This window comes from Engystomops pustulosus, chromosome 3 (genome assembly GCF_040894005.1).
Source record: "Engystomops pustulosus chromosome 3, aEngPut4.maternal, whole genome shotgun sequence".
Lineage (NCBI taxonomy): Eukaryota > Metazoa > Chordata > Amphibia > Anura > Leptodactylidae > Engystomops > Engystomops pustulosus.
In genome coordinates, this window is record NC_092413.1 from 184,105,199 (window position 1) to 184,227,094 (window position 121,896).

Here is a 121,896-nt window from a genome sequence, read left to right on the forward strand (position 1 = left end):
GAAGTGGCACATGACATTAAGAGGAGCATCACAGACTGGATAGCAGAATTGGCTGCTAGCTAAAGGGATCCTAACTAAATAGTATATGACCTGTGTAGGGGGCAGCGGAGAGAAGCCAGCAGGAACTTCTGCTGGGTGATAGATCAGGTCAGGGGCTGTCTCCTAAATCATCCAGGCTGCCATTCTGCCGCCTCTGATATCAGCCGCCTGAAACAAGATTTTCATCCTGCCTCATTGCAGATGCGGCCCTGCACACAGGTGCACAGCTTGTTTTAATAATCAAAGAGCTTTGATTACTTTAATGACGATCTGTGTGATGTTGATGCGCTGATTGTGTCGTTATGTTTCACTCTGACATTACCAGTGTGAACAGTGGTTTATGCTTACTGGTTTCCTTGATTGTTTTTTCATGACATCCATCATTCTTCTGCAGATTTGCTCACATCAGTAGTTAACCTGCTTTCACTGACAGGCTCTGCATCCACTCACATCACTACCTTGCTTTTTGTCTTGTCTGGATTTCAGAATTCTGCTTCAATCATTCCCCGGCCAGGACTCTGAAATCACATAAATGGTTCTTTAGTTTTATGTCTGCTATAGACTTAGTTCTAAGTACGATCTTTGTATCCTGTTATTTTTATACTCTGTATTATAATATCTTGACCCATTGCCTGTATTCAGACTATCCTTTTGCTTTGTGATTTTGTAATGGGTTTGTCCTATTGTTTTTGATCATGCTCTGGAGACTATTATTCTGTGTTTGTATCCTCTTGTCTTTGTCTTCGTATTTTGCACTTTGACGCATGAATTGAATTTCGACTAGAAGTCCATTACCTCTCAGGGTAAGTGAGGCAAGTAGGCAGGGACAACTGGGAAAGGTGTTTAGTCTGAGGACCCACTTGGATGTTTATCAGGGCCACTGCGTCAGTGGCGTAGAAGTCCTGAAATAATTGCAAATGCTAGCTTATTGCTAGCACTTGCATTTATTTACCCCTAATCCGCCACCTTCATGCCAGTGGGGCGTGAAAGGGTGGGGGCGCGGACAGCCGGAATTGGGCCAACGCTGGGCTTTACTGTCCCCACACATACACACTCGCTGCAGCCGGCAACTTTTCACATGTGAAAATTTGCCGGCTACCTTTGTTTCTACCCCAGGCAGGGCTGTGAGTGCCGACGTATGATAAATATCCCCCACTGTCTCTGTCTGTCTTACCTGTCCATTCCCAGATCCTGCATTACACTGAGCAGGCTAATAGTTATGTCAAGGACAATGTACAAACCTAAGTGGACTCTGAGTGCTCATTTATAAGTCCTCCTACCAGTGACCGCTTAGTTCATCTCTTCCCGTTCCTCCGGTGGTAGTCTCTCTCCAGGCCTAGTTTTCGACTATCAATAACTCACTTTACCATGCTCTTCTCATCTACTGGAACTGGATACATCAGGAAATGTTCTTTTTATCTGTATGAACAGCTGACATGTCAGCTCTAAGGCCCATTCTAATCCCTGCACAAGGTCTCCTTTAGGTCAAGGTCTCTAAGGGATAGTAAGAATCTATTGTATTTGAATACATTCTGAAATAAGTCTTGGACTATCTCATATTCTAGTCTTGTAAGTCTAGACAACAATTCCTGCTTGTTTTTGGATTCTCACTTGTTGCTATCAGCATAACTGCAAATTTTTCACACTATGGTGTTCTGATCATTATTGTACATCAGCATTTGCATCACAAAATCGGGAGCGGCTCTTTTCTGAGGTCCTGACTTATAGTTTTGGCTTCAAAATACTGATGAAAAATACTAGGCACGATCAAGCTGTGTGAACATGGCCATAGATTACATCTTATCCTAACCAGCTCAAAAATCAAGGCTCAATTTGAGTCAAAGCCAATGGACTATAGTCAGGAGGTGCAGGCACTGAAAGACCGAGGATGCAAGTTGCCTTTGTGCTTACAATGATTTTTGGATCCGAGTTGGTTTCTATGCAGTACTGATGGCTACAAATAGTAGTAGATGAGATGGGCTCCCTCTAGTGTTTTGCTACAACATATTTACTATTATCTTATAGAATTTGGTCTCTTTGCAGGTGATAATCCTCATGGTTGCGATGGCTACGTCCATATACAGATCACTACTGTAATTGTGACCTTGTTATGTTAATACAAGATTGTGTGTATTGATATTACCTAGTAAAAATGTTACTGCAATATTGTATTAATGTATAGTATTTAGTATGAAAAGTATATTTACATTTATATATTTGCATATGAGGCTGGACTTTCCTTTGCCAACTCATCGGCAAGTATTCTATGTTCAATCTTTTTTAAAGGCCATCTACCACCAGGACGAAAAACTGTATGCAAATGAGCCTGAGGGGCTCCAGGCTCCATTAACACCTACGGAGCCTGGAGCCCCTCAGGTTCATTTGCATACAGTCCTTAATCCTGGTGGTAGATGTCCTTTAAATAATTTTACAGCAGAAAGCAGGGAAAATAGGAGGGTTTCTACAAAGAAGGAATTTGAAGGGGTGTATTATGACAGATGGGTGAATAAAATAGGGTATTATTAGTTGATGGGACACATTAAAGGGAATTATATATGTGGGGTGCATTGTGCAATGTGGGTTCCATTACACCAATGGTTGCATTAAAATATGTGTGGGCCACCAAGGGGGGTTATTATATTGTGTGTGGGGGGCAGCAAGGGGGGCATTATACTGTGTGGGGCATTATGGGGGGTATTCTAGCATGTAGACACTCTAGGAGGTGAGGGGTGAAGTAAAGAGTGTGGCATAGGGCAGGACTCCACAACTTCTGTCCCTCTTTTGGAAGTTTGGAAGGTATGAGAACGGTAGGTCACCGAAACCTGCTGTTGCATGGAAATTCAATGTTGTTAAGGCACATCTAATTTAGGAGTAGTTGGGTTTGTCGTTAGAGAATTAGCAGGAAAGCACTGACAGCAAAAATGGTGTGTAACATTATTACATAACAAGTAATGTGACAAATGGAAATGGTCTACAATGGGAACAAATGCTAATGGTAAGGTGTTACTTAAGGGCCTATAGCAGTGGTGGCGAACCTATGGCACTGGTGCCAGAGGTGGCACTCGGTGCCATTTCAGTGGGCACTTAGACCATCACCCCAGGACAGAGTTCACCAAATAGGACCAAAACCCAACTTAAGAGATGCTGCTCTCAGCGCCATTTTAAAGCAACACTTCATTGGCTGTTAGGAACTGCGGGAAAAGTGAGAAGGTGTTGACAGAACTGCATTGTCTTTGGAGGTCCCCCTGCTGGACCAACCATTCTCCCTCTACAGAGAGACCCTGGAGGGAAGCTACAACGAGAGTCTGAATTTGCCTTCCTTCTTTCAATCGTATTTGTTGCCTCAGGGGGCGATACAACTGAAAGATGTGGAAGAACAGGTGTCAAAAAGTTACTGTTTAAAATGCCATGTTGGCACTTCACGGGAAAATAAGTGGATTTTGGTTGTAGTTTGGGCACTCTGTCTCCAAAAGGTTCGCCATCACTGGCCTATAGGCTCTAGCTGCCCGTAAGGTGTCATACTAACTGTCCAGTATTATAAGTTATACATTTTAGTTGGGATTGTCTGGGACAGAATTTGAATTGGAGCCCATCAGAATAAATTTACAACTCTGTGTATAGTATCAGGCAGATTAAACTCGAACATGACTGATCCTTGTTTCCATTCTTGATCGTCATATTGCCCACACACTCAATAGATTGATGGGGTTCACAACAATGCTATCTTTGTGGGGGTTTTATGGGATAGGATGTTCATGATGTTGAACATGTACATAACTTTTTTTGTATATTTGACGAAATTTTTTAAAGAAATTAACTTTAATAAAAATAGAAGAAATGGTAAAATAAAGGAAAGGGAAAGGTATAGGAAATAAATGTTACTTTGTCCATTAGGTCACTGCAGATCACATGCCGCATACAAGTGGCCCTGTTTTGATACAGTGTAACATACAGACACATGAGATCCTGGAAATTATCTGTAATTAAAATCCAAATATTATTCATAATTGACCTTTACCAAGCTGAAAAGTTGACAGTAAAAAGTGGAAATTCGGGGCAGCACTATAGATATTTGCACTGTATAAAGCATGTGCTCTGCATACACTTGTAAAACACTTTACAATCTCTTCTGCCAACCAAGCTCAGCTTTGATCACACAGGATATTTCCTGATGCTGGTATATAGAGTATATACAGAGTGAGCTGACCATTAGAATCCTCCACCCAATTCCACACATTCACTAATAGTCTTCATTTTTTTAACATAGGGTAGAACATTGCGCTGGTTTTCAAAGCTTCACAGAAAAGAGCTCAGCATTAGGAGAAATAGAGATGTTTCTAATATACAGGCAGTCCCCGGGTTACATACAAGATAGGGTCCATAGGTTTGTTCTTAAATTGAATTCTTAGTTCTAGACAAATTTCTTTTTTTGCCCCAGTGACAATTGGAGTTTCCAATTTTTTTCTGTAATGGGACCAAGAATTATCAATAAAACTTCAGTACTGTCACATTATAGATGACAGTATAGATAGTAAAGCATCCAGAGACTTCACCAGAGGTCACAGTGGTCAGAGGGGTCTGTCTTTAACTAGGGGCCGTCTGTAAGTCGGATGTCCTTAAGTAAGGGACCGCCTGTATTCCAATAAAGAAAATTAATTTGAAAGAAACTTACCGTAAATGTGTATTTTGACTTGTTGCCCCTTGTATTGGAATCTGTTCCAGTTGGAGCTAGTGGGTATATATATACCTGTAACTGTTACACTATGACACAGACTTAATGCACTGGTATATAGAGAGGGATGGGGCTACACATATACTGGGCGGAGGCTACATTGTGCTGGGGCTACACAAATACCGGGGGGAGGCTGCAGTGTGCTGGGGCTACACATATACTGGGCGGAGGCTACATTGTGCTGGGGCTACACATATACCGGGGGGAGGCTGCAGTGTGCTGGGGCTACACATATACTGGGGGAGGCTGCAGTGTGCAGGGGTTACTTATATACTGGGGGGAGGCTGCAGTGTGCTGGGGCTACATATATACTGGGAGGCGGCTGCCGTGTGCTGGGGCTTCATATATACTGGAAGGCGACTGCATTGTGCTGGGGCTACATATATACTGGGGCAGGCTGCAGTGTGCTGTGACTACCTGTGCACCGGTGTGGAGCCTAAAGTGTGCTGGGGCCCCCTTTTATCTTGGGGGAGGGGCTGTAGTGTGCTGGGCTACATATATACTGGGAATGCAGTGTGCTTAATATCTTTATACTTGTGGGGAGCTGTTTATGGTAAAAACCGCAGTGCATTGTATATATTTTAACGGGGGGAGGAAGGGGGTGAAGATTTGCCCTGTACAGTAAATTACCTAGAAACTGCCCTGCACACGTGTATGGTTACACAGATCCCCAGGGCTGCTTACAATCTGTGCATGCAACTTGGCTTAATCACAGGAGGGAATTAGACATGTTTGCAAGTGTTTTTCAGGCACTTTCCTAATTTTTGAATGTTTTAATGGTTTATCTGATACAGATACCTTTAGGGAAATGCTACATATGGATTAATAAGCGATCCCAATGAATTTAATACGTGCTTAATACATTTCTATGTAGCATGTTCTCCGTTAAAAAATAAAGACACCCCTTGAAGCACTGATAAATCTCCCCCTATGAGAGGTGCAGGCTACCTTTACATAGTAATTGTTATTCTGAATGCAAAATTAACAAGAATATTACATAAATTTAAGCTGCTGTGATACCACATTGGTGCATAAAGGTTAAAAATATTTTTCTAGATTCAGTATAAAACCCAATGCTGGAATGTGAGATGTACTTTGCTGTGAACTTTGGATGAATAGAATAGAGTAGTGTGTTTTTTTGGAAGGTGAGTAGAGTAACTTATTCAACGTGTCTCTGACAGCTCTCATCATGTTTGTAGTGTTGTGTATGTGTGAACTGTGTCAAGCAGCGCGGTCATTGTTTACTCAGCGCGCTCTGCCTTAAATCATCTTCACATGCCACAGCCATTCACTGCAGCCAGAGGGACATCTGACTATTTAACTACGGATTTTGGTATTTGTTGCATGTAATTTGGCGTTAGAAAACATGTCAAACATCTTTACAGGCCTGAGATTCCTGTACTTACTGGTAGCCTGGAGGAAAGGGACCGATCACAAGCTGTGAGAGGATTTCCTGCCGATTCCCTGCCAGTACATTGAAATTCCATGTTCACTATGGTTAGTATTCTAAAAGTGGAATACCCCTTTTAGTAAAGAGATTGGGGTATTTGTAACGCAAGTTCTGTTTTCTCGTGCCCGACTGGGTAAAAGGGGCGAAATTATTCAGCAAAGGATCAGAGGAAGCTTCAATAAAATTGTAAGAAATAAAAGTCATCCATTACATGAGATGATTATGAAACACAAGAGTGTATTTAGTAAGGTTTATACAGTACAAGGGTGTAACTACAGGGGTAGCAGCTATTGCAGCCACTATGGGGCCGCAGTGTCAGGGGGCCCCGTCATCCTGACACAGTAAAGAGTGTAAAGATGTGCACCATTATACATATAATGCTGTACAATGTGATTTATATATGATGTATATATGTATCTGTATATGCTGTGTATGTGTATATGGTGTCTGTATATACTGTATGTGTGTATAGCCAGCTGTGGGGCCCAGCCTCTTCTAGTTACTGTAACAATATAAAACAGACTTAGGAATTAGGTATATTAAGGAGCATACGTCGGAGCAGTATATTTTTTAGTATTTTTTTTATTATGTTAGGTGAGTGAGGGAAGTAATTTTTTAGTACCGTATATACTCGAGTATAAGCTGACCCGAGTATAAGCCGAAACCCCTAATTTTACCCACCAAAACTGGGAAAACCTATTGACTCGAGTATAAGCCAAGGGTGTAGTATACAGCCAGCCAGCCCCCATGTAGTATAAAGCCAGCCGGCCCCATGTAGTATACAGCCTGCCTCACGTAGTATACAGCCTGCCCCCTTGCAGTATATAGCCTGCCCCCTTGCAGCATACAGCCTGCCCCCGTGTAGCATACAGCCTGCCCCGTGTAGCATACAGCCTGCCCCGTGTAGAATACAGCCTGCCCCGTGTAGAATACAGCCTGCCCCCGTGTAGCATACAGCCTGCCCCATGTAATATACAGCCTGCCCCCGTGTAGTATACAGCCTGCCCCGTGTAGAATACAGCCTGCCCCCGTGTAGAATACAGCCTGCCCCCGTGTAGAATACAGCCTGCCCCCGTGTAGCATACACCCTGCCGCCTTTTAGAATACAGCCTGCCCCCGTGTAGCATACAGCCTGCCCCGTGTAGAATACAGCCTGCCGCCGTTTAGAATACAGCCTGCCCCCGTGTAGCATACAGCCTGCCCCCGTGTAGAATACAGCCTGCTGCCGTTTAGAATACAGCCTGCCCCCTTGTAGCATACAGCCTGCCCCCGTTTAGAATACAGCCTGCCCCCGTGTAGCATACAGCCTGCCCCCGTTTAGAATACAGCCTGCCCCCTTGCAGCATACAGCCTGCCCCCGTGTAGCATACAGCCTGCCCCCGTGTAGAATACAGCCTGCTGCCGTTTAGAATACAGCCTGCCCCCTTGTAGCATACAGCCTGCCCCCGTGTAGAATACAGCCTGCCCCCGTGTAGAATACAGCCTGCCCCCATCAGTATACAGCCTGCCCCCGTGTAGCATACAGATTAAAAAAAATAAACTTAATACTCACCCTCCAGTGTCCTCGATGTTCGTTGCGGCTCCCGATCCCCATGCGGCTCCCGGCAGCTTCTTCACTCTTCTATCTTCTCTAGCCGGCAGAGTCGCGTCCATGCGATCTGCTGGCCGTCGCACACTGTGATGACGTCATCAGCGGTGACAGCGCTGCATCACAGTGTGCGACGGCCAGCAGAGTCGCGTCCATTGAGAAGATAGAAGACAGAAGAGGAGACACGGGGAGCCGCGAGAGATCGGGAGCCGCGAGGAACATCGGGGACACCGGAGGGTGAGTATTAATTTTTTTTTTAATCATTGACTCGTGTATAAGCTGGGGTGAGGTTTTTCAGCACATTTTTTGTGCTGAAAAACTCGGCTTATACACGAGTATATACGGTATTATACAGACGGTCTCCTACTTAAGGACACCCGGTTTACAGACGACCCATAGCTAAAGACCAACCCCTCTGCCCACTGTGACCTCTGGTGAAGCTCTCTGGACGTTACTATAGTCTCAGGCTGCAATAATCAGCTGTAAAGTGTCTATAATGAAGCTTTATTCATAATCCTTGGTCCCATTACAGCAACAAATTTTGAAACTCCAATTGTCACTGGGGAAAAATAAAATTTTGACTGGAGCTACAATTATAAAATATACAGTTTCGACTTACATACAAATTCAACTTAAGAACAAACCTATGGAACCTATCTTGTACGTAACCCGGGGACTGCCTGTATTACTATGACATATAAGAAATGACACGTCATTGTTTTATAAGAGAAACTGTCCTTTATTCTTATAAAAGGCTTACAAAAAGATATATGAAAATGTAAATAATTGACTCTGAAAAAATATTTATATATATTTCAGTTCCATTCATAGGTTCCTGTAATAACATAAGTTTACACTGAAAAAATAACATAACAGAAAAGACTTATTCAATGGGTGACAGGTAGTGTTGTGCACCTCAGGTAGTGTTTTGCATAGTTATTGTAGCTGATTGGTTGTTATTGGAAGTTTTCTTTTTGTACTAGTGTTTTTTGTTTAAAACTTTTTTTCTAAATTCAATTAGGCAATGAGTTTCCTATGAAGGATGTTGGTGCTGATTGTCTGAGCATGGAAAACACTACAGCGCTACAAATATTTCTGTCGTAAAAGATAGTGACAAGTTAATGTTCATACATCTCTTGTTCTGCAGGTAAGTACGTTGCATAGGTTTTTTACCACTGATATTCCATGACAAGGCTCGTGGAGTACAGTAATAGTGTGGGCTGCCAGATCCAGAGCCGCAAATGTAGTCCCTCTTAAGGCTAAGCCTTAAATGAAATCCATCATGATAAACCAGGGACACTACTCATAGATCCAGGAACCGTGGCTGTGGTAATCTTCTTATATTTGATTACAATGACCTCCTTCCTTCTAAACTTTTAAAATTATGCTAATGTGAGATAAGGGCTACGGGGGGGGGGGGGGGGGGGGATTGGCATTACCAGAGACCCTCTGTGCTAAAGCTTTATAGGGTGTTACTCTATGCAGAAGCTCTTCCCTCCTGACACTGTATGAGATTACAGGAGGCAGAGAGAGGGGGGAGTGCATGGGGATGGTCAGACAGTGTAACAAGATGTGATGCTACAGCCTGGAGGGGCTTTAAAAACGCCCCAAGAGCCCTTCTGAGTCATTAGCATAATTTTAATAGTTGATTTTAGGAGGAAGGAGGCCATGGAAAACAAATTTAAGAAGATTACCACAGTCACAGTGCCTGGATCTATGAGTAAATATCCCTGGTTTATCAAGATTTACTTTGACAGTAGATTAAGCAAATTCAGTCCCACAAACCTGCTTCATGCGCTTGCAGGATTTCCTGGACCAAACCCAGAATCATTGAACTAAACTCAATATGCCCATTCAGTTCAGTAATTCAAGGTTTGGTACGGGAAATCCTGCAAACACAAAGAGCAAGATCCCAAACTTGCTAATGAGCCTGACATACTGGTGTGTGCTCCATCTGACATGATCCGCTCTTCTCTTAGCTTACTATGCCCTTGTTTTAAAATTATGCAAATTAGCCTGAGGGGCTCAGGGCTCCATAGCTGATAATTGAGCCTGGAGCCCCAGAGGCTCATTTGCATAGTTTTTTAAACCTTTTTTTCATAAAAACAAGGGCATAAGATTCTAAAAGAAGAACAGATCCTGCCAGAGGTGGCACACACCAAAATGTACAGGTGTTTGCTTTACAGTCCTTCATCCTGGTTGTAGATTTCTTTTAGGTAAAATCAATATAACATTTATCACCCAGAGGAAAGGTTATAAGTTCTTTTCGATGGAATACCCCTTTAAGGCTCTTTCGCTGTGACGTAGTACTGCTGGCTGTGAGTAGGTGGCTTTTGCTTATCATCAAAGTGTAGCTTGTAATAAAAATGTTATCAGCAGTAATATATTATGGCCCACTACTGAAAGAGAAATTCAGCTGAATCAAAGGAGGAGCACATCAATCACTGCAGATTGCATTCTTATTCCTGGTGATAAATCCCTTTCATGTGATGATAAATCTGTCCCATAAGAGAATATCCCCTATAATAAATGGATGACTGTAATGCACATAAATATGTTTTATGACAACAGATCAAAAACCAAGTGAGTGTTTATCTCTCTATGACTGACAGCGCTTTGTAGTGGCCTCAGCAAACCAATTAATTATGTGTATGGTACAGATGAGATGCGGTGACTCTCCATAGAGAAGCTCCAGGTACATTCAGATGACTCTTCTTTATGTGTCTCAGTGTTACAGAGGTCAGTGAGCCGAGCGCAGGGTCTGCTGTCTACGTTTCCCCTCCAGGTCCAGCTGCTCTTGTAGTGTGGTGACCTGTCAGAGAAAATATACGCATATCTATTTGCTGAATAGGGAATTAAAGGGTTAATGTAGTTACATAACCTAATAAGGGACTTCATCTACCCTCAGCTAGTCAGAGATGCCCCCAGTGATGCTGACAGTCTGTGGGGGCTTAATAACAGGTCCATCGTGCAAACAGAAATACCCTCAACCCTGTTCCCTATTTCCAAACAGTGGAGAATGTCTGAAGGAAGGATTATTATATATTGATTGAAGACAACAGGACATTTTGCTGCTGCTTTAGCTCTCACACTGCTGTGCTCTTGGCTCTCTGCAGGCGTTTGGATAAATGCCATCGGTCAGTCAGAGTTGCAAGGAGAGGCCGTGGGGATGTGTCCCTTCTGCCTGTTTTCAATCTGCGGTTTCAGGACCTTTGGAGATCCTTCAAAGGTCCTGAATTGACACACATGTGTGTTGAGAGAAGGAAGAGATATAAGAGGATGTCATGGGTGAAGATCCTTCTCAGTATAAAATTTGGTGGGTGGTTTGGGTGACCATAGGCTCCCTAGAAGGCTCGGGCTCCGGGCTACCATCCAAATTGCCAATATTATAGTCCATTACTGCTAAGTGCACTTGGAACCACATTCTTAAAATAAAAATCCCTTTTGCTGCTACCAACTACACACAGAGATGTTATTAAACTACTCTTCAGGGCTGCTACTACCCCTGAGTGCATGCTTGAAATCGGCCTTTTTGATGCAGTTTTCTAAGCTTACACTAGAGGTGGATCCTTCCTTTATAATTCATGTTTCTTTAGGAGTCCAATCATGATGCACAGAATGCGTCAGCGAAAATAGGATGATTGTGGTTTCGACCTATTATACCAGATATACATTGAATCAGCAGTCAGAATTTAATTAATATCTTCTTTATTGGCCAAAATACTGTAAATGATGCTAATGAGCAAAGCTGTTTGTCCAGAAACTGGAAGAAGGAAACTTGATTTTCTTTACTGTGCCCATATCTCCACATCCCCATCAATAGAGTGGATAGGCCACACTACCCAAAGGCGTATTATGCTTATTGTAGTAATGTAGTTTATTAGTGGTAAGTACTTACCTGCTCCTCCAGCCCTCTGACCCTCTGTCTATGAGCTCTTTCTCTAGACTCCAGTGTAGTCTCTGCCTGCTGCTGAGCAATGCGCAGCCTCTCACTCTCTGCATCCAGCTCCTGCCGATGTCTCATACTCAGTTCCATAAGCCGCTGCGAATGAGCTCGTTCCATCTCCGTCATCTGCGTCTATTTAAATATGACATATACATTTCATTTAGTATGGACATAATGAGGGGCATTTATTCATTTGGGTGCAGGGTGGCGCTGGAAGCGTGCTATATTTTTCAGTGGGATGTAAGTTTGTGATTAATGAATTTTAAGGTTTAGAACTCCCTAGACTCCCTGGACCCTGATGCTTCATAAATTAGGCTGCAAAAGGTGCAGAAAGGAAAAAAACACAGCCAGTTTTCCCTTTGAAAGGCCATAATAAATATAGAGATAGACATAAAGAGTACATCTATCTCAAACGTTTCAGATAAAAGATAAGTACAGGCAGTCCCCTACTTAAGAACACCCGACTTACAGACGACCCCTAGTTACAAACGGACCTCTGGATGTTGGTAATTTACTGTACTTTAGCCCTAAATTACAATAAACAGCTATAACAGTTATCACAGATGTCTGCAATGAAGCTTTATTGTTAATCTTGGTTCTTATGACAATCCAATCCATTTTTAACCCCTTAAGGACGCAGGGTTTTTCCGGTCATTTCTTGCTCTCCAACTTCAAAAATCCATAACTTTTTCATTTTTACGTGTACAGAGCTGTGTGAGGGCTTATTTTGTGCGTAACAAATTTTACTTTCCCGAAATGTTATTTATTTTAACATGCCGTGTACTGCGAAGCTGAAAAAAAATTCCAAATGTGGAAAAATTGAAAAAAAAACTGCACGTGCGTCACGTTCTTGTGGGCTCAGTTTTTTCGACTTTGACTGTGCACTCAAAATAACACCTCAGCTTTATTCTTTGGTTCGGTGCGATCGCGGTGATACCAAATTTATATAGGTTTTATAGCGCCATCTTCTGACGCTAATAACTTTTTCATACTTTGGTGCACGGAGATGTGTGAGGTGTCATTTTTTGCGAGATGATGCGACATTTGCATTGCTACCATTTTGAGGTCTGTGCGACATTTTGATCATTTTTTATGTGATGTAAAAAGGTGTAAAAGCCGCATTTATGACATTTGGGCGCCATTTCCCGCCTCGGAGGTCACCGCCGGCCGTAACCGTTTTTATATTTTGATAGATCGGGCATTTTGGGACGCGACGATACCTAATATGTTTGTGATTTTTACTGTTTATTATGTTTTATATCAGTTCTAGGGAAAGGGGGGTGATTTGAATTTTTCATATTTTATAAATTTTTTTAAATTTTTTTAAAACCCCCACCACTAATAACCGCGTGTCAAAAGCCTCGTGTCAAAAGAAGACCCGAGGCTACCATGGCAACCAATCGCTGCCCCCCGATGACGTTCGGGGGTGCGGCGATTGTAAAAAAGATGGCGGCGCCTGCGCGTCGCCGTCTTTTAAACGCCGCCGGCGACTTTGCCGGCGGCAATGACAGGGTTAATAGCCGCGATCGGTGCAAGCACCGACCGCGGTTATTAGTGGTGGGGGTTTTCTGCAAAATGCAAAAACCCCCACCTTTGTATGAAGAGGACTCAGCCCGTGAGCCCTCTTCATACACTCCTTATACCTCTGCGCCTCTTCAACATAAGGAGAAACCTACAGAACCTATTTTGTATGTAACTTGGGGACTGTCTGTACTGGGATATTTAATGAATTCCAAATTTCTTTTTCATGCCCTACACCAAATTTAGTGTTTGAGATACTATCCAAAATGGGTTTGACAAGGGTGTGGAGTTTAAGATATAAAAATTGAGCTCCATAAAAATCAAATTAGCTATGGAAATATAGGACTCATACTGCACAAGTCATGGGTACAATTCAGATTTAAGGAATCAGTGTACGTCTTTATAACCTTTGTGCATGGATAACTTTGTTCTTTACAGCACTCAGTCATTCTAAACAGGAGATTTCAATACTGGTAAATCCAAAGTATGTTGTAGAAGTAATGCCCCCCCCCCCATCCAGCCGGATTTAATATTGTCAGTGCATATACCTCCAGGTACTGATTCTGTCTCTGTGACTCTGACACTTCTTTTTTCATGGAGTTCACCATTTGGCTTAGTTGCTCCTTCTCTATGTTGAGCCGTTGTGTTTCTCCTTCTAAGCGTAGCTGCTCTTGCTTCACCTGCGTTTGACAGAGCAATGTGAATAACCTCATACTTCTCCACGTTAGATGTCCAGAACAGGTCAACCTTTTGTTCCAAGAAACCTGCTCTGGAATGAACCTAGAACTGCTGAACTGACAAGTCCAGTAAATGTGACATGCGCATGGAGCGAGTTTCTCGGAACATATTCTCTCATTGGCAAACGGCCCAACTTTTATACTACATCCAAACAATAGCCCCTGTTACCTTCTCCAGAGCCGCTCTCAATGTGTTGTTCCCTTTCTCTAGTATAGTGGCCGAGTGCTGAATTTCTTGTTTATCAATCTCGACCTGGGTCTTGTCTCCTTGCAGCACCTTCACTCTTTCTTGCAGGTCAGCAAATGCCGCACTCTGCTCCTTCTCTCTCTGCTGGTGTTTGAGAAGAGCCTGAAATGGGAACAAGGAAATTCAACCAAAATATTTTCCATTTAAAATACAATTGAAAGGGTTGTAGCATCTTAGGTTGTTATCCCCTATCCAGAGGCAGCAACTACTGGGAAATCCACCGATCATGAGAATTTTAACCCCCAGCAATCAGGAGAAAGGCAGGTCCCGTTCTCACTGATGTGTGAACCATGGCTGTGCCCTACTGCTCTGTTCAATAATGTGGGAGTGTATGAAATTGTACAGCACTACACGCGGCTATTTTCAACACCCCCATAGACAATGATTGTGAGTGCCAGTCTACAACCACTTCCGTAGAATTGGATGGAGCAGTAGTATGCATGCTAGTCCTTTCACTCCACTGTTGCTGGGAGTCCTATTCTCATGATGCAGTCGGACCCTCATCGAACTTAAACGCCTTTAAAGCAAATTTGCTTACAATGTGCAATAAATCTAGCAAACTATTTAGTCTAAGTTTTATTCAACAGGTAGGTCATTTTTTGTTTTACCAGGGAAACTTGTACTGTAGGTGTCTTATAGCTGGAAGTGCTCTCATATAGTTTGAGGGGTGTAGCTGTCCTGTGCGTACTGTGGATGTGGAGCACTTCAGGAGACTTGCGTGCCCCCATTCAGTGGATAGAGAGTAAGTGTCTTTAATGCTGAAGCAAATTCTGTGTATTCTTTTATAGGTGTTTATAGGCTTAACTGGATAAGATAGTTTCATATCTTAGGCCCAGTTCACACCTGCATCAGGGGATTTCGCCTACTTAGAAGAATGTAATGGAAATGAAATACGGAAAGTAAGTAAGTAAGGTCTTCTATTCACCTTCTGTTTCCTTAGACATCAATGTAAGAAAGGTTACCTTCCATAGCGTTTCCATTATATATAGCTAAAAAATGTATGTGGTCTGCTGCGCTATTTCCCCCACATCCCTAAAAATAACGGACGTTCATACTGCAACGCAGGTTTTAGTGGACTTGCTCTTTTCCATTTTTGGGGAATTGCCACTTAAGTATTCACCCTTCCAGGATGACTTCTCACCTGCTGCAGCTCCTCTGATCTGGCCTGATACTCCCTGCAGGTCAGCTGCAGCTCTCCCAGCTGCTGTTGGTGCTCCTGCACCGTCTGTGAGAGACGCAGGTTCTGTCTTTTGCTGTCACTCAGTGCCTGCCGTACTGAATCCAGCCGCTCCTGAAGAAACGATAAATAACACATTGTGAACAAATGAAAAGAAAACCATTAGGATACTTGCCAACATTCCACATTAAGAAAATGACTGCACACCCAAACCTGTTCTATAATAACTGGGACCAGGTCCAGGTGTGCGGTATCTGTACTACTGCTTCCTCAGTGTGTCTGTTACCTGTAGCACTCGTCTGTCTTGCTCAGCCGCCGTCAATGCTCCCTGTAGTCTGGTCACATCATCTTGCAGGTTCCCTCTACCAACAGCCGCTTCTCCAAGCGCCTGGGACAGTCCCTGTGACTTCTCCTGTAGATGCCGCTCTCCATCCTGTGCCCTGGACAATGCGAGGCTTAACCTCTGTACCTCCCTCTGCAGAGCTGCCTCCCTATCCTCACTCTCTTTCAGGAGCTCCTGCAAAGAATGGGCTCTGTCCTGCAGTGACTGCACTTCTGCTTCCCTCTCTGCAAGACACAGACGTGTCCTCTCCAGTTCACCCTCCAGAGAGCGGCGTCTTAGTTCCAGGTCCGTTCCACGGTTCTCTGAGGCTTCAAGTACTTCTCTTAGGCTTTTACATTCAAGCCCGTGCCTACCTTCATCACTACGAGCCCGGGAGAGACGTTCCTAAAGGAATCAGTAAGACGTCACCCACAAGTACAAATGTAACACGGATAAATTTACAGAATTCTGAAAGTGGTAACAGAAAATCTTGACTTGGATGCAATATAACTTCACCTAATTTATAAGAGATGACCTTATTTTACACAATATAGAGTAATAATAGGCGTCCTCTGACCATACAACGCTGCAAAATGTCCTGGATTGCAGGACTTGCAATCATATTCCAGAATTATAACATTTTCTGGAAGGACTGCTTATTATTTAACATCTTTCCAGGCCTGCTACCTCCCTACTACTGTCTTTCCTACGGTCATAGCTTTAAAGGGGATGTCTTCCAGGAAAAAAAGCATCACTGAAAGGAAGCAGCCATGTATTTTCCATCAGATACAACCCCTGGATGTTTTGTCATTAGATTTGTAGCATCCCCATGCAATGGACCACTATCTGCTCGCTACAATGGAGCTACTGTAGGGAGCAGTAAAAGAAGAGGTCAGAATGGGTCCCTGCAGGGAGAGGGCAAATTCTGTAATGTTTTACAATAAAAGAGAATGCATCCAATAAAAATGGGTGAAGAGGATTCGTTCCTAAGCAGACACTCCTGTGTACTGCCATCCAAGGACAGGTAACACAGACTGTAGGTGTTAGCGGACAATGGGGGGGTTTAACAATGTGTCTCAGGTTCCACCAGTTTCTAGCTGGAAAACACTAGTCTTTCCCTGCGCCAGATTTATCAATGTGAATACTGGTGCAGGATAAGACTGTCGGTTCCCACTTTAGACCTACTTTTAGTTGGTCTAAACTGTGCGCCAGAATTTTGGGTGCACGGACGATTTCCCATAAGCCAAACCCCTTTCTCGCGAGACACAACCATTTTTCCCAAAGGCCACGCCCCTTATTCGGACAAGTCGGAAAGCTGCAAAAAATGGTCTAAAAGCCTTGATAACTGTGGTACAAGGCATCCCCCCCCAATGTGTCTTATATTATAGGAATGATAACTGGAGTCAGTACAAAAATCCAGGACTTATAAAATGTAGTCCAGTAGCCTTCACAGTCTTACCTGCAGGTCTCTCTTCTCATCTTCGCTGACACGTAAACTATGCTCCAGCTTCAGTGCCCGCTCTCCTGCAGCTTGACGCTCTATCTCCACCTGGCGCATGTTGTCCTGCAGCAGACGCATTTCGGTGTGAGCGGCTCCCAGACGCTCCTCTGTTTTTTGTTGCCCTTTTATAACGCAAATAAGGATCAGGTTCAGAACTAAAGCAATGGCTTACTTATAGATCCAGGCACCGTGACTGTGGTAATCTTCTTATTTATGTTATCCATTTCCTCCTTCTTTCTAAAAATAAACTTTATTTATTTGTTTATGCTAATGAGCAAGGACTCCTGGGGCTCTGTATTCACAGGGTGTTACACTGTGCACTACCAGGTTTACCCCCTCCCCCCCCCCCCCCGCTCTCTTTGCACTTTCCCACTTTCTCTGCCTTCTGGAAGTACTTATGCACAGTGTAACAGCCTGGGGCACTAATAACACCCCCAGGAGCCCTTCAGGCTCATTAGGATATATTAAATAGTTGATTTTAGAAGGAAGGAGGCCATGGATAACAAATATAAGAAGATTACCACAGTCACAGTGCCTGGATATATGAGTAAGTGTCCCTGGTTTATCATGCTAGATTGTGATGGTAGATTTCCTAAGAAGGGAACCTGTGACACGATTTTAGGGTATGAAATGTCCTTTCTAGAACTCCCTCTTTTATGAACTCTCTCACCTGTTTAGGTTTAGATTTGGATTTTTATCTGCATGTACTTTCCTGTATCAATGGTTTTATACATCACATAAACAGAAGCCTGAAGTGATCTAAAAGATTCATATCATTCCTATCTCTAATATGACACCAAAAACATGTTTCTAGGTACTATGGAATCGACAATAGGGCCATCTGAAGTGACACTGGCCCTGCATATCATCTCAGACAAAATTTGCTCATTTTTACATAACTTTTAAAGGAAACCTACCACTTAGAATGGTCGTGTAAGCAGTAAATACAGAGCACCAGCTCAGGGTGAGCTGGTGCCGGTACTTACTTTCGTTAGTGTCATAAACCGCGGTATCGCGGTTTTAACACTTTTTAAACTCTAGAGCAGAAGAGGCTCCGTCATTTCCTATGGAGGCACGCAGCACCGAAGCCTGTTCTGCTCTAGAGTTTAAAAAGTGTTAAAACCGCGATACCGCGGTTTATGACACTAACGAAAGTAAGTACCGGCACCAGCTCACCCTGAGCTGGTGCTCAGTACTTACAGCTTACCCCTACCATTCTAGGTGGTAGGTTTCCTTTAAGGTGATTGTTTTATAGGTAAATGGGTGAGATTTCAAATAAAAGAAGGAGATGTAGAAAGGAAATTTCATACCCCACCTGAGGGGGCTGCTAGTTAAAAGGGGTAAAATTTGGTGACAGGTTCCCATTAAAGGGTTATAGGTATTATAGATCAGAAGCCAAGGCACTTAGACATTTCCAGACGCACATATAGATATATTAAATTGGACACAAATCTACATGTATATATCAGTGTTAAACCAGCAGTACCAAGGATTCCCCCAGAAACTAATAACCTTGTGTGACACGGCATGAGTCTTCCAGGGGCGTTGTGGGGTGTTGCATGCAGAGCTAAATGAGATGTCATCCTTGTGTGAGCATGAAATGTAAAAAGCTGTCATCATGTCTTTTATTCCACACAGTTCATTACTGGGGATGGATTTTAAAGAACAAAAAGTGATGTTCCCCATTTATGTGATAATCCCTGCCATTATGTTACAGCTTGTGAAGCTTCTCGTATAGAAAATAGGATAATGTTCCCTCCCTTGCCAGCTCCTTGTTATGGCTGTGGGGTCACACCCTTTTGTCTGTGACATTTAGTGTTGAGAACTCTTCACAAACATAACTGAGAGCGCAGAAAAGGCGACATGAAATAATTTCTAAAGCTAGAAGACACGGTGGCCCACATTTCTCAAAACTAGTGCAGTCTGTACCTGTGAAGTGTGCAGGGTGCACCGGATTAATCAAAACGGGCTTTATGTTATTACAGCATTATATTGGGGTTATAGGGCTTCCCTTTGTATATGTACGGCACAAATATAAACATCAACAAATTCACAGAGCCTGGACTTGACAATAGAAGAAAAGTGAGTAAAACAATAGGCTTGGAGTAGGGAGCTACCTTCCTGCAGCTCGCTCAGCTGTCTCTGCAGTTTCTGGAGCTGGCTCTGCAGTCTCTCACAATGGTTGGTGCCGTCATCTAGCTGCCTGCGTAGAGACACAATCTGGATGCCAGCCTCATCCTGGTAATGGCATAACATAATATGGTTGTTAGCGATTGTTAACAGTCATAATAAAAAGCTGCAAAGTTTATATTTAGAGGCATAGAAGGCTTACAGAACAAGGGGACTTGTGTCTTCAAAGGTCACTAAACATTTGGTGCTATTTAGCCATTATATGATATTATCTATATTAAACTTGTTTTCATTCTTACTAACTGGAACAGGGTTTATTAAAGGGGAAATCTGTCAGCAACTGTGACCATACAAAGCTGTAGACAGTGCTGGGCACAGGCCTCGCAGATCTGCATGGCTATACTTTGTGTGTGTGGTTAGTAGCAGCAGGAATGAAACTGCTGTTGTGTGTAGGTGCAGGAGAAACCCACTGAGTGCCCTATTACGGTACATAGCCTGCAAATGCTTCCGTGTACAGCCTGTAAGTTTGTACCCATAACACTGCAGGTTGTATGAAGCTATTTTTTTTAGTTTAGATATAGAAGACAAACTTCTTTAAATGTAACAACTTCATACTTATAGGGATTAGATATTTGACTATTAAATGTGAATATTTTGGAAAGGATATCTCACACTTTAGAGTTTATTGAGTTTCTCACAGTGTATATACTAAATTATATTATTATTCCATTTAAGGGGTTGTCCGAGAGTTTCAAGTGGCTGGCCACGCCCACTCGTCACTATTCCTAGCCCTGTATCAGGCACTGGATATGGTGATGGGTGTGCGTGGCGGGTCACCTTGGCCAGTTGGAAGCTCCCTCAGCACATCACCTGTGCCCCTGTAAACAAACAGGGGTGCGAATCAGAGGGCCCGACCTGCGGGAAATCAGGAGCGGCTGAGGAGGCAAGTACATGTTTATTTTTTTAAAGACCCGCCACACCCCAACTCTTGGACAACCCCTTTACGTTTCACAGGAACAGAAAATTAAAAAAGAAATAAGTGCAAGATCTTTCATATGACGGACCTCTATTTACATATAATCCATTCTTTCGGATTCCACTATTCTTGAACAGAAGTATTAATAGAATTTTCTGACAGTTGTCCCGTAAAGGAAATCTGTCAGATGTTTTGACCATAAAAAGCTTCAGACAGCGTTAGGAAAGCTCTGGAAAATTGTGTAATGTAGTAGTAGCAGGGTTGTGAAAAGTGACATTATAATCGAGCTCTGCGGCTCTTGTAAGGGCTCTGGGCGGGTCTTTCATCCTGAAGAGCTTTCTGTTTTCTACACTGTGATGCTCCACAGCTGCTCCCCCCACTACCAGTATTAGCTGGTAAGGATTTTGGTTGGATACTTACAGCAGTCACTCAGCAAAGGTAAGGGGCTATGAAACAGTTCAAAGCTCCATCAGGAGCTGCAAACATGGATTAAAGGCTCACTTTTTACATTACTTGTGCTACTTACTACACACAGAGGAATGATTCCACTTATCTCCTGGGGCCTAGCTCTGTCTGCAGTTTATTATGACACAATTATGAGAAATTAAAATAGTATTTAGCAGAAGTTACAATGCTCTTAGACACTCACCCTCTCCCTTTGAGTCTCCCTTAGTTCCGCTAGAAGATCCTTAAGAGCTGCAATTACTCCCTCAGGTTCTATCTCTGGATATGGGGATCTACTACGATCTGGAGATGCTCCTCGTGAACATGGAGTCCTTCGTCCTTCCAACAGAGTGCTGATAGAGCCATCAAGACCTGTATAAATTATATGTTGCATTAAAGGAAAACTACCATACAAATCAAGCATGATAAATCCAGGACACTTACTCATAGATCCAGGCACTGTGACTGTGGTAATCTTGTTATCTGTGGCCTCCTTCCTTGTATAATCAACTTTTAAATTATGCTAATGAGCCCAAGGTGCTACCCCATCCCCTCTGTGATCTAGCTTTACAGGCTGTTACACTTTGTCACATTTCTCCTGCTCCCTTAGCACATGTGCAATGATCACTTCCTGCTGTATACCCAGTGATAAGGGAGCAGGGGGGAGGTTGAGACCGTGTAACAGTCAGTAAAGCCAAGTCACAGAGGGACAAGGGTAGCCCCTCAGACTAGCATAATCTTAAAAGTTGATTTTAGAAGGAAGGATGCCATGGATAACAAATACAAGAAGATTACCACAGTCACTGTGCCTGGATATATGAGTAAGTGTCCCTGGTTTACTATGATGGATTTTGATTTGGTAGATTTCCTTTAACATGATAAATTATTTTAAAGCGATGGATACCATAATATTTTTTCCTACCGAATGAGAATTATTTCCTGATTCAGCATTCACATTTTCCAGACATTTACCAAGCTGGAGGCTTATGACAAGCTACTCTCCAATGCTACCCAAGAGCGGCAGAAGCCCAAGCCCAATAAATACAGGAATAAAATGACTAGCACATTATCATATTTGTCGATGTTTAGGAATGAATCACCCAGAAGTGCTGTCACCTGGTGAAGATTTCTCACCTTTACTGGGAGACAAGCCTCTACGAGGTGAGGGGCTGCGGCCTCTTATGCCCAATGTACGTCTTATAGCTGAGTGCAGGCTATTGAGCTGTGTCTCCGTCTCCCTGCGTGCAGTCTGGATCCGACTCAGTTCAGTTTCCAGAGCTCGCACCCGAGTCTCACAAGCTCCAAGTTTAAGCTTCATATCAGCCGCCTCTGTGGTTCCCCTCTGTAATTGTTCCTGAAGGGTCTTGCATCCATCCTGTAGACGCTGCTCTCCTGCCCGGCTCTCGCTGAGCCTCTGCTCAAGATCGATCTCCCGCTGATGCGATGACAACTCTAAAGCTGAAAGACGCTGCTGCAGAGACATAATCTAAGGAAGGTAGAGGCGCATTAGCTGTGATCCTTCCATTTATAGAAATCTATCATTGGTACTGGTTGATATTTGAGGTGGACCTCTGAAAAACCTTTACCTTGTGAATTCAGTTCAATATGGAAAGTTTTATGTAAGATTGATTATAATCTATTAATCTAAAATACAACTTGTTCTCGTAAGTGCACCCATAGACTGAAGGATCAGGAGTTACCACTATATATCAATCTTCTCTTCTGCTCCTGTGGACTCCAGACAGGACACTAAGTACAATCTGCTCAGCTCCTCCTGCTCTATAACACGCTGCCCGCAGATAAAAAATGATGTACAATCTGCTCAGCTCTTCCTGCTCTATAACATGCTACCTGCAGATAGGACTCTATGTACAATCTTCTCAGCTCCTTCTGCTCTATAACATGCTACCTGCAAATAGGACAATATGGACAATATATATCTGCTCAGCTCCTCCTGCTCTATAAAATGTTGCCTACATACAGGACAATAGGCACAATTTGCTCAGCTTCTCTCGCTTTATAACATACTGCATGCATGTTATATTTGGAATATAATGAAGTACCAAAAATGGATGATTGTCAGAATTTTGTTAATCACCAGTTACCGCAGAGTAGTCCAACAAACACAGAGCTGTCTATGACAAGCAACTACATTCCAGATCTCATTTTTTAGAGGTTCTTTCCAAAATTATAGACATCTTGACCTGTTGCTATAGTTTCCACTTTTCTTTTCTATTTGGTTAGTCTTGATAAATCGCAGCCCTGGGTCTCATGGTGATACACACCTCTCTGCGAGCCGCCTCTCTCTCGGCCTCGCTCTCTGTGATACGTTGTCTCAGTTCTAGTGACTCCCTGCGGCTCTGCTGCTCTCTCTGCTCCTCCTGTTGTATCCGGGCCTGAAGTTCGGCCACTTCTTGCTCCTTTAGACTGCTCTCCCCTCCAAGTGTTTTTACCTGTACACATACAATAGGTAAATTTTTTTTAACTTGTGCAATGCAATTTCTGCTGTGTTTTAATCATCTCAAAATTTTGTTAAAATGAAGAAAGTGCATCACTGACCTGTCTGCGTAGCTCTTGAAGTTGTCTGCGGGCCTCAATGTGTGATCGCTCAACCTCCCGCAAACTCGTCCTCAGTTGTGCTGCTTCCCGCTCACCGCATGATTTGGCCTCTTGTAGTACTGCTAAGCGCTGTTGTTTCTCCTCTACTGCCACCTGCAGACTGGAGGAATAAAGTGTATGGAATTATTTTATCACTTTATTTTTTTATCATAAAAGATACCCACATTCAATGCTAACACCTTATATCTAGTAATGCCTGCAAGACCCCTTCCATCCACCATAAGCGATTCAACACAGGGTGTCACAGAAAGTCCCAAATTCTGATGCCAGGGGGGTCACGTGACCTACGGTTCCCAAAGGCAACAGACAAACTTTATCAGGGTAAGTACAATGTGCGAGACCCTATAAGGGTCTAGTACAGGGGTAGGGAACCTATGGCTCGGGAGCCAGATATGGCTCTTTTGTTGGCTGCATCTGGCTCTTAGACAGCTGTGGCTACATATCTACTTGGGGGCATGTGCTGTGGCTACCTATCTGGTAGCCGCCGGTCTTTATTGGAACCCGGGAAGTGAGCAACGCCAATCAGCAGGGCACTGGCCCTTTAAATCTGTGAGTGTCCGCGCGCTGGCCACCCAGGACGGGAGCCGGAAAGTGGTGGGTTGAGTGAGCTCTGAAAGGGGCGCTGCCACGTAGAGGGGCACTGGTGTGCCTGCGATTCGAGACCTAGATCGCAGGGGCAACGGTGACATTAAGACTACCTATCTATTGGGGGGGGCATGTGCATAAGGTACGGCTCTTACGGAATAACATTTTAAAATATGTGGCGTTCATGGCTCTCTCGACCAAAAAGGTTCCTGACCCCTGGTCTAGTACTTACTATGGTAATGTTGTTATTAGTGACCAATCCCTTTAAAGATAATGGCCCAGATTTATCAAAATCACCCTGTGTAGTGTGCAGGGTGCAGCAGATTGCTCAGACGGAGTGCACCAGCTTTTTTCGGTGAACCTTTAACATACGGTGTGCACGCTAATTCTGTTGGACACTACATGGTAAATGTGGCGCATGGTCCGACTGTGCACCGGAACGCCCCTTTATGTGCAGAATTTTGTGTTACGTCAGATATATTGCAGCCGAGACACAAACAATCAATTTTTATGAAAAAAAATCCATATGTAATAAGCTCCTCCTAGTGGTGGCTAATGGTAGCCAAAACTTTAGCAATTATATCTACTTGCATGCAAGAGATTCAGAGCTCTGACATATTCTGGTTTTATTTAAAGATTAAGAAACAAAATTGTGTCTAATTGTGAAGTAACTGATGTCTAATGGATGTCTCAGTTTCTACTGCTGTAGACCTACCTGCTTCTCTCTGTCTCGGTTTTCTTAATGAAAGCTCTTAGTTCAGTGTTGGATTTCTGCAAAGTTTCTCTTTCACGTGTCATGTCACCAAGATCTCGGCGCAGCTCTAGAGCTTCCTTCCTTTGCAATTCACAGGTCTCTTCGGTCTCCCGCAGCAGGCGCTGTACTTCAATGAGGTCCCTACGCAGTCCATCTCTTGCATCTTCTGCTAAACGAAGTTGAGTCCTCAGCTCTTCCACCTGCATGGAAGAAGTGGTGGTTTTCTATCATTAAATAGTGAATAATTACTTGGCTAGTTGTCTGCTAAGTTATAGTCTAGATATCATAAAAATGGCAGCTACTGCTTACTGTAAAAATAAAAAAAACACACCCTCATATTGAATGTAAGGGATCCAGCACTGTCTATAGCAGTGATGGCTAACCTATGACACTGGTGCCAGAGGTGGCACTCAGAGCCCTTTCTGTGGGCACTCAGGCCATCACCAGAGATGACTCCAGGTATCTTCCTGCAGTCCCAGACAGCCCAGGACTTGCTGTGCACAGAGCTATTTTAAAGTGACAGCACTACCTGGGACTATTTTCTGCTATATTGGTGCCTCAGGGTGCTGCTATCAATGAAAACTGTGACAGAGAAGGGAGTATAAATCACAAATTAAATTTCTGTGTTGGCACTTTGCGATAAATAAGTGGGTCTTTGTTGTAATTTGGGCACTCGGTCTCTAAAAGGTTTGCCATCACTGGTCTATAGTATGTAAGTTCCCAGATAACATAATCAAATTCTTGCTCCACAGATAAATTCACACTTTTAACCAAATAGTTTAGGATATGTCAAACCAATATTTTCCAAGATCTCAAAAAGTTTCAGATATGTTAAATGACATTGAAGCTCTATGTAGTGTTTAGGAAGAGTAGTGAGTCACAGCAGCTAGGTCTCCACTTGCCAACATGAGAGGATAATCACCAGAAACACAATACAAAGTTTGATGAAAGGTTAGGTTTTCTTTAAGGCCAAGGCTCCAGGTTTGACACGTAAGTTGCTGTAGATCAGTAATGTTGCCAGGTCTATGCTGTAACGCTTTATAAATAAACATTGTCTAGGCATGAATTATGTAGTCTTGGAATTTTACAAGTTCCAATATGATCCCAAAGGATTTTCTATCTCTGGTGCTACAGAAAAAGGAGTAAGAAAAAGTCCAAAATGTGTCTCCATCCCTCATAAACATAATGAATGAGGTGAGAATGATTACATCCGATGACTCCAGTAGATATCATTGTGTATAGCGGTAATGGAAATGAATATCTGATTCATTAGCTGTGAAGTTTACCTCTTTGGTCAGGTTTTCCCTTTCTTGACTCAATTGTTTGACACGTTCGCACAGACTCTTGTTCTCCCTGGAGTGCGCTGACACAGCATCTTCAAACTCAGACTGCAAAGTCTTCAGCTCTGAGGAGATCCCGTCCAGCATTGCCTGCTCGATTTACAAAGAGATATATCCAATTCTTAAGCCTTATCTTATTATTCACACTGTATTATAAAATGCCCACTAACAAATGTCAAGACAGATACTCCCTGGCGCAATGTATTTCATGTGTAATCATATATACACCATATACATTAGATGAGAGCTCATAATCTCTTTGGAACGTATTGTGTAATTGTGTATTGTGTGCATCGCATGAACGGACCTTGTCCTGGTCTTGTCTAATCTGAGCTTCCCGTCTAAATCTCTCAGCCTCCAGTTTGGTGTCAGAAAGCTCCCTCTGGGTCTGCATCAGCCTCTCACTCAAAGTATTCTTCTCAGTTTCCTTTTGGAGCAAAGCCTGAACAAAAACAAAAAAAAGAGTTCAGTGCTCAAAAGTACAGAACACAAAAATGACACATATAAACATACATACGCTCCACATATCCTCATCCAGTATGAAGGGCTATGTGTACACTTTTGTAACCATGGGGTGAGACAAGAGGCAAACATACTGGGGCACATTTACTGAGAATGGTGCAGTTTGCCTGTGCAGTGTGCAGTGGGCGCCGGATTCAGGATTTCTGGCGCGCCTGTTCTTCATGGATCTGGCACCCTCTGCACTGCTCTGACAAAGTGCACCACTTTTTTTAGTGCAACTTTAACGTGGGGCATGCAACACAATTGTGTCTGTCTTTGCACGCCCCCTTCAGTGCAGAAATTTGTGTCGCATGAAGAATAGTGCAATTGCAACACAAAAGGGTCGCATGCGGCACCCTTCTTAAATACCTATGCAAGCGGTTTAAACTACAAAGAACGTGCAAAATTCATAAAAAAGTTGTTCCCAATATATTGTTATTTAGAGCAGAAAAGAACTGCAAAAATGGACATAAAGTCAGGTACCATTGACCATGAAAGCGTTAAATATCATAGCGCAACATAAATCCAGATTTATCAAGGAGATAACATATGAACATGTGCATGGATTTTCTTGCCTTCTGTTTCTCGTTTTCCACCTGCAGTAAACTTTCTTCTCTCTCTTCTTGCAGGCGAAGGATGTCTGTGCTCAGCTTCTGCCGGATGTTCTCACTCTCAGATAAAAGCTCCTCTTTCTCTTTTTCCATACGTTGGATCGCCTCCTGTTTCTCCTCCATCACAGCCAACAGCATTGACTCCTACAAGTCAGTGGTAGCAGGTGAAGTTATCAGACACAGGGTATAGGTTTTGTACAAAGAAACATTGTAGTGGCTGGGGACTAGTGGGACTTGTGTAGGTATCTGCACCAACTTCATCAATGGGATCTACCACTTAGTGATGTACAAACCTTCTCCCTCTTGAGGCGATCTACATTTTCTTGGTGTTGCTGGCTCTGATTATGGAGAGACATCTGTGCCGCTTGCTCGGTTTGGGCTAGCTGCAGCTCCACCTTCACCTTCTGCTGCCGCAGCTCAGCCAGGGCTTCTTCAGCCTCCAGAGCCTGGTGTTGAGCCTCCACTATCGTGAAAGAACTATTAGTGTATATTATACATTGAATAAAAATGTAATTAATTAAGCACATGGGGTCTGTAGTTTAATGGGGTCTGCTTTGCTTAATCCTGGTAAGTAATACAGGGATATGGTAGGAGGGAACATATTATTTTTTGTCTATTCAGATTTCTTTTTAGGAGTTTGGAAAAAACTGCGGGATCATCGTTTTGAGAGCTTCATGAATATCAGATAGATTTGGGTTTGAAGCTGGGAACCCCCAGCAAAAAGATTCTTGGAGGCCTCAGTAGGCAAAAGCAACACAGCAAGCAGAGTCCCAGCCCTTGGAACAAACGTAGAACACGCCAATTTTACTCTTAAACTTTAAGATTAGAAGCAGAAGAACATGATTCAGGGACCATGCATTGGCAAGATTTCATGGACTTACCACAGTGCAGAGGATGGGATTCCCAACATCATAGTGATAGATAATAGGAGTCCCTGCATCCCCTCTCTTATCATAATTACAATCTAGGGCTACTGTTTTGCAGGGAAATATGGACTCCTTGCATTATATATCACAATAATGCTGGGAGCCCTGCCCTCCATGCCCAACCATGGCCGTGTGCTTCTAACTTAAAGATCTCTTTTTATTGGGTCAGAATAACCCTTAATTTGCCGGGACTGTCCTGGCAAATTCAAGACATATGATAGGTATGGTGACTGCAGCTTATTGCCTACTAAGTGTGAGCTGAGTAGTAGAAATAGACAACATAGGTGTGATTCCACTTCTGTTCTCTGTTTTGCTCCTGGTGCAATTAGACTATATTAGGCTGCATTCACACTATTGTTAGGAGCCATCATTGACTGTTCCATTACAATCTATGGGAAGAATAGGTCAATGGGGTCCACTGAGTGTAGTTGGTAGCCATAGTGTGACATAGTGTGACCTGAATCCTCGTTGGACAACGCACCGTGGGATCGCAACAGGACCGGGTAAGTAAATCTGCCCAAATGGATCCATTAAGATCATGTTTTTAGAACCTGATATGAACTTAGGGCTTCTAGTAGGTGACCACTTAATAACGGATGTGAATTCATTTCTGTATAAGAGGAAACACTACTACTGCTTTACTAGAGCCTTGCACATATCTTTGTTAGGTCTTATCACACACTTCTATTCAGCTCATAAATGAAGCATTAAAATAACAGCCCAGAACCACATCAGCAGCTGCTGAGCCCATGTCAGATCATCCAGCAAGATACGCTGGATCACATTTGTACTATTTCGGACTCTACTTATCAGCATCATGTCATCGTGTTACACTGAGTACTGGGCGGATTATCTGTGTTTAACATAATTCACATTAATGTTGTGTCTAAAATATATTTTAAAAAAACTTTCATTTTGCGTGCGGTAATCTTCAGCTGGCTCTTTTTCAGAGACTCTATTAAGCCATTGTATAATTTACTACCTCATATGCTTCATTTTAAATGGACCCTGAAGAATATTTTGTAAAAATTGTGCCAGGCAGTCATCCCGGCATGACCCTTTCTGGCCACCTTTCCTGAACTCTGCATACAGAAAGTCGTGTGAGTATCACTGGGATTCAGCCAGACAATAGGTGCACGTGGCTTGTTAAAAGCCTTTTATCTTGATGAATGTACATGGAAGATTATCTGCTGACGAACTACGGCTCCTACAAGTCTCTATTATGGGAGAGATCCTTGGTGATTTTATGATCCAGATGTACATTAACTTAAACGATTTGGAAATAAGTATACAGACACAAGGATATAAGATTCATTACATGGACCAGGACCGGCTGGGGGTTTATACCTTGAAGGTTTTGTTTAGCAAGAATTAAGGAGTGTATCTCCCCTTCTAACTGTTCTCTGCGATCTTCCAGCTGTCCCGCCCGCCGCTGTGCATCATATAAGGTGCTCTCTAGAGATTCCTTCTGTGCTCTACGAGATCAGGACAGAAAAACTTAAGTCACAGAGCAAAGGGTTAAAAATGCCTTCCGATTTAAAGGGGTTTTTCCACTTTCAGCAAGTAATTGATATTGTTTGTAATAATAATGTAATAATAAAATGTTACACAAACTTCCAACATGCTTTTTGTATCAATTCCTCATGGTTTTCTATAGCTCTGCTTGCTGTCAGCTTCATTATTTACTTCCTGTGGATATAAAGTAGTAAAGTAAAAAAAGTTTAAAAATCTCCACTGGCAACAGTAAAAAAGCTAGAACTTTATTAGATCCATATTAAAAAAAAAAGTGACATCACTAGAAAAATGAATAGTAACGCGTTTTGAACAAGAGAAAATGACTGTTTAATTATACCTGGTAATGCGAGCATCGCAAGCACTTTCATATATGGAGGAACGCCAGCAGAAACACAAACGGGAGGAGCGTGTGGATCCAGAGCATTACAGAAACAATGACGGGAGGAGCATATGGATCCGAAGGATCGTGAAAGACAATCACATGACATGTAGGTAAAACACAGGATTGAGCGTATGACAAATAAAAAGGAAAAACAAATCAAGATACAAACATAAGATCACTTATGTAATTAGCTCCCCAAAGGGCATGAATTACAGGGGTGATCTTATGTTTGTATATTGATTTGTTCTTCCTTTTTATTTGTCATACGCTCAATCCTGTTTTTTACCTACATGTCATGTGATTGTCTGTTACGATCCTTTGGATCCATATGCTCCTCCCGTTCTTAATGTCATGTTTCTGTAATGCTCTGGATCCACACGCTCCTCCCGTTTACAGTCGTGTTTCCGGTGGCGTTCCTCCTTATATAAAAGTGCTTATGATGCTCGCATTACCAGGTATGATTAAGGACTGTCATTTTCTCTTGTTCGAAACGCGTTACCATTAATTTTTCTAGTGATGTCACTTATGGATCTAATAAAGTTCTAGCTTTTTTACTGTTGCCAGTGCTGATTTTTAAACTTTTTTCCTGTGCTTATATTCTTACCTTGGATCCAGACCAAACGTTTATCACATCCGGCAGGCCATTATCTGGGACGTAGGGGGGAGCACCTGCATTTTTTCTTTTTCCTCTTTTTTTTGGATATAAAGTGGTCCCAGGTCATGTGATATCACACAGGTCCACGGTTCGCTATATCCCCGGTCATGTGATATCACACAGGTCCACGGTTCGTTATATCCCCTGTCATGTGACGTCACACAGGTGCACAGCTCATTATAACACACAGCTCTGATTGCACTGTGATACCAACGAGCCCTGCACCTGTGTGACGTCACATGATAAAGAACCGTTTTTTATTCACAGGAAGTAAATGAAAGTTTCTAAAGAATGACAGCAAGCAGAGATCTAGAAAACTGAGGAATGGATATTGGAAAATTATATAACTTTTCATTGCACAAATGATATCAACAATTTGCTTAAAGTGGACAACCCCTTTAACTTAGTGTCAGTAAAAGAAGCCTTACTGTAGTTGAGCAAGTTCATCTTCTTGTTCCTGCCGTTCCGCTTCCAGGGCTGCTACCTGCACTCCAAGCTCTGCATTCTGATTGGTCAGCTCTTCAATTCGCTGTCCTGCGCGTTGCAAGGCTGATGCTTGTACGTCCAAATCCCTGCGGTTTTCTTGCAACTGATCTTGAAGGGTTTGTACTACTGTGTTGGCCTGACCGGTGGCAGATAAAGAGATAAAATTAACTGGATGAACATTAATAAATAGCATGAGGCTATATGTATATCTAGTACTGTGTATCACATGACCTTCATCATTAGTACTGGAAGTGTTGCAAAATATGTAACTATTTCACCAGTCACCAATGTCAATCAACCAGCAGTCTTATAATTGTGCAGACGCCTAGGTCAGTCTTCATTTTAGGATGTTGTCAGATAACAACTAATTTATATGCTTGCAACATTTTTGTACTTCAAAAACTTACAGAAATCAATAGTACAAGAGAACACAAGATATTTTGGAATATATCTTATCAGATTAATGTGCTTCTTTCTACACCTTTATTTCTCCCTTCTTTCTTCCTAATTTAAACTTTACTCTGAAATCTCAGTTGAATTCCATCTTCCTAGTAAGAGAGACAGAAGCTCACTGAGGTGCCAGATTACATAGAAGCTCTATGGAGAAGGGAGGGGGAGTCACAGAAGCCATGTATCCAATCACTGGCATTGAGAAAGGACTGCAAACTGTAGCTACAGACATCCAAGGTGAGTAGAAAATTAAAGGGGTTGTCCACTCTGAGCAAATAATTGATATTGTTTGAGTAGGGAAAAGTTATACAATTTACCAATATACTTTCTGTATCAATTCCTAGTGGTTTTCTAGACCTCTGCTTGCTGTGCTGCTATAGAAAGCTTCTATGTTTACTTGCAGTGGACAGAAATCTGTCCATGGTCTTGCGAGGGACACACAGGTGCATGAGCTGTTATTATAACAGAGAGTAATAGGAGCTATGCGATACTAACAGCTTGTGCACGTGCATGTCCATCACAAGACCATGGATAGATTGATATCCAGTGGAAGTAAACATTGAAGATTCTATAGCAGAACAGCAAGAAGAGATCTAGAAACTGTGATGAATTGATACAGAAAATATATTGGAAAACTGGATAACTTTTCCTTACACAAACCATTTCAATTATTTGCTGATATTGGACAACCCCTTTAGGATTACAAATCACATAATGACTAGAAAAGGTGTTATTCCTCATGTACTTGCTTCTAAATCCTGGAATGTTGGTAGATAAATGGGGACCATTTAAACACCATGTCCGTTTGTAAAAGCTTATTATATTTATTCTATAAAAATATTATTTTGTAAATATAGAAAAAGTAATGGTTCAGGCTACTTACCTGAGCAAGCTGCTCCTTTAGCTTAGCCCTCTCTCTGCGCACACCATGCAGCTGCTCCTCAATCCTCTGTTGCTTTTCTTCCATCTCTCGGCATCTCCGTTCCATTCCGGCTCTTTCTGTCTGGAGTTGAGAAACCTCAAGGTCCAGTGCTTCCCTCTGCTCCCGCAGTGCAGCGCAGCTAGCCTCACTAACACGCCTGTCCTCCTGCAGCGAACTGCGCTCGGCCTCCAGCTGTATGAGAAGGTGTGAAAATCGGAACAAAGTGATTCCTGCTAGTTACACAAGTTGAAAATGCATAAGTTTGTGTATGTTTACAATGTGTTTGCCTGCTTTTAATCCATTTCACAGCTGCTTACACTAGAAATGAAGATAAACAGATGCAAAGCAGCCAAATGCATGCGTTCAGTCCGTTTAAAAACAGTCCAACAGGTTATTGGCACAAGATCTTTTGGTTGGCCATACTATCAGACGGCCTACAATATAGGAAAGTTTACTATTATAGTACTTGGTAGGGAACAAGTATGATTTCATAAATAGCTCAGATTTAGGGTAGTTTCACATTGGCGTTGGTGCTGTGGGTGGGGCTGAGGTTGTATTTACATGTGGCGTTTACATTGTTTTTACAAAACGCAAATGTTAACAGCAATGTAATTAGGTAAATCTCCTCTCTTCAGCTGTTGTATGGTGTTTCAAAACGGAATGAGAACCCCAAGTATGAGTTTTCCTAAGTCAATGCCTGTGTATCAGCTCCAGCTGCTGCTGTTCTAACCTCGTTTTGTACCTGGATAAGGAGATGCTATGAAGGGGGTTGTCTGAAGGCTGAAAAACTTGGCTTCTTTCTTCAAAAATTAGTGCCATACCTGACCACCCATTGTGTTTAGTATTGCAACTTATCTCCAGTTATTTCTATATATGTGAACGGCAATACCGGCACTGGCTATGGTCCGGTGTAGTGATAGAGAACACATGTAAATAAAGAATTGAATTGATAGTTGATGTACGTTTAATGTAAACAAGTTAAGAGCGAGGTATACCTGTAATATCAGACGATTCAGGGCCACTTTATCTTGTGCTAAGCCTTCGTTTAGTGCACCCATTTTGGCCAACGAGTCGTTCAGTGCTGCCCGTTCACTGCGCATCTGGTTGAGTGCCAGCTCCAGTTCTGCTCTGCTAGACTCGGCCTGACATGGAAATACGTTTTATAAACACACAATCAGCTGTGTACTGTACTTAGATCAATATTTTGCATCTCATGCAGAGTTCTTGGCCCCAGAAGGAAAGCCTATTTTGTATGACCCGGTGATCAGCACATTTTGGATTAGCACTTAGCGACTGATTCTTTAGCATCAACACTATTGTTTTGTTGGTATGTTATCTCACTAGAAAACGAGCATGGTTACTTGTCATAATTGTACAATTGGGGAAATATGGCAGACATATCATACTTTATAAGTGGGACAGGCCTGACATGCATTTTTTTTTAGCCAAATACTCACCTTGCTAAGTGCGCTGGATACAGCATCTTTCTCTCCATGCAGGACATCTCTCTCCAGAACCGTCTGACTAAGGGTCTCTCTGACAGTAACCAGGTCTTTCTTCAGCACTGAAACTTTTTCTTCCAACTTCTCTTGGGTCCTTTGCCTACATCAGTACAGAAGGAGATAGCCATCACTAAGAGAATAATCACATGTATCTTCAGATCTGGGGCAAAACACATTTTCCCCACATTTTGGTAATGAGCTTGTTCCTTATTTCTAATAAATGTAAAATCCTAGTGGTTAAAAGGATGAGGCCTTCTTCCGGGATAAGGACATTAGCATAAAATCAAAGAATCTCACAGGCCCACTTTCTCCACTAAATATGTATTTCAACAAATCCCTTATTATCGGCTTAGCGATTGAAGATAATAACGAGGGTCCGAACACAGGTGTGAACTGGGTTAATTCTTGTCTAGATTAATTTTCCCTGTATTCATTACCCATTCACCTTTGACTAATACAGTCGTGTGTGTGTGTATGTGAGAGCAGAAAGAGTTAACTGTCAGCCCTTAATATCACAGAGGTGTTTCCATCTCAGGTATTTAGGACATACAGATGTGTCATAAATATCAGATACATGATGGGTTAATAACAATAATAATTCCCTTATTTATATAGCGCACAAAGATTACACAGCGCTGCACAGAGCTTCCTAATCAGTCCCTGTCCCTAATGGGGCTCACTATCTAATCAACCTACCAGTACGTTTTGGAGTGTGGGAGGAAACCGGAGGACCCAGAGGAAACCCATGCAAACACGGAGAGAACATACAAACTCTTTGCAGATGTTGACCCAGGTCCCCAGCGCTGCAAGGCTGTAATGCTAACCATTGCACCTATCTTACAAAAAAGCCAAGGGGTGTAGCACAGCCAGATGCGTGCGAGCCAAATGCACATAGATCAACTTCAACAAAGCCACAAGAAAAAGAATGCATTCAAGGGTGGCTCAAAGGGTAATGCAAACAAAATCAAATTTTATTAGTACAGAAACAAATAATCCACGACATGTTAAAAACATTTAAAATACAAAGAACCAAAAACAATGTCCAGTGACCTGGTATCGGTTCACCGTGACTGCCTACTGTCAATCACTCAATAGTGATCTTGTTCCTCCCCAAGGAACAACCCTCAGCCTGTTCATTGCACACAAAATGTGTATAAAGTGCTAAAAGTGCTAAGTACAACCATGAAAATATAGAAATTGTATGCTAGTGCCTAATACAAAGGTAAGCGCGACAATGATCAAGGGGGAGAAGTTCAGAAGATGAGAGGTTACCACATGAAGATCTGCACGTTGTAAGGGGAGGCGAGAAGAGACAGAGGCACTGGGCTCCCACCTATCTTGGGAACAATGTTCCTCTGACCCCCTTCTGGTGGCAGAGCAGCACATGCCAAAACAGACAGACTACATTATATTATGTCAATACAATACAATTTTTTTCCTTTTGACCATAAAAATAATTAATAATTATAAATAATTATGTGCATATTAAGATCAAGCATTTGTAAAGTTACTTTTTATAGCAAATTATCGTTGGTGTCGTGCTATGAATCAATCTTATAACTATGTGAGAAGAAGTTGCTGCTTCCTTTACCCTCTCTCCAGCTCCTTCTGGTTCCGTTCTCGCTCCCTGTTCAGTTCCTCCTTCTGTTCTTCCAGAACCTCCCTCTGCCGCAGTAATTCCGTGTTCACGGCCTTCAGTCTTTCTATCTCTGTTAGTGAGGCCTCTGCCCTCTGTTTTGCTGTCTCTAAAGACTCTTCTATTGATTCCTTCTCTCTGAAAGATCAGAAACACATATAATCCATCTTCCTTATATTTGACCATTCTAAACTACAGGAGCTAAAATTAACAAAAAATTAAAAACCCAAAACATTGATATTTATAATGTTTACAGGGTCGTGGTCAGCAGAGTACAGGTCACTTGTTATCTTAACTCTAAGCCATCACTGAACTGTGAGGATGGACCAATATAGTCAATAGTCAGCTCCTTGTTACATAGATTTAGGGAACAAAATGTTTTGTGTCATTGATAAGAAAACAGAAGCCTGAGTCAGCAAAATGTCATCCCCTTCCAAAGAATATAAGGTACATAACTAATTTATTGAATATAGGAAAATACTAAATAAAATTAATCAAAAAAGTCTCCAAAGTGGAATTGCCACTGTCTGAGTATCAGCGAGAAAAGTGATCAATGAATTAATAATCTCCATGCAATAATAATAATAATCTCAAGCATATCCCATAACACTATACTGTATATTTCAATGGACTCTGACATAAGGAACATAGAAAATTAGTAATAATATAAATCATTCAAAAGATAGGAGTGTGGATTCTGCTCCCAAGAGCTTACAATCCACAAGGAAATTATTATAGGTCTATAAGAGGTCCAGTAAAAGTGTTTGTTCTATACAATGTGACAACCAGCTTTAACAGACTGTAAGCTCTTATTGTACCTTATGACTGTTTGTACTCTGTAATGTAATATTATATTTGTATATGACCCCCTAAGATTTGTAAAGCGCTACGGAATATGATGGCGCTATATTAATAAAGATTATTATTATTTATGCTAACCTGGGGCTCCATGAACCTTGGTATAATGAAGGGCATAGGTTGGGTTGGTACAAAGCCAATAATATGATTTATGTCATTCAGTTTTTTGGGGACATTTCCCCTTTATAGCAGGGAGTTTCGCATTTCATATACTGACACTACAATTGAAGACTTACCTCTACCATAGGACCCAACCTCCAATGTGTGTTAATGCAGAGGAAGTAAAAATAAGAGTACTTGGTTAAAATACTCATATTTCTGTAACGCTCATAAAAACATGGTGCAAAGAGAAGACAACAAGTTTTCCAAGGTGAACATCAGACAAAAACTAAACCCAGATGAATGTACCTGTTTAGTGACTCCAGGCTGGACTGACACCTCTGAGACTCCTGTCTCACGTTCTCCAGGAGGTGACTGATCTCATCCTTCTCCCTCTTTATCTCCAGCCCTCTTCTCTCTGAGTCTTCTAGACTGTCCAACAGCTGCCTCTTGGTGTCCTCCACAGACTGTAGTGCACTCGCCAATTCAGTGAGCAGCTCCTGCACAAGAACAAGCACGATAAAGGGCAAGTATAGATAGATGATATCAGACCACTATGTCTGATATAGATCAATAGGCCAGACAACATCTCTTCTGCTCCACAATATTAATGAATGGATTGAGTTGCTATCACCTTTCAGTAAGCTTGCCGTTAGCCTGACTCACTAAACTTAAAGGGGTTGGCCACTTTTAGAAATTGATATTGGTTGTGTAATGAACACTCATACAATTTTCCAATATACTTTGTGTAAGAATTCCTAATTGTTTTCTAGATCTCTGCTTGATGTCATTCTACAGGAAGCTTCATTGTTTACTTCCTGTGGATATAAACCTTGTCTCTGGTCATTGTGACGTTACACAGGTGCACGGCTCATTATATCCTTGGTCATGTGATGTCACACAAGAACACGGCTCATTATATCACTGGTCATGTGACGTCACACAGGTACTTGGCACGTTATATCCCTGGTCCTGTGATGTCACACAGGTGCACAGCTCGTTATATCCCTGGCCATATGATGTCACACAGGTGAATGGCTCATTATATCCCTGGTCATGTGATGTCACACAGGTACACGGCACGTTATATCCCTGGTCATGTGATGTCACACAGGTACACGGATCATTATATCACTGGTCATGTGATGTCACACAGGTACACGGCACGTTATATCCCTGGTCATGTGATGTCACACAGGTACATGGATCATTATATCACTGGTCATGTGATGTCACACAGGTACACGCTTCATTATAACACACAGCTTTGACTACTCTCTGTGATATAACGAGCCGTGCACCTGTATGACATCCCATGAACAGGGGACAGTTTATATTCACTGGAAGTAAACAATGAAACTTGCTATAGAATGACAGCAAGCAGAGATCTAGGAAACCGTGAGGAATTGATACACAAAATATATTCAAAAATGTATTATATTTTATTATGTAGTTGCATTAATTTGCTAAAAGCGGACAACCCCTTCAAGATCTATCAGTCTTATAATGTTGTTTATCAAATATCAGTGATACAAAGGAAGATTCTTTCATGGCCACCATCATCCACATGTATGTCCTTCACCATTCTGGTATTTGGTCTAAACAAACAAAGACCTCCTTTTCCATGCCTCATGCATTTTTTTTCTGCTAGTGATTGACCATCTAGACTTCAATAGAAAATGGAGTAGATTGACCTTACACTTGGAGTTTCTACATTGGTTTCATAATGAATATGTATATGACCCCCCCCCCCCTTACTTTCTCTCTCTGCTGGCGTCTCTGCAGAGCATTTTGCACTGCCCTAATGGCCGAGTCTTGTCGGTGAGGTGAACGGCCACGAGTAGGAGACCTTCTGCTGGATGGAGATACAGAACGTTGCATGTCCTCAGTAGCATTTCTGTCCTCCTCTGCATCTCCAGTGTCAGGTCTTGTATCTGCCTCACACACCTGAAAATAGAGGAACCCGTAAATACAATGGGAAAGGTGCCTAAACATGTAGTATCTAGGTTTTATGGTGTATTTGGTGGTTTTGATATCTAGTTTTGGATGCGAGTAGAAACTGTATGGAATAATAATTCTAGAATGATTTTCAGGCACTAATTTGAGGAATGGTGTAGTGTCAGATTCTAAGAAATAGGCTACATTCACACTGCCATATGGGGGATGTATATACGGCCAATGTACGTCCCCCATAGACGGCAATGGGCGCCCGGGGCCCAACTGGAGCGGTACGGTGACGCACACGTGCATCACCGTACCGCTCTGTAGTCCGGGAAAAGATAGGACATGACCTATCTTTCTCCGTAGCGCGGCGCCATGTTATATTTTCCTACGGTACAGCGGGCAGTGTGAATGTAGCCATAGTGTTCCAGTACTGCTTCATGAGACATAGCAGTATGTGCCGGCCATATCAGCAATGGTGACAGGTCCTCTTTAAGTCATATTTGCTAAAATCTGAAATCTCTGTGGTATTTGAATGGCAGGAATTAGGCAGCAGCTTTGTGTATAAAGCTTCTCTTATGTTACGCAGTATAATACCTGAGTACATACCTGAGCGATGGTATTCAAGATCTGCTGCAGCGACTCACATTCCTCTCTGACACCTTCCAGCTCTTGCCAAGTATTACAGCCAGTGCTTTCCTGTAACCACATAGGACATAGGTGACTTGTTAATATACTTTAAGTACATAGCAATAATATGGCTCTATTCTGTATGAAGCCACTGAAGGATTGCAGTAAAAGTTCATAGTGGGAATTCACACCTGCGTTTGACAGGTTCAGTCCCCCCTTCTGTTATTTAACAGCGGGAATAATAGCACAACAGCGCACATTTTTTTTCTGATTTTTTTATAGCAGAATTGTAACGGAAGGCAACTTTCCTTAAAGGGAACCTGTCAGCAGAAATTGACCTTATAAGCCACTACCAGTATGTTGCCAAGCAGCTGAACACCTTCCAGATCTTGTTTCTTTCATGACCCAGTGTGGTGGCATCATCCAGAAAATCTACTTTGAAGTTAGATGTAAACTGGTTGGAGGTAGAGACTGAAGTCAAGCTCTCTCTTCCTCAGAAAGCCCCCTTCACAGTAATTGATGGTCCTTCATCCAGAGACATCACCAACCAGATCTCCTGATGTCCGATGCATAGTGTCAATCACAGAGAAGGAGGCGTTCAGAGCCCCTCACCTTGACTTCAGTGATAAATTCTCCTCCTCCCTGACTTTATACAACCAACTTTTCACTTCAAAGTTGATTTTCTGGAGGATGCCAACACACTGGGCCATGAAAGAAACAGAAACTAGAAGGCATTAGGCTGTAGTGGTTTATAAGGCCAATTACTGATGACAGGATCCCTTTAAGTTGAATTCTATGGGGAACAGAACGTGAGTGGAGACTGTCAAGGAGCTTTGAAGACTCAGTAAAAAGTTCCTCTTGCTAGTAGGACAATATTTTGTAGAAATTTCACTCCACTGAGGTTATTAGTAACTCACCAGTAACCTCACAGGACCACAAGTATAAATAATGGCAAAAATATCAGGTAATGATTGCTTTCTCTCCCATCTAACAAAACTACCACCAAGTGGTGGAGATGAGTATGTGCAATGCTTTACATCTACTGCTATACCCCTGAAGGATGATTTTATGTTTTTTATACCAAATGTATCGCTCCTCAGGGAACGCAGGCTGTCATTTGTTGGTACCTAAGATCAAGGTATTATAAAGACCTGGTCTGCAGCTCTGAGTTAATTCAGTCTAGTTCTAGTCTCCATGTGGACACATCTCTACAGCACAAATATTTTGGACACAATGGCACTGCGTGCAATTGTATCAGAAATACATATACATCAATAAAGATCTCACTAAGATCTTCAGATATTTATTGATTTATACACATCTCCTACAGCACACAGATTGCCGAGCTACTGAGCCAAACTGGGGTATTCCCACTAAGACACGATTCTCAAATTCAATGTTATAAACAAAAATACTGCATTTCACAGATATAATTCCAACCTGTCTCTATCAGTCCTGGTGTACACAATTTTGGTTACCCCTGTACCCGACCCTGGATCTTCTGACTTTAGGGTCGGCAGACTAAATGTTCTCATGTCTGATGCTGCACTTAGCTGCTCTCTGCCTCCAGCCCCCACCCTGCCATTCCAGGACTAGCTCACACATACACCCACTCTGACTTCCTGCCAGCGTGAGGAGAATGAAGCTACAAGATGCAGGCAGATAAGATCTTTATCCATCGGAGGGGGAGGCATATAGTACAGCCGACTGTATGGCTGTGATAGCAGAGAGGAGAATGTGTTATATGCATCTAATCCATCTCATCATCTCTCATCTCTGATCTGTCTCATGTCTATTTCTATGTGTTAGATAATAGTAAATGTTCAGAAGCTAAATAAAAGTGTATATAAACTCTGTACCCTGATAATCTAAGCACATTGTCAACACACAGCATCTCATAGCACTAGAGGGTTCATAATGGGGCAGATTTACTTACCCAGTTCATTTGCGATCCAGCGGCGCCTTCTTTGCGGTGGATTCGGGTCCGGCCAGGATTCACTAAGGCAGTTCCTCCGACATCCACCAGGTGTCGCTGCTGCGCTGAAGACCATCGGAATGCACTGAAGTTCACCGTCCTATCTTGGGTGAAGGTAAGCGCGTGGCGACACTTTTTAAAAAAAAATACTTCGGTTTCTCTAAATCCCCCGATTTCCGTCGAGTGCACGCTGGCGCCGACGCGCCACAATCCAATCGCGTGCGCCAAACACCCGGGGCAATTCAGGGAAAATCGGAGCAAATCGGAAATATTCGGGTAACACGTCGGGAAAATGTGAATCGGGCCCTTAGTAAATGACCCCCAATGTGTCTGCTTAGAGAGTCTCTGCCCACACCCTGGGATTTTACACTGACCATCACTAAGTGATACGGCAAACAGCAAAACTGAGTAAAATTGTAAAATAAAGGGTTAAAAACTATCTTTATTGTGCAAACATCACTAGGGGATTACAATGTCACTTTACTATTGATTTATGTAAAATTTGTTGAAAAGTTTTTTTATAACTTTTACTACTGATGCTAGATGATAAATGAGCAGCATCTCTATATGCGTTACATAAATGATAGGTACGCTTTCATTTTCCAACATACATTACAATGTAATTCTTATCTCCAACATTAGGATACCTTTACTATATATTTAAAAAATTTGTATATATTTTGCAAACCCCTTTAATTCTGCTGTGAGAGTGACCTTGTCCTTTCCCTAGGATTATATTCTAATAAGTCACCATGTACAACTTCACCTGGTAAGAAAAATGTCAGCTCTGAGTGACTTAATGCTACACAGAAAGCCTCGTTTCAGTCATTGCCTCAGATTTACGACTGTTTTATTAAGTGTCTGCAAGTGACAGTGTTAACAGAAAATCCCTGGAGAGTCATGTTGGAAAGTGTCAGTCAAAAAAATAAGTAATGGCTCAGTGAAAACTGCGGCTCTCCCAGGACCGCTCCCAGGACTTCACAGTGAATACATCTTCATTAGCCGAGTGTGAAGCTCCATATTATGGATAAGCTGATCCCTCCACCAGGGTCTACGAAACACCTGCAAGCAGCGGACGGGGTGAAAGTAAATGGTGTGATACATGGTAAAAAGCTCTGGACGGTAAATACTTTCTGATTAACTCCCTGACTGCCTTGGAGGTAGGCAAAATATTGTGCTGTTCTTCAAATATTGATATAAATGGTCAGTAAATATTGGTGCTTAGTATTCTAGTATTTTAAGCTGAAAAAATGAAAATACTGATATTTTCAAAACACAACTACTATTTTTTTGTCTTTCGCAAAATGAATAATAGTGAAAGACAAGAAAGGTGATAATAGTAAACTTTGTAATAAACTTAATTAAAGGAAATATACTATCAGAATTAAGTATGATCAACCAGGGACACTTACTAAATTAGACACAGTGGGGCACATTTACCTGTTGCGATCCCCGATCCTGACTGTCTGACGAAGATGAGGTCCGGCGCGATTCACCAACATCGTGCGCCTGAGTACCTGCATGTGTCGCTTCACCGCTGAGGTCCGCTGGAGTTCACCTTCTTCTTCCCGATGTACGTGAGTGCATGGCTTGCGACACAATTTGTGATGTTAAATCCTGTGCATTGTCCGAATCCGTTGGATCGTCCGAAGGCCACTGCGCCAAAATGTGATCACGTGCACCAAAAACACCTTCTAAATGGGGCGCAACACAGAAATCGTCGGGAAACCCAACGAAAACGCGGTCCGTGGACCCTTAGTAAATGAGCCCCATTGTGACTGTGGTAATCTTATATTAGTTATCCATGGCCTCCTACCTTCTAAAATCAACTTTTACGATTATGCTAATGAGTCAAAAGGGCTCTGACCCACCGTGTTCTGGTTTCACAGGCTGTTACACTAAGCAGAGCAGTTACCTCCCCCACTGTGTGCTCAAACATTCTTTGCCGAGGTTACAAAAGGAAAAGGGAGGGGGAAGTGCTTCATGCACAGTGCAACACCATGTGAAGCCGCAGCACCAGGAGGCTGGGGTAACCACTCTCTCCCATAGGACACTTTGGGATCATTGGCATAATTTTAAAAGTTGATTTTTGAAGGAATAAGGTCATGGATAAAAATATTAGAATATTACCACAGTCACAGTGCCAGGATCTATGAGTAATGGTCCCTGGTTTATCAGTCTTGACTTAGATGGTAGATTTGAAGTAAAGCAGCTTCCTTGTGCCTTTTTTCTACTTCGTTGTCCTGTAGTGAGCAGTATATCTGAAAGCCTTCAGAGCTCCATCCACCTCAGGCTAATGATTAACTCTTTCCATACATTGAGAATATTACCCTTGATGATTCAGCTCTCTGAGGAGATCAGCCTATCCAGGGAGTGAAATCATTAAATACAAGGCAGAAAGCTGATTTACCCAAACTGCTTGAATAAGGAAGAAGGGCGGAGGAAAAAAAAGAACACAGGGACATGTTTCTCTGATAAAGTATATAACAAATTATACTATTATCATCTGCACTTGTCCTTTATGCATCTAATGCATTTTATTTAATGCATCTGCATTTTAGTTACGTTTTATGAAGATAACACCTGTTTACAATCTTTACTGGGTTATATGTAGGTGGACAACTTGTTTGATTCACCATTATGAATAAGAAAAGAGAACTATTCTGTAAAGCTGATAGATAGAATTGGTAGACCTGTCTATGGACTGCCGGGATGATCTTCTCATGTTTGTGTCCAGATGAGACTTACCTCAATGTTTAGATGAGATAGAAAGTAGTAGTATAGGCCAGCTTCACACGACATCACACTGCACTGCATGCAATGCTTTTTAATGGATCAATGCCCATGGTCGATAATGTAACTGACCCTGTGACCGATCCATTGAAGAGTAGAGCATGTCCTAGTCAGAACCTCTTTTAATGGACCACTCATATTCTATAGTTTATAAGGATGTGTGAAAATCTGATGCTAGACTGAAGCAAATTGGTCATTTTTCTTGACTGAGATTTGGCACATTCGTCTGCAGAAAATCTTAAAGTTTTCAGGTTTTTTATCTTATTAGACAAACTCAGTTTATATATATTATAAACTCGGGGTTTGCAAGGCAGCTGTCCATAACCTGCTGGGTACTCAAAAGAACAAGCGCATTAACTGGCGTCCAGTTATTCATATGGATAGGATTCATAGATGTCTATTGCATGTTAAGGGGTGATGCACAACACCAGATTCATTGTTAAGGGGTACAATTAACTTACTAGTCTTTGCTTTTCCTTCTCCATCCTACTGTTTTCTTCTTTCAACTTGTCAACCTTCATAGACAGCTCCTTAATTCTGTCATAACAAAGTGTAAAACAATAGTTTAACATTTATATTTTGTGTTTGTTTTTGTATCTTGGACTGAAAGAAAGACCTAAAAACATAAAAAAAACCTAAAGGTTATTTTGGACAATGAATCATGAACTGTGCAGTAGCTGGATTTCACATACTGACCACAGTGTCGGGGTTGGGTATGTGAGTATTATACTGATGTATGATACAAAGAGTCCCTGCTTTCCTGTGGAACAATCATGATTACAGTTTGGGACTGCTGTTCTGCAGGTAAGCAGGGACTCCGTGTATCAGATATCCCACCCACCCTTGGGAAATCGCACCGTCAAGTGTCTATTTCAAATTAAAAATACGTCCATATCTGTTCTATTTGAAATAGACGCATGACTGAGGCATCTCCCGAGAGTGTGGGGGGGGGGGGGGGGAGAACTTCTCACTTGTCACTCCCATGGGACATAGGACACTGATCCGCAGAGAGAAAGGTAAACTTTCATCTAACTTTTCTTTTTATTATAAAAACACATAGGCTAGGCAATGTGCACACTATTATCTAAGGCAGTGATGGCCAACCTATGACACGCGTGTCAGCACTGACACACGTAGCCATTTTCAGTGACACACGGCTGCTGGAGAAAAATTGCTGTAGTGCAGTTTCCTGGGGCCGGTCAGGCCGTCGGTCGGTGATGTGGTCTGCAGCGAGCGGCTGCATCTCAGTCAGAGAGATCGCAGCTGCTGCTCCTGTCCTCCAGTCTTGCTCTGCGGAGGCCGCGCAATGACTCCAGAGTGGAGCAGTCCCAGCTTGCAAAGACGAAACCTATGCTGTGCCTCCGCGGGAACATCTACACAGGAGCTGAAGCGGGCTGAAGAGGAGTAACGGAGGCTCGTGGTGTCGTTGGAGCCTGTGCCAGTTAGGTAAGTTAATTTATTGAGTTGAGCTCTGCTGGGCTGGGCTGTGATGTACACTCTTTGGGGGGCACTTCTCAGGACACAAATGTCCTTAAAACTAGCTGTTGCTGGACTGCCACAGGTTCGCCATCACTGGAATAATTCCCCCTCCCCCTCACTTATCTTAGTTCATGGCACCCCACACAAGTTAAATAACAGCAAGACCAACAAAAGAAACCAACTGACCAATTAACACAGAAGTCACTAAGCAGGTAAGTTAAAGAACTATACGTATTTGTTATTTAAACTCTAAATATCACAAAATAAGGTTTTTTTTCTAAAGGTGACACACCACCCGAGTTATGGATGGTTTTTTGGCGAATTTTGACACACCAAGTTCAAAAGGTTGCTCATCACTGATCTAAGGGGACATTGGGGCTTCTGATGACAGGTTCCCTTTAACATCAGATTTCTTATTTTTGGAGCTTATCTGTACACTGTAAAAGTTGCACTGGTTGTACCAATGTACGTGATCACCTCAATGTATCCCAAGTAATACATAGCCTACATTCATGCATAACTTTCATAACTTTAAGTTTCCACAGCTTGCGGGGACAGGGATCGGTGGCAGGTGTCTGAGGCTATGGAAATTAGGTTCATAACACACAACTATTTATGGAATGCGAGACGCCAACACATTGTCTACATTTTTCTGTTGGTCTTAAGCATCCGGTGAAATAAAACGCCTAAGACGGCATTAACCTTCTTTGATTAAGATGCTTGATCTTCTTGCTAAACAAATGATGGTGACGTGTAAAGTAATGAATCACCAGCCCATAATACCATCTCCTGGATTCCGAGTCTATGATTAGGACACAAAGAAATCTATGTATTCACAAGCCTTCTGCAGGCGTCCTCATCCGTCAGTAGGGTTCAAGAGGTTGGTATCAATGCTGCTACTTATACTGGCTAATGCCCTGGCTGCTAACTAAGGATTACAGCTTACCATGTCACACACAATAGAGCAAATGTACTCAAGTAGGTAACATAATGAATACAAATAAAGAGATATAGAAGCTTTTATTCTTGGATGTCATACACAGGTTAAAGGGGTTGTACCAACTTATGCACAGGATAGGGGAAATAAGCAGATTGGTGAGGGTCTGGCTGCTAGGATCCCCACTGATCACGAGGATGGGATCCCCAATAATATGGAGACTGAGGGTCCTGTTGTCACTGTTGTCCTGTTGGTGGAGCTGCAAGTGGAGCATGAAAAGCACAGCATTCAGCTACCATATCCCCTGCACTCACGTAGACATTGTGGTGCTACTCACATGGGCCAGTTGGGCACATTAAGTAAGAATTCTGGCACATGTAGCTTAGTAAATTTGCACCACTTTGTGTTATCGCATACCCACCACAAGGCCATAAGCAATTCAGTGTCTGGAGAACCGATGTCCACAATGAAGAGAAATTATAAGTCACTCATTCACCAGCAACAAAAAAATTGTCTGCAATATCTACATCGAATCCTGGATCAAGCTGAGATGCTGCAAATTCACAGTTATAGGGGTTGGTTGCTTATGGTAAACTTTAACAGGGTAAAACCATCGTAGAGTCACTCATATTATATTTAGGCCAGTTGCACTAAATGTCCAATGAAACGCTTTTGGTTAGTGAATATAGTAAAAGTTTGTTCAGAGTTTAGTCCTTGTGTTACCCAACAGTCCAGTTTTTGTTGACAAAAAACAAACCTATATGTATGCATCCTGGTGCTTTTGTTCACGCAACCATTGACTACAGTGGATGTTTTTCTTGCAGGATGAGGGACCCAAGTAGGCTCTTAGACTTATTGAAAACTTTAACAGGTTCTGTGGCCAACCCCTTTACCTGTTACCTCTCCAGATATGTCACTTTTATTTGAAAAAAAAAATGCATTCCCCACAAAATAATATTTCCACACAATTTATGAATAAATGTTAGGATTTACTCACATACTATCACACTATACAGTCTGTGCACTCTGACAAGGAGAACGTTTGTCGGAATGTACATTTCTATGAGGAATTATAGGATAGAGGAAATGTGCCATGCAGAATTCAAAGGCAACATCCCATGGAATTTTGGGTAACACAGCGATGTACCAAAATAGACATCTCAAGGCTCATAGTTTCTCTTTGCATTCTGTGAGTAAAGTGATTTCCTAACTAAAATGTAAAGGCTTTCACTGCAGCATTTTGTCACACTAAATAAATTTTAAAAAACCGACCCCTCTGTTCCAGCGTCACCTACAGCCCCCCTTTGCCTGTTGTTGTATTGAAAGGCACTGCATTACTTCTTCACTGCTGAGGCCAGTGAATGACTGCATGTGTGAACTTCCCTATAGCAACATTTCACAGGACAAAAGTAGAATTTTGACTGCTTTAATACTTATTAAATGAGAATATTTGCACATCATAACAGAATTTAATAAGTAAATAAAAGCAAATAATTTATACCAACCCCTAATAATATAATGTGATAACATGATGGAGTAGTAGAAGTTGTTTTAGTCATTGCTATTACCTGGCGTTCAGTTCCACTTTCTCAGCGTCCCATTGGCTCTGCAGCTGAATCATTTGTCGCACTTTGTCTCGCAGCTGCTGTTCCAGCCGGGCTGTATGAAGAGACGACCCAGCAGCATTTTGGGAAAGGCGCAGGTTAGAGTCCAAATTCAGACAGGCAGTGTGCATGCGCCTTGCACTACGGGAAATGTCTGCCTTCATCTCAGCAAGACCCCTGAAATTCAGCAGCAAACAATTGATGTAATAAAAGAAAAGGTGTAGACCCCTTTGTGTTATGATGTAACTATTTTGTTATAATCTGCTATACTATCTGTGTATACATGTAATCCTCAATCACAGCCCTGCATATTACCTCTCAGCCATAGACCGCAAGTCCCGAAACTGATTGTGTAGTGTGGCCGTCTCCTGCCATAAAGTCTGCACACTGTTCTGCTCACTGCCCAGGTATGAAGAATATTTCTACAAACATCAAAGAAGGAAAAGGTAATACTGTACGAAATAACAATAAAATATGGTCACTTTTCAAACCCCCTTAGAGGGCGCATTCACACGTGGCGTTTAAAACATGCAATTCAAAATGCAATGCAACAGAAGAAGAGAGATATGCCTAATTAAATCGATGTTAACATTTGTGTTTACAAAACACATGTTAATGCATATGTTAACACATGTGTTATTAAGTTAACGAATGCATGTGTTAGTGCATGTGTTAACATCACGTTTGTAAATTCAAAATTAACATCAATTTAATTAGGCAAATCTCTCTTAAGCTGTTGTAATGCGTTTGTGAAACACATGCATTATAAGCCACGTGTGAATGCACCATGAGTGTGATGCAAACAAACCGTAATAATAATTATATGTTTATAAACCAAAATAATAATAAACATTTTTTATTTATATAGCGCACACAGATTATGCAGCGCTACACAGAGTTTGCATGGGATCTATGGGATTCACAATCTAATCAACCTACCAGTATGTTTTGGAGTGTGGGAGGAAACCGGAGGACCCGGAGGAAACCCACATAAACATGGAGAGAATGTACAAACTCTTTGCAGATGCTGACCCTAGGACATGAACCCAGGACCCGAGCGCTGCAAGGCTGTAATGCTAACCACTAACCCACTGTACTGCCCCAAAATAACAAATCATTTGAAGAAATTGCTAATAGTTTCAATTAAATAGAAAACAACAATCACCTCTCTCTCTTTCCTCCAGTCGGACTCTCTCTGCTCCAGCTGATCCTGTGCTCTGTGCAGGTCAGCGCTAAGTTTCCTCATCTCTTCGGTTAATTTGTCATTTGACGACTTTAACTGGTCCATTTGTTCCCGCAGGGTCATGTTGACCTGTGCTAGGCTGCTGCTCCTGCAGAAATGGTATGGTATGAAGGTTAGGGTCTATGTAATATGTATATAAAATGATTATGTATGACTCTCTTAGTATAATGTGCAAAGGAAGGGAATTTCCATCTTGTAATTGATGATGAAGGGGCAGCAGCTCTCCGTGCATAGGCAGTCGGGTGCTTTATGTTTTTGCCCATCCATTACTGTGAGGCTACTGGATGTGATATGTATATAAAGCAGTGCATATGGCATTACCTCTGCTGCTCCTCCTCCAGTCTTGTCAGGGCATTCTTAACCTCTGTGCTGTGATCATGATCCTTCCTGAGGAGAGTAGATTCTGCTGAATCCAGTTTTACCTGTAACTAATAAAAATACAACATGATGATGATGAATTAAATCATGATTACAGTCTGGGACTCCTGGAAGTGACTCCAGCAGGCCCTATATTGCTCAGAGACCACTCCTCGGCACTGTGGTCTGTCCCTGAAATCCTGCCGGCGCACTGTCCGTTTTTCACTGACCGCTGCCGAACTTAGTTTGGAAAATGCCTTGTTGTTTTGTTGTGCTAAGCAGCACATATGGCTATAGCTTAACCCCTTAATGACCGCCCTATCGGGATTCTACGTCGGTCATTAAGTGTACTTCTTCTGATGCGACGCCTTTCTACGGCGGCGCATCAGAAGAAGATTTCGGGACATCGGGTTATTATAGTGCCGGTGTCGGGCTGTGATATTACAGCCCAGACCCGGCACTAACACCCGGGATCGGAAAAACTCCGATCCCGGGTGTTTAACCCCTTGCACGCCGCGGTCAAGCATGACCGCGGCGTGCAAGTGTGTCCCCCGTGGATCGGACCCCCCCGGTGTGCTTACCGGGGGATCCGATACCTCCTGCCGCTGCCCCGGGTTCCGACGAGTGACCCGGGGCTGTCGGCTCCTCTTCTCACCGGGTCCTGCCTTCCTGGCAGGACCCGGCTGTAAGTAACTGAGCATGCGCGGCATGCTCAGTTACTTACACTATACACTGCAATACAAGTGTATTGCAGTATAAAGGCTTGAATAAGCGATCGGATGATCGCTTATTCAAGCCAAGAAGTAGAAAATGTAAAAAAGTAAAAAAAAAAAAATTAAATCTTTTTATAATATAATTAAATAAATAAATAAAATAAAAGTCCCATAATCTCCCCAGTAACACATAAAATGCAAATAAAGTATATAAAACACAAAACACGTACATATTTGGTATCACCGCGTCCGTATTAATCTGTACAATAAATCTAAATCAATATTGAACCCGCTCGGTGAACTACGTAAAAAAAAAACTCGAAAAACTTCCCATAATATACAATTTTTCATCAAACACCATCACAAAAAATGTTCTAAAAAGTGATCAAAAAAGTTACGGTACCTAATATGATACGACTGAAAAGAACAACTGTTTTCGCAAAAAATAAGCCCTCAACCAGATCTGACAACAGAAAAATACAGAAGTTATGGCCCTGAAAAGTTGTCAATAGTAAAAACAATGCGATTTTCTCCAATATTGGTTTTGCTCAGGAAAATTGAGCAAAATAAGAAAAACTATATAAATGAGGTATCACCGCATCCGTATTAATCTGTACAATATATCTAAATCAATATTGAACCCGCTCGGTGAACTACGTAAAAAAAAAACTCGAAAAACTTCCCATAATATACAATTTTTCATCAAACACCATCACAAAAAAAGTTCTAAAAAGTGATCAAAAAAAGTTACGGTACCTAATATGATACGACTGAAAAGAACAACTGTTTTCGCAAAAAATAAGCCCTCAACCAGATCTGACAACAGAAAAATACAGAAGTTATGGCCCTGAAAAGTTGTCAATAGTAAAAACAATGCGATTTTCTCCAATATTGGTTTTGCTCAGGAAAATTGAGCAAAATAAGAAAAACTATATAAATGAGGTATCACCGCATCCGTATTAATTTGTACAATATATCTAAATCAATATTGAACCCGCTCGGTGAACTACGTAAAAAAAAAACTCGAAAAACTTCCCATAATATACAATTTTTCATCAAACACCATCACAAAAAAAGTTCTAAAAAGTGATCAAAAAAAGTTACGGTACCTAATATGATACGACTGAAAAGAACAACTGTTTTCGCAAAAAATAAGCCCTCAACCAGATCTGACAACAGAAAAATACAGAAGTTATGGCCCTGAAAAGTTGTCAATAGTAAAAACAATGCGATTTTCTCCAATATTGGTTTTGCTCAGGAAAATTGAGCAAAATAAGAAAAACTATATAAATGAGGTATCACCGCAATCGTAGTGAACCAGAGAATAAAGATAAAATATTATTTTTACGTTACGGTGAGCGGGGGGGGGGGGGGGAATGCTCACAATCCAAAATAAAAATTGATGATTTTGTTTGTGTCCCCCTTGAAATAGTTAATAAAATCTCATGAATAAGCTTTAGACTCCCAAAATAAATTTATACATTGTATCTCATCCCATAAAAAATAAGCCCTCATATGATCGCATTACCAAAAAAAATAAAAATTTATAGGTCGTACAATGTGACAATACAAATCTGCTGTGGACGGCGCCTCCATTCATTCCATGCTCGGCCGTGCGCCCGTACAGCAGTTTACCACCACATATGGGGTATCAGTAAACTCGGGAGGAATTGGGCATCAAGCGTTGCAGTGCGTTTCATCATTTAATTTATTCTGAAAATGTCAGTTTTGGCCTAAATGAATGTATTTCCAAAAAAATTCCATAGTTTCTAAATCGCAGGTCCATATTTTTTAACCCATGTGAAACACTTAAAGGGTTAATGAACTTAATAGAAGTTGTTTTACATATGTTGAGGGGTGAAGTTTCTATAGTGGGGTAATTTATGAGGTTTTACTATTATTTAGGCCTCTCAAAGTCACTTGGAAGCCGAGTTGTCCCTCAAAATGTGAGTTATGGCAATTTTCATGAAAATAAGAAAAATCGCACCTAAAGTTCTGCGCCTCATAACATACTAGAAAAGTGAGAGGATGCATAAAATATCATCCCAACATAAAGCAGATATTCTGTAAATGTTAATTATCAAACTTTTTGGGTAGTTTTACTTCCTGTCTGGAAACCAGAACATTTCAAACTTGGAAAATGAAGAATTTTTACAAACTTTTGCCAAATTTTCACTTTTTTTCAGAACGAAACGCAAAACTTATCACTTAAATTTTATAACTAACATGAAGTACAATGTGTCACGAGAAAACATTCTCAAAATCACCAGGATATGTTAAAGCGTTCCGAAGTTATAACCAATTATCGTGAGACATGTCAGATTTGAAAAATCGAGTCTGGTCATTGAGCTGAAAACTAGTGTCGGTGATAAGGGGTTAAGCAGCACATATGGCTATATCTTCTGAACCGGCGCAGCATAAAACACATTTCTGGTGTACTTTTAAAGAGAAGATACTCCCCTTTCAAGTCACACAAGGGTTGTGTTTGTACATGCCACTGTTAAATTTACAAATGGGAGCATAAATTTCATATACAGCTCCCACTCCTGACTGTAGGTTTAGCTGTGGAACCTAGACACACAATACTTGTGTGATACTAAAGGGGGATTCTCCTCTTTAAAACGAAACCAGAAATGGTGCCATGGTTCATAAGATATCACTGTTTAAAGTCTGCCCTCCTACAGTCTGTCAGCTGAAGGCATCATAGAGAAAAAGGCATGTTCCACATGCAGATACACAAACAACAGGGGCTAATTTAAAGAGAACATGTCATGGTGATTTGAGGCACTAAACCACCCATCTAGGTAAGTATAAATGTTTTTTTTTTTTTTACTTGGGGCCCACTTAGAGACCTGATTAAGGCCGATTTAAGACCCTAAACCACGCGTTTATATGGACCTATAGTTGGTTTAGGGTCCAAAATCGGTGTGACAGGTTCTCTTTAAAGAGTCATATGAAATTCACAATGGAGTTCAGGTTTTGCAGAGTTATGATGAAGTTCCAAAAGATGAAGATATGATTATATTTGAATAAATGGCAATTTTTGGGGAGGGAATTAAGAAAAAATTTGTATTTTTTTGTTCATATAAAAAATAATGCATTCCCTTTAGATTAACTTTATATGTAAATGACTAAAGTCAAAAGGTTGAAAACACATGTAAGGAGGGTTGACGTAGGTTCTGTTTTGATAGAGATAATAATTGAGTGATTATTTAGGATCGGTTTGTGCAATATTGCTAGACAGTATTCAGTGTGACAATTATGCTATGATGGGGGACATCTGGAAGGGGACAAATACCCCACAACACTAAAACATATTGAGGATCTGGTGACAGATCCTATGTAAACTGTAAATTAGCTGTGTCTGACGGTGGAGTGGAAATCCCTTTAAATACATGTTTTGTGCTAATGTATTCTTCATGCTACACTCCGAAAAATTCTTTACTGTAAAATACATTGGAGGTTTTTTTTTCTGCCAAAAAACAAAGTTGTGCACACCTGTATCCTAGTGGTGGGAGTGGGGCATGTCACCTGAATATACAATACACGAGAAGACAAAGGATGTAACACACTAGCACGTTCTCGTGCGCCTTCAGTCAGCACAGGTGCTCCCAGGAGAAGACATTGATGTTTCTGCAGCTGGCGGAGCGCGATCCTGGTGCCAGAGACGTTTAAGTGGAATCGTAAACAGAGTTTTTAACCTGGTAATTGACAGACTGAAAAACCAATTCAGACTTGCTTAGCACAATATTGCTAAATATTTTTCACATTCCTAGCATTTTGGAAACATAAGCTCAACAATCTCCGTGTAACAGGCTCATCATACAATATTTCCTTGCTTAAGCCTACAGCTGACTTGCAGGAATTAGTTCACCGCTATCAAGGACAGGAGGCAGCCATGTTTACCATTGAAGGACTGTTACTAGTTGTGTACAAGGCCATACAATAGCTTTGTGCCACAGATGTAGATTTAGCGCCAAGGACTGGATCAGATCTTGTCCAAGGAGATCTGGAGGATGTTTACCGGAGGAAATCTTTCTTGACGCACAGGATCCTCTCTAGTATATTGGATTTAGTTTGTATATAGAGCCAAAGGATGAGCCATAGATGAGTTCCTCCCTTTTTTAATGTATTCAATTTTTTTTAAAAGGAGTTGTACCAGCTTCATCCTCTGGATAGGGCAGTGATGGGCAACCTTTTGAGCTTGGTGTGTCAAAATTCGCCAAAAAACCGAGCATAACTCGGGTGATGTGTCACCTTGACCAAAAAACATAATTTTGTGATATTTATAGTTTAAATAACAAATATGTATACTATTTAACTTCTAGGGTACTTTAACCGTAGGTTGTCTGATTGATCCTACCATGTACTGCCATACTACAGTATGGCAGTATATGGGGATTTTCCCAATCATCTATTACTATGTGCAAATCGCACATTGTAATAGATCGGTTACAATCAGACAGGTGTGGAAATGCTTAGTAGCCTGTGAACTTTCTGTCATGAAAGTTCACAGGTTAAGTGAGGGTGCCGGTGCTGCTGTCTGCATCTCCCTCATGCCCTCTTGGCATGGAGAAGGTGTGAGGAGCAAAATAATCGCAATGTCTGTCGATTTGCAAGGCTTTGCGATTATTTCAGGGCTTGTACATCACAAAACTGACACACAAGCCTTGATGACTGTCTTCTATCATACAGTGCACTGACCTTATTTACTATATGATGAGAGTGGTTGTCCTCCCTTGCCCCTGCTGTGGAGATGGTCAGTGTAGAGGTGGCAGAGGTACAGTGACCTTCCTCACTGTATGATGGGAGTGGTTGTCCTCCCTGGTCCCTGCTCTGGAGCTGGTCAGTGTAGCGGTGGCAGCTGCTGGGACATCACACAAGGCAGCAGCGATGTGACCTCTGACTGTGCTGCCATCCTCCCCCCACCACAACTATCAGGAGCTGCAGAGGAGCCTCCTGGGTGTATGGCCGGGTCACCTCTCCTGCTGTGCCCCATGCTGATACCTGTGCTGACTGGAGACACTAGGCACAGCTCACACATGGGGAGGGGCCGGCTCGGGGGAGCAGGAGGAGGGGGGAGTGCTGGAAGCTCAGTGCAATCTCTCAGCCTCCCGGCTACTGCACCTGATCATGTAGGATGAAACTTAACTCTCAGGCAGCCATGTGTCAGTGAAAATGCCTACGCGTGTCAGCACTGACACGCGTGTCATAGGTTAGCCATCACTGGGATAGGGGATGTCATACTGATTGGTGAGGCAGTACGTCCAGAAATCTGGAGAAAGGGGGTCCCCCTTTTCACTAATGGGTGTAGTGGCAGGTTCAGCATGTTTCCTGCGGCTCCTTCAGAATACATCGCTACATCAATTAGAGAGAACAGAACTTCCATTCTTCAGTTTGCTGGAGATCCATTCTCACGGGCAGTGGGGGTCTCAGCAGTCAGACCTTTACCAATCAGCTACCATGTTTCTCCAAAAATAAGACAGGGTCTTATATTATTTATTCCTATAGGTTAGGGCCTATATTCAGGGGATGTCTTATTTTGTCCATTAACAAAAACATTTATTTTGGAATAGAGATGAGTGAACTTGAAGTTTCTGTTAAGGTTTTGGGTACAGGGGACCGGACGTGCACCTGGCCAATAACAGCAATGGTGAGTAACTAGGGGTGTTAATTTTCCGGACTGGCTGTTCGGCTGCTAAACCAGCAATATGTCCAGGTCAATCAGGATGCAACCGAACCCCAAACCCGAACAGAAACTTTTAGTCTGCTCATCTGTCATCTGGAATAATTTTTTAAAAATCAACATTTATTTAAATCTGATCATATCTTCATCTTTTGGAACATTACTTATAACTCTGCAAAACTATTGGCCCCAATTTATTATGTCACGACTCCTGTCCATATAGATGCTTGTTGCTATTACATAATGCTCTTCCCTACAGCAACCTTCAGCTGACAGACAGGAGGGGGGCACACTTCAAACAGGGATATCTTCTTAAACATGACACATCGAGGAAAATTTCGGATGTCGTTTTAAATAACCACTGTTAATATTTGGGTGCCAAAGCCACAAAGACATCCAAACGTAGTTACAGTCGTGAGTAGGAGCTGTATATGAAAATGACACTCCCACTGTAAATGTATCAGTATCTCTCTCCGATTCTGTAGTACTTAGTAACACAAACCTATGTAAAAATAATGGGTAGAATGTCTTCTTTAAAATTAAACCAGAAATGTGTTTGTAGGTATCACAGTTCAGAAGATACAGTCCTTTGTAAACAAGACTTATTTTCAGAAAAACAAGGTGGTTATCCCCTATCCTGGGTAAAATTATGGGTTTCAGTGCCAAAAACATTTGATAAGTGTGCCTTTTTGATGCCATCGAAATAAAATATTTTTTTTGTGGAAATAAAATTGAATCCACAAATTTTTTCAGAGCAGGAATTTCGCTTACCGATAATTTTTGCTGCTCACATTCTGAAGTTTTTTCCAGGAGTAGTTGCTCCAGTTCCCCACATCTACTCTTATACTGTAAGACCTGAAAAACAAGCACATGCATCAGACATTAAAGGGATTGAATATTTCAGTTGGGAAAATTCACATTTTTTGCTGATTTGCATCATTGTAGTGTTATTAATGGTTTCTTGCTAGCTGATTACAGGGACTTTTCTGAATATTTATGTAATTTCATCTTATGAACGCCTTATACTAGTTAGGCTACCACCATTCAATAGTCACTTAACGTGTCAACAAATTAGTATAGGAAGTGTGCTATAATTTTCAGTGTGATGTAAGTTTGTGGCGCAAGGGATTAATGATTTGGAGCAGGAATCAATAGATTAAGAACTATGTCCACATTAGTGAAATAGAACTCCCTAGACTTGCTTTTAGCTGCTCTATTTTTGTCCCACAAAACTAGTGAGAAAAATAGAAGAGCCAGAAAAGTGAGTTTCGGAAAACCACCAAAATTGTGTTGCTGACTCTTAAAGAGGATCTATCACCTGTAAAAACTGCACTAAGAGCTGCTTACTAAAGTAAGCAGCTCGATGCAGCAGTGTTACCCTGCTAGCGTTATCAGAAACCTCCGATAACACTAACAAACACTGCCGCTGTACAATAGAAGACGCCAGACTGCACTGTAAGCACCCAGGCGTATTCATGAGGGGGTGGGATTAGGGGCGGGGCATGATACATGGCAGTCACCGCTGGCCTATGGCCCTAATACCACCCCCTCATGAAAAGCCCGACAGCTAAAAGCGCGGTCTGCTATTTTCTATTTTTCAGTGTGGCAGTGTTTGTTAGAGTTATCGGAGGTAAGCGTTAACGGTAGCAGGGTAACACTGCTGCGTCTGTTGTAGCACAAGGAGCTGCTTAAGGGGCACAAAAGGAGAAAAAAAAAATTACTGCCAAATTTTCTGTTCTAAAGTCGATGATAAATGCCCCCCCAATGTCATCGAGGTGTCAGATCACACAGAATCACTATGCAGAAAGTAGAGCAGTGAGTCACAGCAGCTAGGTCTGCATCCACCACTACAGAGAGGAAAATACAAAACTGACTGCAAAGATTAATCATTCTAGAATATGAAGATTACTAATCACACTGTAACTAGAAACATGGTTACTCCTCATATACACTCAATGGACTACAGATTGCTGCAAGCTGCATTGTAGGAGAGGTAATCTTTGAGAAGCTGATGGAAATGGCTGCACGCATGGCCACCTCTTTGTGCATTCCTGTTACACCTCATGTGCACCACCATATTTGCTGGCTGTGAATTAGCTGCACAAACTGCGGCTAGCTTACAGCCCCATAGGGGTCCATTCTGCACAGTCAGTGGTGAGGCACGGTGCATCCTATGCCTGCCTGTATTTTGGCGTGGCCTGTTTGGGACCTGTATTGCACACATGGCCGTGAAGGATGTGCTGCCTGCCTCTACGGGTGGAAACATGGGTAAAAGGAGTCCTGTCCACAGAACAAGTGGTCAGTAATTTATGGCATCCAGTTTTGATCTCAGTGTAAATCAGTGATTGCAATGAAGAAAACTCACCGTCAGGAGTAGGCAGCAGCCTACTCCCCTATCCAAACTGACATGCACACCTGGTTGTACAGAGTGTGTATGTGTATATGGGAGTAACATATTGCCACACAGCTAACAGTTATTAAAGGTGTACAGACAGCTATACTCACCTTATTCTGCAATCTCTGAACAAGCTGGGCCTGTCGCTGCTGCCCCTCTTGGTAAGCAGATAACTTGCGTTTATAAGCCATTTCCTCCTCCTGGAAGTGATGTTTTAACTCTAGCATGGCCTCACTTTCACCTGATCTTTGCGTCTGGCGCTGTTCCAGCTATAAGGTATGACAAAGGGTGGTGAATGATACAAAAACATAAAAATCAACTAAAAATCTTCAACACTTTCTTCTATTTTCTATCCCGGGGTGTAACTAGGAGAGGCAGGGCCCCATTGAAGACTTTTGAATGGGGCTCTTCTTCCCCCTTAAAAAATATATATATTTGTATACTCTCACATGTGAGTTACAATCACACACATTTATACACTCATATATACACACACATTAATATACTTATACACATACACAAACACCATATACACACTGCAAACCATACATAAATTATATACACACCACTTATACATACACCATATACGTATTACATACACACATATAGACCATATACACATTATATACACATACAGCAAATACATACATACATACATACAATACCATATATAGACATACAGCATATACACACCCAATACCCCAAATCCTGGACTCCCTGAAACTGTAGGCCTCGTAACAGCTGCTAAGGCTGCTACCCTTTTAGTTATGCCCCTGTTTCTATCTTTAACTTTTATCTCTAATTTTTGTTACTTCTCATAGCTACAACTTATGAAGACACTTTTTCACATTGTTGAAAAATATTAGATAAACTATTATTCTTACTGCTACATACTTTATATTCAAGGAATTAAACAGGTTGAAATAAGATTTTAAGGATTTAGAAGACTGAGATGTGGAAACGATGTTAAAGAATATCTACCATTTGCTTTTATGCATTATAAACCAAACATACCTTGAGAATGCTGTAGCTACACTGATGCAGAAACATATCTTGATTAATCTCTAAACTGAGTGGTTTTGCTGAAAAAACAATTATAAAATTATGATAATGAGGCTCTGTCGCTCCTGTGGCTGCCCCGGTGCTCTACTTTTACTCACTGCACTGCTTCAGAGAATGATGTAATCACTGTGTTGTCCCTGAAAGGCAGAAGTAATTAATAGCTGCACCATCCCCCAGCTGCTGTGTATGAGTGGTCCAGCTCAGGTTGATTAGTCCTGTCTGGACAGTTCAGGAAGCTCCGTGTAATGAGCTTTTATAAGGCAGGCAGTCTTCACCCAGCTTTCCCAAGGTCCTGAATGTTATAATTGTTTTTTTGAGCAAACCACTCGGATCTGGGATTAAACAAGATATGTTTCAGCATCAGTGTAGCCACAGCATTCTCAAGGTATGTCTGGTCCACAATGTATAAAACAAATGGTTTTCATTGACATTTTTAACTTTTGCAAAGAATAGTCAGAATGCACAACTTACATAGTGCATACCAAGCATTTCTAACAATACGGATATGTATTAATTAAAGGATATGAGTAAACTTGGGTGATGGATATGAGAAGTAAGGATAAAATCACTTGGTCTCTTTAATATTTGTCATTGTAATATGGTGGAAAAGAAAAATAAGCTAGAATCTCAGACCTAAATTCCAAGGTTAAGCTGAAGTGAGAGTGATTGGAAAGAAAGGGGAAAACAAGTCTAATTCAAGGAGGGAATAGAATGACATTATATTCACTTTGTAACCAAATATCCCAATTCCTATTGGATAATCTTAGTGGCGCAGGAGAAAATAAATGTGAACCAATAGTTTTAATTTACACCCCTAATAGTTTCCCATTAGAAGACAATCCAGCATTCTGAATAGTCTTTTAGATTTTGTAGGAGATGGCATGAGGAGACCACCCAGCAAGCAGAGATGGGAGCTCTGTCCCCTGCCTTAGCAAAATCACAGCTAAAATATAGAAGAAACCAGGCTTGTCTCCCCCTTCCCTCTGCTCCCTCAGCACTACCCCTTCCCTCTGCTTGATGTAATCTTACAGCATCAAAAGACGTTTCATCACACAATGGTAGGGGGTGTTTTCTTAGGCACAGTGTAACAGCCTGTGAAGCCAGAGTGCGTGTAAATTGTACATGTATAAGGGAGACCAGGAGAGATGGCTGAGCCAACCTATAAATATATAACTAGCCTACGGGCTCACGAACATGGCTATATTAAGAGTCGTAAGAAGCGTTTGATCGCCATCTTTACACTTTTTTGTGTCCTTATGTTCCTTCATTTGTTTAGTATGAAAAATGTTGGCGTTTGAATTGGAATTGGTAAAAAATATGGGAGACAAATAAATCATGTAGCATGGAGGACACTTTAGTTCTGAGCTAATGACATACACATTTTGGATCAACATTGAGTACTATAGCAGCTGATGGATAGTCTTCTACTCTGCATCAGATCTGAGGCCTGGGACTAAGAATGGCTAATTTACGTCTTTTTCTACAATGTGTAAAAAAACAGCACCAATGGTCCTCAAAATGTGACAAAAATTACCTCAGATTTCTAATGAATCAGTCATCAATCTTTTCATGTTACCTCAGAAGTACGGACGTATGACATGAATCATCTATCTTTCTCCGAAATCTTTGCCTAAAATCTCTCTCACCTCACTAAACCCCACCAGAAGATCCGTCTTGGTAGGTTTCCGATGTCTAAATTTAGAGCCATTAGGCCCCATTTGATGTCTCCTCAGTTACTCGCTGGCGCCATCAGCGTGAAGTTGTACTGTTTTTTAATGCTCACATAAAGACAGACTGATCTTAATAGTTACTTTTATATTTAGTGAATCATACCTTAAACCCCTCCGCCTTTAGGCAATTTACAGCTAAAAATTCCACTTTAAGAGAAATGCCCGCTAAAAGAGCCGTATACAGCCACCTTTTTGTGCGAGGGGGGATACAAAAACATTGCCGCGGGGGTCAATTAGTGGCTAAATGGCACTAAAACTGTTTGGAAATAATTATTAGCTTGACAGCTTTCAATCTGATATAAAACATTCGCGTCGAACCAAATCCGTAGAGAAATATTTATGTTGTCCAATAAAATGTGTCACTATATAAGTATTTCTGCTTGAAAGTGTGAAGCCTTGACGTCTCCTGTGTTGCTTGAGGGGAGCCATGGGGGGAAGGGATGGGAGTCGGAGATCACACGTCCCTGGGAAAGTGTTTGCGGGGAGGGCAGCGCTCCCACTGGGTTGTTAACAGCCAGACAGTTTATTTAGTGCTGTTATGAGAGAGCGTTAATTCTGCTCGGGAAGGTGGGAATCTGGCCCCATGGGGGGAGCGGAGAGGTGCAGCTGCGAGATCTGGGGTGAGGGACAAGGTCACAAAGCAGTCAAGGGCCTTGTCGTCAGTGCGGTGCTAGGCTTATGGTAGACTGCCAAAGACTGACACAGCACACGAGCAGAGTCCCAGCTGAAGACAAGAAGTGTATGACAAGCAGATGGCATTGTGGGAGAAGTTTTTGGAACTTACAAAGAATAGTGCCAGCCTCGTTAAAAAAAACAAAAAACTTGTTATTGGACTAATGTTTAATCCACAGAACCGTGACTCAAATGCTCCCCCTTTACTCGGAGAGGCGCAGATTTTCTCCAGCTTTTGCCTTAGAAATTCTATGCAATGGATCGTCAGAATAACATAATGATCTATTCTGACCTGGAGTTTTCCAAAATAGAGTGTAACATAAAGTAATATTCTATATTTACACATGGAAACCTGTAACAACATATACATTATGCAAGTGACTGCATCCGATCCGATGGAAAGACTTACCAGAACCCCTCAGACGTATTTACATAATTTTAAAAGTTTATTTTAGAAGGAATGAGGCCATGGATAACAAATTTTTTAAAAATTGCCACTGTCACGGTGCCTGGATCTATGACTATGTGTCCCCGGTTTATCATGATGGATTTTGATGGTACTTTGTTTTAAGTTCATTGATCAGGAAAGATATTTATACTCTATACACTAGATAAAGCATAAATGTCTGTTTTCTGGGGGTCTGACCTCTGAGACCCCTGGCAATTGGTAAAATAAGAAACTGCAAGCTCCCTTCAACTTGCCTCACACAAGCTGGGACTTCCAGTATGTTTATAGACGTGTGTCTTTTCTCCTTACCTTCTCACTCAAGGCTTGGTTCTTGATGGTAAGGTCATCGCGTTCACCACGTGTAATTGCCAGTAAGTCTTTCATACGAAATAATTCATCTTGGAGAGATCTGTTCTCTTCTGTCAAATTGACATTTGGATGTGTGTTTGTGTATTCTGGGAAAACATTTAGGAGATTTATAACATAATATTACAAGGATAAAGCACTATAGGAGACCACTGGCTCTTGTCTCACTCCCTTAATCCTCATAGACCCTTTTCCCAAGGGTAAATGTTAGGTGGACCCCAGAATAATTTTTTTTTTTGGTGGGCCAAGGGAAACCCAGGTCGTTACTGATGTCACATTGTGTATAATTTCCAATGTTAGCTTTGCACAAGTAGAAGCTCCTGACATCTATGCAGGGAAAGGTACATACATCCAACGCATTTCATGGGAAAATGTGTCATGAATATAACCCATATAGGTTTCTACAATTCTACAATGTTATTGCCTCGTTGTCAGAAGATGCCAGAGAATTGCTATACATGTATTTACTAAAAGTGTGGTGTGGTGGACAAGATGACACTTACTTTGGCTGGAGTCTTCACTCAGATGCTGGGTAATAATTTCTCGTATACGGGCAGGTACAGGAGTCAGCGTTTCCCTCTCGTCCTCCACACTGCGAATGCTCAATACTTTGTCCTCATCTGCATTTCCTGGTTTCAGGACTGTATGTTCCAGGCGCTGAAATAAACATACAGAAAGCGTTGGGTAGAAGGTAACTGAAGCCAACTACATAGTAGGAGCCGGTAGGGCTACATCAAAGTTGCTGGAGGCCCCTGAGCTCAGTATCAGTATAATGGATGGATATCTTACACACTCTACCCATTAATTTGGTTATCCAGATCTGCCAAGAATGCTTGTGTCTATCAATACAGGAGATAAAGGAAACCCACCAGTGATGAATCTTATGTATATGGCCAGATCAGCACATCCTGCTGAAATAAACATGATCTGAAGGAAACATAATGTATACGATGGCGACCCTATGTCTGCAAAAACACTCTGCTTGTCATCAATTTTTGCTGATCCAAAAAAAAAACTGGGAAATATGCAAATATGTTTTCAAGGATGGCATAAGGAACATTGCTTCTTTTGTCTCTACCTTGTAAGACAGCCCACTTAACATCAAGCATGACTTTCAAGAAGCCTAATAACATGACGTGGGAATAAAGCCAAACCAAGATATTTATTCCAAAAGGAACAGATTCCCAACTCTAGACAGCGCTGTTTCAAAGTCTTGATATCTCGTCAGTAGAGTGTAGGGAACTGGTGTGAAAGCTGAGTGAGAGGCTTTTAACTAGGGTCGGGAAGTAAATTATCCTCAGGGAGACTTGCCAATTATGCAAGAGGTGTTGAGACTTACTTCCTGACCCTAGTCAAAAGCCTCTCACTCAGCTAAACCATTTCCCTACACTGTGCTGATAAGATGCAACCACATCAAAACAGCGCTGTCTACAGTTGGGAATCTGTTCCTTCTGGAATAGATATACTGCTTTGGCTTTAATCCCACACCATGTCAGTAGGCTTCTTGAAGTCATGCTTGATGATAAGGGAGCTGCCTTTCAAGGCAGCCAAAAGATGTAATGTTTTCCTTAAATCCCCCAGTGGAGCATCAACGGCTGTAAGTCTCCACATACCTGCAAGACAAACGTATCTGGCAAAATCTCTGTAAGGAGAGCTCTTACTTCCCGACATAAAACCCAGAATGCTGGAAAATGATGTCACTAGCTTGTCTCAACCACTTGAAGGGTCACATGATTGTGTTGGGATCCGCAAATATGGACTGCACACTAAGGACTCCCGTGTGGCATCTATATTTTTTCACATTCCCATAGACTTTGTTGAAAAAGTCAGAGATGCGCCAACACGGCCAGGAATAGGATGTGAGTTTTTTACATCCTCCATGGTTATGCACATGGGTCCATCGAAATAAAAGTGTCAGTATGCTATCCAAAAAAAACAAAAATGGATAACACACAAGGAAAACAACATGTGGGTGCATGTAGCCTTAACCACCAGCTTTCTTCTAGTATACCGTGCGGAGATGCAGCTCCAACCTGCAGTCATAATTGTTAACATCTGTGCAGGTTTGGGTTTCCATACTGTGGTTTGGGGGTGATTACCGCAAAATCAATTTGCAATAATTGTGGCATAAACCATAGCAGGGAAACCCAGTCTGAATAATTGTATCCTTTATATAATTGCAAATTACCCTGTCTTGTTAATAGGTGTATTTGGGAAGGGCTACCCCTAGGTGTTTTGGACTGACCCTTTTGCCCTCCTAATAATACAGCTGTGGGTCCTGTGATGCTTATTTTGCCTTTGGCACTGACATACAATATTTTCTTGTACCAATATGAAACATGTTAATTTAAAAGGTGACTATTTCATACCGACTCAAAAATATTTTACAGAATCATTCTTTGCCATGGTTTGCAGTGTTACATGTCCCTGTACATGCCATTAAAATCATTGGGTCCACGTAATGTATGGATGATTGAGGTTCTTGAGCACGTTATTTGCCTGAATAATGGACCCCTGTATAGTTTTTTTTCAGCCCCTTTGACTACTGACTGCTCAGCTTTTCTGGTTACATCAATATTCCAATCCCCACGACACATCTCTTGTAAGTCATCCATATAATTCTGCATATATACACATGAATTACATGTACGCAGCAACATGTGCAGGTCATTTTGTGCTACACCCATTTACCATCTGTAATCCATATGTTCCTAAATTTCAGAGGTCTGTTCACTGCACATTGTAGGCTGAAATCAGTGGAAGAAGTGGATCAGTTTACAGTTTAGATCTTTCCAATATTAACCAATTCCAGAGAAACATATTATGCAGAATGATGAAAGATAATATCTGTGATCTGAAATATCCTGGGAACCAATTTGTCTTTCAGTAACTCTGTACTGTGTCAATAAATCAGGCTGAATCATGGATTACTAGAATGGCTTAGCGCAGCTACTGGCATCACAGTAGGTCCTGTCCATGGTGCCCACGTAGGAAGCATTTAATGGAGTCTTATCATAGTCTTTTCATCAGTCTCCTGAGGGAAGCTGGGGGATTAGACCATCATGAGCAGACCAGATCCAGTGACAGATTATGTATCACTGCACAATATGTCACCTTCTGTTGTCTGTGCAATGGGTTCACGAGTATAACATTTGCTAAAAAGATTGGTTTTTTTTTAATTGGTATTATGATTCCTCCTTTATATAGTGGCAGTATTACTAAATAATCACAGAATAAAAAAAGCGCAAATAAAAAATAAATGTATATGTAAATTTAAGCCAAATTTCTGAGTGTAGAATAAAGAACCCTCACCGGTTTATCACCTGGACCTGTGCAGTGCTGCAGTTTTCTCCTATTTTTTGGATTAGTTTGGATCCCTAGCCATCGTCGACAAATTGCAGGCACCTTCTCAGCATGAAGTCTATTGGAGTCCTGTTGTGTTCTCAGGAGAGTCGGTCCCGCTTGTTAAAGTTTACAACCTAAGGCTCCGTTCACATCTGCATCTGAGATGCTGTTAGGAGCCTTCATCAAAGATTACATTGGCCCACAGTTATTAAAGCGCTTGCGCCAGTTTTCTGTCTGACTTTGCACTAGAAAGAACGTGCAAACTGCTTGTGCATGTATTTATAAAGTGTCCGCTACACATTTGTGTCACAGCTGCACTGTGCCTGATGCTACAGAAATTTCTTCATTTAGTCTGCATGCAACATTTAGTACCGCGACAAATAGAAATAGAGATGCACACCCTATGTTAAAGGTGCACCAAAAATAGTTGCCCCACAATTCCTGAATCTGGTGCAGTATACACAGGCACATAGTGCAGTCTGCACTGTTTTTGATAAATGTGGGCCAATGGGTTGGATGGGAAAGACACTGGGGCACATTTACTTACCCCCAAAAGTGCATTGTCCATTCGGAATGCACTGTGCCGCGATTCACTGAGTGTGTGCCCCATATCCTCATCTGTCTCTTCCCCGCACAGGTCCACCGGAGTTCACCTTCTTCTTCCAGGTGTATGTAAGTGCATTGTCTTGCGACACAATTTTAAATTTAAATCCCGTGTTCAGTCCGAATCAGTCGGATCCTCTCACAGCGCGCCCCCTCCCTGATTTCTGTCGCATAAAAGCCAGCACTGCTGTGCCAAAATATGATTGCGCACGGCAAAATCCCTGGTTAAATACCTGTCCCAGAGCCGCAATCCCTGAAAACGTCGGAATATCCAACGAAAGTGCGGCCACAGACCCTTAGTAAATAAGCCCCAATGCATTGATCTTTTTCTCACCTATATAACACATAAAGATGTTCTATTATCGTTATTGTCTTTTGAGGTACAAATCCAACACTGCATTGTGGTTGCTGTGTATGAAAAAAGTGCAAGGTACATCCAGCAACACTATTATCGAGGACAAAACGTGGGATAAGTCTCAGCAATGCTAGTAATTTATTTAAACATCGGACTCTTTTTTGGGGCTAGGAGAACAGTGGTCAGCGACTGACCGTCCACCTAATCGCAGAAAGAGCAGAGATTTAAAGAAGAGCTGTCACCAGAATTTTACCCCTCACAACGGTAGTACCTGCTGATAAAAGGTTAAAAGTCCTCCCCATATCACCTAAAATTATCTGCCACTGAGGCACTCTAGCTTAATTACAGCAGTCTTTCTGATATGCAAATGAGCCGTCAATGGGGGGCATGTATCATAGTATTTTCTTTCTGTGGTGAATTTTTGAGACATTTGGTGGGTCTTTTTTGTGCCCTATGTATGGCCATGTCTTTTTACTTGTGATACACGTTCAGTTTTTCCTGTCCTGGCAGGGGCACAATTTTGCTTTTTTTTGAGACTTTTTGTTGCAAATGTCTCAAGTTCACATGGACACAAGCCACGTTATATACAGGAGAGGACACTACTGTAAATTTTGGATTTGAGGCCTGCATTTATAAGCCCTCTAGTCACACCCCTGGGAGATGACAACAAATGGTAGTGCGGTCACACATTGGGGCAGATTTACTTACCCGGTCCGTTCGCGATCCAGCGGCGCGTTCTCTGAACAGGATTCGGGCCCGGACGGGATTTATGAAGGTAGTTCCTCCGCCGTCCACCAGGTGGCGCTGCTGCGCTGAAAATCATCTGAACGCGCCGGAATACACAGAGCTGGACCAGGTGAGGGTAAGCGCTTCCCAAGCGACACATTTTCGGTTTTTAAATGCGGCGGTTTTTCCGAATACGTTGGGTTTTCGCTTGGCCACACCCCCCCGATTTCCGTCGTGTGCATGCCAGCGCCGATGCGACACAATCCGATCGCGTGCGCCAAAATCCCGGGGCAATTCAGGGGAAATCGGCGCAAATCGGAAATATTCAGATAACACGTTGGGAAAACGCGAATCGGACCTTAGTAAATGACCCCCATGGTGTTAAGGGTGCAGTCACACCCTTTTGATTGCGTTTTGAAACATATTTGCCTAATTACATTACTGTTAACATTTGCGTTTACAATACGCATAGTAAACGCAATGTTAAAGTATTTGTTAATGTCACGTTTACATTGCATTTGTAAAAGCAAATGTTAACAGTAATGTAATTAGGCAAATCACCTCTCCTCGGCTGTTGTAATGCGTTTCAAAATGCAATCAAAACGCAACAAAAGCGCAACGTGTGGACGCACACTTAGAAGTAACCAATAAGTACATAAAAAATGTAAATGCAAAAATGTATGAATTTTCAAAAAACAGGTTATTATGCAAAATGTTAAACATTGAAAGCATGTGAAATAATTCCAATTTACATGTTAAAATAGGGTCCATGAAAAAAATCCTTCCTTTGCACCAGGTGCAGATTTGCACCTAAAAAGTTGCAAAAATATGCAAAAAAAGTGATACATAAGTGAAAAGATGCACGGAACATCGGGAAACTAAAGATACATAAGGCACTGCACAAAGTGCAGACCTAGGGGTACTTGAAAAACAAAAGCAAAATTTGCAGTGAAAAGTCACAAAAACGACAAAAACTTGACAAAAAACGACAAAAGCTTGACAAATTGATACAAAAAGTATATATCGAAAAATTGTGTGAATTTGAATTATACCAAAAAAAATATTTACCACCTGAAATTAAACAACTCATGTAAAAAAAAATAAATAAACATTTGCAGCATTTTGATTTCAGGAATGAATAGAGCAGATGATACCAGTAAAGTATGTATTGTACTTAATTAAAACAGCTTCTCTGTGCCTTTTTCTGTTCTTTCTCCTGTAGTGAGCAGTGTATCTGAAAGAATTCTAAAGTCCACCTACTTCAGACAGATAAGGAGGCCAATGATTAACTCTTTCCATACCAAGAGAATATTTCCCTTTATGATTCAGCTGTCTGAGGAGATTAGACTATCCAATGTCTGTCTGTCATTAGACAATTATCAGGTTTCTTTTTGTCTCAGGAGTCAGTGGATATAGGACTGAAAGATGATTTACACAAACTGCTTAAATAAGGAAGAAAGGCAGAGGAAAAAGAAAGACAGATTCCTATACAAAGTTAATTTTTATTATCTGCACTATTCTTTTATGCAATTTTTTAAATTTTTTTTCATTTCTTGTTTTCCTCGACACCAGGTAACCTTTGTATAGTGCCACATCTTTATCTGAACACCAAATACAAACCTAAAATAGTTTCCATCACGTGATGATATAAAAGTAAGTACTAAAGAGTAACAATAATAAGAACATAGTTTAATGGGCATTTAATATGTTCGACAGTGAAGCTGTAGTATAATTTATACATGTTATTTAACGGAGGAATGGCTGAGCTATGAGTCAACCCAGTGTATTAAGTACATATTTATCACTAAAGGAGCCTCAGCATAATTTATTCTCCACCATAGACCATACCAGTTCCCCGATGAAAGCAGCAGAACACTAAACTATAACTCAAAAGTAAAAAATCATTCCTGCCCCTCATGTGATGCTGATAATTCATCCTGAGGTGTTTCTCATTTCACACAATTCCATCCATTCACCCAGCAGAGAACTTTACCCAACATGACCCTGATGTGTGCTGATTTGGCTCCTTAAATTAATAACGCCTTAGTAAAGGAGGCCGCGGAACTGCAGAAGAAGCCTAGAAAAGCGGGGCCTAATGGTAAAACCTATATATAACTTTCTAGTGTACCCAATATATAAATACATTCCTGGACTGCTGATCTCCCCATCTTATTCATGTCAATAGGGGCTTATTTATCAGGGCTTCTACACCACAACACTGGCATAGACGTCCTGAAATAAACGCAAATGCTAGAGTACAGCTAGAGTACTCTCCTTTTCACGCTGGGAAGGAGGCCGCAGCCAGAGGGGGAGCAGTCCGGCGCAGGGTATACCTGTCCCCGAGCCGATGCACACATGAAAAGACGCTTGATACTGGCCTAGGACCCGCTGGATAATGATAGGCCTGCAAGGCTATCATATACAAGGGCTGGTATTGATGAATAAATCCCAAAGTTTTTGACTCTTAATCCACAAAAAAACATGGAACTTACTTAACTTAGCAAAAGATCAATGAAAATGTACAGCCACGGACGTTGTTATTGTGCATTTTGTTTACGCACCCACAGGGCCACGTTTATCAGGACTTGTATACACTGGCATACAAGCCCTGAAATAGGCACAATTTCTGGCACACGGCCAAGAATTGTGCCCATTTCCCCCTTATGCCACCTCCATGGCAGGAGGCCGTCATGAAGGTGGGCCAGGGTGAACATCATACAGTGGTGCATTTAGCGTGTGATATATGTCCCCCATAGACTTTAAGGGGTTGGCCTTGTATACTAGTTTTATGCATACAAGCCCTCATGTATTTTTGTAATGTGTGTGTGTGTGTGTGTGTGTGGGGGGGGGGGTCAGGATAGGTCATTTACCAATATACATATATTAAAAGTTCTGCTCCGCTTTCTTGCTTAAAGTTGGCTGCAGATGGAGGGTGATGTGATCTCTATCTGTCCATGAACAATCGCCCTTATGATAGTTTTCATGAACATAAGATTAAGGTCCTGGCAGGGCGATTGCTCATGGACAGATAGAGATCACATGACCCTCCATCTGCGGCCATTTTATGGACAGGAATGTCTGGCTGATGAGGTAAAAGACAGAAGGCTCCACTTTTCATATCAAGAAAGCGGAGCAGAACTATTAATAGATGTATATTGGTAAATTAACTAATATCCCGCCCCCCACACTTACACACACATTATAAAAAAACATCAGGTAAAGTGGCCAACCCCTTTAACTGAGTGCATGAACTGCAGTGTCACATTACATAGTTCTATGGGGAGGGGAGGGGGAATACAGCAGATAGGTCTTCTCCAGTAACTCTTCAATCACTGTAACCTAACCCTTTCCATCCCAGAGATACCAAATTCTTAAAGGTTTTACTATCTCTTAGGCTGGATTCACACGACCGGTGCCCGCCGTACCGTAGCACGGCGGGCACACGGCAGCGCGTGGGGAGAGGAGGAGGGGGAGAGCGCTGCTCACCCCCGCCCCTCTCCATAGGGATACATGGCGCACGGCGCCGTATGCCCTGAAAAAATAGGACATGTCCTATTTTTTCACGGGGTATGGAGCGGTACGGTGTCGCACGTGTGAGGCACCGTACCGCTCCCGTAGGGCGCCGCGCCCACATTGCCGTTTATGGGGGACGTATATTGGCCGTATATACGTTGGCCATATATACGTCCCCCTTGCGGTCGTGTGAATGCAGCCTTAGTCCATTTAAAAATATATTTTTTACCGTTCCGTCTTATTCTGTTGGCCATAACTTTTTCACACTTTTAAGTGTACAGAGCTGTGTACGGTATAATGTCTTTGTGGGACCAGCTGACATATTCTTTGACCTATTGTTTCATTTTAAAAAATGTTGATGTGTAGTGATTCAGACATCTGGATCTTTTCTTCCGTTATGGCGTTCACCAACTGGGATACTCACACTTATAATTGTGCAGATTGGGCAATTTAGGACGCATTAGGTTATGTTTATTAATATTCACCTTTTAAGTATTTTGTCAGAAATATTCTGTTGTGATATATTGATGACATGCTGCATCGCTCTTAGGCCTTTCTGTAGGCTTGTGCACTAGTGTGACAGGCAGACATGATGACAGGCAAAACTATGCCACGTCTTAACTGGCCTAGTTTTGCGTAAAAACGCCACATGGCTGCAGAATTAATTGCAATTTCATTGTGATTATAAATTCAGTGATTTAATGCCAGAAACTAGCATGGAAACACTGATAAATGCCCCCCCCCCCCCCCCCCGCTGTTTCTATGACAGCCATGGGAGCCTTTGATGGGGAGGGGAGATCTCTGCCAATATGGGGGAGTGCAGTTGTTAGTGAAGTGTGTCTTCTATGTAAAACAACAGCCACCAGCTCCATCAGCTATGGCCACTGTGATTATTATGGGATTATTTGCAGTATAAAGAAAATTAGTACTGTGCAGTTCTTCTTCAATAACAATGTCATTTCCCTATCCATGATAATGGGGCACATTTACTTACAGTGCCGCTGGAGTTCACCGAAAGGGCATTATCTGACGATAATGCACTGTGCCGCGATTACCTAAGATTGTGCGCCCGATATCCTGCATGTGTCGCTTCCCCGCTCAGGTCGGACAGAGTTCGCCATCGTTTTAGTGGTGTATGTAAGTGCATTGGATTGTGAAACAATTTGAAAGTTAAATCCTGCGCTCAGTTGGAATCAATTGGACAGTCCGACGGCACGTCCCTCAATTTGTGTCACATGGAAGCAGCGCAGCTGTGCCACAAAAGGATTGCGTGTGCCAAAATCCCAGTGCAGACACTTCTTAAATAACTGTGCAAGCCGTGTAATCCCCGAAAAGGTGCACAGTCCAACAAAAGTGAAAAGTGTGACCCTTAGTAAATGAGCCCCATCATGTTGCGGCGAATACTGATTTCAGGATCGCTCTTCAGTATTTAGGCAGCACTATTGGGTCTACACCAAAATCTTCTGACTTGTAGTTTTGGTCTAAAATGGTGAAACAATAGTTGCAGATCACACACTGATACATTTACATGCTGGAGGGCCAGTGCATTGTACCATTAGCTGTAATGCGGATACTATAGAGTAGAGAGATGTACAGTGTAGTAAGATGAGGGATGATGCTGCGGTACATTCTTACATGACCTTGTGGGCAGGTGTTACAGTGTATTTATCCTGTGATGTGTGCATCCGCTGTGTATAAATTACACCGACTTCCTCTATCCCTAGGGAGCAGGAGGGAGCCCAGTACTGGCGTTTGGAGTCCAGTCTCGGGGTTCTGCCTCCCCCACCCTAGCCGGAATTGCTTCCGCACCTGTCGGTGGCTGTTGTTGACTCAGGAGGCCACCCCACCCCTTCCAGGCAAGCTCTGGAGCCTAGCTCAAAGATTTGGCAGGTTCCTGAGCTGTTTTCTTTCCCTTAACAGTCTGGGCAGGTGCCAGGCCAGGAACAAGAGAGGCAGTATACGAAGAAAAGAGTGAGAAAGAGCCGGGAGGAGGGAGAGGAAGGAGACGAGGAGTGGGAGAGAGCATATTCTACTAGAGGAAACGCTCAAAGGGAACAGAGCAAACAAGTACAGGAGAGGGCTCCGGACTATTACAGGCCTGTCCATGACCCAAAGCATCACATGCGTTCAATAACAATTATCAGGAAATTTCCAGGTATCAATTAATCCGGTGGTGAATAACAGAAACATATGTGCATGTGTAGCACGACTTCCACAAATGTTACCGCACCTCGCTGGACCATGAAGTGACTCAGAGGAGAAGTAGGCAGCACATCACCACTCCAGCTGTCGTGGAAAAGTGACAGCCAAAAGGAGGACGATAATATTTCTGGGGATCTTATTAATCTGTTTTCCACAAAAGATGCAGGAGTTGGGGGGGAGGGGAGGGGGAGGTAAGATTTACTTATAAATCAATGGTAGAAGCAGTTTGACATTGACTGTAAAACAAGACAGTAGAAAATAGATGATGCAATGTCAGGCTTATAGCACAGGTTAAAAATTGGATTTTGGCTGCACACTTTAATCAATATTTAGTGCAGGTGCTCCGGAGAGGGTCCCAATCCCATATAGTGTAGGAAAATCTTGGACTCCAGTCACACTGTATAGATTGCAAAGAATTTTTAGGCTTATAGACTTATAGCACAAACTGCTTACTGGATAGGGTGTGCAGGTCACTGGTGGTACTGCAGGTCACTGGTGGTACTTGTGTAGCTTATGTCAGTGTCTCACACATGTGTATAGCAGAACATGTCAGGCACTTGTGTAGCTGATGTCTGTGTCTCACACATGTGTATAGCAGAACATGTTAGGTACTTGTGTAGCTGAAGTCTGTGTCTCACACTTGTGTATAGGAGAGCAGAGCATGTCAGGCACTTGTGTAGCTGATGTCTGTGTGTCTCCCATGTCTATAGGAGAGCAGAACATGTCAGGTACTTGTGTAGTTGATGTCGGTGTCTCTCACATGTGTATAGGAGAGCAGAGCATGTCAGGTACTTGTGTAGTTGATGTCGGTGCCTCTCACATGTGTATAGGAGAACAGAGCATGTCAGGCACTTGTGTAGCTGATGTCTGTGTATCTCACACTTGTGTATAGCAGAACATGTCAGGCACTTGTGTAGCTAATGTCTGTGTCTCACACATGTGTATAGGAGGACATGTCAGGTACTTGTGTAGCTGATGTCTGTGTCTCACACATGTGTACAGCATAACATGTCAAGTACTTGTGTAGTTGATGTCTGTGTCTCTCACATGTGTATAGGAGAGCAGAGCATGTCAGGCACTTGTGTAGCTGATGTATGTGTGTCTCACATGTGTATAGCAGAACATGTCAGGCACTTGTGTAGCTGATGTCTGTGTCTCACACATGTGTATGGCAGAACATGTTAGGTACTTGTGTAGCTGATGTGTGTGTCTCACACATGTGTATAGCAGAACATGTCAGGCACCTGTGTAGCTGATGTCTGTGTCTCACACATGTGTATAGGAGGACATGTCAGGTACTTGTGTAGCTGATGTCTGTGTCTCACACATGTGTATAGCAGAACATGTCAGGTACTTGTGTAGCTGATGTCTGTGTCTCACACATGTGTATAGGAGAACACGTCAAGTACATGTGTATCTGATGTCTGGGTCTCTGACATGTGTAAGGCAGAACATGTCAGGCACTTGTGTAGCTGATGTCAGTGTCTCACATATGTGTATAGCAGAACATGTCAGGTACCTGTGTAGCTTATGTCAGTGTCTCCCACATGTGTATAGGAGAGCATGTCAGGTACTTGTGTAGCTGATGTCTGTGTCTCTCACATGTGTATAGTAAAACATGTCAGGTACTTGTGTAGCTGATGTCAGGGTCTCATACATGTGTATAGCAGAACATGTCAGGTACTTGTGTAGTTGATGTCAGTGTATCACACATGTGTATAGCAGAACACGTCAGGCACTTGTGTAGCTGATGTCTGTGTCTCACACATGTCAGGCACTTGTGCAGCTGATGCCTGTGTCTCACACATGTGTATAGCAGAGCATGTCAGGTACTTGTGTAGCTGATGTCTGTGTCTCACACATGTGTATAGGAGGAGAGAGCATGTCAGGTACTTGTGTAGCTGATGTTTGTGTCTCACACGTGTGTAGCAGAACATGTCAGGCACTTGTGTAGCTGATGTCTGTGTCTTACACATGTCTATAGCAGAACATATCGAGCACTTGTGTAGCTCATGTCTGTGTCTCACAAATGTGTACAGCAGAACATGTCAGGCACTTGTGTAGCTGATGTCAGTCTCTCACACATGTGTATAGCAGAACATCTCAGGCGCTTGTGTATGTGATGCCTGTGTCTCACACATGTGTGTAGCTGAACATGTCAGCAGATACAGCACAGACACTAGCAATGCTTTACTATACATTACACACAGACATGAGGAGGGGAGGAGAGGGGAGGGGGAACAGCAGTGACATCACTTTCTCTCTCCATGTGACCAGCCTCATTTACATAATAAAGAAAATGATTTTAGAATGATTAATGTAAGAATTGACCAGATAAAGGTTGGGATGGATCCTTGTGAGCTGCGCCATCAAGTAGTGGTAACAGAATTAGTTACAGAGACCTGATGACAGGTGTCCTTTAAAGATCCTGAACTTCACCAATACTTATTAAATCTTGCACTGATGCTTATGTGGTCCCGATTTTCTTTTATTTTCCTCGGTAGCTCCAGGCACTGTGAGGAAGCAAATCACTAGCCTCAATGGCTGCAAGTACGAGCATCACTGAGGCCAGTGACAGGCAACAATAAAAAAACCCATGTATGGTATTCACACTCTGCAGTTGAGATTATGGGAACAGCTAAAATACAACACATTGTACACTAAGAGATCGCTGCTTATTTGGAGGAGACGGAAAAGTTTATGGAGTTATCTAAAGTCATTACAAATCCCTCATCCAGGATAAGAAGACGCTGCCCTCTGCTGGTACATGTTGGGCCTGTCACAGGAAAGTACTTCAGCCAACAGAATAATAGTTGAAACTGAGGTTACAAAAATACATACATAACAAATATATCATAAGAAATTACATTAATAGGGTTTACTGGAAATTCAAGCTTCATACAGAACTTGTAGGCGCTGAATTAATAAGTAATATAGGTTCTGACCTCTTAGTGAGTTTGGCAAAGAAATCAAGTACTAAAAATGAACTTTTGAAATAATCTGAAACAGAGCAGCAAACACCCATTGGTGTTAACCCTTTAAATGCCAAATGTCCAAATCGGCTCTTTTATGCCATTTAGTCTCCATAATGGTAACAAGGAAATCTTCAGCTTGTCCCACAAAAATGACAAGTTATACAGGTCTTCATACACCAAAGTATGAAGACATTGGGGCTCATTTACTAAGGGTTGCGCGCTGCACTTTAGTCGGACTTTGCACCTTCTTAGGGGAATAGACGGCTTGGACAGGTATTTTACAGGTGTCTGCACTGGGATTGGGTTGCACGCAATTGGGTTGTGGCGCAGCTGCGCTGGCTTCCATGCGACACAAATTGGGGGAAAAACAATTCTAACATTCAGGACCTTGGGAAAGCTGGATTGGGAAGTGTAACACTGCTGCGTCTGTTGTTGCACAGGAAGCTGCTTACTTTAGTAAGCAGCTCCTAGTGCCTTTTTTATGAGTGACAGGTCATCTTTAAGGAGGGTCCAAAGGCTGAGACCCCTGTAAGTCCCTTGTCCCACTGTCAGAACAATACACTGCTTAGCAATTTCTGCCAGGGTAATAGAATTCAATGGCGCTGCATTACGACTGCACGACTATCCCTCTATTCATCCAGGAGGAATATTTCCAAAAAATAATCCTGAGGAACTAATTCAGTAATGCAGCTATTATTTTAAAAGATAAGCCCCTAGTATATGTTATGCACAGTTATCTAAATGCCGGCTAGAAGTTACTGGGGCACATTTACTTAACTGTCCAACGGAGTTCACCGAAAGTGCACTGTCCGACAATAATACACTGTGCCGCGATTCACTACGATCGTGTGTTCGATATCCTGCATGTGTCGCTTCCCCGCTCAGGTCTGATGGAGTTTATCTTCTTCTTCCTGGTGCATGTAAAGTGCATTAGATTGCGACACAATTTGAAAGATAAATCCCGCGCTCAGTCCGAATCAGTCGGATCGTCTGTTCCCGAATTGTATTGCATGGAAGCCACCGCAGCTGCGCCAAAAAACGATCGCGTGCAACTCAATCCCAGTGCAGACACCTGTTAAATACCTGTCCGAGCCATGCAATCCCTGAAAAAAGTACAAAGTCTGACGAAAGTTCAGCGCGCGACCCTTAGTAAATGAGCCCCACTGTGTAGACAAAATTAGTGTCAATGCAAAATTGGTAGTGATTTGCTGATGCTGATGTTCTGGGAGTTTCCACAGTGACACAAATGTCCTTATTTGGGAACCATGTGAACAACCACAATATACACTCAGCAGATGCCAGGGATGGGGGCAATACAGTTGCATCTAATGGCCTCCGCTGAGCATATACTGCTTTCTCCAGCAGGAAGCAAGATGCTATAGTGCAGACTGCTGTACTTCTTCATCCAGTGTTTCCTTCTGAATGCGACATAAACTGTAGAACAAAGGATTCTTATATGCTGAACATGGGCTTAAAGCATAGCTAAACTTTCGACAACATTCCATAAATTAATAAGGCAGGTGATAATAATAAACTTTGCATTAAACTTTACTAAAGAAATCTGTTTCTGTTTCCTTCTTTTTTCTCTACCTGTCTTCCTTATTCAAGCAGTTTGTGTAAATCAGCTTTCTGTTCTGTATCCACTGACAGCTGAAAGATAAAGGAACCCAATAAAGTGTGTAATGACTTAATTCTTTACAGACAGTCCCTGGATAGTCTAAGCTGCTCACAGAGCTAAATCATCAAGGGAAATATTCCCTAGGTAAGGAAAGAGTTCATCTTTAGCCTCCTTATCTGTCTGAAGCTAAGCAAAGACGGTGTTCAGACACACTGCTCACTGCAAGAGAAAGCAGCAGATAAGCTTCTTTACTTAATGAAGTATATTACAAAGTTTATTGTTATCACCTGCTCTATTCATTTCTGTAATAAAAAAACAGGTTTAGGTTTAGTAACTCTGATGTAAAACTATTTTTTGGGGAACTACAAATAACCATAGATTGTGGTTTCTGAATGCAGAGCTTGAAGCTACAAATAGTGACTTCTTTGTGTAGGACATATTCACAGAGGAAGAACAAGTATGTCAATGTTAATCCATACTGCTAGGTTAATACATCATGCAGGCAAATACAGGCACGGCAGGTGCCCACTAAACACAACAGTACATAGAGTTGGGGGTCCTGGTGCAGATTCTGTGTGAGGGATATGATGTTCTGTCTATGTATCTGACCACATGTCAAGCTTGAGTAAAGATGATCAAGTTTGGGTCCTGGGTTAAAGTGTCCCTGGCAAACCACAGCCATGGCTAGTAGCTGGGGTGGTGGTATCAATTAGCCGGATTGGCAGCACGGCAATATGTCTGGGTCGCATGGAACGCATCTGAACCTCAGACCCAAACTTAAAGTTTCTGTTCGCTCATCTCTAGACTTGAGGTCTGTAATACTTGTTTTAAGCCTCACAGTAATGAAAACAATTTATAACTACACTCACCCCTAAAAATGCATCACAATAACTAATTAGTAATCAATAGACAGGACATTTAATGGGGATATGTCATCAGTCGTCAGTGGGGTCTGAAACTTAGAAATCCCATTGTTCAGCTGATAAGAGCTGTCTACAATGCTGACAAGAACACTGAAAATGGAGTAAGAAAAACAGATCTCTTGTTTATGTAGTGGCCAAACAGTGTCACTGCAATTAACCCCTTATCACCGACGCTTGTTTTTAGCGTCTGCTAGAATCTGCCCTGTGTCACAATAATGTTATAACTTCGGAACACTTTAACATATCCGGGTGATTTTGAGAATGTTTTCTCGTGACACATTGTACTTCATGTTAGTTGTAAAATTTAACTGATAAGTTTCTCGTTTCATTCTGAAAAAAATTAAAATTTGTCAAAATGTCAGAAAAATTCTTCATTTTCAAAGTTTGAAATGTTCTGCTTTCCAGGCAGATGCTTAACCCCTTCACGCTCCATGGCGGATATATCCGCCACAGAGCTGTGAAGGGTGTATGAAGAGGGCTCACGGGCCGGCGGCACCTAAAATGGATCGATCGGACCATCTAGGGTTAATGTACACTAGATGGTCTAAGAAATTGTGAAAAAAGAAATCACCCCCCTTTCCCTAGAACTGATATAAAATATAATAAATAGTAAAAATCACAAACACATTAGGTATTGTCACGTCCCCAAATGCCCAATCTACCAAAATATAAAAACGGTTATAACCGGTGGTGACCTCCGAGATGGGAAATGGCGCCCAAATGTCTGGAACGCGACTTTACATGACATAAAAAATGTAATAAAAAATTATCAAAATGTTGCACAGACCTCAAAATGGTTGCAATGAAAATGTCGGCTCATTTCGCAAAAAATTACACCTCACACAGATCCGTACAGCGAAGTATGAAAAAGTTATTAGCGTCAGAAGATGGCAAAAATGTTTTTTTTCTTTTTTTGTACACATTCGTTTAATTTTTGAAAATGTATTAAAGGAAACCTACCACCACAAATCTACCTATAAAGGTAGATTGGGTGGTAGGTGGATCAATGGGACGTGAGGATAGCCCTTTTAAGTTTTGATAACTTTTATTACATATATATTCAAATTTACTTATGCGGCTACTGGGACGTGGAGTAGCCGCATCTGAGGTTACACGAGGCGGCTACTCCACGCCCCGGTAGCCACTTTTCCCCTCCTACTCACCCATCTTCGGCGCGCAGCTCCGCGTAGCTGCGCGCCCTCGTCCGGCGATCCTGCCGTCTGCGCAGAAAAGCAGGCCCGCGCCTGCGCGGTCACTGCTCCGCATAAGTAAATTTTAATATATATGTAATAAAAGTTATCAAAAAAGTGTGGGGACGTGAGGATTAGCCCTTAAAAGGGCTATCCTCACGTCCCATTGATCCACCTACCACCCAATCTACCTTTATAGGTAGATTTGTGGTGGTAGGTGCCCTTTAAAACGCAATAAAACCTGTATAAATTTGTTATCACCGCGTTCGTACTGAACCAAAGAATAAAGTAGAGGTGATATTTGGAGCGAAGAGTCAAAGTCATAAAAACTGAGCACAAACGAACGTGACGCAAATGCGTTTTTTTTTTATTTTTCCACATTTGGAATTTTTTTAGGCTTCCCACTACATGCAGGGAAAAATAAATAAAATTTGCTCTGTACATGGAAAAATGAAAAAGTTAGGGATTTTTGAAGATGGAGAGTGAGAAATGAGGAAAAATACCCTGCGTCCTTAAGGGGTTAAACTACCCAAAAAGCTTGATAAGTAACATTTCCGGAATGTGTTGGGATGATATTTTACGCGTCCTCTCCTTTTTCTAGGATGTTATGAGGCGCAGAACTTTATGAGCGATTTTTCATGAAATTCGCAAAAACTCACATTTTGAGGGAAAACTCATCTTTCAAGTGACTTTGAAAGGCCTAAATTATAGTAACCCCCATAAATTATCCCACTATAGAAACTACACCCCTCAATGTATGTAAAACAACTAATATAAAGCCTATTAACCCTTTAAGTGTTTCACATGGGTTAAAACCATATGGAAGTGTGCTTTAGAAACTTTTGAATTTTTTGGAAAAAAAATGGCCAAAAATAACACTTTCATAATGAATTAAAGGAAACCTACCACTTGTAGTGGCAGGTTTCCGATGGCAATACCGGGCACCAGCTCAGGGTGAGCTGGTGCCGGAGCTTATTTTAGTTAGTGTTTTAAACCGCGGTATTGCGGTTTAAAACACTTTTTAAACGCTATAGCCGGCGCTCGGCGCTTACCATGCGCGCGGCTCTCATTCACTTCCTATGTAGCCGCGTGCACGGTAAGCGCCGAGCGCGTACCTGCCTGCGCCGGCTATAGCGTTTAAAAAGTGTTTTAAACCGCGATACCGCGGTTTAAAACACTAACTAAAATAAGCTCCGGCACCAGCTCACCCTGAGCTGGTGCCCGGTATTTCCATCGGAAACCTGCCACTACAAGTGGTAGGTTTCCTTTAAATGATGAAATGCTCTGCAAAGTTTGATGACCAATTTCTCCCGAGTGTATCAACACCCCATATGTGGTGGTAACCTGCTGTATAGGCGCACGGCCGGGCATAGGATCAAAGCAGCGCCATTTACAGCAGATTTGTACTGTCACGATGTACAGGCTATACATTTTTTATTTTTTTGGTAATGCGAACATATGAGGGTTTATTATTTGTGAGGTGAGATACAATGTATAGATAATTCATTTTGGGCGTCTATAGCTTATTCATGAGATTTTAATAACCGTTTCAAGGGGACACAAACAAAATTATTTATTTTTATTTTGTATTTTTATCACTTTTTTTCCCATGCTCGCCATAACAAAAAATAATATTATATCTTTATTCTCTGGGTCACAACAATTACGGTGATAATCATTAATTTAGTTTTTCTTATCTTTATTCAATTTTACTGAGCAAAACCAATAGTATTGGAGAAAATCCCATTTTTTTTTACTTTCGACAACTTTTCAGGGCCATAACTTCTGTATTTTTCTGTTGACAAGTCTGGCTGAGGGCTTATTTTTTGCGAAAAGAGTCGTTCTTTTCAGTTGTATCATCTTATGGCATGTAACTTTTTTTGATCACTTTTTAGAACATTTTTTTGTGAGGGTATTTGATTAAATATGTTACTTATAATGATTAAGTATATTGCGGGAAGTATTTTGTGTTTTTTTACGTCCTCCACCGGCCAAGTTCAGATTTATTGTACAGATTGATACAGATACGGTGATACCAAATATGTATTTTTTTGTTTTTTATATACTTTATTTGGATTTTATATGTAATTGGGCTGATTAGGGGATTTTTTAAATTTTCCAGACTTGGGCTTGATCGCTTGTTCAAGCCCTTACACTGCAATACCCTTGAGGCGGAACCTGGCGTGAAGAGGAGTCGGCAACCTCGGGGCACACGCCAGACCCCGGGGCTGCCGCAGGATGGATCGGGTCCCCCGGTAAGTTTTTCCAATCCTGGGTGTTAGTGCCGGGTCTGGGCTGTGATGTCACAGCCCGACATCGCCACTTATGGGACCCGATGTACCACAATCTTCTTACCCTTAATGACTGCTGTAGAAAGCCGATAGGGCGGTCACTCAGGGGTTAAAGAGAACCTGTCACCTGGTTGTAACGCATTAAATATGTCCTTTCCTGAATTCTCTCTTTTATGTGAAATATCATTTCATTTTATTGTTCACCTATTAAAAAGTATCTACCAAAGTCAGGCAAATATGACTCTTCTCACCTCATTTTTATAGGAGATAAGTCAAATTTAGTGGTTGCATGAGTAGTGTCACTTCAGTTCTTTAGCACCTATAAAAATGTTTTTTGTGTCATTTTAAAGATTCTGTTAAATCGGCACTATGATGTTGTTTTCTAAACTGGCCACTCCATTGAAATGGAGAATTTTTTCTAGGAGTTATTTTACACTGGACTACAATAAAGGAGCCTTTTTCATATAAACATTTATCACCTATCAATAGGATAAGTGATTATCATTAAAAATCTGACAGCTGGGACCCCCATTGATCATGAGAATGGTGGCTCCCCAAAACCCCCAGTGTGACTGGAGTTATAGTACACATACATGATTTGCATATACATTTCCTCTATAGGAATTATGGAATGCAACCCTATTCATTGTATCTGTTACAGTATAACTGATCATAAGGATAATCCGTGTGTCTATAGTTACCAACTGGATATTTACAACTGACAACTGGGAAATAAATGAGAACCAATACAGAGGTGAGATGTAAGTTGATGAGGACAAAAATAAGATCTGGAATCTGCCTGGTTGCTTAGGACAACTACTAGCAGTTTCTGCGAGAACTACCTCATTTAAGGGGTTTTCCCCCAAAACAAGTTAGTTGCTAATCAGTGGGGGTCTCAGTGATAGGACCCGCACAGATCACTAGGACCTGATGTACCCCAGTACCCAGATCGCCCAGAAATCTGTGTCAGCTGACTGCTCCGCTCATCTTGAGGACTGACAAGAGGTCCGACTGGGTCCTAACTTGTTTTGTGGAAAAACCCCTTTAAGGGGGAACCTGTTTAGATGATTTGAGAAACGGAATTAACTAAAAGGCCTGTGATTTAGTGTCCCAAATCGCCCTGCATTGTATTGTTCTGTGTCCACTATAAAAAGCCAAATGTTTGTATTTACCTAGAGATGTGCTCCTTTGCCTGCGCAATTCTTCAGTGAAGCCGGAGTAGTCCACCCCTTCTTCATTGTGCATGCAATGTACAAGCACAGTGAGGCCGAGGTGAACTACGGTGGATTCATTGAATGACCAGGTAGCTGCCGTTATCTCCGGACTGAGGTAAGTATAAACATAAATGATATAGTTTACAGGAACCTAAACAACCCCACTAAACAACCAGCCCCTCAGTTAAGAGTATGAAATATCCATTCGAGAATTTCCTCTTTTATGTGAAATCTTCCGAGTTTACCTATAAAACTTCTCACCTCTTTTTCACACAATGGGGGTCATTTACTAAGGGCCCGATTCGCGTTTTCCCGACGTGTTACCCGAATATTTCCGATTTGCGCCGCTTGTACATGAATTGCCCCGGGTTTTTGGCGCACGCGATCGGATTGTGTCGCATCGGGGCCGGCATGCGCGCGACAGAAATCGGGGGGGCGTGGCCGAACGAAAACCCGACGTATTCGGAAAAACCGCCGCATTTAAAAACCGAAAATGTGTCGCTTGGGGAGCGCTCACCTTCACCTTCTATGGGATGGTGCATTCCGGGGCGTTAAGATTATTTTCGGCGCTGCAGCGCCACCTGGTGGACGGCGGAGGAACTACCATCTTAAATCCCAGCCGGACCCGAATCCTGTGCAGAGAACGCGCCGCTGGATCGCGAATGGGCCGGGTAAGTAAATGTGCCCCAATATGCGTGAATTTTAGTGATTGCAGAGGAAGTGTCACTGCAGAAGACCGGATTTTCGGTTATAAAGGAACCTTGAAGCATGCTGCTGGTGTTATCATAAATAGAGGCATCTCATCTTTCAAATTACATCTAACTTAGGGTTCTATGAGCTACAGAACTGCATATACAGGCAGTTAAATGAGGCGGGAACTGGATCTTTATCTGCAACTCACAAAAGCCACATGCCTGATGTGATCTGAAAGATCCAGATCTTTAATATGACTTTAAAAGCATGACTCATCTCATGTAAAACATAAGAGACGAGTCAGATTTGTCTGACTTAGTGAGAGATAGTTTTTATAGGTAAAGGGGCGAGATTTCATATAAAAGAGGGAATTCTAAAAAGGACATTTCATACCTTACCTGAGGGGACTAGGAGTTTAATGGGGTAAAATCTGCTGACAGGTTCCCTTTAAGGGACATTTCCGTGGAATTCTATGGATAACAATGATCCTTGTACAATATACTTGGATTCTCCAGGTTTTGGTGCCTACAATGCAGGTGGACAGGTCCAACCTGCTAACACAAAACTCTCAGTATGGGACAGCCTGTGCATGCTGGGAGTAGTAGTAGTTTTATAAAACCTGGAGGAAATCCATTTGTTATTTTTAAATAAAGTTGGTTGATATTCCTCCGTTTTGACTGTAAGGATGATGTGATGAGTTACCTGTATGACGTCCTCCAGCCTGTGTCCCGCCATGCTGCAATCCCCTGTGCTCCGCTCCGCGCTCCTGCACCGTGTGAGCCGCCGCTTCGGGCCCGGGAGCCTGGTCTTACTGTTACCATGGCAATAGCGGACGCCGAGGCCCCTGCCGTTGCCCTAGAAACGGAAAGCGGCGGCACTGGATGAAAGGTGGGCTAGCGGAGCCGAGCGATGATTGGCAGTTACGTAACCATGGCGATGGCGGCGGTGGGCGGGACAGTGGAGTTTGACTGGCGAGGTGGGCTGGGCTTAACGAGCGAGTGCGGGAAAGAGCCCGGATAAGGAGGGAGAGGGATGACACAGTGTGCAGGTAGTATTCACAGTGTTATCCTTCCCGGGGGAACACATACTGTCCTATCTATACTGTGCAGCGCCTATAGTGCTCAGTTTTTTATGTGCACAGTGACGTCACAATACTGGAATAAAGCACATATTGAAACCAAATACAGGCGATCCCCTACTTAAGGACACCCAACATACGCCTGACCACTAGTTACAGACTGACCTCCCTGTACACTGTGACCTCTGGTGAAGCTCTCTGGATGTTACTATAGTCCCAGGCTGCAATGATCAGCTGTAAGGCGTCTGTAATGAAGATTTATTGATAGTCCTTTGTCCCATTACCGGAAAAAATTTTGGAACTCCAAATGTCACTGGGACAAAAAAAAAATTGCCTCGAACTACAATTATAAAATATACAGTTTCGACTTACATACAAATTCAACTTGTAGCCTATCTTGTCTGCCTGTAAAAGGGTAATGCACACAGTAGTAGCATAGGTAGCATAGTGTACATAATGTGTAGTGTGAAGAATTATCAAGAGATCCCTGGCTATCTAAGATGATGTATTGTTTTTGTGATCAAAACCTCAGTATTGCACCTGCTGCGGGTGTAATTCTGGAGAGGGTTCTATGTTGATATTTGATGGGTTTGCCCCCCTTTCTCTCTCATTGGCCCCTTTTGTAGGCTTTAAAATTTTATTCGTTATTGGGGCCATGTGATGGCATTTTTTTGCGGGATGAGATGCTTTTTCCAGTGTTACCATTTTGGGGTTGGTATCCCCGATTGTTGAAAATTTAGGAATATGTTTGTGTTATGTTATCTTTATTCTATGGGTTAGTATGATTATGGGGATACCAGACATGAATATTTTTTCTTACATTTTACTACATTTGCCAAATAAAACCCTAATGTGTGAAAAATTTATAATTTTTTTTTTTTTTTTCCAAGTGACATAACATTGTTACTTTTTCGGCTATGGAGCTGGTTTATGGCTTGTTTCTTGCGGGACAAAACCAATGAATATGAAACCAATGACCCCACTGCGCTCCCTGAATAAATGTTTGCCTCAAACTGTGCACTAAATAAAAGAAGTCTTTAAAAAGTGCTATTGAGACATATCTCAAGGATCAACAATTTATATTTCACAAAAATTGTGCTAAAACTTAAAACACTTTTATGGACCTCACATATATTACAGAAACTGCTGTTATAAAACATAATTTTTATTAAAAATGTTTAAAGGAAACCTATGAGCGCATTTTTCACAAATACAGCTAGTGGTAGGTTCCTATAGAGCCCTAGTAACTAACTAACACCATTCAGTTAGCGTAGCCTTCTCAGGTTGTATCCAGCAGCTCTTCCCTATGCAGCAGTAATGTCATATGACCAGAGTGACATAATCACAGGTCCCTTAGCCTTTTAGCAAACTGTACACCAAGCATATATCTCATGAAATTAAAGCATATCATATCACATGAAATCACAGCATCCTGCATGGAGAGGAGTAGAATTCCATGCAGGCTGCTGTAATTTTTTTTATGTGGTCAGATATGTGCATGGGGTACATTTTGCTAAGGTTAAGAGGCATAAGAAACTGTATTGATGTCACCCTGGTCACATGACATTAGGCCACGCCCCACAGCTGGCTCTATATATCCCTAGATACAGGCAAGTTTATAACTCTGATTTTGTGGGGTTCTGAGGGAAACAATTTTTAGGGAAAGAAGGGTGTGAGATAGTTGCTATGGCTCTGTAGGAACCTGTCCCTAGCTGTATTTGTAAAAAATGTGGTAACAGGTTCCCTTTAAAATGCACTCATAGTGACGTTCCTGGTGACTTGTTTGGCACAATTTTTGTGAAATACAAATAAAGAAGTCCCCACCAACCCATATTATATTTAACGAAACTAAGGCTCCCGCCAACAATGTTGACTTACATTACAGTCCTGTTATGCATCTTCAGAGGCATCTAAGAGTCCAAAAGGGCGGAGGGATCAGACTCTAAGAATGAAGGCACAGGGTATATGTCTTTATTGAAGTCCTTTAATAGTAATTGTCATAAATCATCCCAATACAAAACATTTGCCTTGTAACAAGAGATGAAGAAGGTGAACAATCATGACGCTTCATTGATGCAGTGAATTTCATTGTCAGCTGTACATTACTGAGCTCTTACATCTTGTTCTTGGGACAGTGCTGCAGAGCATCGCGCAGAGCATTCAAAACACGATCTACATTTGTCTTGGTTGAGTTGTAGCCCATAAGACCGATCCGAAGAACCTACAATATGGAAGCAGATGGGGGTTATCAACTTTGCATTAAAGATGTTTATCCTATATCCACTATATAGGGATTAGTTGTCCGATTGCTAGGAATGTCCGAGGGTAAATGTCCCTATACTGAACAGGACTTTCAGTTTTGGCCATCCTGTAATCCGTGCCAGAGGTGCCATAAAAAACCATAAACGTTTATGGGACTGCATATCACTTACAGGACGAAACAGACATACTGGGGCTCATTTACTAAGGGTCCGCGGAAAGCATTTTCGCCGGGTTTCCCAACGATTTCCGTGTTGCGCCGCATTTAACAGGGGTTTTTGCAGATGCGATCCGATTTTGCGGCAATATCTCCGACTTTCATGCGATGCAAATCAGGGGGCGTGGCCGTCGGACAACCCGATGGATTCGGACTACGCGCGGGATTTAACTTTCAAATTGTGTCGCAAGACACGCACTTACAAGCATCAGGAAGAAGAAGGTGAACTCCGGCGCACCTCAGCGTGGAAGCGACACATGCAGGAAATCGGGCGCATAAGCTACGTGAATCGTGTCGGACTTCATCTTCGTCACACCATTCCGGATCGGGGATCGCGACAGGACCGGGTAAGTAAATGTGCCCCACTGTTCACTATAAGGAAGATCTGGGGGACATGCATGACCCCATGTTGCCCATTTCAAGTGTTCACACCTCAATAATTAGACATTCACCTCCTATACCGAGGGTGGGTTATAAATATCTTTAAAATTTAAACCCCTTGTTGTAGAGTGACCAACAGAGTATTTGAATGGTGACTGAGCCAAATTGCAGATGCTTTAATATGCACTTAGCTGTGAAAAATCAGGTGTTTATTACTAATTTCTCTTGTATATATGTAACTTTACACTTTTTTCCATCACTTGCTGTCCCCAGAAGTTCAAGAAGGGGGTGGATTAAACAAGATATGTTTCTGCATCAGTGTAGCTACAGCATTCTCAAGGCATGTTTCGTTCACAATGCATAAAAGCAAATGGTAGATTTCTTTTAAATATCCCTCCTGAAATAGGACGTCACATACTGTAGAGGATGGTCACTATATAATGTATTACAATACCTTCCCAGAAGAGGGCCCAAGGCCTCCAGATATTTCAATGCTGTAATTTTTCATGATATGCGTAGTGATGTCTTTCCAGTCATATCCCTCGGGCACGCTGACTGTTGTCACAGTAGGGAGTCGCAGCGCCTGGAATGAATATACTATGACTATAGACAAGACATAGTGCTTAATGGAGCAACAAATAATATTTCTTACATGGACTGGTTTCTTAACTGGTCAGTGTGAGGCATGTTCAAACCTGGTACGTGATGTCAACTCAATGAAAAATCACTTAGCAAACAAAGGGTACGCTAAACTGTAAAGTAATACTACACCAATTTCCTTCTACTCTCATAAGACATCATGGAGCTGTAGAAGAGTTATTACTCCCGGCATGCAACGAAGATCACTAGTTAGGTCTTTCACAATCAGAAATAGTAGTCCCTAGTGACACATATATGGTATTAAACTTCTCAGGATAGGCCTTGGCCAACATCCAGGCCGTGCACTGTACAGCTTTTTGGGCTCTATGTGACCCTTGTATATGTGCTAGTACTGCAGACTTGGTTTCAATTAACTTCAGAGGGAAACAAGTCTGCAGTTCCGGCACCAGTCCACTAAGCAGAGCATGGAGCAACCAATGCTCTAACCAGACCTCTTATGTCAGCCACCCACCGTAATATATAAAACCATGACCAGCCCATTTAAATAAATATATTTTAACAAGTGAAAGGAAAATGGGAAAATTTCACCCATTATTTGTTGATGTAAACAGCAAATGAGAATTTTTTAATATATAGACTGGGGAGAGCAATGGAAAATGTTTCCATGGCTCTATAGTGCCATTTGGCTGTGTGATAAAAACAACTTTTCTTGTTGTCATTGTTTATTTATGCAGTCAAGTAGGCGGGCCAGCTTACCGATCCACTCAAGCTCCGCCCACCTCCTCACGGCTGCTCTCGCTTGAACCCACAAATCAAAACACTGCCCCCAGCTTTACGTTACTACACTCAGTTTCAAAATTCCCTGCATGCACAGTATCACTGTCAGTTTGGCATCGGTGTGTGTCTGTGGCCTTCCCTACAGCTGCATGGCGCCGAGATGTAGCACTGCTGACAGTGTAAAAGCCTGTCAGCCTTTGTCTGTCATGCCTCTGTGTAATAGGCATCTCATGCATCTTTCATCTGTCTCATCTATCTTTCCATGTGTCAGTGTGTTAGTACAATGTCAGAAGCCAGATCAAAGTGTATATAAACCTGTACCCTGATAATGTAACCACATTGTCAGATCACAGAACTAGATGGATCATAATGTGTCTGCTTAGAGAGTCTCCACCCACACCCTGGAGTTTTGCACTGAGCAGCCTAGGCAGATAGACTGTGCAAATGTAACAGGAAATTAGATGACATCACCCCATCACCACGTGACATGACGTGGCCAACAGATCTCTCTCTCAATTCTCCACATAGCAACAGAATAGAATTATAACACAGTAGATTGTGTTGCAGAAATTCAAGAGCTTCCCACCAAATAAATAGAAGCAATTTTGTGTGAAAGACATGTTAGAGAAAATATTGCATAGCAAATAAAGATAGATATAGGGAAAAAGTTACTTGGTATTACTTACTGGGTCCTTCACAAAGAGCTTTAGCCCTAGATCTTGTAATCCTTTGTGAAGTCTCAGAGCATTCTCACGGTGAATCTCCCAGGAGCGCTCCAGACCCTGGAAAAAGGCATAAATTTATATGCAGTTAACATCATTTAATCAATAAGCTTCAGCTTGTAGAGATGAAAGAGATTGCTACAGAAGAATATCCCAGGAATCCTTTGTGTAGGACGTCGTGCCCTTTTTTGATGATTGTGTAGGTGTATGTTATTCTTTGTAGTCAAATACCATTAAAATTTGTGCTAAAAAGACAACATATTCTGTGGATGCAATTGGCATAAACTGCAGGAGACATCACACAAAATAAAGCCCTAGGCTACATTAAAGGGGATGTCCACTTTACCTCATGTATTTGTAATGTGTGTGTAAGTGTGGGGGGCAGGATATTAGGGAATGTATCAATATACATATATTAAATATTCTGCATCACTTTTTTGATATGTAAAGTAAAGCCCCTGGTTACAAAATGTCATTTACATCATCAGATGCCATTCCTATCCACAAAACAACCACAAATGCAGGGTTATGTTATCTAAGTTCCCGTGACCAATCTACCTTCTCTGACCTTATGATAGTATTTGTGCATAGGTTGCCTGACTATTTATTTCAATTAGTAGGTGGAGTGTAAATGTCATACAAATTTTAGGCTGATTTGTCAAGTGAAACTTTTAAATAGTTGCAAAAATGGTCCTAATTTTACATCATTTACTCCATGGGGAATAAAAAAAACAGAACTCTCAAAGTTTTTCTTACTACAGGCAGTCCCCGGGTTACATACATGATAGGTTCTATAGGTTTGTTCTTTAGTTGAATTTGTATGTAAGTCGGAACTGTATATTTTATAATTGTAACTCCAGGCAGAATTTTTTGGGTCTGTATGACAATTGGACTTTAAAAATGTTGGATTGTCATAAGAATCAGGATTAACAATAAAGCTTCATTACAGACACCTCTGATAACTGTTATAGCTGATTATTGTAGCCCAGGGCTAAAGTACAGTAAATTACCAACATCCGGAGGGCTGTTTGTAACTAGCGCTCGTCTGTAAGTCGGGTGTTCTTAAGTAGGGGACCACCTGTATTTCAAAAACTACACATTGGATCCCTAATCCTGAAGCACCCTCCTATATACCTGATGTGCAATGATACCTTTTGAAAAATACTTCAAAAACTACCACAAAGTCTGTGTGTAATAGAAGACTAACATGACAGTTCTCACAAATGTGCGTCTTTATGTATGTTTTTCATTTTAAAAAGTTAGATTTTTAAAAGAATTACCCGCTCGGCCAGGATCGCCAGTCCTTCTCTGAGGCTGTAGAAGTTGGTCACTGGTCCTGTATGATGGTATCTGTAAAATGGAAACGATGATGAAGCTATCATTTTATCACATTGCACCTTTCACTGCACATTGAAGACTTTTCTTGTCATATTTCTAAGAAAGATTCCAGATTCAAGGAAGAAAAGATGTGCTTGTAGTAAAGACTAAGGAAAGACTAAGGTCTGCCTTGTGAATTTTGCCACCAAACTACATTTTGGGCAGTTTTGGTAAAGTTTACTTCTGATTTAAAGCAGTAGACACATCACTTGTGGATGTACTTCCAAGACCTCATTGGAAACAAATGAAAAGGAACAGTCTAGAGGGGAAAGTAACTAAGTTGTGATATAGGTGTGGGTATTTAAGCCCCACCTAAGCGCCTAGTGGCACCCCTCAGGTATACGCATGCGGTGGTCAAAAACCTCGCAACATTGCTAAGAAAGCCAAAGGTATCCCCCAACACGGGGAAAAAGAGGAAAGACACTAATAATAAATGATAAAATTAATTCTTTAATGGAAAAATATATTAAAAACATATGCAGAGAAGAGTGTAGTACATATGGTACATAATTGTAGACAGCTAAACAGGATGGTGGAACACAGACAATTTGCAGTCAGGAATACAGCATGGGGAATAGAGTAGAAAAAACTACTACATGTAGTCTGGGGGACGAAGGCTTAGCGGCCGAAACGCGCGTCGGGGCGTTGCAGTCGGTGCAGCCACGGGAAATACCATACCTAAACCCACTGGTAAGGACTGGCATTCACATCACCCTGGATACTTTAGTAGCATTTATGTGCCAATTTGGCATTTATCGGTACCCTATTATCTCACTATCCTGTGGTCTTATACTATATCCAGCCCTGGTATTCATCTACATGTAGTAGTTTTTTCTACTCTATTCCCCATGCTGTATTCCTGACTGCAAATTGTCTGTGTTCCACCATCCTGTTTAGCTGTCTACAATTATGTACCATATGTACTACACTCTTCTCTGCATATGTTTTTAATATATTTTTCCATTAAAGAATTAATTTTATCATTTATTATTAGTGTCTTTCCTCTTTTTCCCCGTGTTGGGGGATACCTTTGGCTTTCTTCCAAGACCTCATGCACATGGACATGTGCTGTTTCTCGGCACAAACAACTGGCCCGCGGTAGAACCTTGGGCCCGTAGTCGAAACTCGGCAGGAATAAGACCTGTTCGATAATTTGTGGCTCCGACAGTCGGCTCATACACAGGGCAGTGGAATCCATGGCCATGGAATGAGCCCATATATGTAAATTGGGACATGTGCTAGCCGCTCAAACAACAGTTAGCACATATTAAAGGACACCTGTCATCAGGTCTGTGTCACTTGTCCTGTCACCTCTACCTGTTGGAGCAGTTCACAAGGATCCATCCCAGCCTTTATCTAGTCAATTCATACATTAATCATTGTAAAATCATCTTTTTCTTTATTATGTAAATGAGGCTGGTCACATGGTCAGAGGCAGTGATGTCACTACTGTTCCCCCTCCCCTCTCCTCCCCCTGCTCATGTCTGTGTGTAATGTATAGTAAAGCATTGCTAGTGTGTGTGCTGCATCTGCTGACATGCTGCATCCTCCTAATATACAGGTGAGAGACACAGACATCAGCTACACAAGTACCTGACATGTGCTGCTATAACATGGCTGCCTGGAGCTGTTATATCTCTCCTATACACACACACATGCACACACAGGCTGCAGGAGGCGTGGCCACCAGCAAGCACATGGAGCAGCCATTACATGGAGCAGCTGTCAGTCAAGCACTGGGGGTGTGACTGTACCTCCCACTCATGAATAAGCTGGACAGCTTGAATATGCTAATGACTCATTGGACATTTCACAGGTCATTTGCATACAGCTTTAGGACCTCATTGCGTAGGTTTACAGGCATGTAGAGGGACAATGAAGGGATAGAGGCAATGCTCTCTAATGGCAGTTTATGAAAATATATTTAGTTTAGGGGGATTATTTTGCCTAACGGGTTCTCTTTAACGTAGTGCCAGTGATTGATTGCAATACATCAGAGCTCCAGTATTAACATGTATAGGCGATCCTAATCTAGACACAAGGTGAGATGTCTTACTGAATACCTAATTTTCGGTGAAGGAAAGAATTGTGTAATTGTATTAAAGGGAACTTGACATCAGGAGCCCTTTTTCTGGCTCCCCCATGTCCCCATAGAGATTAGTGTACACGAGTACACAAATTGGTGGCCAATGAGTTTTTATAGTAAAACTGCCTTTTTCAGAAAAATGATGACAGATGAAAGATTACCTTTCTGTTTGCAGAGCTGTGTCCCTAGTCCCATGGGAGGGGCCAGTTTGGAGCGACCCCCCAATGGGAAACTGCTCGTCATGCAGCAATTTTAAAAAAAACTCCCATGTCCCCCATATCTCCTCCCCTGTCGTCCTCAGGCATGTCTGCCCCTCTCCTCACTGGCCCCTCCCTTGGGACTAGGGACATGGCTCTGCATACAGAAAGGTAAACTTTCATCTAACTTATCTTTTTTTTGGAAAAAGACAGTTTTACCATAAAAACTCTTTTGAATGTGTACACTATCCTCATGACAGGTTCCCTTTAAGCACTTCTAACATGCGTTTAGTCCATCAAATCTCCACTCCTTCTTTAAACTGTATTGGTGTCTTCAGGATGCCAATGGGATTGAAAGGTGTGGGAGAGCAGGGAGCAATAAGTTATTACTTAGAGGAATTCTGCCATCAAAATCCATCATGATAAACCAGGGACACCTCCTTATAGATCCAGGCTCTGTGACTGTGGGGATGGTCTTATATCTGTCATCCATGGCTCTTTCCTTCTAAAATAAACTTTATGCTAATGAGCCAGAAAGGCTACTGGGGCTGTACTCAGTGCCCCTCCGTACTACATATTCACAGGCTGTTACAGTGTGCAGGAGCACTCCCCCCCCTCCCCCCCACTGTGTGCTGAAACTTCCTGCGCTGCAGTGAGATTACATTAGGCAGAGTGAGGGGGCGTGCGATGGGAGCATGGGGAGGGAAGCCCGCAAATCTGCAGCACAGAGCGGTAGCCTTTAAGGCTCATTAGCGTAATTTTTAAACTTGATGTTAGATGAATGGAGGCCATAGATAACAAAAAGAAGAGTACCACAGTCACGGTTCCTATATCTATGAGTGTCTCTGGTTTACCCAAGCTTCATTTTAATAGTAGGTTTCCTTTAGATTGCCATGTTTGCACATGGTTTTGGTTGTTGTTTGGGCACTTGGTCTTTAAAAGGTTCAACATCACTGATCTAGTGTAAGGTAACAATACACTCAGACTGTAACTCACATTCTTGGTTTCCCATCACAGCCCCAGTAGTTGGAGAGCCAGGTCAGGTCCACATATAGAGATACTGGTTTTGTCTTCCGGCTGAATATCTTCTTACTGTGCAAGAAAACTAGTTAACTCTCAGCAGTACTAGAAATATATTGTAGTATTCATAACTATTCTTTTAACCTAAAACTGTTTTTAATTATATTTGCAATTTTTCCACATTATATTGTATTTCAATTGAAGGTTTATGTGAATATCTGAGGTTAAAGTGGTTTTCCCATTTCAGAAAATAAATGTTACTGTTTGTATAATGAAAAGTTATACAATTTCCCAATACACTTTCTGCATCAATTTCTCACCGTTCTCTAGATCTCTGCTTGCTGTCCTTCTATAGGAAGCTTCTAAGTTTCCTTCCAGTGGATAGAAATCTGACCGTGGTCACACAGGTGCATGGCTCGTTATATCACACGGCTCTGATTATTGTCTGTGATATAACGAGTCGTGCACCTGTGTGACCACGGTGAGATTTCTATCCACTGGAAGTAAACATAGAAGCTTTCTATAGAGGGACAGCAAGCAGAGATCTAGAAAACCGTGAACTGATACAGAAAGTATATTGGAAAATGTAACTTTTTATTATACAAATAATATTAATTTGCTGAAATGGGAATAGCCCTTTAAGAACATATTAGATAACTGCGTCAATACCAAATACATCGGACAACAAACTACTTCCTACATAGTCTAACCTTACACCAAACAGAGGTCTATAGGTTAAAACTTACCATGCAGCTTCACTAAATGAGATGGGTGCAGTTCCTGGTGGAGCATTTAATACCTTCTGAGAACCAGAGTACAGGATGTCGATTCCTATTAGAGACACAGAGAAAATAACAATTGTTCAGTGGTTATGTGTCAGGGCACACATACTTTAATCCCTCATTGGTGAGTTATTTAGTTAGATCACTGCTTTCCAGCAGTGTAACACAACTGTTAGTCCTGTAGGTGGCACTCTAAGAGCAGCACACAACTTTATACTACAACATGAGTGTAGTGAAATTAATCAGATCCAGTGATTTTTTTTTTTGTTCTTATTCCTCTTGGATAATGTAGAAAGTAATTTCACAGTCCAGGATAATTTACACAGAGATCTCTAAGTACAAGGCTAATGCTCACAGCTATATCTCATAAAAGGAATAATACACACAGTGATGTCACAGTACAGAGATAATGCACTCATTGATGTCACAGTGAAAGGATAATTTAACAGAGATCTCTAAGTACAAGGGTAATGCACACAGTGATGTCACAGTATAGGGATAATACACACAGTGATGTCACAGTACAGGGATAATACACACAGTGATGTCACAGTACAGAGATAATACACACAGTGATGTCACAGTACAGAGATAATGCAGTAATTGATGTCACAGTGCAGGGATATTACACAAAGGGATGTTACAGTACAGGGATAATACACACAGTGATGTCACAGTACAGGGATAATACACATAGTGATGTCACAGTACAGGGATAATACACACAGTGATGTTACAGTACAGGTGTAATACACACAGTGATGTCACAGTACAGAGATAATGCAGTAATTGATGTCACAGTGCAGGGATAATACACAAAGTGATGTTACAGTACAGGGATAATACACACAGTGATGTCACAGTACATGGATAATACACATAGTGATGTCACAGTACAGGGATAATACACACAGTGATGTTACAGTACAGGTATAATACACACAGTGATGTCACAGTACAGGGATAATACACAAAGTGATGTTACAGTACAGGGATAATACACAAAGTGATGTTACAGTACAGGGATAATACACAAAGTGATGTTACAGCACCACAATTCAATAACAACTCACACAATAAAACAACCATGAAAAACATCATGTACTCAGGGACAATTTAACTCTTAACCCAGGAAACACCTACATCCAACATGTCCAATATCACCTACATTAAATTGAAATTTGCACAAACTTTTTAACTACTCCAATATTCTGTCTTAAAATTTGAGGCAATCCCACTATATATTTGGGACATATTTCATATATGGATTTTGTTTAAGACCACACTAGTCATCCTATCATATCTAAGCATATACATGGTAAAAGCCTGAATAATCGAATAATAGTCACTGTCAAGGAGACTCTTTGTATGTACACTGAGAGACCAGGTGCCTTGTGTGGAGTAAAGTATTTTTATCACCTCCCCTGTACAGACCTTCCAGGGATATTACAGTGAACCCATAAAACCCTTTAATAGGATTTACTCACCCTGTTTGTCCATGTAGATGGGAGCACCTCCTAGAGATGCTACGGAGTCTACCAGAAGGAGGCAGTTATACCTGTATAAGGAATAGACATCAGATATTTAATTCGGATTGCTATGCTATATTATGTATTTATAGTGATTGGAGTTCATAGGGTTAAAAGTTTTTCCTGAATTATAATATTGATGGCTTTTCCTTGGGATAGGTCTTCATTGTCAGATTGTTGGGGTCTTGCTCTCAGCACTTCCAGTGATCAACTAGATCTGTGACCGCCAAACAATAGCTGTGACCTCTTCATTGCTTTCAGTGCACAGTGCAAAGAAGTCATGCGCGGTGCTGCAACCCAACTCCATGCATTATAAGACAAGGCCACGTGACCTGTAAACCTGAAATCACTGGACTCATAAGATGAAGGAACTGGTCTAAGCTCTGGGATATCTTCAAACAGTTGATAGATGAGTGAGTCTGGTGTTAAAGCCCTACTGTTCCGATGTGGGTGACTTATCCCAAGGCTATGTCATCAGTACCATAGACTCTGCAAACCCTTTTACTATCTAAAGGCCTACATGGGGGGCATAGGGTAAACCTGGGCCTAAAAAATTTTGTGATCTCGAAAGTGTCCCTCCCTCTATGAAGAAACCAGTACTATAATAGTACTGGTTTCTTCATAGGGGGAGGGACACTTTCGAGATCACTAAATTTTTTAGGCCCAGGTTTACCCTATGCCCCCCATGTAGGCCTTTAGATAGTAAAAGGAGATAAAGTATATAGTACTGGTTTCTTCATAGGGGGAGGGACACTTTCGAGATCACTAAATTTTTTAGGCCCAGGTTTACCCTATGCCCCCCATGTAGGCCTTTAGATAGTAAAAGGGTTTGCAGAATCTATGGTACTGATGACATAGCCTTGGCATAAGTCACCCACATCGGAACAGTAGTATAAACAATATAGTTGTGGGGCCTGGTACAGATTTTGCATTGGACCTGAAAGTAGAACCTCAGAATAGACACTAGGCCAACATTTAGCAGGAAACCGAAGAATCCAAAAATGCTCTGGTACTGGAGGTATCTATAAAAGGTGTAGACTTTATTTCTCCAGGTTGAAACCCCAGTATATGAAATGCACAGTGTGTAAATTCATGTTCTCATATGTATAGTTTTAACCTGGAGAGTCTACATTTACTCCATATACCCCCAGTATTGAAACATTTTTTGGATTCTTCAGACTTTACAATGGGGACCAGGAGCCAGAGACTACACCTCAGTTGCTATCACTAGAGGATTCTTAATTAACGCTTCATCCTACCCTTTCTTATAAAGACACCTACCGGTGACAAAGGTCTCCAATGCCATCTAGTGGCTGCACCACTCCACTGGATGACTCTCCATGAGTGATGAAGAAGAGAGAAGGCTTGTGCTCAGCTAGAGCCTGGAATTAAAAAGGATATAAAGTATAAAAGAGAAGGTATTACATTTACCACGTGTAAGCTATGAACATAGGTACTAAAACACAACAACCGCTAACTAAAACAAAATATTGATCACTATTTAATGGGATTTAAAGGGGTTGTCCAGGAATGTAAAAAAACTATTGGTGGCCGGGAGGGGGATGGTTAAAAAAAATAAACATTTACTTACCTCCACAGTCCCTCCCAGCATCCCATCAGCCACGCTGCGTTCAGCTTCCGTCCGGCTGAGGTGGTCGGCCACACCCACCAGTCCCTATTCCCAGCGATGTATAAACAAGGGACTGCAGAGGTAATTAAATGTTTATTTTTTTAACCAGCCCCCTCCCGCCACCAATGTTTTTTTTACGCTCTTGGACAACCCCTTTAAAACTATTTTCTAAATAAGATGTTCCAGGAAAGTCAACAGGTCATTTTTGACTGTGAATATATAGGATTTTCTGTGTAGAAGTGGCCATTGGATGGACCTTCTTGACTATAAGCAGGGGTGAACCTAAATTTTCTGCTGCTTGAGGCGAGCTATAGAACAGCGCCCTCTCTGACCCCATCCAGCAGTAATGTATCAGGTTATTTTTTAGCAAGTGGGTTCTCCATGCAGTGTCTCACACCCATGCTGACACCAAGTGTGAAGAAACATTAGTGTAAAGGGGCAGATCGTGCTTTCTAGCAGATAACTGGGCCCCCTATCTAGTTGCACGTAATGCTGCCTGAGGAAAGTGGCTCAACTCACCTCATGGCTATAAGAAGCTATCTACTGTCATTGTCCCCAAAAATTCCAGAATGAAATGATGGGCTACCTCACCTTTTCTATTTCTTGTAAGCTGAATCCTTCGCCAGGTGGTTTTGACAGGAGACGAACATCAGCACCTAAATGACATACAGTATGAGATATTGCAGCTTTCTATCTCTATCCTTCTTAATGGCCTTAGACATTTAGTGCATGCAGGTCAATAGTGCACACTGCAGAAACACAGAATCTGTGACACAGTGTATAGCCACAGCAGTGTAAAGGGTTAAATTTAAGTGTGAATTTTTGGCAGATGCCAGAAAAAAAAAACCCAGTGCAGAGTCCAAACCAACACTACTGAGAAGTGACCAGGTGCAAACGCTAGAGAACAGGGACATGGTAATAATTAACCTGGGTACAGAAATAGGGCAGAATCAGGTCATTCTTATGATAGACGGGAAGATATTGCTATATGAGCACAAGAGGTTGTGTATTAGGGGCAATATTTTATTACCTCTATTTCCATCTTCTCTTACCGTGTTTAGTTATCATCTCTTCTATCCCAGTAATATCTCCCTATTGTATCTTACAGCTCAGTGATGGATTCATGTGTCCCTCTTACCTATCCTCTGGGCAATGTCAGCAGCTCTCTCCCCCCAAATGCCTTTTGAAGCCACGAGAACTACGTCGCCTTTCTCCACCACATTAAAGATGGCGGTCTCCATAGCGCAGTGTCCTGAGCCACTCACAGCCAGAGTCAAGTTGTTTTTTGTCTGGAAGGCATACTGGATCCCAAGCTTAATGTCATCCATTATCTAGAAGAGAAAAATGCTTCAATTACTGAATCCTAAATTATAACACAAGCTCCAGATGGACTTTCTAGTAAAATACTACTCACAGTTTACAAGGAAGTCGTGACACGGGTGGCTAATAGGTCGTGGGGCATCATATTATATTTTTATATTGTTTGTGTCGAGACATCTAATATACCTACTAAATATAGTATAGCTTGACTAAGCAAAGTTTATATTATAAAATGTGGGGGGTGGCAATGATTTTATGCCTGTTACTGATTTATTTCAGGGATTGCCACAAAGCAAGGAAAAATTTGCAGTTAAAGGAATTCAACTCGCCATTCACATTTAATTGAAAATATCCCCAATATATACATACATATATATATATACACTCACCGGCCACTTTATTAGGTACACCATGCTAGTAACGGGTTGGACCCCCTTTTGCCTTCAGAACTGCCTCAATTCTTCGTGGCATAGATTCAACAAGGTGCTGGAAGCATTCCTCAGAGATTTTGGTCCATATTGACATGATGGCATCACACAGTTGCCGCAGATTTGTCGGCTGCACATCCATGATGCGAATCTCCCGTTCCACCACATCCCAAAGATGCTCTATTGGATTGAGATCTGGTGACTGTGGACGCCATTTGAGTACAGTCAACTCATTGTCATGTTCAAGAAACCAGTCTGAGATGATTCCAGCTTTATGACATGGCGCATTATCCTGCTGAAAGTAGCCATCAGATGTTACAGGGTACATTGTGGTCATAAAGGGATGGACATGGTCAGCAACAATACTCAGGTAGGCTGTGGCATTGCAACGATGCTAATTGGTACCAAGGGGCCCAAAGAGTGCCAAGAAAATATTCCCCACACCATGACACCACCACCACCAGCCTGAACCGTTGATACAAGGCAGGATGGATCCATGCTTTCATGTTGTTGACGCCAAATTCTGACCCTACCATCCGAATGTTGCAGCAGAAATCGAGACTCATCAGACCAGGCAACGTTTTTCCAATCTTCTACTGTCCAATTTCAATGAGCTTGTGCAAATTGTAGCCTCAGTTTCCTGTTCTTAGCTGAAAGGAGTGGCACCCGGTGTGGTCTTCTGCTGCTGTAGCCCATCTGCCTCAAAGTTCGACGTACTGTGCGTTCAGAGATGCTCTTCTGCCTACCTTGGTTGTAACGGGTGGCGATTTGAGTCACTGTTGCCTTTCTATCAGCTCGAACCAGTCTGCCCATTCTCCTCTGACCTCTGGCATCAACAATGCATTTCCGCCCACAGAACTTCCACTCACTGGATGTTTGATGGTTGTGCGTGATAATCCCAGTAGATCAGCAGTTTCTGAAATACTCAGACCAGCCCTTCTGGCACCAACAACCATGCCACATTCAAAGGCAAATCACCTTTCTTCCCCATACTGATGCTCGGTTTGAACTGCAGGAGATTGTCTTGACCATGTCTACATGCCTAAATGCACTGAGTTGCCGCCATGTGATTGGCTGATTAGAAATTAAGTGTTAATGAGCAGTTGGACAGGTGTACCTAATAAAGTGGCCGTGAGTATATATATATATATATATATATATATATATATATATATATATATATATATTCACACATTTCTTCTATTGCTTGTTGTTAAAAAAATGTACCTGTATGTATACCATATAAAAAGGCAGAGAGTTGCTGCATATCCTGCAGCCGTCCCTTGTTAATGAATGCTCAATCCAGGTGGTCGGCCTGGGCACCAATAGCAGATGTCTGGATGAGTGTGGTTATATCCAAGGACAGCTATCTGGTTTCTAATGGACAACTGGAACATTTTTTAATAACATGTCATTGAAGAAATGTATGTATAAGGCAGATGAATTAAATAAAATGTAAATGTCCAGATGAGAATAACCCTTTAAATACTCACTGGTTCCGGTTTTGTAATTGCTGAAGGACAAGCACAGATAACATCACATGACTACAGCTGAGTGTAGAATGGACAAAGTGGAAGAGAGAATGAGATGTTGCATTATTTTTTTGATCTGGTCAGAGTCTGTATTTTTAAAAGAACAGTTTGGGGGGTCTTTTTACTTAGGGGGCATGGTCTGGAATTTTTATCTAATTATAGTCCCTGGTCAGGGGTCTATATTTGTACCTGGATCTGTAGCTATTGTTGGGTTTTTCAGGGTTCTGAATTTATCAAAGATGTTTTGGCAGCGAACTCTGGGGGTCGGTAGAAGTCATTGTGGCAGTCTGAGCTTGACAGGGAATTAAAGGAACCATAACATCTCCAATGGTAGACCGAATTCACAGAAGTTATCCGCCAAAGGTTTGGGAAACAGTTATGTTATTACATGATCTCCGTGATCATAAAATTCGATTTAAAATTTTCAAAAAGGATTAAAATACGTGCATTTGTACATCTGAGGCAGGATCTCGATACTCGATAAGAGGATTTCTACAATCATGTTGCCGGCCCATTGTGGTTCTAGCTTTTAAGCAAACACTTCCCAACAGTGGCATTCTCTAGATACATGAATGGCTTTCCTGTGTAACTAATCTCCAGTAATGGAGGACATTGCACAATGAACAGGCCTGCATTAGAAGTAGGAAAGGTTTCTGGCAGCATCACTTATACTGGAATATATATCTGTTGTTAGACTTTTCCCAATATAACATTCATTATGCTCTGTTGCTGTTTACAGTAGTTTGTGCATTGAACATCAAGAAATTTATTTTGAATGTCTACTTCCCACAAGCAGCAATAGAAAAATCTGAAATCAATCTTATCTGCTGAGATGATGTCCACATTTTTCAAAAAGATGTTTCCCAAAAATGGTGTGTAATGGTATAGTTAGGATGAGTATTTACTCTATTGTATTATAAATATTGGATTTTGCGTTATGGGTTCAAGCAACAGTATTTTCATTAATTAAAGGGACTGTCCATTTTCAGCAAATAATTGATATTGTTTGTGTAACTAAATGGTATACAGTTTTCCAATATACTTTCTGTACCAATTCCTTACGGTTTTGTAGATCTCTGGTTTCCTTCTATAGAAAGCTTCTGTGCTTACTTCCACTGGATAGAAATCTGTCCGTGGTGATGAACACGCAGGTGCAGGAGCCGTTATTATCACAGAGAGTAATCAGAGCCGTGTGATAACGGCTTGTGCACCTGTGTGACATCACACGACTATGGACTGATTTCTATCCAAGTAAATATAGAAGCTTTTTATAGAATAAAAGCAAGCAGAGATCTAGAAAACCGTCAGGAATTGATACAGTAAATATATTGGAAAATTGTACCACTTTTCTTTACAGAAACCATTTCAATTATTTGCTTAAAGGAAACCTACCACTTGCTATTCAGGTGCTTTAAAACAGTTTAAAAACATAACGAAGATAAGCGCCGGCACCAGCTCACCCTGAGCTGGTGCACGGCATGTGCTGCTTAGAAGCCCTATCCAAAGTGGTAGGTTTCCTTTAAAGTGGACAATCCCTTTAAATTATTTTTATTCCCTTCCCTTACAAATTATGGATTGATCATTATACAAGCCCTTATACCTCTGTTATCCCCCCTCATTCTCATAGACTGTAAGTTCTTGTATCACCCCCTCATCCTCATAGACTGTAAGCTCTTGTATCACCCCCTCATCCTCATAGACTGTAAGTTCTTGTATCACCCCCTCATCCTCATAGACTGTAAGCTCTTGTGTCACCCCCTCATCCTCATAGACTATAAGCTCTTGTATCAACCCCTCATCCTCATAGACTGTAAGCTCTTGTATCACCCCCTCATCCTCATAGACTGTAAGTTCTTGTATCACCCCCTCATCCTCATAGACTGTAAGCTCTTGTGTCACCCCCTCATCCTCATAGACTGTAAGCTCTTGTGTCACCCCCTTATCCTCATAGACTGTAAGCTCTTGTGTCACCCCCTCATACTCATAGACTGTAAGCTCTTGTGTCACCTCCTCATCCTCATAGACTGTAAGTTCTTGTATCACCCCCTCATCCTCATAGACTGTAAGCTCTTGTATCACCCCCTCATCCTCATAGACTGTAAGCTCTTGTGTCACCCCCTCATCCTCATAGACTGTAAGCTCTTGTGTCACCCCCTCATCCTCATAGACTGTAAGCTCTTGTGTCACCCCCTCCTCCTCATAGACTGTAAGCTCCTGTGTCCCCCTCATCCTCATAGACTGTAAGCTCTTGGGTCACCCCCTCCTCCTCATAGACTGTAAGCTCTTGTGAGCAGGGCCCTCACTCCTATTGTTCGATATGACTGTTTGTACTCTGTAATGTAATATTATATTTGTATATGTTCCCCATATTATATCATCGGAAAATCACACGATGTTCTATAATCCTCATAATGTGTAATATTATATACACCTAAATACAAGGCAGTGGGGTTGTTGAGCATTACCATATTTGAGTTTTATATATAAAGTTAATATTCTACAAACATCACAAATGGCAGATCCCTGGCAGATTTGCAATAGTAAAAGCAGTGGAAGTTAGAAGTGAATCCTGCAGTGTATCTATGACTACAGGGGTGTCAATTTATTTCCATTTTCATGGGGGTTTCCCATAAAACAAGTAGGGCCCTATCCACAGGATAACTTGCCAATTGGTCTTAGTGATTAGCCCCCACAGATCCGGAGAACGGGGAATCCGATGGGATCCGAGGTATCTCTATTGGACCCCTCGTCGCTCCCGTGGTTTGGGATCTGAATTTATTACAGGGATCTGCTTTGGGGTTTGAGTTAGCTTATGGTCTATTATGAATTTAAAAATAAGAGTTTAGGGGTCTAGTCTGGGGTCTCAGGTCTTAATGCATTTCCTTGTGTTATTTATCTAAAATTATACAGCCGTACAATGTGTGTTGAATATTAACAGAACATTTTCAGCTCACATACGCAGACATTTACTAAAACTAGCTGATTACATCTCTTTTTACAGGACACTGCACCCCTCTTGTTCATGGGCTATGTCTAATATTGTAGCTCATTTCTAATTACTTTAATAGTGAAAAGCTGCATTATTAGACACTTAGGTTGTGCTGTTTCTTTACCAATAGTAGAATATATTTTTATCAATTACCGTATATACTCGAGTATAAGCCGACCCGAGTATAAGCCGAAACCCCCTAATTTCAACACAAAAACTGGGAAAACCTATTGACTCGAGTATAAGCCGAGGGTGGGAAATGCATTGGTTACAGCCTCCCAGTATATAGTCTGCCAGCCCCTGTAGCATACAGCCTGCCCAACCCCTGTAGCATACAGCCTGCCCAGCCCCTGTAGCATACAGCCTGCCCAGCCCCTGTAGCCTACAGCCTGCCCAGCCCCTGTAGTAAGAAAAAAAATAACACTGTACTCATCTTTCCGACGTCCCCCATAGATCCTCTTCTGTCTCAGACTGTCTCAGACAGAAGAGGACCTATGATGTCAGAAAGGTGAGTTTTGACTTTATTTTTTTAGTTGACTCGAGTATAAGCCGAGTTAGGGTTTTTGAGCTTAAATTTTGTGTTGAAAAACTAGGCTTATACTCGAGTATATAAGGTATGGTCCCTGCATATAGCAAGATATGTAGCAGACAAATGAAAGAATTAAGTGCTTATATCATAACATATTGTATATACTATTATATGATTAAATAATATTGCATTGTTTTCATAGTACCCATTTCTTCTACAGAGGATGTACTAAAAACCTAAATGGCAATACATTTGTTTATTTACTTAGGAATGTGAATCCGCTAATAATTAAATCTTCAAATTACTTTATGCAGAAATCAAATTATATCCGTTAATAAATTACTGATTGCTAGTTTCTCCTTATTATGTTACAAGTTTAATCCCAAATTGTTTAGAAGAGGAGTATTGAACACCTCCGTATTACTCACATTACACAATGTGGTTTTATCTACTGTACCTTTAACAACTAGCTGGAATTGGGCAGCTCATTAATAAATGTACAGACGGAGGCATTGTGAAATGTTTGTTAGGGGGTTGACACTGCCATAGTAAACATTTACTTAGGCCTATTGGTTATAATTGTTAACTAACGGTTACAGGACAATATAATAACAGCTTTTCCTGATTTCTCTGTTCTCTGTTTCCATACAGCCTCCTTGTGCAATTATTGTAAGGTCCACTGACCACATTTTATTCCTAGTGGCTTAAGTATCTACCGTAAGTTGAATGATCCATAGAATCCATCAAAATGAAATCAATCCTATTTTGGTTAAACATGTACATAATTGTGATGTAATACGTGTGTAAAAGTCATGACTCCTACATCTTGTACATTTTGTTATGAGAAACAATTAAAAACTATTGATTTAAAAGAAAAAAACTATCATGTTAGGGATAATGGTTGAATATCATTGAGATGCATCAAACAGAAAACAAGATGTTCTGGAGTATCTGAATCTCTGTTCTGGATTCATGCAATCTACAGGAGATAAAGATTAAAATGGACTTTGGATACAAAGCCTTGGGTCCTATTTGGTTCTGTATGGTAGAGCACCATGAGTAAATTTGGTCTTGGTTTGGCCTTACCTGGTACGTCTCAGTATGCATTGGACCGAGTACTGTTTGTGCTCCTGCAGCCTGGATTCGTGGTGGGGCATTTGAGGGACCTGGTCCCAGAAGGAGTTTTTTAGGGACATGTAAAGGCAGCTGTAGGGATTCTGGACTTTTCACAGATAGCGAGGAAGACATGTTTCTCTCCAAGTAACAGAGTGTTAAACTCGCTGTAGCCTCATTAGCTCTTATACTTTCTCTTAACTCAAGTTAACTATTGAACCATATGCTGGTCCACCATGCCTTCTGCACCTTCCAATCAGATCTGTCCTTCCTTGACACCTACTTCTTAAAGGATTAGAAATGTCATTATTTCGAGTGATCTTAAGGACTTGTTGAGTCAGGTATATTTCGGGAATGCATTGTCATCCTAGCTGTCTTGTTTTTATCTAGCCAAGGGCACCACCACTATTGGCCTTCAGGACACAGGAGACAATTTTGCAAAACAAATTTTATTCTTCATCAAGATTTTTCTTCTAATGTTTTTCCACATGAGTAAAGACCAGTGTGACCTGTCCTGCGAGTGTGTTTGATTTTCACAAGAAGGATACATCACAGTTGAAGGTTGCTATCTATTAATCTCTAAACCATTGCCCAATTGGCTAAGACAGTAGTTTGGAGGTGTTTCAGGGATGGGCAAAGTATGGGCTGTGTGTGTGGCTAGTAAATAAGACCGTACATAGATGGCTAGTTAGGCACTACTTTCTGTACCCTCTACTTGTATATTCCCTATGTTTCTGTCTTTTGGTTAGTTTACCCTTTATTTAAATTTCACTTTCTGTACCTTTAAATAAAATCTTAATCCTAAAGCAGATTGTTTAATATATTACACAGTTTTATATATTAACCTGACCTATTCATTTACAAAAATAGTTATACTGTACCAAGTTGAAGATTTCATGGATTAACCACCAGGCTCTTATTTAACATATTATAGTTTAGAAAGACTTATTTAGAAATATGTTTTTTCGAAAATCTTAAAGGAAATCTACCACTTTACCAAAGTAATAAACACCTACACATATTCACCTACTCTTCATCTTAATCCCGGCAGTGGTCTTTGCTAATCTTGACATGCTGGGATAACCTAGAAGAGAGACTTATAAAAAGCAGGCCGGAGCGATGAGGCGAGATGCTAATTATGCATGCCCCCTGCGTGACATCACCTCCCTCTCTAACATGGGAGAAAAAGGCATCTATCACCAGGATGCATGAATTCACGCCTCTTACATGACATCACCTTGCTCTCCCAGCAAGGTGCAGGGCCTTGCAACCCGGAGTGCCGGACATCTCGTCCCTATGCTCAGGGCTGCTATTTATAAGTCTTTTTTTCTATGTGATCCCGGCGTGACAAGATTAGCGAAGACCCCCGCCCAACCAAGATAAAGAGGAGGACAGGTGAGTATCTGTTGGTGTTTGTTACTTTTGTAAAGTAGTAGCTTTCCTTTAACCCCTTAAGGACGCAGCCATTTTACAGCTTAAGGCTCAGCCCGATTTTTTGGATTCTGACTTGCTTCGCTTTATATGGTTATAACTTTTGAACACTGTTACTTATCAAAATGATTCTGAGATTGTTTTTTCCCCACATGTTGTACTTCATTTTAGTGGTAAATGTTGGCTGATAAGTTTTGCGTTTATTTACAAAAAAAAGAAAATATGATAAATTTTTTGAAAAATTTGCCATTTTCGAAATTCTAAATCATTGCGTTTTCAGGCAGATAGATTTACCACCTAAATAAGTTGCTGAATAACATTTCCCATTTGTCTACTTTACATTTTCATAATTTCTGAAATGTCTGGATAATTTATTTTGATGTCACGCGGCTTACAAATAGAATATTGCTTTTCCGGATTTTCAGAATTGACTATTTTGGGGATAAATACAGTTTTGAATGAAATTTTACATATTTAGCATCAAAACCCCCTATATAATCTACCCATTTTCAAATCTGCACCCCTCAATCTATCAGAAACAGCTTTTACGAAGATTGTTAACCCCTTGAGATCTTCATAGTAATTGAATCAAAATGGAGGTGAAATTTAGAATGGTCAAATTGTTCCCTTATACGTTCATTTAGCACTAAAATTTACACATTTCCAAAATATAAAAAGAGAAAACCCACCATACAATTTGTTCTGCAATTTCTCCTGAGTGCAGAGACCCCCCACATGTGGCCGTGACTCGTGTTATGGGGGCACAGCGAGGCGCAGAAGGGAAGGAGCGCCCTGCAGCTGCCAGGATTTTAGTTTCCTCATTGGCCCCTTTTGAAGGCTATAAAATTTTCGCTTTTTCGTTATTGGGGCCATGTGACGGCATTTTTTTTGCGGGATGAGATGCTTTTTCCATTGTTACCATTTTGGGGTTGGTATCACCTATTGTTGAAAATTTAGGAACTTTTTTTGAGGGCAGGAGTAGAAAAGCATCAATTCTGTACTGGATTTTTTACTTTTTTTTTTTTGGTGTTCACCGTATAGACTAATAATCATGTTAGCTTTATTCTATGGGTTGATACGATTACGGGGATACCAGACATGAATATATTTTCTTACGTTTTACTAAATTTGTCAAACAAAACCCTAATGTGGGGAAAAATCTATAATTTTTGTATTGCCATCTTCCAAGTGGCATAACTTTGTTACGTTTTTGGCTACGGAGCTGGTTGATGGCTTGTTTTTTGCGGGACATGTTGTACTTTGCACCAGTATCATGTCTAAGTACATATGGTTTTTTGGTCGCATTTTATAGCATTTTTTGTGGGATTGAAAAGGTAAAAATCATAATTTTTGGAGGGTTTATAACAGTTTTTTTTTACGGCGTTTATCGTGGGGGTTCAATAATGATTTACTTTTATTCTACGGGTTGTTACGGACGCGGTGATACTATATATGTGGGGTTTGTGTTATGATTTAGACTTTTTTTTTGAGTTATATGTCTCTTTATATGTTTTGGGGGTTTGGGGCATTTTTAGTGATTTATGGCTTTATTTTTTTATTGAATAACTTTTTTTTTTACTTTTTTACTTTTATACCATGGTACATGAACAAGAAATCCTCTGATTGCTTGTTCATGATAATATTCTGCAATACTCATGTATTGCAGAGTATTATCAGTGTCAGCCTATGCACTTGCATAGGCTGGCACTTTGCCAGTAAGATGACGTCACAGACGCCATCTTACTGGCAATTCTTGCTAGTAACTCTGGGGTCCAGATCGGACCCCAGAGTTACTATAGCAACGATCGGCGCCCCCCGAAAACGGTTCGGGGGGGCCGATCGTGGGGGAAAGACACCCCAGATGCTTGTTAGATGCCGCGGTCGCGCTGACCGCGGCATCTAAAGGGTTAAGCACCCGCGATCGGAGACAACTCCGATCGCGGGTGTTACACTGGGGTGCCGGCTATTAGTTACAGCCGGCACCCCGTGTTTCCCGATGCCGGTTCGGCTCTGATCCAGAGCCGAGCCGGCATAGGCGCCGTGGCGGATATATCCGCCACTGAGCGCTAAGTCACTGCGCTCCGTGGCGGATATATCCGCCGCGGAGCGTGAAGGGGTTAAAATGTTGGTGGAGGCATCATTTATTTTAATGGAAAGTGTGTAATGCTTAATTTCTCCTTTGATGGCGTTGGTTACAGAAAGTTGAACACTAGCTGCAGAATTCACTGTAGATTACAATTCATTCAGGGGGTTTAAACTGCTGGAAAATATGTAACTAGCTTATCATTATATTCATTGTAAAGTACACTCACCGGCCACTTTATTAGGTACACCTGTCCAACTGCTCGTTAACACTTAATTTCTAATCAGCCAATCACATGGCAGCAACTCAGTGCATTTAGGCATGTAGACATGATCAAGACAATCTCCTGCAGTTTAAACCGAGCATCAGTATGGGGAAGAAAGGTGATTTGAGTGCCTTTGAACGTGGCATGGTTGTTGGTGCCAGAAGGGCTGGTCTGAGTATTTCAGAAACTTCTGATCTACTGGGATTTTCATGCACAACCATCTCTAGGGTTTACAGAGAATGGTCCGAAAAAGAAAAAACATCCAGTGAGCGGCAGTTCTGTGGGCGGAAATGCCTTGTTGATGCCAGAGGTCAGAGGAGAATGGGAAGACTGGTTCGAGCTGAAAGGCAACAGTGACTCAAATCGCCACCCGTTACAACCAAGGTAGGCAGAAGAGCATCTCTGAACACACAGTACGTCGAACTTTGAGGCAGATGGGCTACAGCAGCAGAAGACCATACCGGGTGCCACTCCTTTCAGCTAAGAACAGGAAACTGAGGCTACAATTTGCACAAGCTCATCGAAATTGGACAGTAGAAGATTGGAAAAATGTTGCCTGGTCTGATGAGTCTCGATTTCTGCTGCGACATTCGGATGGTAGGGTCAGAATTTGGCATCAACAACATGAAAGCATGGATCCATCCTGCATTGTATCAACGGTTCAGGCTGGTGGTGGTGGTGTCGTGGTGTGGGGAATATTTTCTTGGCACTCTATGGGCCCCTTGGTACTAATTGCAACGCCACAGCCTACCTGAGTATTGTTGCTGACCATGTCCATCCCTTTATGACCACAATGTACCCAACATCTGATGGCTACTTTCAGCAGGATAATGCGCCATGTCATAAAGCTGGAATCATCTCAGACTGGTTTCTTGAACATGACAATGAGGTCACTGGACTCAAATGGCCTCCACAGTCACCAGATCTCAATCCAATAGAGCATCTTTGGGATGTGGTGGAACGTGAGATTCGCATCATGGATGTGCAGCCGACAAATCTGCGGCAACTGTGTGATGCCATCATGTCAATATGGACCAAAATCTCTGAGGAATGCTTCCAGCACCTTGTTGAATCCATGCCACGAAGAATTGATGCAGTTCTGAAGGCAAAAGGGGGTCCAACCCATTACTAGCATGGTGTACCTAATAAAGTGGCCGGTGAGTGTATAATATTACATTCTCATATAGCCTCAGATCTATAGTAACACTGCCGTTCCATTCCGCCTGATCTGTTTTTGTTGCCACACACAAGGTTTATGTGCAAAACTACTGTAGATTTATAGAATGCTGCCAAAAGGGTTCCTCTTAAATAATTAAAGGGGTTGTCCGTTTTACTAAATGGATCGGAAATGTCTTTTACCTCAGACATTCCTGTTCATAAATGGCAGCAGATGGAGGGTCATGTAATCCAAGCTGTCCATGACCAACTTACCTTCCAGTACCTTATGATAATACTTACCAATACAAGCTTAAGGTCCTGGAAGGTTGATTGACCGTGGACAGTCGAAGATCACATGATGCCCCATCTGCTGCCATTATTTTAATAATGAAGTAAAACTTATTACTGTAGTAGGGGTTTTACTTTACATTTCAGGAAGGGTTACAGATTTTTTTTTTATATAGATGGATAATGGTAAATTACCTAATACCCTGTCCTCCACACTTACACACAAATTACAAAAAACGTGATGTAAACGTGATGAGACTAGTAAATTACATCAAGGCCATATGTATATGTCAGAGCCTTAATGATAATAATAATAATAATAATAATCTTTATTTATATAGTGCCAGCATATTCTGTAGTGCTTTGCAAATCATAGGGGACATATACAACTAAATTACATTACAGAGTACAAACAGTCATATGGAACAATAGGAGAGCTTACAGTCTATGAGGATGAAGGGGGTGACACAAGAGCTTACAGTCTATGAGGAGGAGGGGGTGACACAAGAGCTTACAGTCTATGAGGATGAGGGGATGACACAAGAGCTTACAGTCTATGAGGATGAGGAGGTGACACAAGAGCTTACAGTCTATGAGGATGAGGGGTGACACAAGAGCTTACAGTCTATGAGGATGAGGGAGTGACACAAGAGCTTACAGTCTATGAGGATGAGGAGGTGACACAAGAGCTTACAGTCTATGAGGATGAGGGGTGACACAAGAGCTTACAGTCTATGAGGATGAGGGAGTGACACAAGAGCTTACAGTCTGTGAGGATGAGGGGATGACACAAGAGCTTACAGTCTATGAGGATGAGGGGGTGACACAAGAGCTTACAGTCTATGAGGATTATGGGGGTGACACAAGAGCTTACAGTCTATGAGGATGAGGGGTGACACAAGAGCTTACAGTCTATGAGGATGAGGGGGTGATACAAGAGCTTACAGTCTATGAGGATGAGTGGGAGACACAAGAGTTTACAGTCTATGAGGATTATGGGGATGACACAAGAGCTTACAGTCTATGAGGATGAGGGGTGACACATGAGCTTACAGTCTATGAGGATGAGGGGTGACACAAGAGCTTACAGTCTATGAGGATGAGGGGGTGATACAAGAGCTTACAGTCTATGAGGATGAGTGGGAGACACAAGAGTTTACAGTCTATGAGGATTATGGGGATGACACAAGAGCTTACAGTCTATGAGGATGAGGGGGTGACACAAGAGCTTACAGTCTATGAGGATTATGGGGATGACACAAGAGCTTACAGTCTATGAGGATGAGGGGTGACACAAGAGCTTACAGTCTATGAGGATTATGGGGGTGACACAAGAGCTTACAGTCTATGATGTTGAGGGGGTGACACAAGAGCTTACAGTCTATGAGGATGATGGGGTGACACAAGAGCTTACAGTCTATGATGATGAGGGGGTGACACAAGAGCTTACAGTCTATGAGGATGAGGGGGTGACACAAGAGCTTACAGTCTATGAGGATGATGGGGTGACACAAGAGCTTACAGTCTATGATGATGAGGGGGTGACACAAGAGCTTACAGTCTATGAGGATGAGGGGGTGACACAAGAGGTATAAGAGCTTGTATAATGGTACAGCCATTCTTTATAAGGGAACAATATAAAATAATTTAATAAATAAAAATTCTGCTGCTTGAACCAGCCTTCAGCCGCCATCTTTTCACAAGGTCTATGGTGAAAGTCACTGCAGAGAAGCCTGGAGCTTGGTAAATATCTGCTGTTTGCCGGATAACAGATGGGAGATAGGACATAGGATGGATTAGTAAAGAGAGAGTTGATCTTTCATGCAGTTATAATAGGCTTGCCTAAAGAGATGGGTTTAAGAGCATGCTTGAAACTTTGGAGGGTGAGTATTAGTCTGATTGTCTGGGGAAGGGCATTCCAGTGAATTGGTGCCTCTCGGGAGAAGTTCTGAAGACTTGCATGAGAGGTTTGAATTAAGGTGGAGATTAATCTAATATCACTGGCAGATTGAAGAGCATGGGAAGGTCGATAGACTGAGATGAGAGAAAAGAGATAGAGAAGAGAGCCTTGTACAGGAGGGTGTGTGGGTTACACAATACAGTGTACTAGAGACTCTTCATCCCATGCATAGATGGATTAGAAATCTGGTAGCTTTTCCAAATATCTTTACATATTTATGTTATTATGTTCACATTTGTTTCACTTATTTCCGCTGAGCCACTCAGTCGATGTTGGAGGGCTGGATCTGTCACATGATGGACACTGATTAGCTCAAATGAATGTTGGATGCAGATAAAGAAATCATTCAAGAATCAGTTCGCTGAAGCTTAGCTGGATTTTGCAAAAGACTAGATTTGGGTCCGAATTAATGTTTGCAGTTGTTCTGTACATTGGTATATATACAGGGGAGTCATATATTTATTTAATTGAAAGGACCTATTTAGTTTTACTCATTTTATACAAATTTTTTAAAGAGGGATAGACTTAGGGTTATCGTTAGGGTTAACCATACGCTACCAACCCTAACTGTAACCCTAATGCAAAGTTCTAGGATGATTCACAAGAGACGTATAGCCACCTTTTTTAAAGATTTTTATTAAGTGTTAGGAAAAAAATCATGCAGATATGAACACAAACTCTATGGGGCACATTTACTTACCCGGCCGACGGAGTTCTCGAAATACGGAGTGTCCGGTGATCATGCACTTCGGGGTGATTCACAAAGATTGTGCACCGGATTTTGTGCATCTGTCGCTTCCCCGCTCAGGTCCGGCGGAGTTCACCATCTTCTTCCCGGTGTATGTAATGCATTGGTTGTGACACAATTTGAATATTAAATTCTGCGCTCGGTCCGAATCAGGCCCCCCATTTCTGTCGCATGAAAGCTAGCGCCGCTGTGCCAAAATCCGAGCGCGTGCAACACAATTCCCTTCTAAATAGCTTTCACAGCCGCGCAAATCCCGAAAATTTCTAAAATCAGTCGAAAGTGCGATCCGCGGGACCTTTACTAAATAAGCCACTATGTGTTTCTTACAATGTGTTGTTTTCATTAATTAGAAAAAAGCATTAAAAATCAGATGGATTTAAGATTCCTTAGTACAATAAGTACAATTTCATGTAAATATTTAGACAATTATGGATAAATTAATATTATTTAGGTCATAGAAGATCTTTTTTCAAAAGGCATCAAAAAGTCTAACTTAATTTTCTTATTGTATATTTAGCTTTATTTTTCATTATTCTAACTTTTTAATGTTCAGCTGCATGTGACAGATATAGATGAATATTAGACTGCACATGTTACAGTTGTCAATGCAGTAGAGCTGAGTTTGTCACCTTCTTATGTGGCACAAACCGAAGTTATCTGAAGTAAATACACCTTGTTTAGTTTTCTTTAATACAATGTTCTAACCACAAAAAATAATGTTGGACACCAAATGTTGAAAATCCACAGCATTTACTTTTGTGTGGACAAAGACAAAAGAACAAATATGGTTGTGCGTCAATTTAGCATTTAAGATATTACTAAAAGACTTACCTGAAACATTTCGGGGTGCATATGACCAATCACGTGTAGACCCCCTGCAGCCTGTACCCGGGGGGATACATTAGAAGGGCCAGGGCCCAGCATGAGGCGTTGAGGTACATGTAGAGGTTGTAGAAGAGCTGTAGATGGAGGCGTAATTGTGTGAGTGGACATCCTGACAGATCCTGACAGCCTGACAGCACGGAGCAAAGAATAGGATATTCCTCTAACTGTCCCTTGCATCTTTATTAACCCTTGACTGGACAATGACGCACGGTGAACCTTAACCCAGTCTCTATGTCTCTACAGTCCTGGCATTATTTGAATGCTACCCTTTATTCCCCCTCCCTCTCTCGTATTTGTCACACAATGTCACTCCCACTCACCTCAGGGTCTCAGGTGGCTGACCTGTTCTCCGTAACACGAGGGACATTACACCTGTCCCTATATGAGAAAACATCTTTTACGCTGTGAAAACTGTGGTAACAGGGAATATTGTGCCAAGGACAGTTTTGATGCCAAAAGTTTGATAGCTAACTATGAAAAACATGTAGTAGATCTGCTGTCAATGTGGCTGATTGGAATTTTGGGATAATAAATTAACCTATAACTTTTCCCTATAAACATGGACCATCATGAGGCCAACATGTTCAAATGTGCGTTACAAATGCAGGATGGGAAGTTTGGTAATAAATAACCACAAACTAACACATAAATACAAAGTTACTTATTACAGTGGATTCTGGGGAAGGCATCAATGACTGCTGACAGGACAAATTGCCTAATAAGGGATGTGTCCTCAATAATACATTATATACATTGTTTCTACAGAGAGAGACAAATCCAATGAGGAATTACATGTATATGTCCCAGATACAGTAATGTATGATATATATAATATACCAAATAATAGTACCACATGCCTAGATAGAAATACAGCAAGTGGTATAATACTTGCGTGCCATATGGTTGTGACAAATTTTGTGTTAGAAATTGTTTGTTAATCCGTCCCATCATTAAGTTTTGTAATGCGAAGGTCTTGAGACAGCTCACTGGTTTTATCCATCATGAGATGTTTCTTTTGTGGCACCTTAATAATAAGACAACTTTTTATAGTTCATCAGATGAACCAATTGATATCATTTTAATATGTGAGGGGTTTGCTTTCTAATTACTAAATCATTTCAGCTGGTGTCATGACTTTTCATGGCTTTTTGCCCCTTGCTTTCTTCATGTGTTCAATACTTTTTCCCTGTGCCCTTTCTCAAGAAGCTTTGTTCACCCAGTATACCGGGGTGAACTCCATCCTCCTTATTTTCCCTTCCCCCAGTTCTCTAAAAGAGGGAATTTTTAATTTAAAAGTTCCTATCTCATGTTGCTCATTTTAGGGTTCTAGGATGAATGACAGCAGAAGCTCTAGCCACTAATTTCTCTATAATAACAGGTTAGTGAAAAACAGAAGACTGTGTTCACACATGGGGGCTTATTTACTAAGGGTCCGCGGACGCACTTTTGTTGGATTTACGACGTTTTCGGGATTTTCACAGCTGTGACAGGTATTTAACTGGGGATTGTGTAGCACGCGATAGGATTGTGGCACGGCAGCGCTGCTTTCATGCGACAGAAATGGGGGGGGGGGACCCGTGCCTTCAGACGATCAGACTGATTCGGACTGAGCGCGGGATTTAACCTTCAAATTGTGTCGCAAGATCAAGCACTTACATGCACCAGGAAGAAGAAGGTGAACTCCGGCGGACCTGAGCAGGGAAGCGACACATGCAGGAAATCGGGCGCATAAGCTACGTGAATTGTGCCGGACTTCATCTTCGTCAGACCATTCCGGATCGGGGATTGCAACAGGACCGTAAATGTGCCCCATGGTGTCTACATTGTGTTTTGAAGCAGCTGAGGAGAGGAAATTGACGGTTAACATTCACGTTTACAAAGCATGTTAAAGTTATGTCAACACGTGTGTTTATGTTTTGTAAATGCGGTGAAATAAAGCTATACGTAAATATTGTATTTTGTAGATGCAAATGTCAACAGCAAAGTAATTAGACAACTCTCCTCTTCTCAGCTTTTGTATTACATTTTAAAACACAATTTAAACATGTGAACACCACATGTAAACGCGGCCAAAACTTATTCGATAATGGTGGTGTGATGCAGGTGTAGTCTGCGGATTGTTGCTCCTTTAAGGGGAATTTATGGGACTGCTTTGCACAATTTAATAAGGTGTGAAGTACTTAACAGTGGACTGTACACTAAGTGTCAGGTGTGGCTGTGTCTGGACTGACAGCATGATTTTATCAGCCTGGTCTCCAAGATTGCCATTGATCTAGATTCCACTAGCAATAGACTCTAGTTGTTGATCCTTAGATTACGTTGGGTGGTATCCTGCTACCCTGTTCTATCCACTTGTACTGGGTTCAGACCATCCCTGACATAGTACCTAAACTGGAGGAGTTCCTGACTGGTTTGAAAAGTGTCTGTGGTTTGGTGTGAGGAAAACCCAGAGAAATACAATTGTTTGAGACAAGTGACTGTGATGGTGCCAAGTTCATACAATGGGAATATGCTGTGAAATCTAAGAGAGACTCTACCAAAAATGTCTTGTGCAGTCTATGAGAGACTGTTCCATTGGTGTTAGTAACTGACAAGCTCTATGCTTCTTGTAGTTATGGTTGTAAATGACAATTTTGTACCTTCTATTCTAAACATTAAATGGGTTTTCCACATGGTTGCAGAAGGCCAAAGAAAACCGAAGTTCCCTCACTGTCTTCCACTCCCATTGCAACACGGCCTGGTTCCTGCTGGTTTCTACTTCCTATTCCCATCTCTACATACAGGATATGACCACATTGCCAATCGGTGGCAGTGACTTTCCTATGCCAGTGTTTACCTGAGTTGGCCAGATGGGCAGCCATCCTCCCTTCTTTGTTCCTCCTGAAGATGTTTAGGTAATTTTACTTTATGTTTTAGAGTTGGGTAAACACTTTTCTATGGCTTTAACCCTGTTATGGTACAATTGTCATCAGTTTTAGTGTTTGTTATGGTGTTCAGTAGAAAGAGCAACATGCACTCTGATCTGCTTCACCCCCTCACACCTCCAACACTCCCCTTGTTTGTGTCTGGATCAGTAAGTCTAATGAAGTTATTATTTAATCAATGTCACACTTACACTCGCATAGCTGAAAGTTCTCATACATAAATGGAACAACTAAGTTCATCTTATCTAGGTTTGCTGTCCGGGTAAATAAATGTATTGCTCCATAGGGTAACTGTTGTATTGTGGTCTTCAGTGTTATGACTGACAGTAGGTTGGAGCCAAAATAATGTCACTTTGTTGTAGTACTATTAGTTAAGAAACTAAGTCAGTAAATCCCAGCAAATATTTCCAAATAAATTTCAGTTTATAAGAGAAAATATGAAAGTATCAGGAGGAAGAGACAATCAATTGTATCTGTGTATTTAAGACACACAACACAATTACCAGAGAAGTGCAGGCAGGGACTAGATTGCGAAAAAGAATAAAATGCTGTTGCTGACCCACATAGATGCATATCAGGGTATGTGATGCCGTGCTGGATAAGAAAATGGAGAGCCAGCGCTTGGTTAAGATCCAAGGTAAACATAAGAAAGTCCACGTTTTCATATGACTAAGGATTAATACATTGTTTTGTTCGAAACACGTTACCGCATACATTTTTTTAAAGTGATGTTTTTTTGTATATTTTTTAGTATTGATGGATTAAATAAACTTTGTAAAACTTTTACCTACTGTCAGTGCGGACCAAGTGGATTTTTTTCCTTTCTTAGGGACAATATTCCCACTACATTAAACATGTTCAAAGGCAAAGCACATGGATGTGTCTCTCCATCTTCTGCTACACTAGAAGGAGAAGAGGAAGATGCAGGGATTGCTGGGGAGCAGGAGGTATGAGATTATTGTTTTTTATGGGGGCCCTCCTCAACTACCGAGCTACCAAACTCTGTATTAATTGATAAGCGGGGGAGCTGCTGAACCCTGCATTAATTGATACGGCGGAGCTGCTGAACTCTGCATTAATTGATAGAGGGAGGAGATGCTAAACTCTACATTTATAAGAGAGGGGGCAGGACTGTATTTATTGGAGTCCAGCTGGGTTTAATTAAACTGATTGGACTTGATTAGGAATGGCAAACACCTGTCTATAAGACCTTACAGCTCACAGTGCATGCAGTGGTGTAACTAGGAGAGACAGGGCCCCCTAGCAGGCTTCCTCATGGGGCCCCCCTTCCCACTTAAAAAAATATACATATTAGTATACTCACACATGCGAGTTACAATCACATATAAATACACTCATGTGCACACACAGCATATACATACACATACAGTGCCATATGCAACATACTCACATACAGTGTATACAGACACCTTATACACATCACAGATACTGCATATATACATCACAGTATATGTTATATACATATTATGCTGGACATTGTGCAGTACAATATAGATATAATGGTGCACATCCTCCATTATTTATTGTGTCAGGTCGGATGATGGGGCCCCCTGACACTGCTTCCACTGTAGTTACGCCCCTGAGTGCATATCAGAGCACATGAGAATCATGAAGTCTTAGGAAGTGCCCAATGAGCTCATAATGAGACATAATTGTGACAAGGTACAGATCTGGCTATGGTTACAAAAGAATTTCTACAGCACTCAAGGTTCCTAAGAGCACAGTGGCCTCCATAATCCTTAAATGGAAGAAGTTTTTTTTAGACAACCACAACTCTTGTTGGACCCGGCCATCCAGTCAAACTTAGCAATTGTGGGAGAAGATCCTTGGTGAAAGAAGTAAAGAAGAACCCCAAGATCACTGTGGCTGAAATGCAGTAGGGAGAAATCTCCACAAAGTCAACTATTACTGCAAACCCTCCACCAGTCAGGGCTTTATGGCAGAGTGTGCCGACAGAATCCTCTCCTCAGTGAAAGACATATGAAGGCTGCATTACAGTTTGCAAAAAACACATGAAGGTCTCCCGGACTATGAGAAATAAGATTCTCTGGTCTGGTGAGGCGTAGATTGATTGGTGTGGTATGTGTGGATAAAACCAGGCCCTGCTCATCACCTGCCAAAAACAATCCCAACAGTGAGGGAGTTTTTCTGCTGCAGGGATAGGACCACTGGTTGCAATTGAAGGGAAGATGAATGCGGCCAAGTACAGAGATATCCTGGATGAACACCTCTTCCAGAGCTCTGGACCGCAGACTGGGCCGAAGGTTCACCTTCCAACAAGACAATGACCCTAAGCACACAGCTAATCTAACAAAGCAGAGGCTTCAGGACAACTCTGTCACCATTCCTGACTGGACCATCCATTGCTAAACCCAATTGAGCATCTCTGGAGAGACTTGAAAATGTCTTCCACCAACATTCACCATCCAACCTCTGGGGTCCACTGAGTGCCATAGTGTTTTTCTTGGATGTCCACAACAAGACTTTAATACTAGCTCGTCCTTTTCCCTGGGGCAGCCTGTTGACTTTCTGCTATGAACTTATGACTCTTATGATATTTCATCCTTAATGGACCGTCAGTTGATGTTCCTTTAATGTCTTTAATTGATTCTTCTGTCCTAGGTTGTGTGCCTCAGTGACAGCACTTTATCAGCCCAGTAGGCCCGGCAGCAGCTCCCGGCCTGTAATGGGATTATATCTGGTGAGGAGCCAGCCCAGTAGCATGTAGTAGCATGTATACCCGAGACATGGACGTGGGGATTTGTAGATCGATATAAAAGAGCAAAGCAGGTTAAATTTTACATTTACTTTTCTTAAGGGCACACTAGACGAACAGTACACATTGCATTAGAGTACAAATTACCAGGGTATGACTACAAGTATCAGCAATTCTGTTACCTTGTGTGGGGATGGATAGTCGACACTTTAAGATCCCTCCTGCTCTTGGTGATGTTGAAGGTTACCCCAGGAAAAGACAATGGGCACAAGTGGTGCTCTGATTATAATAGGTGCAGACACACTCCTTCACACCCATAGGAGGGCTCTAGGATCCCTCCTACCTAGTATCAGGACCAGATACTTGGAGCAGTTCTAGCTTTTCAAAGTCATAGGGTCAGGGCTCAGGTCTCATTGGATTTGAATGAATCCCTGGATCACGTTGATACAAGACATGACCTATTTTCTATGCTCCCATTTATAGAAATGTATATCTCTGTGTCCAAGAATGCTAGAACCAAG

General features: G+C 41.7%; 2 protein-coding genes and 1 long non-coding RNA gene across 4 annotated transcripts; 1 reads left to right on the forward strand and 2 right to left on the reverse strand.

The window, feature by feature from the left end:
• Window positions 1-10,352: 10,352 nt before the first annotated feature.
• On the reverse strand, window positions 10,353-85,232 carry LOC140122412 (uncharacterized). Of its 2 annotated transcripts, XM_072143227.1 has the most exons (37): window positions 85,033-85,232; window positions 77,992-78,051; window positions 63,186-63,339; window positions 62,626-62,771; window positions 58,515-58,673; window positions 56,781-56,864; window positions 49,575-49,681; window positions 49,176-49,341; window positions 48,326-48,432; window positions 47,975-48,187; window positions 44,452-44,527; window positions 39,202-39,291; window positions 38,410-38,598; window positions 36,961-37,151; window positions 35,650-35,832; window positions 34,014-34,158; window positions 33,552-33,698; window positions 32,518-32,748; window positions 31,127-31,320; window positions 29,494-29,621; window positions 27,514-27,683; window positions 27,185-27,364; window positions 26,416-26,550; window positions 26,055-26,198; window positions 24,730-24,968; window positions 23,370-23,529; window positions 23,096-23,263; window positions 21,945-22,296; window positions 21,016-21,182; window positions 19,378-19,498; window positions 17,219-17,382; window positions 15,724-16,164; window positions 15,402-15,551; window positions 14,183-14,362; window positions 13,825-13,956; window positions 11,708-11,887; window positions 10,353-10,621 (listed from the first exon to the last, which is right to left on the reverse strand). In XM_072143227.1, the coding sequence occupies exons 4-37, from the start codon at window positions 62,698-62,700 to the stop codon at window positions 10,550-10,552; spliced, it is 5,640 nt and encodes a 1,879-aa protein (XP_071999328.1). In that variant the 5' UTR covers window positions 62,701-62,771; window positions 63,186-63,339; window positions 77,992-78,051; window positions 85,033-85,232; the 3' UTR covers window positions 10,353-10,549. The 2 variants fall into 2 exon arrangements, with proteins under 2 accessions (XP_071999328.1, XP_071999327.1); XM_072143226.1 differs by lacking the exon at window positions 77,992-78,051.
• Window positions 85,233-85,281: 49 nt separating this feature from the next.
• Window positions 85,282-100,556, forward strand: LOC140122414 (uncharacterized). Its single transcript, XR_011854322.1, has 2 exons — window positions 85,282-85,378; window positions 100,094-100,556. It is a non-coding gene; the product is annotated as an uncharacterized lncRNA (long non-coding RNA).
• Window positions 87,375-115,951, reverse strand: AGXT (alanine--glyoxylate aminotransferase). The gene is made up of 11 exons (XM_072143229.1): window positions 115,661-115,951; window positions 100,124-100,316; window positions 99,577-99,641; window positions 98,637-98,737; window positions 97,314-97,384; window positions 95,791-95,875; window positions 95,021-95,116; window positions 91,645-91,714; window positions 90,329-90,424; window positions 88,720-88,848; window positions 87,375-87,629 (listed from the first exon to the last, which is right to left on the reverse strand). Exons 1-11 carry the CDS (start codon window positions 115,889-115,891, stop codon window positions 87,522-87,524), a joined length of 1,245 nt encoding a protein of 414 aa, XP_071999330.1. The 5' UTR covers window positions 115,892-115,951; the 3' UTR covers window positions 87,375-87,521.
• Between the last annotated feature and the right edge of the window lie 5,945 nt (window positions 115,952-121,896).

What these genes read in the sequence shown, in the direction of transcription:
- AGXT (XM_072143229.1), bottom strand. Translation starts at nt 115,891, where the DNA reads ATGCAAGGGACAGTTAGAGGAATATCCTATTCTTTGCTCCGTGCTGTC. An exon ending in TGCACCCCGAAATGTTTCAG is followed by an intron (nt 100,317 to 115,660) that starts GTAAGTCTTTTA and finishes TTTCTCTTCTAG; the next exon opens with ATAATGGATGACATTAAGCT. An exon ending in TGACATTGCCCAGAGGATAG is followed by an intron (nt 99,642 to 100,123) that starts GTAAGAGGGACA and finishes TATGTCATTTAG; the next exon opens with GTGCTGATGTTCGTCTCCTG.
- LOC140122412 (XM_072143226.1), bottom strand. Translation starts at nt 85,065, where the DNA reads ATGGCGGGACACAGGCTGGAGGACGTCATACAG. An exon ending in AAGACAGACGAGTGCTACAG is followed by an intron (nt 15,552 to 15,723) that starts GTAACAGACACA and finishes TCGTTTCTTCAG; the next exon opens with GAGCGGCTGGATTCAGTACG. An exon ending in GATCAGAGGAGCTGCAGCAG is followed by an intron (nt 14,363 to 15,401) that starts GTGAGAAGTCAT and finishes TTCCCATTTCAG; the next exon opens with GCTCTTCTCAAACACCAGCA.